We start from the raw sequence: 121,896 nt of genomic DNA, 5'->3' as shown, positions 1-121,896 counted from the left end.
AGTAATTGTGGAAAATGGGTAGGAAGTGTCTTTTGTGTGTGTGTGTGTGTGCCAATTTTAAATAGTTTTATTTAAGACATTGCATTTTCCACTCATGATACAGTGCTTATAAAGTGCAACATTTGTTGCAATGTTTGTTTTTCCCTGTGCACTTCCATATTCAAGTATCAAGAATGCCCGGTTAACTTATTACTATTAACAACTTAATTGCCATGGAATTTGCTACAAATTTGGGTCCTTCAATGTTTTGTGTGGAACAGTGCTATATATATATATATATATATATATATGCACATAAAAATATGGAATGCTTCACGAATTTGCATGTCATCCTTGCGCAGGGGCCATGCTAATCTTCTCTATAAGTAAAGTAAAGTAAAGGCCCTCCCATTGATCATCGATTTGCTCGAGCGGGCCCAGTAGTATCTCCATTGGAGACTTTGTTGTTACTGTGTTTGGCATATCGAATACGTCACGGGGAGCTTGCCAGGCTCTGCCGTGCAGGCGAGATACTCTCGGTAGCTGCTGGGCTCTCCGAGAGGGGTGGAGGAATTGAACTCAGGTCGGCCATGTTGGCTGCGTGCAAGGCAAATGCCCTACCACTGTGCTATCGCTCCAGCCCAATCTTCTCTGTATCGTTCCAATTTTAGTATATGTGCTACCGAAGCGAGCACGGAAGTCTCTTATAGTGTGTCATGTGGCTGCAAAGCAGTTGCGTGGTCCGGAAAGTGGCCTGGAGTGTGACAGTGGTTGGGTAGTGGAGGTCGGCTGCCAGTGCTGGGTCCCTTGGGGTGGGGAGGGCTCTCACCCATCCCACAGCTTGGCATGGGGTCTATACAACTGACCTATACTAAGCATTGCCAGGTATTGCCCTGGAGGCCCCCGGAGCACCACCAGGATGACTCCAGGACCTGAGCAGCACTTCACCCCCAGTTCTAGCATTGAACTCCTGGCTTTGTTGGCACAGTATCACCAGGAGTAGCCCTTAGGCTCCCTGAGCACTGTTTGGGCCCCCCCAAAAGCAGAAACACAAAACCCTGTACTATGGTATCATTTTATTATATGTACATGCATTTAAAAAATATCAACTTATTCTTTGCATTTTATTTCACCTCTAGCCATCCCTGTTATTGTTGCAGTGTCTTATTGTTGCATAGCTGGTTGCAATGCTAGCAGTCAATGGTTTCTATTGAGGGTTGCTCTGTGATTGAGATCACACACCCTGACATGGAAGTTTGCACTCTATGATGTAGGGGCAGTGTCAGGATCAAACTCGTGACCTCATGCCACATCCCCAGACCTGCTATTACTTTTCCTTTAAAAACATATGCAATAATTGTGAATTAGGCTAGTTTAATATAAGGATAGTAGTTTATAATGTATTGAATGAAATCGATATTTTAGTGCATATTGATAGTCTAATCATACATGTTAGATGTGAAATAAGCAATTTATTTATTTTATACTGCTGTTGTAACAAATGATCACAAATTGTATGACTTAACACAAATTTTCAGAGTTTTTAAAATTTTATCATAGAGTTTTGAGGTTAAATTTCTAAAATGGGCCTCACTGGCTGGCCTACAATTAAGGTATTTGCAGGCCTGTGTTCCTTCTGAAGTCTTCAGAAGAGAATCTGCTTCCTTGCCTAGTTGCTTAAAAAAAAATATATATATATATATATTTATACATATATATATACATATATTTAATTGAATTTGCCTACTTGCTCTATTTATAATCTAAAGGCACCTATGTTCCTTGGATCACGTGGGAGGCCCAGGTTTGATTCCCTAGTATCATGAATTCCTCTGAAAACCTCTGGAAGTGACGCCGAAGCATTGAGTTAAAGTAGCTCCAGAGTACCACTAAGTGTAATCTCAAGCTAAAATTTATAAAAATGTCAGCAATGTCCACTCGTGTCTCTCTAAGATGATACATATCTGCTTATATTTTTTACCCTACTTTTCATCATTTAAGGATATTTGTTATAATATTGGACTCACTCAGATAATCTAAGTAAATTTTTAATTTCCATCTTATTTTGTTTTTGTAATGTTGGGATCAAGCCCTGGACTTCACATATGTTTTATTGCTGCACTACATCTCACCAGTTTTTGGGAAAAGGGCCACATCTGTTGGTGCTTAGTGCTTATTCCTGATGCTGTGCTCTGGTATTACTCTTGATATTCTTCAGGGAAAGTACAGACGATCATTTTTGTCTTCCTTTGTTGTGGCAGCCTAGGTCGGCCTTGAGATTTTGTCGGCCTCTCCTTTCTCATCCTTCTCAGTGCTGCCATGTCAGCGAAGCCTTCAGGGTCAGGTGAATGAGACCAGTTGTAGTTACTGGTTTTGGCATATTGAATACACAATGGATAGCTTGCTAGGCTCTTCCGTGCAGGCGGAATACTCTCGGTAGCTTGCCAGTCTTTCCGAGAGGGATAGAGGCTTTTGGGGCGACCTCTAATCACCCTTGTAGGTGTTACCATATTTGAACCCTATCAAATATGGTACTACAATTCCGGAACGTGCATCAATTCTGATGCACGTATGCTAGCATCAGATGCATCCATCGAGGACCTGATGGTACAAGCGCAAATGATCAAGTATGACATCATTGGTCTGACCGAGACAAGAAGGCACGAATCTCACCATGCCGTTTTCGACACTGGAGAAGAATTGTTCCTCGGAACATGCGATAAAAGAGGTGTTGGAAGCGTCTGTGTCCTTGTCAACACAAACTTGGCCAAGAGCATTGATTCATTCGAATGCCTAACAACCCGAATCGGACGTTTACATTTGAATAGATGTGGCTCACTGCCTGCAGTTTCTATCTTCGTTGTCTATGCACCAACATATCATTATGATGAAAGAGAAATCGAGAAGTTCTACATGGAGCTAGAGAAGTTCTATAAAGAAGACCACACCTTCTACAAGATCATTGTGGGTGATTTCAATGCCAAGATAGGACCGAGAAGATCAGCTGAAGAACTTCACATTGGGACCCATGGCCTAGAATGGAACGAACAGGGTGAGAGACTGTCTGAGTTCATCATGTCGACCAAGACCATTCATGGTAACTCACAGTTCCAGAAGGCAGAATCTAAACAATGGACATGGGAGTCTCCCGGTGGACGATTCCACAACGAAATAGACCACATCATATTCAATCGACGGTTTTGCCTGACTGATGTCGCTGTTGTCCCAAAATTTCGAACCGGATCGGACCACCGTCTTCTTCGTGCAAAATTCTACTTCACAGAGAGGGGAGAAAGGGCTGCAAAGTTCAAAAAGAGAACTCCCAGAATGACCACCAACTGGGAACTCTTTGGTACTATTGCGGCAACATGGGAAGATGCCATTGTTGACAACATTGACGAGGAATATGATCGACTGGTTCAGCACCTCCATGAATGTGCGAGGAACGCCAAGAGAGAGATAGCCACAAAAAATCGCCTATCTTCGAAAACTCTTGAACTTATTTGCCAGCGTGGTTTGGCGCATGCCTCAGGCAACCGCAAGCTAACGTCCGAGCTCGCAAAGCAGTGCAGAGATGCGATCAAGGAAGACCTCAAAGAGAGAAGAGCAGAAGGACTGGTAGATGCGGCAGAAGCCGGGAAAAGTATTTGTAATGCCCGCCTGTCCTTCGCCAACTACAAGACCAAGATGACTGCCCTCCGACGTCCTGATGGATCCATCACATCCTCCAGAACGGCAATGGAGAAGATTATCCATGACTTCTACTCAAATCTCTTCGATAGCCATGTCCACTTGCCGACATACCAAATTCCACAGGATGGATATGTCGTTCCCAACGTTCTCCCTTCCGAAATCCGACACGCCATTTCGTCGGTAAAGAAACAAACAGCACCCGGCCCAGACAAGGTCAGACCCGAACACCTGAAGAACCTGCCGTCAGTACTCATCAATACACTGGCTCGGCTCTTCACTCCCTACCTGTCTGAATGCAAGGTTCCGTCCCAATGGAAAACCAGCAGGACCGTACTACTGTTCAAGAAGGGAGACATCCATGACATTGGCAACTATCGCCCGATCTGCCTATTGTCTGTCATCTACAAGTTGTTCACTCGAGTCATCCTAAATAGGATTGGCAGAACACTAGATGAAGGACAACCATGCGAGCAAGCCAGGTTCCGCAAAGGATTCAGCACCATCAACCATATCCACACAATAACCAAGCTCATTGAGGTTTCTCGGGAGTTCAAGATGCCGCTCTGTTTAACATTCATTGATTTAAAGAAGGCCTTTGATTCTGTTGAGACGGAAGTGGTCATTGAAGCCCTAGCCAATCAGGTCATTCAAGCCCAATACATCAGGATCCTCTGTGAGCTGTATTGCGGATTCACTACCAGGATCTCACCAATCTACAAAGAAGTGATCGTTGACGTCAAGAGAGGGGTGCGGCAGGGTGATACTATTTCACCGAAACTCTTCAGTGCCACCCTCGAGAACATCATGCGACGACTGGAATGGGAAGGAATAGGAGTGAAGATAGATGGTCGGCAACTACACCACCTCCGCTTTGCTGATGACGTTGTTTTAATAATACCAAACATCCGCCAAGCGGCACAAATGCTGGCCGACTTTGACAGTGAGTGTGGAAAGGTAGGACTACAGCTGAATCTTACGAAGACAATGTTTATGAGAAACAGCCTCGTTCCTGACGCCCCATTCGCTCTCAACGGAACGACCATCCCCGAATGCAACAGCTATGTGTACCTAGGTCGAGAGGTCAACATGACAAATGACCTGGCACCCGAGCTGCGCAGGAGGAAGAGAGCGGCTTGGAACGCCTTCAAGAACGTCGAAGAAATAGCTAAGAGGACGAAGAACCTCCGGCTCCGGGCACATCTCTTTGATTCCACTGTTCTTCCTGCATTAACATATGCCTCAGAGACCTGGGTCCTATGCAAACAAGATGAGAACACTATTCAGGTCTCCCAAAGAAGAATAGAAAGAGCTATGCTTGGAATATCACGTTTCACTCAAATGAGAGAAAGAATCCGGAGTTCTGACATCCGTCGACCATCAAGAATCAGGGAAGCTGTCTCATTTGCCAAGGTGTCGAAAATCAGATGGGCTGGTCACGTAATGAGATTTAAAGACGACCGCTGGACTAGAGCTGTTACCAACTGGATTCCACGGGATGTCAAGAGACCGCGTGGCCGCCCACCTACCAGATGGTCAGACTTCTTCGTCAATATCATGAACGATCAGTTTGAGGCTCTTCATGTTCCCGGAGCGAACAGATGCCATTGGGCTACACTAGCACGCGACAGGGACAAATGGAGACGTTACTGGCGCCCGCTCGAGCAAATCGAGGACTAACGGGAAGTTAAGTGAAGTGATTAAGTGATTCTTCAGGGACAATATAGGATGCCAGGGATCAAACCCGGGTTGGCTGCATGCAAGGCAAATGCCCTACCTGCTACACTATCTCTCCAGCCCTCACTATTTTTATATTTTATTTTTATATTTTAAAGTCACCTTAATTCCACTTGGCCATTGTAAATCTATAACATTTACAGATTCTGATGATTTGTAGTAGTTATGTTTGCTTTAGTGAAATAACTGTGCTCTCTGCAACAATTCAGAGAGAAAGTGGTAATAATCAATAACATTAGGGAGATTTGTATATTATAATCTCTGTAAATTGTGAAATAGTTGAGTCCCTTAAGTCAGTTGACTCAAAAAAATTAAGCTTTAAATTTTTTTTTATTTTTACATACTGTGATTGACAAAGTTGTTCATAATATAGTTCCTTCAGGCATTAAATGGTCCAACACCAATCTCACCACCAGTGTGTCCCTCTCTCCACCAATGTCTCCAGTTTCCCTCCTACTCACCCCACCTTCCAAGCCTTCCTCCTAGCAGGCACAAACAGAATGGTAAATGGAATTATTAGAAAATACATCTGTCCTCCCGTTGTTCATCGATTTGCTTGAGCGGGTACCAATAACATCTCAGAACAAATTGTGAGACTTGTTGTTACTGTTTTTGACATATCAAAATACGTCATGGGGAGCTTGCAGGCTTTGCCATGCGGGCGAGATACTTTCGGTAGTTTGCTAGGCTCTCTGAGAGGGGCTGAGGAATTGAACCCGGGTCGGCCCATTCGGCAGTGTGTAAGGCAAACGCCCTACCCGCTGTACTATCGCTCCAGCCCAGAAAAAAGTTCAATAAAATTCAATTCGTGATAATTGTAATTTTTCACAATAGTGTTACCAAAGTTATTGATGATTTACTGAGCTGGTTGGTGCTTCTTTTAAGTTTCTATATTAATGAGCTCATTGAGCTTGGTGGACTTCTACACAACTTTCCCATCAACTTTGCTGTGCTCCCAATGGGCTCTTAAGAATGTGAAATTTGGAAGAGGTGCTCCTTGTTCCAGGAGCTCTGGAGCTGGACTGTTTATCTGACCGAGGAGGTTGGGTATGGCAGCTGCTGGACCTGTCTGTCCACCCCCATTCTGAGAGGAGCATAGAGTTTTCATCCTGGAGAGCTATTTACCTGGGATGATTTGACAGCTTGGAAGCTGGTTGGAATAGTTCTTTCACTGAAGGCACAGTAACTATAAATCATGTATAAGGTTGTAGAGGGCTGGAGCGATAGCACAGCGGTAGGGTTTTTGCCTTGCACGCAGCCAGCCCAGCCGAGCCGGATTCGATTCCTCCAGCCCTCTCAGAAAGCCTGGCAAGCTACTGAGAGTATCTCCCCTGCACGGCAAAGCCTGGCAAGCTACCCGTGACGCATTCAATATGCCCAATATAGTAACAACAAGTCTCACAATGGAGATGTTACTGGGCCCGCTCGGGCAAATTGATGAACAACAATGAGGAGTACAGTGACAGTGAAGGTCATAGAACATGGAATTTTTTTTCTTTTTGATTTCTAAATTATCATCTGTCAAATTCTCAAACGTAGACTACACTATAAAGCAATTTGGACAGTTTCCAGTTCTTTGTATCTTGTTTTTTGGGCAACACCCAGAAGTGCTCAGAGCTTACTCCTGATTCTGCACTTAGGGATACTCCTGGTGGTGCTTGGAAGACCATATGGGATGCTGACATTTGAACCTGGATCAGGCAGCTTCAAGGTGAGCGCCTTACCAGCTGTACTAGTACTCCAGCCCCAATTTCTACTTTTTTATTTCATTTTTTATAATTTTATTTATTGAATCACCATGAGAGCAGTTACAAAGCTTTTGGGTCTAAGTCTTGGTCATACAATGAAACACCTGTACCTTCACCATTGCCCATTCTCCACCACCAAAAACCCCAGTATACCCCCATCCCACACCCTCCTCTTACCTGTGGGGCAGATGATTTCCACATTACGCTCTCTACTTTGATCACATTCAATATTTCAACACCAGACCCACCACTATTATTTGAGATTTTACCCCAACACTCAGATCTGCTGAAAATGCAACAGTAGACAATTTGTGTTCTATTGCTGGTTATGAATAACCTATGATGTCGCGTGGCTGCAATAGGGCCATGTGGTTTTGAAATTATGAAATTTTAACACTTAAATCTGGATGGAGTTCTGCCAAAAGCCACTGGGTTTCAAGATCTGCTCCTGAGTCTCTGGGATCATGGCCGTTGAGCAACTTGATGAGGAGCCAGAGAGGCCATTAGTAGACTTGGGGTCTCGTTGGGGTGGGGAGGACAGGCCCGGCTCCACCCCATCCTGTGAGGCCCAACAAGTTTCGTCACTGCGGGCCCAAGCGTGACTGTCCAGTGGCCTCTGGAGGATGACAGCCACCGAGCCGCCAGAAGGAAACAGGTGGAGGGACAGCACCCTTTCCCCCGTGGGGTGGCCCGGCGACAGTAACCTACTGTGGGGTCCGGACACATTTCTGCCAAAAGCCGCTGGGTTTCGAGATTTGTTTCTGAGTCTCTGGGATCAAAGCTGTTAAGCAGCTTGATCAGGAGCCAGAGAGGCCGTTTGTGGGCTATGACTTGGGGTCTTGTTGGGGTGGGGAGGACAGGCCCGGCTTCCCCCCATCCCGTGAGGCCCAACAAGTTTCGTCACTGTGGGCCCAAGCCTGACTGTCCAATGGCCTCTGGATGATGACGGCCACCAAGCCGCCAAGAGGGAGCAGGTGGAGGGACAACAACCTTTCCTCCCTGGGGTGGCCCGGCGACAGTAACGTACTGTGGAGTCCGGATGCATTTCTGCCAAAAGCCACTGGGTTTTGAGATTTGTTTCTGAGTCTCTGGGATCATGGCCGTTAAGCAGCTTGTGATCAGGAGCCAGAGAGGCCGTTCGTGGGCGATGACTTGGGGTCTCGTTCGGGTGGGGAGGACAAGCCCGGCTCCACCCCCATCCCATGAGGCCCTGTGTGTCTCGTCACTGGGGGTCCAAATATGACTATCCAGTGGCCTCTGAAGGATGGTGGCCACTGGGCCGCCAGGGGGAACAGGTCGAGGCAAGAAACCGATTCCCACCTGGGTTGGCCCAGTACCGGTAGCCTACTGCAGGGACCGGATGCATTTCTACCTAAAGCCACTGGGTTCTGAGATTCGTTTCTGAGTCTCTGGGATCATGGCCATTAAGTAGTTCAATCAGGAACCAAAGAGGCCTTGCCTCCAATTATATAGCTGAGCTGGAGGTGGTTTGTGGGTGTGTTTCCCACATACCTAACTTTTGGCCATTTACTTTCTTGGTAAATTTTGCCCCAAGTTTTTGGGGTCTGGCCAAAGGCACAGCAGCAATTTTGGGGTATCTGGAAGTCTGAAGGCACCATGAGGCTGCTGATGCACTTGCCTCACAGGTACAAACTGACCTGCTGGCGACACCATACCCCACAATTTCTACTTTTGATGTCTATATAGTTCCACATCATTACATTATCAAATACTAATCATTCATGGTTTGTAATTTATAATGCCCTCCATAATTTTCCATATTGTACATATTAAAACTGTGATAATCTTAAGTCTAATGTAAAATAATCATGTAGCACATGGTTGTCCATAATAAATGCTCAATAAATTATGAAGTGCTTTATTATTTAAATAGCCATTTAGATAGGGTAGTTGTTTTTCAGGAATAAGAATGAAATAAAACTGACCTAAGGGACTCTTAACTTATGCATTTGTCACAGAGTATTAAAATTACAGAGAACATCACAGATAGTATCTTTTCAAGCAATAATTTCCTGTAACATTAAATCTCAAAATGTATTCCATTTACTTTTCTTAATTTGCTTAATCTTTGCTATTGTAAGAAGAGATAAAAATGGCAGATCAACTTGGACAGAATCTACTTTGAATTTTTTTTCCGAGGTATTGAGAACAGCATCTTTTATAGAAAAATGGAAAAGGTAATTTGTTCTTGCCTGGAATAATGATGATATACATAGATGCATGCTGTTCTTCTTACAGTCTTGAAATCTGTGGAAGCCACAATTCAAAATGACTCATTAAATGCCATAGAGACAATGAGCAGAAATATTTTGAAAGATATTACCTGAGGGGTTTTGCTCTGAGCCCAATTACAAAAAGTCAGGCCTTGTCTATCCCTTCCCAGTGTATTCTAAGAATTTATGTCAGCACAGGGGCTTACGGCATCAGCAAGTTTGATAGTACATTCTATTAATTATAAAGCAGTAAGAATTAAAGAATTGCTTATATGAAAGTAATCACATTATCTTCAAAAGCATGTTTTTTGTTAAGATAATTTTGATGCCATAATTATATAGTTTCACTAAATTCCGAATATAATCCTAGAACAATTCACTTTAGACTAATCTATTGGAATACATTTAAGGAATACAAATCAATACATGTAAAATAAATTCTAAAATGGAAACATTTAAAAATAAAAATTTTCTTAATTACTTTTTTAATTAAATGTGCCTGCATTCATTAGCGTGAACAATCAAGAATTGTTCAGGAATATTATTTTACTTATTCTGAGCCATTGTGTAAGTCACTCCACTCCCACCCCCCAAAAAAATATTTCACGTCCTTCATTTTTTGGTTTTGGGTCACACCGGTGATGCTTAGGGGTTACTCCAGTTTCTGAACTCATTACTTTAGTGGTGCTGGCTGGGGGGGGGGGTCACATAGGTTGCTGGGGATTGAACTCGGGTTGGCCTGTACAAGGCATATGCCTTACCCACTGTACTCTCTCTCCAGCTCCTTTCATCTTCTTTTATTTTTTTTTTCCTGTTGTTGTTGTTGGACCACACGTGGGGATTATCAGGGGTTATTCCTGCAGCTACAGTTAGGAATCACTCCTGGTGGCGCTTGAGGGAGCCATATGTGACTCTGGGACTGCAATCTGGTTGCAAGGCAAATACCTTACCTCGCCAGTCCTCTTACCTCCTTTTTAATTACCTCAAATTCCTTTTCAGATCTCAATACCAGAGCTAAGAGATGAGACTGAATTTTCTGCTCTGTAGCTTATTTTTAAGCTCACAGAATAATTTCTCAGACTTGAGCAAACTTCCCATATTCATTCTCCATATCCTCCTAATTTAATGCTGGGGAATCTCTAACTTTGCTACAATTCAGTGTGTATATTGTGATTCTTATGAAAAGCTTATGGTAAAGTGAGGCAGAATTACATTTCTGTGTCACACCCAGTGGTGCTCGGGGGTCACTCTTAGTGGTGCTAGGGGACCATATGTGGTACTAGGGTTGACCTAGGTCAGCTGCAGACAAGGCACACCCTCCCATTGTACTAACTCTCCAGGCAGAATTTACTTCTTTTCCCTAACTTCCCCATCCCCCTGCACCCCTTACCCCCAACACATGGCACATAAAATTACAAAGCTTCCCATATTCTAAGAATTTCCTTCAGATGCCACCTTTCTTTCTGCATTTTCTACTTCTCCTGATCAGTGTCTCAATTTACCAAGGAAGTTTGAGAGTAAGGAATGTCTTCTTTCAGGGAGTTCCCTGTTTTGCTTTTTCTTATTTTTGAACCATAGTTGGTAGTGCTCAGGAGCCCTGGGATCACTTCTGGCAGAATTAGGGGGCTGTATGGGATGCAGGGGTTTGAACCCGGGTTAGCCACATGCAATGCAAACACCCTATCCGCTATACTATTACTCCAGCCCTCCCCTGTATTTCTGATGGGGCCTTTACCCTAATATTTCCCAACTGATTTTATTTGGGAGGATCACTGTCACTGTCACTGTCCTCCCGTTGTTCATCGATTTGTTCGAGCGGGCCCAGTAACGTCTCCATTTTGAGACCTGTTGTTACTGTGTTTGGCATATTGTGTATGTCATGGGTAGTTTGCCAGGCTTTGCCGTGCGGGTGAGATACTCTTGGTAGTTTGCCAGGCTCTCCGAGAGGGGTGGAGGAATCAAACTCAGCTTGGCTGGGCTGACCTGCGTAAGGAATGTCAAACGCCCTACCACTGTGCTATCGCTCCAGCCCATTTGGGAGGATAATGCAGAGAAAATATACTTTTGTACACGTGGCATTACAGAAAATGCTGTGGTTATCCATGCCTGGGGATGTCCCAGACCAGTGTTTCTCAATCCTTTCCCTAAGATGGCCTCAATTGGAACATGTGTCTTTGTTGTGGTCCCCCTGTTCTACTGGTTGGCCCTCTGGTCTCCTGCCTTGGTTCCTCATTTACTTACTTTGCATCTGTAGCCTTCTTTAAGTATCCTTTGGGCATATGGCCCCAGATGGAAATATTGTTATAGACCCGACCCTCATCACTTTACTCTGAAAAAGTGCCATGGGCAGAACAGTCCCCAGGTTGCCTGTTTTCAGCTGATTCCTCATTCTATCCCGCACCTGATACCGATACCCCTTAAAAAACTATAGTTTAAACAAAGAAAATAAAAACACACCATTTAAACAAAAAGATCTTTGACTCTCTCTTTGAGATAGATTAATACTTGGTTATTTTCTTTTTTTTTAAAAAAAGATTTTTAGTTTTTTTCCTCCCTTAAACAAGGATACAGAGATTCATCAAGATTTCAATAGCTATCTGCCAAGTTGTGGGATTTTCACTTTTTCCAAATGAAATAGTCACAACTACTAATGTGTAATCAACACATGATGATGAAAGCCAAGTGTTCTGTTATGAATTCAATACAACATCTTCCTAATCTCAATGTTTCAAGGCTTAGGGCAGTGAACATCACAAAAATAATTAGCATTAGGGTTACAAAATCTTATTTTTACTATGGTTGGAGTCTTTTCAGCCTATAGGTCTCAGACTAAACATAAGTGGGAGTGCAACTTTCTAAGTCTCTTGTTTGGTTGTCCTCCTTAACAACTTCATCCATATTATGTATATGTACTCGTTTCCAGCCTGTCTTCCCATCAGAATAGAAAATCCTGTTTGTTTACACGTGTATCCTAGGTGTCCAGCACGAAGTTGAGAGCGTAGAATGTTTGCCAAATGAACCAAACTCATCATCCTTTTTTGGTGTTTTTTATTTTAGAAACCAACACTTTAAAAAGTATGCATTTTGATACTTAATAAAATCGAGGTATTGCTTTTAAGCCTCCATAAAAATGTTAAGCGATACTTAACATAGATAAACTTTGCATTAAAGCAAAGCCTAAACTGATAGAAAGCCACCCACCCACACTGGACTATTATTTACATTTGCCTATGTTCCTTTCATAATCAGAAAGTTTACTCCCTCGACTTGAAGTTTGGTAGCTTGAGGTCTAAGAGTACACGTGAGCGCGCGGACACACAGACACACTATTATCTAGAGTGGGAGAAAAAAGGGAGCGTTAATACACACAATTATATAGAGTTAAGAAAGGGAGCGTTGACACACACTATGATATAGAGTTGGAGAAGGGAGCGCGCGCGCGCGCACACACACAACACACACAAACACACAATTTATATAGAGTTGGAGAAGAAAAGGAGCGTTGATTGCCAGGGGCGCACACTGCTGCTAGGGTTTTGTTGCCGGTGCTGCGCCGCTTTTCCGGGTGCAAGAGACAAGTTGGCCAACTGTCCCTGCACACAGGGCACAGCCTGGGTCTGCGGAATCGGGGGTCACGCTCCCGGGCCAAGCGCTCCGCATCCCTCGGGGTCGGGGGGCGGGGGGGGGGAGGCGCATGAGCGAGGTGCATCTTCGGGGCGTCGCCGAGCTGTTCAAACCAGCGAATGGGCGCTCAGCGAGCTCGGGCCCCTCTGGGTGAAGCTCCCCGGGGCTCTCCGGCGTCCCCGGGAGGGCTGAAGCTGACACTGGAGCGGCTGTAGGCGCGGACAAGCGAGCGCACCGGGCGGCGGGGCGGCGTGAACCAGTTTGCCGCGGCGCCGAGGGGGCGGGCCGGCGCGCCGCTCGCATTTCCTGTGACTGGGGCCGTCCCAGCCTCTCCGTCTCCCGCGGCGGCGGGACCATTTCCTGAATCGCGGCAGCGGAGGGAGGGCTGGGGCGCGGCGCTACCAAGAGCGCGGAGAGCCGGGGGGGTGGAGGAGAGTGGGCACGGGAGATGGGCGGGCGGGCGGTGGCCGGAGAGTCGGAGGAGCCTCCCGGGCTGGCGGGCCCCTACTGACACGTCGGAAGAGGCCTTCCGAGGGCGCGCGTTGTCCGCTCTGGCCGGCCCGGCGGGCGGCCCTGGAGCATCCACCCCCCGCCCGCTTCCCGCAGTGGTTCGGCCCGAGCGGCCGGCGACTCTCCCCGCCCCCCCCCTTAGCCCGCCCCCCTCCCCCCTACTTTGCCGTTCTCGGGGAGCGCCCGGGACTTGCCCAGAGTGGTGACGGCGGCAACATGTCGGTGGCATTCGCGGCCCCGAGGCAGCGCGGCAAAGGGGAAATCACCCCCGCTGCGATCCAGAAGGTGAAAGGCCGCGCGGCCGGGGATGCCCGAGCCCCTCCCGCCTCGGGGAGCGAGCGCCGGGCGGCGGCCGGGCCGGGGGCGGCGGCGGCGGCGGCGGCGGGCCTGCGGGTGGTGGGAACGCGAATCTCCGGCTGCCGTCGGCGCGGCGGGCGCGAGAGGGCGAACCGGTTCTCCCGCGGCGCCCTTCCCGCGTCGGGGCGCCTCGCTCCCTGGCACAAAAGCCCCCCCCCCCCCAGCCCCCCGGGAGCGCCGGCCGGTTTCTCCAAGGGATGGGGCGCGTGCTGTGGGGCGGGCCCGGCGCCCCCAGCCGCCGCCGGCACCGCGTCCCGGGCTTGCTGGGGGTCCGCCTCTCCGCGGCCCCGAGCCCGGCCGAGCGGGCCAGCCCCGACTTCTCGTCGCCGCCCTCCGCCGCGCAGCAAACTCCCAACCGAGTTGAGGAGGAGTCCTCCGGAGAACTTGGGGGCGGGGGCGGGGAGTGGGGGGGGTCCGTCCCCCCGAAGGCGGAAGAGGGAAGAGGTCCCCGAGGGTCCGGGCTTGCCCCGGGAGTCCCACTGCCGGCCCAGGAGCCCCTCCTGCTCGGTCTCCTAGTGTGCAAGTAGCCGGTGGGTGCAGGCGCGCGGGCGGGCGGGCGGGCAGGCGCGCGGCGCGGGCCGTCGGCGGGCGGGAGCCGCGGCGAGCTTAGCCGCCAGTTACCGGAGTCGTGAAACCGACGCGGGGGCAGTGCGGGCGCCGTCGGGGCCGGGTTCCTGCCAGTCTCGGGTACACAAAGGTTCTTCATTGTTCTCGGCCCCGGCTTGCTGACGGGCGAGGGGAGCCTTGTGCACGCGAGCCCCCTAGACTGGGGCAAGTTGCTTAGCTGTGAACTTAGCGGTTTGCCTTCAATGTTTCCGTTTTGTTTTTATGCCCGGGAGCTGGGATGAAATTGGAAGAGAGAGAAAGAGAGAGAGAGAGAGAGAGAGAGAGAGAAAGAGAAAGAGAGAGAGAATCAACTTTTACTACCCTTCCCCGGCACCATCGCGTGCCCTTTTGATTTACGTTTACGCGGTTTCTGTGTAACTGTCAGGCGCTCGGGTGTGTGGCATTTGACATTTGCCCAACTGTTGCTTTAATTTTTTTTTTGAATGAATCGGATTGGCAGCGCCTGGAACTGCAATGCTTTCCTGCGGTGCACCCGGGCGAAGTCTCCTGCCTGGAAAGTGACTCCCAAGCCCACAGATGCAAAACATGTTTCCAGAGCGATTCACCCGTTGTATTTTTGTGTTTGAACTGTTGAGAAGTTACGGGTTTTTCCTTTTTCTCTTCAGTTTTTCTTTCATACTCGGGTTAATGCATCTATTCGGGAGATGCTGACTGTTTTCCATTCTAACCAGTCAATTTAAATGTCTCATTTTACAGTGTGAGGGCATGACGTTAGATGTGAGACATAATATAAGGGTGACGTTTGTTAGAGGGATATGCTGAGAAAATATGCTAAATCGTTAGACTGAAGAGAGGACTAATGTATTTTCCGGACAGATTGTTTCAACATTGAGTGATAATGTTTGAGAAGTAACCGCCTTTTTGGAAGGGCGTGTACTTTTCTCCTAGCAAGTTAAGATTATGGTTCTTATACTGAAAAATTCACAGTTATGTTAGAAGTTGTTCATTTTAAAATTCATTTATTTTGGGGGTGGGGTTTGTGCGACTTACTGCAGAGCTGGGGTTGCTGTTGGCAGTGCTGTGGTCACTCCCAGCTGTGTTAGGAGACCATGTGGTGCCAGGGATCACACCGAGGTCCTTCACATTAGGACAAGTGCCTTAACTCCTGTGTTATCTCTCCAGCCTCTTGAAACCCTAAAATTTTTAGTGCTTTGTACAGTTTAACAGAACTGGAAGTAGAGCAAATTGGCCTTTTAAAACTGCTTCATTAGAACTCTGACAGTCCTCAATGACATTTTTGCATAAACGAATTACTTAATTCATTCTTAAAGCTAATGTTGCTTTGAATTGTTGTAGATGACAAATTGCTCTGCTTTTTGTTTTCAAACTTTTGGAACAACTTAATTAAAAGGTAAGTCCAGAACGTGTGCAATAAGTATATATGATAGATATTGTAGTTGATTTGTTCCATATTTGGAGGATCACAAAATAATACTGTGTAGACATACTAATTTTTTTTTCAACCTCTGGTAATGGTCAGGGCTTACTCTTGATTCTGTGCTCCAGGATCACTCCTGGTGGTGCTGAGGGGAGCATTTATGATGTTGCGATCCAACACCAGTGGGTCGCATTCAAGGTGAACACCTTGCCCTTAGTACCATCTTCTGGGCCCCATAAACCGTGTAAATTAGCGAAGTATTTCTTCAAGCCTCTTAGGCAGACATTTTCATCTGTTTACTTCATTCTGAAGGATGGAACTTTTCTTACTACTACCAATTCTTAGAGTGATGCAAAGCCAACTAAAAGTTTGACAAGAGAGAAACTCAAATTTTTCCTTCTGAACTTTAGGTGATAATTTTACAAGGCATATAATAGGGATAAGGTATTAAAAATGAAGTGATTGGGCCTGGAAACATGGTGTAGGGGTTCAAGTGCTTACCTTGGATTCGCATAATCGTTTCTGATCCCTGGCACCCATGGTACCCTGACTGTTGTAGACTGCAGCTCTGGACGTCCCCAGCACTGTCAGTGGTGGGCTCCTTTCCAGCCCCCTCAGTCCTTCAGTTGTAGCACTGAACTTCTGCACCATTTGCTGACAACTACTGGGAGGGGCCCAGGGTCTCCTAAATCAGGGAGGCACCCGCTCCCCATGCAAAAAAAAAAAAAAGTTACTGGTTAAATGTGGTATTCCAGTGATGGTTTGTGGTATATTAAAGAGACCTGAGTGGATTCAGTTGTAAGTATTCCTAGATATCTGAAGAGTCGAAAAAACTCTTTTATATTAATGCACCTGATTTACAGTGAACTTTTTTTTGTTTCATTTCAGATGTTGGATGAAAATAACCATCTTATTCAGTGTATAATGGACTATCAGAACAAAGGAAAGACTTCAGAGTGTTCTCAGTAAGATTGATATGAAAAAATAATTTTTGAAGTCATTTTTCTAGGCTGCTCAGTTTTTTACTTTTCTTTTAATAGCAGTTTTATTGGAGGTGTTTGTATACGTATATATATGTATAGCACAGCGGGTAGGGCGTTCGCCTTACAAGCGGCCAACATGGCCGACCCGAGTTCGATTCCTCCGCCCCTCTCGGAGAGCCCGGCAAGCTACCGAGAGTATTCGATATGCCAGACACAGTAACAACAAAGTCTCCAATGGAGACATTACTGGGCCCGCTCGAGCAAATCAACGATTAACGGGAGGGCCTTTACCTTACATATATATATATATAAAACACTGCTTAGTATACTTGAATTACATGCCCAAGATCTGTTTAATTTCTAAAACACACAAACAAACCTCACTCCAGTCTGCCCTGCCCCCATCTTTTTAAAAACACAATTTTACTGTGGTTTTTTTTTGGGGGGGGGAGACATCCACAAGTGCTCAGGTCTACTTTGGTCTCTGCTCAAAGTTACTTTTGGTGGTGCTGGGGATCAAACTCAGTTCTCTTGCATTGTGTCTCTCTGACCCATAAACAAAGCGTTTTAATGAGATATAATTTATATATATTAAGATTCACTTGCTTTCAGTTGTATGATTTTATAGTCTTTAGATACTCACATTTTTACTGTCATTACCAGTGAACTTTCGAACCTTCTTATCCCCCAGAAAAACCCTTACATCGTAGGCAGTCATTTTCCATTTTCACCTCTCAGCCTCTTATCTGCATGCAACCACTATCCTGCTTTTTTGGAGTAGGTCTGTCTGTTGTGGACATTTTATTTAAACAGGTACATATACGACTTATATATATATACGCTACCTTTATAGTATTTTTTATTTGTCAGTAATGGATATTTAGGTTGTGTTTACTTCTTGGACAAACATAGGATTGTTCCTAACAATAGTTACAAACATAGGAACAATATAAAAATATTTTTTGGTTTGTTTTTGGGCCATAGTGTTGTGTGTTCAGGGGTTACTCAGGATTCTGCACTCAGGAATCACTCCTGACTGTCTCAGGGGCCATATGAGATGCTGGGGATCAAACTTAGCTTGGCCATGTGCAAGGCAAGCACCCTATCTGCTGTACAATCTCCAGCTCCTAATTCCCCCCCCCCCTTTCTTTTTCTTCTTTTCCACCCCATGATATGTAAAATCTTATATAGGGTAGTTTTACTCATTTACTGTGGAAAAACTTAGGCCTACTAAAGAGAGATTTGGCTATCCTTCACAAGAACCCAGCTGTTATTTTGAAGAGGTGTATCTGAAGTAATAGAAGCTGATGTAAAACAAATTGACGATCAGTCCGCTCTTAAATCTCCAGTAGAAATATTTGAGCCCTGTATGTAATTTTACATTTGCTATTAGGCACGTCGGGCTGGAGCGATAGCACAGCGGTAGGGCATTTGCCTTGCACGCAGCCAACATGGCTGACCCGAGTTCGATTCCTCCACCCCTCTCGGAGACCCCGCTAGCTACCGAGAGTATCTCGCCCGCACGGCAGAGCCTGGCAAGCTCCCCGTGACGTATTCGATATGCCAGACACAGTAACGACAAAGTCTCCAATGGAGACATTATTGGGCCAGCTCGAGCAAATCGATGAACAACGGGAGGACAGTGACAGTGATTAGGCACGTTAAGGAAAAAGTCAAAGGTGAAATTCTGATTTTTATGGTTCACCCATTATTTTCAAAATAATACTTTAGTATGTAATATAAGAGTATTAAGATTTTGTGTATTATTTTTTTGTTGTTGTTGGGCCATACCTGGGCTGTGCTCAGGGTTTACTCCTGGCTCCTGGCTCTCTGCTCAGGGTCATTCTTGGTAGTGCTAGGCGGGGGACCATATTTGATGCTGGCAGTTGAGTTGGGTTGGCCACATGCAAGGCAAAGTGTCTTATTCCTGTACTATCTCTCTGGCTCAAAAGGTTTCTTTTGCTTATTTATTTTGGGGGTAGTTGGGAGTGCTAATGGATCTGTGCTAAGGGATCACTCCTGGTGCTGCTGGGGATTGAATCAGGGTTGGCTGTATAAGGAAGCGCTTTAACCCTGTATTAACTCTCCAACCCTTGTTTGCATTTTTTTTTTTTTTTTGTTTCTGAACCAACCACTGTAGTGCTCAGGGTTTACTTCGCTCTGCTCAGCATTCATTCTTGGCTGTGCTTAGGTGCCAATCAAAATGGTATCTGCTGTATTCGAGGCATGTGCCTTATACTTTATTTTCTGTCCCTGCATTTCATTGTTTTATATTAAGGTCTTTGACATCCTTTGAAAACTAACAACGTTTTGAAAGCTTATTTGGACATTCAGTAGTAGTGGTGATTTGGGGGCGGGGGCCACAGGGTGTAGCTGCTCTTATACTTGCATTAGAATTATCTCTATTTGGGGAGCACTGTCTGCACATGGAGAGGTAAGGGAGAAATGGGACAGCTGCCGGGTCAGCTGAAACAACCTTGTGGATAAGTATGCTGAAAGATGTCACTGCCAGATTACCTTTGTATTTGTAAAACATTTTGGACTATCTGTATTTTAGTGATTGGTGACCTACTATATTAGTATAGCTCTAGATTATTCTGCTGTCAATTTAAAATTTATTTTGGTATTTATTTTAGGACATTATCTTCCCAATATATATCATGTTTTCCCTGCAACTGTAGCTTTTCTCTTTTCTTTCTTTTTTTTTTTTTGGGTAAGGAGGCCCGCTCAGGGCTTACTCCTGCTTTGCTCAGAGATCACTCCTGGTGTGGCTTGGGATACCAGAAGGGATGCCAGGGATTGAACCTGGATGCTCTCCTGTACCTGCTATCCTGTCTCTGCTGTACTACCTTTTCTTAGGCATTATTTTCATGCTTTGCTCATGCTTTGCTGTTTGCTTGTTAACCCTTTACTCATCTTTTCTCTCTTTTTATGTTTTGAGTTTCTATTCTTTCCCCATCTATCAAAATTATATTTGAATTGAAATAGTACATGGTCATTACAAAAAATTCAGAGTATTAAAATGTTAGAGATAAAAATGAAATTACTGTTTTGGTGCCCAGAGGGTTGCTCAGTGCCTTAAAAGTGCCTGCCTGGAAATAAGCCATGAACTTATTTCCCAGCCAAGGTGATTCTCACAGCCCTTCTCTTGGAGATCCCTTGATAAGCGTAGAAGGAAAAAGTGTTACTCTTTATTTCCTATTCTTGCTCTTTTCACTGGACAGAGTTACTGTCAACAGTCTGGTAACTACTTACCCAATATTTTCCTATGATGAGATCAGATCTGTATTAACATTTTTAGGTAGATGTTTTATTTATAATAAGTTAGTATTCCTAAACTTAATTTGTATTTATTTCTGGTTTTGGGGCCGTGGTGAGGCTCAGGGGTAGCTCCTGGCTCTGCACTCAATAAAATGCTCTGGTGGTGCTCATGGGGCCATTTGGTATACTCGGGATCGAACCTGGGCCAGCACTACGCAAGGCAAACACCCTCCCCACTGTACTATTGCTTTGGCCCCTAGTGAAATATATTTAGAAAGATGTGAGGGGCGAGAAGCAGAAGTACAAATTCAAGAGAGAACCGAGTGGAAACAGGTAAGCAAAGGCAAAGAAACAGACAATCAAGCTAGTGTTCAAGGGAGAACATCGGTTTGAAGAGCAGGTCGATTTTTTTTTTTTAATTAGTTTGCTTTCTGCCTTCCAGATTTCAGAGACATTTTTTTTTTGTTTCGTTTTTATTTTGTTTTTGGGCCATACCTGGCAGTGGTCAGGGCTTACTCTTAGCTCATTGCTCAGAGGTTACTCCTGGCAGGCTCGGGGACCATACGGGATGCCAGGGATCCAACCAGGTTGACTGCATGCAAGGCAGGTGCCCTACATGCTGTGTTCTCTGGCCCTGGAGATTTGATTTTTAATCACCTGTGCCAGCAATGTATATTAATTATATCATCTGGTTAATGAAAAGTGGTTTCTTTTATAAAATTTTATTTTATAAAATAATTGAAAGAATTTTGCTTTTTAAAATAAAACTTCAAGATAGTACAAGAAAAAGAAAAACACGATGGTACAAAATGAGCTGTAAGATATTTCAGAGGGCTGGAGCACAGATCTGGCTGTGTGAATCCCAGCCAGTACCACCAGGTATGGTTATGGTGGCTCCTTTTCACCTCTAGGGCTTGGGCACTGCCGTGTCATACTGAGCATTGAACTGCATGGCACTGACAGCCACTGTTCTGGGATGGGACCCCAACTTCTGGAGCATTTCTTGGGAAGTTCCCCAGAGCCCCCTAAAAAAGTAGCATAAGGAGAAGTTGCCATGTGGGCCGACAGTAATTCAGGCATAAAGGCTCTTACCTTGCATGAAGTGAATCCTGGCTTGATCCACAGCGCTGCATATGGTCACGAGTGTCATCAGGACTGATCCCTGAGTACAGAGTCAGGAGTAGTCCCTAAGCATCACTGGGTATGCATAAATCTCCCCCTCACCCCCCAAATGTTTATTAAATATTAAAAACAAAAACTTTGTTTCTCTCTGAAAATATTTAAGGGTCCTTCTCAGAAATCAGTCAGATAATAACATTAGCCCATTTGCTTCGTCATTGATTTTGTACCCGTATTCCTTTTCTGAAATATTTGAGAATAAGCTTATCACCGTGGGGTTGGAGAGATAGTACGGTTATGAGGGTCTTGCCTTGCATGAAGTCGACTCCATTTTGGTTCCTGGCACCAAAGATGGGTCCTGGATCACTGCCAGGAGTAATTTGTGACTGCCGAGCCAAGAGTATCCCAAGCACTGTTGCATGGGGCTCAAAATACCCCCTTTAGAGAATATGACTTCCTTATCATTAATAACCTTAGTGTCTTTCATAGAAACAAGCACAAATTCTTAAATAGTATAATTCTTAAATTTACTAATGCAAACTATATCATCTAATCTTTAGACTCTTTTTTTTGGGGGGGGGGGTAAGGTTTTGGCCGCTCCCAGTGGTGCTCAGGTGATTTTCCTGGCTCTCTGCTCAGGAGTGATTCTGTTGATGCTTAGGGAATCATATTTGGTGCTGGGGTTGTATAGTATAAGTCCCTTACTTCCTGTACTACATCTTCAGTCTATTTAGACATCTCTTGCAGTTTATTTGTCCCCAAAACGTATTTTTTTTTATTTCCAGGATCCTGTGTAGGTTAAAATGTTGTCATTAGTTGTCTTCTGAATATACATTAGTATGACACTGTTCTGTCATGATGTTGACATGGTTGAGTAGTAAAGAGCAGTGGTTTTGTAGAATCCTCTTCAATTTGGGCCTGATTACTTTTTTTTGTGGGGGGGGAGGGTGGGATTTGTTTGGCCACACCCGGGGATGCTCAGGACTTATTCTAGGCTGTGCTTTCATGGATCACTCCTGGCTGGTCTCAGGTGACCATATGGGATGCCTGGGATTGAAACTGGTAAACCTTATGCAAGGCAAAGTACCTTCTCTGCTTTATTATCTCACTGGTCCTGTTATTCTTTTGAATATATATTAAGCTTCTTTGGTATATCATACTTGTAGCATTGTTTTAACAGTGCTCTGTTAATAGCTATATGGCACTGTGTTCCAATTTAGATTCTATTTTTCCAGCTTGTGTTAGCAGAAGTTTATACTGTTACTCATTATATTTCTAGATTTTTCCAGATTTTTTTTATTGCTCCTGTTATTTGAATGGGCTGGAGTGATAGCACAGTGGTAGGGCATTTGCCTTGTGTGCAGCCAGCCAGCCGAACCAGGTTTGATTCCTCCACCCCTCTCGGAGAGCCCGGCAAGCTACTGAGAGTATCTCGCCTGCACGGCAAAGCCTGGCAAGCTACCTGTGACGTATTCAATGTGCCAAACACAGTAACAAGTCTCAAAATGGAGACGTTACTGGGCCCGCTTGAGCAAATTGATGAACAACGGGAGGACAGTGACAGTGAGAGGTAGAATCTTAATCTCTGTTGTACAGATGGATTTATTTTTATTCATAGAGTTCTTCAGCTGTTCCTTGTCAAGTTGCTAGAGTTGGTTTGTGAATTCAGATAATATTTCTTTCAACATTAATAAATGTTCTAGTTTATTGAAGTAGGAGAAGCAAAAAGAAGATAAGGGCTGAAGAAATCGTAGAGCACATAAGACACCTTGCACATGGCTCACCTGGATTTGATCCCTGGCATCTCATAGAGTTCCCTGAGCACTGCCAGAAGTAATTCCTGAGTGCAGGAGTAACCCCTGAGCATCAATAGATGGGACCAAAAACCAAAGACAAGAAAATAACGAAAAATACCAACAAAAGACAGCCTTTGAGAAATAGATGGTTCAGTGTTTAAGTTGTTTACATAGTAATAATTTTGTCTGAAATGGTGTTCTTATACATTAAAAACTTTGTTTCAATATTTTTGTGAAAGTGTCCTGTTTTAGAAAACTAGAAGTTTGTAAATTGAGAACAAGCGCCATAGTGACTGGGCAGTGGGGTTTCCATCACTACTGCCTTTGTATGCGTTACTCTATCGTGCTCAGCTTTTCCTCCCCATCTCCCGCTTACATCTTGGACTCATTGAATCACTTGGGGGGATTTATACACAGATCCTTTTTCCTTTGAAATGTTTTATCACTTATTTTTTTCTCTTTAAAATGTTTGCTTTTTCCTTTAAAATGTTTATCATTTTCTTTAAAATGGTAATATTTGGGACTAAGAGATAGTACAGCAGTGAGGGCATTTGCCTTGCACATAGCTGACCCATGTTTGATCTTTGGCCTCACATGTGGTCCCCTGAGTACTGCCAGGGGTAATTCCTGAGCCCAGAGCCAGGAGTAACCCCAGAACATAGCTGGATGTGGCCTGAACCCCGCCCTCCAAACAAAAAAAAGAATCTGATAATGTTAGAATTTTTTATTACTCGTGGTGCTTGGGCTGGAGCGATAGCACAACAGGTAGGACATTTGCCTTGCATGTGGCCAACCCAGGTTTGATTCTTCCATCCCTCTCGGAGAGCCCGGCAAGCTACCAAGAGTATCCCGCCTGCACGGCAGAGCCTGACAAGCTCCCCATGACTATTCGATATGCCAAAAACAGTAACAACAAGTCTCACAATGGAGATGTTACTGATGCCTGCTTGAGCAAATCGATGAACAATGGGAGGACAGTGCTACAGTGCTACATGTGGTGCTTGCTTACAGTTGTTCTTACTTTAGAATATTTTAGAGTACTCTAGTTTTTAAGGAAAAATAAATCACGTATCATAAAGTAAAGGAATTTGGTAAGTTTTTAATTTGGGCTACACTGGCTATCCTTAGGGGTTACTCCTGGCTCCTCATTCAGAAATTACTCTCAGTGGTGCTGGGAGTATAGGGGGTATTATATGGGATGCTGGGGACTGAACCTGGGCCAACCCTGTGCAGGGCCTACCTGCTGTTCTGTACTATCTCTCCTGCCCCAGGGATTTAGTTTTAAACCTCTAGTGAGGAAGATGGTTTTTATCCTATAAATTATTTACAATTCTGTTTACTTGAAACACAACTTCCACAGCTTCTAGTTAGTTTCTTTTTGAAAAAAATGAAGTCTGATTTTCTTGTTTTCATCTTGTAATTACAGTAATAAATATATGTAGGCACTTATAGTGGAATTTGGGGAAGTTAACTGTTTCTTGGCTAGCTGTTTCTCATTTAATGCATTAGTAATTAATGAGTTTTTAGTGCTGACGTGATAGTACAGGGTTAAAGTACTTGAAACTGACTCCAGGTTCAATTCTTATCACTGCTTATGGGCCCCAAGGACTGCAAGAATACAGAACCAGGAATAAGCCCTGAGTACTACCAGATGTAGCCCCCAAAGAGAAAGAAGGTATTTGGGAATATCTCAGTAGTAGGACATTGCCATCATCAATCATAAAAATGTTGAGTATATCTTTTATTTGCCTTAGCTCATGTCTTTAATTTTCTTTCATTAACATAATGTAGAAATAGTGTCTGTACATCAAAAGAGTACATTGTTTCATTGGTAAGTGTAGTATTGATGGAATAAAAAATACATATATTTAATTTATTTATTTACTTTTGCTTTTTGGGTCACACCCAGCGATGCTCAGGGGTTACTCCTGGCTTTGTACTCAGGAATTACTTCTGGCGGTGCTTGGGAGACCATATAGGATGCTGGGAATCAAACATGGGTTGGCTGCTTGCTTTTTTTTTTTTTTTTTGCGCTTTATAGGAGATTTATTGAAGAAATATTACAACATACAAAAGTACATAAAGTCTGAATCACTGCGCTCAAGGCGATGCATCTGATTCGCGGCAGGATAAAAAGCCTTTAAAACCGACAGGTGCAGTAGTGGGATGATGACAATGACGACACTGCCGGGGCAAGGTGGGCCCCAGATAGTGCAGACCACCACGCAGCAGACTGCACGCCTTCCCCGCTGTGCTATCGTTCCAGACCCAAAATTACATATATTTTATACTTTGTTTATTTTTGGTGCCATACCCATCAATACTCAGGAGTTGCTCCTAACTCTGCACTTAGAAATTACTCCTGGCTATTCTGGGAGGACCATATGGGGTTCTGTGGATTGAACCCTGGTTGGCCACGTGCAAGGCAAACACCCTTTGCACTGTACTATCACTCAGGCACCTCCATCCCCCCACAATATGCTATTCTGCTTTAAAAAGAAAAATGATTTTTAATTTAATATATATTTACTTTTTTAGGTTTTTTTTTTTTTTTTTTTTTGCATTTTGAGTCACACCTGGCGATGCACAGGGGTTACTCCTGGTTCTGCACTCAGGGATTACTCCTGGAGGTGCTTGGGGGACCATATGGGATGCTGGGAATTGAACCTGGGTCTGCCGCATGCAAGGCAAACAACCTGCCCGTTGTGTTATTACTCCATCCCCTGTAGGTGATCTATTATAGAAACTTACATAAGATTACATAAGGATATGAATATACTGTTTATTTTTTTCATCTTTTAATCTTTAATTATGTTAGAATAAGCTTATTGCCATTTGGATCATACAAAAAGGCCCTGCTCCTGCTGGTGCTCTGAGGACCACAGGCTGGGGAACCTGGGGCTCCCTTGTGCAAAATGTGTCTTTTAAATTACCTCTTGATCTACTCTTTGGCTTTATTTTTTTTTTAATCATCCGAGAGAGCAGTTACAAAGTTTTCTGTTTAAGTCTCAGTCATACAGTGATGAAACACCTGTCCCTTCACCAGTGCACATTTTCCACCACCAAAAACCCCTCATCCCACACCCTCCCCCTACCTGTGTGGCAGATGATTTCCACATTTCTCTCTCTACTTTGATTACATTCAATATTTTGAAACCAGACCCACCATTGTTATTTGGGACTTTACCCCAACACTCAAATCAGCTGAAAAGGCAATATTAGACAATTTGTTTTCTATTGCTGATTATGAATTGCATATGATGTCGTGCAGCCACCATAGTGGCTGTGCAATTTTGGAGTTCTATTTTTTTGCTTTTTGGGTCATACCTGGCGATGCACAGGGGTTACTCCTGGCTCATGCACTCAGGAATTACCCCTGTGGTGCTCAGGGGACCATATGGGATGCTGGGAATCCAACCTGGGTCAGCTGCGTGCAAGGCAAATGCCCTACCTGCTGTGCTGTTGCTCCAACCCTGCGATTTTGGAATTCTGGTCACGGTCCTCCCGTTGTTCATCGATTTGCTCGAGCAGGCCCAGTAACATCTTCATCGTGAGGCTTGTTGTTACTGTGTTTGGCATATTGAATACGTCATGGGTAGCTTGCCAGGCTCTGCCGTGCGGGTGAGATTCTCTCGGTAGCTTGCCGGAATCAAACTCGGGTTGGCCATGTTGCCTGTGTGCAAGGCAAACGCCCTTCCGCTGTGCTATCGCTCTAGCCCCTTGGAATTTTGAAGTTTTAATAATTAAATCTGGAGGGATTTCTGCCAAAAGCCGCTGGGTTCCGAGATTTGTTTCTGAGTCTCTGGGATCATGGCCAATAAGCAGCTCGATCAGCAAACCAGAGCTTTTTGACTTTTAAAACTTAAAAAGTAGGTTATGGATAGTACTTCCCAGTGTTGGATGGCCTAGAACTACTCCCTGTGGTTCTTAGCCAACTAAGAGCAGTGGTTCTGAGGAGGGCCCTGTGGTGCCTGGCCTTGCCCAGGCTGTCCTGAGTCCTATACTCAGCTTATACATTTTTGGGCCTCACCCTGTGGTGCTCAGTAATTCCTCTTTACTCTGCACTTAGGGATTGATCCTGAGGGGCTTAGGGGACCATATATATGGGGGACTGGGAATTGAACCCGGGTTGGCTCGTGGAGGCAGATGTCTTACTATGCTATCTCTCTGACCCCTTCCTTGGTGGTCACAGTTTTAAGGGATCATATATAACTAATATCATGTTTTGTATTTCTATTTTTTTATGAAGTGATCACATCTCATTTGAGTATAAGTTGAAAAGTGAGTATTCATTGAGACCTTGAGATAGGTTATATGTTGTAGTGGTGCCTATTTGTGCTCTTTGAAGAATTTCAACACATAATTAACCATAATGAATAATTCAGTACAATGCAATGATTCCTGTTCCTTGTTTATGTAAGGTATCTCTAACAAACTAAATAAAATCTGGGCAACCATGGTGTATTTGTGTGGAGAAACATTACTTAGATTTGTTTTAAAACATCAACAAGAAAACAAAGGGAAACAAAACTGGGAAGTGTTGAATCATCTTGGTTGTGGTGATGTTATCAGGGATGTTTGTCTATGTCCAAACTAATCAAGTTGTACACATAATGCAGTTTTCTCTATATCATCTGTATGCTAGTAAGTCAGCACAAAGTAAATAAAAAGCATAGTGTTGTTAATGTCTTTATTTTCAATGAGAAAAAATGAGAAAAAAGTAGTGTAGCTGTTTCTGAAATAGTAGGAAAGTAACACAATAATGAATTTATTTCGTTTCCTTGTATGATGTGTATTTGAGAAAATTACTTCCTGTAAGATCTATATTAGAATATTTCACGAAAGCTATTAATGGATTCTCATTAATTTGTGTTTTAATGTCAAATGGAATTCTAAAGCCTAATAATTCCATGCAAATTTTAAGTTTTTATTTTGGGCCTGCAAGGCAAATGCCCTATCCACTGTGCTATCGCTCCAGCCCTCCAAAGACATACACACAAGCTTAATAGATGAGTCAGACCCAATGGTAGTGAAGCAAGCGAGTCCCTGAGCGGGGACCCCAGAAGCAAACACACAGGATGCAGCAAGGGGTCCTGAGTCCAGCACAGGGCACTGTCCCTCCTGCTTGGGCCTTAAGTGTCGGGACTTGGCACAGCAAGGCTCCCCTGAGGCTGCTGTGGAGTATGGGAGGGGCCAAACACAGTAATAACAAGTCTCACAATGGAGACATTACTGGTGCCCGCTCGAGCAAATCGATGAACAACGGGAGGACAGTGGTACAGTGCTATTTTGGGCATTTCCTAATGTTAGTAATTGGATCATTAGCAATTTTAATCCTGTTTCATCTGAGCTAATTTAAAGTTATGAAGAGAGGCTTATCAAGACAATTTGTAAGCATGATTACAATCATATGTTTAACCTTTTAATTCCAGTAATGAAGATTTGCTTTATGTTTTTATGATTTTGTTAAGTTAATTCTTAGTGATTTTGCTGTCCTGTCTTTTATTTCACGTGCAAGGCAAACGCCCTACCTGCTGTGCTATCGCTCCAGCCCCTGATTTCTATTTTAACATACTCTTTTTTTTTTGTAACTGGAGGATACTTTTATTTTCTTTGTTCTGAGTCCTAATATATGGATAGTAGAAAGAGCTAGAATATATGAATTTGTCATTGCTACTGGAGCCAGAAGGAGAAAAACATAGTGACTACCCCCTTTCTGACATTTTAGCAGAGTAGTGTGACTGTACTTGGGTTTGAGGTGTTTGGAGACATGAAATGGGAAAAGGAAGGGATTCCCATAGTCATTTCATTGAGGTCTTTTTAAAAAAAAAGTGCGGGCCAGGATTTTGGCTCTGTTGTAGAGGACACTCTGGGGAAGCCCACATTTTTCTTTTTTAAAAAGAGCAAACATAATAAGTGTTGAACCAGCACATAACAATATGAGTTACTGGATTTATGAAGCTAAGCAATTAGCCTTTTAAATCTCAGTTTTCTTGTCAGTGATTTCTTTTTTAAATGCAAAATTTCTAATTTTCCAAATAAGAAAATGAGAATTTTCTTGGTGAATTCTTAGAAAATAGGATTTTTTTTTTTACCTTAAGATGTTGGCTTACGGAGTAAATGAAACATACAAGTATATAAAACCTTATTAAATATTTTTATCATCACTTAATTATTTATATATATTTTTTAATCATTGTGAGATACACAGTTACAAAGTTGTTCATGATTGGGTTTCAGTCACAGGATGTTCCAGTACCATCCATTCAATAGTGTACATAGCCCACCACCAGTGTCCCCAGTTTCCTTTCCGCCACTACCCCCACTCCCCAGTCTGCCTCTGACAGGCACTTCTCTCTCTCTCTCTCTCTTTCTCTTCTCTCCTCCCCCCTCTCTCTCACTCCTTCCCCCTCTCTTTCTCTCTCCCTCTCTCCAACTCTCCCCCTCCCCTCCCCTCCCTGGTCATTATGGTTTACAATACAAAACTGTTGTTACTTAAATTATTTAGTCACTGTGAAATTACAAAGTTATTTATCATTGAGTTTCAGACATATAATGTCTCAGACCAGTCCTTTCAATCAGTGCCCCCAGGACTTTAACACTATCTCACACATGATAATACCTGTGTTCATTATGGTCAAGTATGTTTGGAACAGCATTACAGAAGAACTAGGAAAACTTGAAATGCTTTTGATAGTCATGTAACAGGTCTTTAACTTGAAAAATAATTAGAAATTTGTCTATTTAAGCAGCTAGGAAGAAAATGAGTTTTTAATGTCAATATTTTTTTTTATAGGTATCAGCAAATGTTACATACAAATTTGGTCTACCTTGCTACAATAGCAGATTCTAATCAAAATATGCAGTCTCTTTTGCCAGCAGTAAGTACCTCTAAAATAATGCAAAGTAGACAGTCTTTGTAAGTTATGTATGGTATATATTTTTTGTTTCATGAATTTTGTGTTTTTTTTTTTTTAACAAATCCTACCTTCTGAGAATATGAAGATATTCTATGTGATCTAAAAATCTTGTTTTTTCTTCATACATAATTTGAATTAATATACCAGAATTGTTCATATGTTTGTTCGCTTAGCCATGTACCCTCATACTTAATTTACTGTAATTTATAATTGTGCAAGCTATTTATGAATATATCTATAGTATTTTAAAAAAATCTAAGAACATTATATAATTACATTAGTAAATCTTTGCTTATGTATATCTAGCGAGTAACGACTGTTTTTCTATACCTAAACAAAAAACTAAGCATAATTCTTAATGTCTTTTAGTATCCAGGCTAGTTTTAGTTTTCCTCCATTCATCTAGAACCCCCTCCCCCCAATTTTAGTAACTCATAGAATCTAAACAAAAGCCAATATTGCATTCACGTCTTAACTTTTCTTTATATCAGTTTACAAGTTTTTATTCTCTCATTTGTTCAAGAAACTCATTTTATTTTGTAGAGTTTCTCACATTTGTGATTTGATTGAGTATATTCTTATCCTATAGCATGTTCCTTCATCTCATTTCTCTTATTATAGAATAATTATATAGGGAAGTTAATCAAACTTTCAGTCAGTTAGATCTAGTTTTTTTACTTTGTATTACTTGTTTTATCTCATCAAGAGTAACAGTTTTATTTTTAGTAATGCAGGATTGATCAGTGGGTATAGTTGATAACAGCATAATCAATCCATTTAAAATTCCCCATCTTCCTTTCACTTTAGCTTTCATGGATGTTTACCATATCGCACAGCGGTAGGGCATTTGCCTTACAAGCGGCCAACATGGCCGACCTGAGTTCGATTCCTCCGCCCCTCTCGGAGAGCCCGGCAAGCTACCGAGAGTATCTCGCCCGCACGGCAGAGCCTGGCAAGCTCCCCGTGACGTATTTGATATGCCAACCACATTAACAACAAAGTCTCCAATGGAGACGTTACTGGGCCCGCTCGAGCAAATTGATGATCAACGGGAGGGCCTTTACCTTACCTTTAATAAATTCTAATAAGTTCTGTGGTCAAATGATGATGGACAGTGGATTTCTGATTTGATAATTAGGCTGTACTTATTAGCTATACTATTAGAAAATAAGACATTTTGTCAAGTGTTCGGTTATCCTGAAATAGTCTTTTACAGGAAAGTCATAAAGACTTGATTCTCTTCCTTTATCAATTCCATAGTAGCAAGTTGGTTCCTAGCATCCTGTGAAACTTACCGTATTATTGGCAGGGAGGGTTTTATTATCATTTGAACTTCTTTACATTTTAAAATATTTTAAAATGTACTCAAACTCATTGTACTAATTATCTCATCTTCGATCACTGATTAACGCTTCATTTGATTTGTATATCTTTCTTACATTATCTCAGTATTCTTCTAAAATTTCTTTGGATAAGCATTTTGAGAGATATTTGGTGGTATTTTCTGCCCTAAAACTGTTGCATCCCAGATGTTTTATCAAACAATTATTTTCCTATAGGAATTGCTATTTAGAGACTTTTGACCTGCCTTCTGACCTTTCATTTTTTTTTTTTTAGGTATTTTGAAAGGACAAGACATTTTTTGTTTCTTTGTTTTGGGGTCACACACAGTGATGCTCAGGGATTACTCCTGGCTTCTACACTCAGGAATTGCTCCTGGAGGGCTCAGGGGACCATATGGGATGATGGGGATTGAACGTGGGTTGGCTGTGTGCACGGCAGGTACCCTACCCACTGTACTATTTTTCTGGTCCCTGGACAAGATTTCTTTTTTTTAAAAACTAAGATAAATTGGAATTAAGGTCAAGCAATAGGACAGTAGACTTGTTTGATATAGCCAACGTGTGTTTGATCTCTGGCACCACATACGGTGTCGTCAGCACAAGCAGGAGTAAGCCATTAGCACCTCTGGATATTTTCCCCTTCCCTCACTCATGGAATTAATGGTATTTCTTCTTCAGGAAAATTTCTTTACTTAACCTTGATCTTATATACTGCTAAGTCTAAAAATCTTGGTATCTTAGTAACATAGTTGCTTACTTGCTTACTTGCTTTTACTACGGGGTAAAATATTAACATTTCCAAGATTCACTAAACATAAGACACTTCTCCTTAACATAAATCCTACCAGGATAATATTATCAGTGTTTTATTTTGAATTGACGTCATTTTTCAAATGATTGTTGCTTGTATGTAATTACCAACTATCTAGCATTTTGTGAAGAGTATATTATTATTATTTTTTTTAAATGTTAATGTAGGAGTATTGCTATTTATTCAGCCATTGATTAGGCTGATTGAATTGGGCATGAACTCCACAAGAGTATATATTAAAGCATGCTTTAGTTTTACTTGTTTTCATATGGACCAGTGCTAACAATGAAAAAAAAAAACACCTTTTCTCAATTTTGTCCTGCTCCCTTTATCATATGTCCACTGTATGTTTGGGTCTATGTATGATCTCTTATTTTTTGTTCCACTGATAAATTCCTATAAGTTCCACTGTCTTGTCCCACTTGACATAGTAGAGAAAGTGTCTTACTCTATTTTGTTTTGAAACTGTATTTGGCTATTATTCCTTTGCATTTCCATATATTCCTTTTTTTTTTTTTTTTTTTTTTTTTTTTTTTTTTTTTTTTTGCTTTTTGGGTCACACCCAGCGATGCTCAGGGGTTGTTCCTGGCTCTGCACTCAGGAATCACTCCTGGCGGTGCTTGGGGGACCATATGGGATGCCGGGGATCAAACCCAGGTCGGCTGCGTGCAAGGCAAACGCCCTACCCGCTATGCCATCACTCCGGCCCCACATTTCCATATATTCTTAAGTATCAACACAGTCCTGTTATGATTTTCATTAAAATTACTTGTATTCAGTGTGGGGAGCAATATTTTTCTAATAATGAATTCTTGAAATCATGATTATATACATATATATTTTTTAATTTGGCTTTTGGGTCACACCTGGCAATGCTCAGGGTTTACTCCTGGCTCTGCACACAGGTATTAGTGCTTGAAGGCTCATATGGAATGCTGGGAAGCGAACCTGGGTCAGCTTGCTGCCAAAACAAGTGCCTTACTTGCTGTACTATCTCTGGCCCCTTATTTTATATATTGTTGTTTCATGTCTTTATGGACTTTTACTACAACTTCTCCACTGGAGAGGACTTGTATGAAATGAAATTCATCTTTCATTGAATTTCTTTTCTTTTTTTTTTTTAGGTAATTTTAAATTATTTTTATTTTTATCTCAGTCTTGTTCAGCTCTCATTTCTAACAGTCTCTTTATTGATACTTTCTGTTTTCTATATTCACAGACATGTCATATGTGAATAATGAGTTTTGTTTCTTTCCTGCCAATCCTTACACCTTTTATTTCTTTCTTTTGCCTTACTTCCCTGGCTAGGACCTCTCCAGTACATTCCTGAATAGAAGTGATGATAGAGGACATCCTTATCTTGTTCCTGATCACAAAGGGAAAGTTTTCACAGTTTGACCTTTAAGTATGCTGCAGATTTTTGGTAGATAATCTTTTAAGGAACATTAAGGAAGTTCCCTTCTGTTTCTGTTGTGCTACTAGTGTCTTTCTTAAATGGATGGTAAATTTTATTGAAATTTTTATAGCAGTTTTTTCCTGTAACCTGTTAATATGCTTATAGTTTACAATGCTTAATGTTACATATTTTTCTAGTTAACTTTGGGTGACTCTACATTCTTTTTTGGTTATGCTTTAAAAAATCGCTGTATTTCTCTTAATTTTATTTTATTTAATTTATTTTTTTTTATTGAATCACTGTGGGAAAGGTTACAAAGCTTTCAGGTTTATGTCTCAGTCATGCAAATATCAAACACATTTCCCTTTACCAATACTTATTTTTTACCATGAAGAACCCCAATAAAACCCCACGCCCCACCCCTCCCCGTCCCTGTGAGGCAGATGAATTCTAGTTTACACTCTATCTGCTTTGATTGGATTCATTGTTTCAATAAAAGATTCACCACTATTATTTAGAGTTTACCCCCCCCCCCCCCCCCCCAAATCAGACATGCTGAAAAAGCATTGTGAAGTGATTTGCTTTCTACAGCTGGGTTCAAGAATTAAATGTTGGTTTTGGATTTCTGCTATTTTACCTATTGACCCTGGAAGTATTTCTACTGAAAGTCAGATAGTTAAGAAATTGGTTTCTGTGTTCTGGAGTCGTGGCCGTGCTGGAGAGCCGCTCGCGGGGGGCAACCGGTGGCCTCGGTAGGGCGTGAAGGGCGGAGCGAAACGCCCCCCTTCCCATGAGGTTTTAGTCGCCCCCACACTCCTGGCTCATACCTGCTGTCCACAAGGCTCCCATGTGGCCGCCATCTTTCTTTCCAGAGAGGAGAGGGCGAATGGGGCAACACCCTTTCCCCTCCGGCAGACTTGATGGGTGGATCAACGCATAGTCCGTTCACTTTTCTGCTCCAAGCTGCTGGGTTCTGCATTAAGTCCTTGTGCTTCTGGGGCCATGGACGTGCTGGAGAGCCGCTCGCGGGGGGCGACTGGTGACCTCGGTAGGGCGTGAAGGACGGACCGGAACACCCCCCGACCCATGAGGTTTTAGTCGCCCCCACACCCCCGGCTCATACCTGCTGTCCACAAGGCTCCCATGTGGCCGCCATCTTTCTTTCCAGAGAGGAGAGGGCGAATGGGGCAACACCCTTTCCCCTCCGGCAGACTTGATGGCCTGGATCAACGCATAGTCCGTTCACTTTTCTGCTCCAAGCTGCTGGGTTCTGCATTAAGTCCTTGTGCTTCTGGGGCCGTGGCTGTGCTGGAGAGCCGCTCGTGGGGGGCAACTGGTGACTTCGGTAGGGCATGAAGGACGGACCGGAACGCCCCCCTTCCCATGAGGTTTTAGTCGCCCCCACACCCCCGGCTCATACCTGCTGTCCACAAGGCTCCCATGTGGCCGCCTTAATTTTTTTTTTTACCTCCCTATCCCTCTTATAATTTTTGTTTGATGTTGTTTTGGGACTATACTTGGTGGTGTTCAGGGTTTACTCCTTGCTCTGCACTCAGGAATCACTCCTGGTGGGCTTGGGGAACCATATGTGAGCGGGGGACCGAACCAACAGGTGGAGGGCTGAGGGGGGCTGCATGCAAGGCAAACGCTCTACCTATTGTGCTATTTATTGCTCTTTCCCTGCTCTCATTAAAATTTTATTGAAGAATTTCACATCTGTGCTCATGTAACTAATCTTTAATCTTCAGTTTATCACTTCTTCCCCTTGTCCCATTTTATTTTGAAGTTTGTGACTATAAAATGAGCTGGAGCATTTTCCCACTTTTTTCCCTTTTATCTGAAAAATTGCCCAATATAAATTTGGTTGCCTAAATGATAAAATTCTTTTAAAAGCCATGTGAATCTGTAGTTTTCTTGAGTTTTTTTCTTTTTTTTTTCCAATTCAGTAAAAGTTTTATTTAAAGAAACAGAAAGGAAGGGAAAGTAAGGCAGGGAAACTTCCAAATTATGGGAAAGGTCTCCTAAAGCAGGATTCTTGGAGTTCTCTTTGTGAGAAGGTTTTATTTTGTGATTGTAAGACAATGTATGTTTATTAATTACCTATTTCAGTAAACATTTTTTTAACATTTTATCTTCAGTTTTAAAATTTATTGGCATAAACTTCAAGAAATATCACAGAATTATTTTCTAGAGGATCTGTAGAGATAGTTTTCTTAATTGACTTTTTAAAGAAGAAATGAAATTTTATTTATAAATGAAATGACAGGAAACAAGGTAAACAGTAAAATACCATTGTATTTAAATATTCTAGCAATAAGCAATTAAAGAATAAAAAAATTCCAGAAGCCTTGAAAAACATTAAATACTTAGGAATAAGTCTAAACTTTATTCAAGAAATGTATATCAAAAACTAAAAAACACTGCTGAGAAATCGCTTTTTTCTTTTTCTTTTATTCATTTTTTTATTTTATAAAGTAGTTCATAACATTTGATTACATTTAATATTTGAACATCAGTCCCACCACCATTACACCTTCCCATCACCATATTTCGGATGTTTTTATCCCAAATCCCAACCCCTGCCTCAAAGCACAACTGAAATAATTTATTTTGTATTGTTTGTTAGGAAAAACTGCTGAAAAGTTCCAAGAAAGTTTCCTTAGACAAAATAGTGTGAAGACTGTTGTATTTCACCCAGGGGACATTAAGCCCTTCTATAAGAGATCACTAACATGTTGCTAAAGATTGGGCCTGTGTGCTTACACACACACACACACACGTGTATGTATCGGTAAAACACACACACGTGTGTATGTATCTGTAAAAAAGATATTTTCCTCTAATATTGTTTGCTTTCTACTTTTTTTTTATTATTATTTTTATTTTAATGTAGGAGTATTGCTGTTTATTCAGCCATTGATTAATTGCCTTTTACTTTTAAACCCCACTAAATGTGGTGCCATAGTCTTAGAGTATATGGGTGGTATGAGATGTGAGTTTTCTGCGGCCTAGGGGTCCAGGAACAAATTCACTTGTGGGTGGGGCTTGGCCTGAGCATGTGGCCGTGAGTGTGCAGTGGTTGAGTTCTGGAGGTTTTTGACTGCTGGGGCTAGATCCCTTGAGGCGGGGAGGGGTCTCACCGTCCTCCTCTGGGGCACCATGAATGAAACAGCCTAGTGTGGGGTTCTGGTGGCATAGTTATGGGGGTTATGGCGTGTGTCATGTAATGCTCCCTTCTGTAGACAAGGACAATGATCATGGCCGATTTATTTTGAATTATTTATTGTGCATTTTCCTTTGAAGTATTTTGTGATCCCTCTTGTTTATTTTATTTTTGTCGTTTCAAAGACTTATTTTTTAGTTTTGATCTTGCTATAGTGCAAGATTTGTCTGTGTTGCATTTGTCACATCAGACTTTGTTTTCTCAGAACCCCATCGCATACGTGTTTTACTTGTTTTTTGTGGGGTTGTTTAAGCCACACCTGGAGGTGCTAAGGGGAGTTAACTCTATGTTCTGAATTGGGGTTTCTCTTTATGGTTGTCTAGGGGCTTTTGTGGTGCAAGAGATTGAACCTGGGGCTGGAGTGATAGTATAGCTGGTAGAGCGCTTTGCCTTCCACCTAGCAGACCTGAGTTTCATCCCCAACACCACACTGTGGTCCTCTAAGCCCACCAAGAGTGATTCTTGAGCACAGAGCCAGGAGCCCTTGGCACAGTTCCTGAGCATTGCTGAGTGTGACCCAGAAACCAAAGAGAGAGAGAGGGGGAGAGGGGGGAAGAGAAGGGAGAGGGAGGGGAAGGGGGAGGGAGAGAAGGAAGAGAGAGAAAACCAGGGTCTCCTGCATTCTCAGCCTGTTCTCTCTGGCCCCCATTATATTAAGAAATTGAAGATGCTGATGAGCTTTTTAGCTTTTATATGTGTTATATATAAGTATATTTGTAAATTTTTCTATTTCTAAATTAAAACAAGTTCAAAGAAGCAAATAAAAGGACGATAAAATTATTTTAAAATAGTTTCTAAATTGTACAAACATTGAATGTTAATATAAATAACACTCATTAAAAGAATGATTATCTGAGAAAAAATTTAGTGACATGCAAATGTCATTAATTATTTTCTTTTTTGTTTGTTTTTAAGTCACCCCAGTGATGCTCAAGGCTTTTTCCCAGCTCTCTGCTGAGGGATCTCTCCTGGCATTACTGGGGCATCATAATATGGAACCAGCAGGAATACAGCTGGGAGGCAGTTATCAGAACCTCCGCCCTCTCTCTGTGGCCTGTTGAAAGCAGCTGTGCTCAGTACTGTACACCAGCACCACTGTCTGGCCAGTTGTGTTTTTTGTTTTTGTTTTTTGTTTTTATTTGGATTTTGGGCCATACTGGCCTGTGCTCAGGGATCACTGCTGGTGGGGCTTCATGGGATCATACAGAGTGCTGAGGATTGAACCCAGATCGGCTGTTTGCAAGTTACTACTTGGTATTTTCTCTTCAACTTCGTGTTATATTTTTGTAACTTGTATTTCCCATAAGGTCAAATGGAGTAGTAGAAATTATAACCATTTATAATTAGTGAAAATATTTTATTTTTTGGTTAAGAAACATCGCAATAGAAGAAACATTACATTTCATTATTATTATTATTATTATTATTTTTTTTGCTAAGGGGCTACTTTTGGTCCTGTGCTTAGGAATGACCCAGGTGCTACCCACATGGTGCTGGAGATTTGAACTAGGGTCAGCTGCATGGAAGGCAAACATCTTATCTCTTATACTGTCTCTCAGCCTCATCATCACCACTATTTTAGACTCATTTTACATAGTTACCATTTTATATTTTTTAATGCTACATTTCTTTTTTTTTTTTAGCACAGTAATCATTTTAACTTTATTTTTTTAAAAATTTTTTTATTAGTGAAACACCATGAGGTACAGTTATAGACTTACAAATTTTTGTGCTTGGGTTTCAGTTATACAATGATCAAGTACCCATCCCTCCACCAGTGCCCATTCTCCACCACCACGGGTCCCAGCATCCCTCCCATCCCCCTTCGCCCCCCGTCCCACACTGCCTCTGTGGCAGGGCATTCCCCCTTGTTCTCTCTCTCTTCTTTTGGGTACTGTGTTTTGCAAGAGAGGCATTGAGTGGCAATAACTGCTACATTTCTTTTTACTTGTAAAGCCTGGCAAGCTACGTGTGATGTATTTGTTATGCCAAAAACAGTAACAACAAGTCTCACAATTTGTTGTGAGATGTTGCTGGTGCCAGCTTGAGCAAATGATGAACAGGAGGATAGTGCTACAGTGCTATAGTGCTATGTATTTTGATATAAAAAAATTGTACCAATATTTGCCAAAGTTGAAATTATTTGGTTTTCATTGAGAAATGCCAATATTTTGAAGGAATTTTGAGAAATTTAAACAGAAGCTAGGATGTTAGGCCAAATAGAAGTATAACTTTATCGTTGGGAAAACAACACAATTTTGAAGGGGGAAGCAATTTTGCTAGAAGGAAAACTATCAGAATTGGGAGTGGGTTTGAATAGAAAAAATGAATTTAGTTGTACTAGATTAATATTATATTCTGAATGCAACCAGTCTGCCAGTAAGGAGAATATACTAGTTGTAATTGAAGACTTTTTATTTTGGACCTCTCTGGCAGTGTATGTCTCTGTATGCTTGGTTGGGTGTCACTCCTGATGGTCTGTGGGGGACTGTGGTGTTGGGGCTTGTACCAGGGTTTCCCTTATAGAAAGCATGTATTCTAGGACTTTTTTTTTTATTTCACTTTAAAATTTTCTTTTTTTTTTTAAAAAAAGGATATCTGTGAGATAGACCATTACAAAGCTGTTCATAATTGGGTTTCAGTCATGCAATGATCCAGCACCCATCCCTCCACCAGTGTCTATTTCCCAGCACCAGTGTCCCTGCTTCCCCACAACCATCCCCCAACCCCACTAACCTACCCCCAGCCTCCCTTTATGGGATGCACTTTCCTTCTTGCTCTCTCTCTCCTTTTCCGCTTATGCATTATGGTTTGCGATACAGGTGCTAAGAGGTCATGGTGTTTGTTCAGGGCAATTGGTATTTTTATCAGGATGGTAAGCTGGAGTAGCTTTTCAATTGGGTGTAAGCTTTGGGGTGTGGATGTGACTGCCGAGGCTTTGGAACTACAGGGAGGTGGGGGGAGGTAACCCGTCCTGACCCCAGGAAAGCCTGGAGATTTCAGTCACAAAACCTGTATACCAAAATTTTCAGCAGATTATATTTTGGTGAGGTCCGTTCTGGGACAGTGGAGTCAGGCTGGGAGTATGGCGGCAATTTTGGGTTGTGGAAGCAAGTGGCTGGGGGTGGTGGTGGGGGGCGCTCTGTTTGGGTGGGCCCAGACTAACCTGGCCCTCTCTGATTTACCCCAGTCTGTTTAGCCATATGTGGGTCCAAGCTTAAATGCAGCTTTTGATCTCTTTCGAGATTTATGTGACTCTGAAGCAAGGCCAGTAGTATGCTGTAGGACTTTGAGCTATTTTCTGGCCTAAAAAATTGGGAATTTTGACCTTGAAAAAGAATTATATATTTGAGGTTTATTAGAGTTTTCCAGAATAGAGTGTCTCCTTCCCTCCCCCCCAAAACACACACACACACATACATACACACACATACACACACACACACACAGAGTGGTGCTCAGGAATTACTCCTGGCTCTTTGCTCAGAGTAATTACTCCTAGTATGATTGGGGGACCATATGGGATGATGTCGGGGATTGAACTGGCTCAGCGACATAGAATGGAGATTTTCACTTTTATTTCATTTAACTGGTTGTGTGAATAGGAAAGGTGTTTACCATTCATTGTATGTGAGTTCAACTGTAAGCTTTTTTACAGTTCTTCTAAAAGAGAAATTTATGTTTATACTTTCTGAATTTGGAATTAGGTTAGATTTTAGTAAGTTTCTTCTACATGATAGTAAAGCATTAATAAAACAAAGGCATTTTATTTCAAGATTGGGCTCTTTTTCTTTCCTCCCTCTTTCCTTTCCTCTCTTCCTTCTCTCTCTCTTTCCTCCTGGACTCTACTCAGAGCTTGCTGCTGCCTCTGCACTCAGGCTTGGGCAACCATGCGAAGTGCCAGGGATGAAACCCGGGTGAATTTTGCAAGGCAAGTACCCTACCCTTTGGAGTAGTGCTCTAGCGCCCCTCTCCCCTCCCCCATCTTCTAGCCTTTGGTGCAGTCATCTTAAACATAGTCTAGAAATTTGTCGGCAGGTTTGCAAGAGAAATGCCCTACTTGATGCTGTACGATTGCTTTGGTCCCACCCATAGCATTATTGGGAATGGTCCCCAAATCCTCCAAAAATAAGCAGTACAAGTCAATCTAAACACATTTCCCCCCCCTTTTTTTAAATGCAAATAGGTAATTTTGCTATACATGGTATTCTGGGTATTCTGTACTTTGTGTTTTTATTAGTCTTTTAAAAATGAAAGCATTTAAATTCTCAAGTGGAATTAGGGAAAGAACTTTTCTTAAATAATATCCTTTTAAGACTTGTAAGTTGGAACCGTTCGGTAAACATGATAGTGTTAATTGGAATGATCATTTTGCAAGTCTCTCCTTTGACTTTTATTCTTTAACATCTGTGATAGTTTTACCTTTCAAGCTGCTCAGCCCCCCCCCCCGCCTTTTTCAAAAATTTTTATTAGTGAGACATCATGAGATACAGTTGTAGATTTACAAATTTTTGTGCTTGAATTTCAATTATACAATGATCAAATACCCATCCCTCCACCAGTGCCCATTTCCCACCACCACGGATCCCAGTATCCCTCCCATCCCCCATCCCCCCATCCCACCCTGCCTTTGTGGCAGGGTATTCCCTTTTGTTCTCTCTCTCTCATTGGATGTTGTGGTTGGCAAAAGAGGCAATGGGTGACAGTCATGTTTGGTCTATAGTCTACTTTCAGCATGCTTCTCTCTTCCTGGGAGGATGCTCAACCCCTTTTTTAATGACCTGTAAATGGTTGATGCTGTTCCTGACTTTTAAAAATTTTTGTTTTGGACACTGTGGCTTGCAAACCTGTTACGTGGTAGGATTTCATACACAAAATATTCTAGCACCACACCTTTCACCAGTGTCGACATCCTCCACCACTGTCCTAGTGCTACTCACACCCCCATTCCCCTGCCATGGTTTCCCCCTAAAGTCTTGGGATTAGAGGACAGTTGATATGATTTCTATCTTCTTGATTTTATGAAGATACGTCTTGTGACCTAGAATGTGGTTTGTCTTGGAGATACACTGGTCCCAGGTATACTGGAGAAGAATGTACTCAACTATATATGTTTACTAGGCCCTTCTCATCTCCTTCGTTTCTTTCTACCCTTAAGGGCAATGTGTTCTGTTGAGTTTTTGCTTAGATGGGCAATGTGGTAGTGATAGAGGAGTCTTCTACTACTGTTGTGTTTTAGTGTCTTCCTTAAAGTCTCTTAACAGTTGCTTTGGATATTTGTTTGTTTGTTTTGCTACACCTTACGCATATTCCCATGACCCCTGAATTTTTCTTTTATTTTTTAAATCTTTTCAAGTCAATTAAAATTTCTTTCTTTTTTTTTTTTTTGTTGAATCATAGTGAGATACTCAGTTACTGAGTTCATAATTGTGGGACCAGAGTGATAGTACAGTGGGGAGGCCATTTGCCTTGTACATGGCTGGGTTCTATTCCTTGCATCCCATATGTTCCTTCGGTGCACCGTCAAGAGTAATTCCTGAGTGCAGAGCCAGTCTCCTGAGCATTGACAGCTGTGATTCAAAAAATTAAAAAAAAAAAATACAAAGTTGTTTATGACTGAGTTTCAGCCATACAATGTTCTAACACCCATGCCTTTACCAGTGTGCATTTTGCTCCACCAATATCCACAGTTTCCCTCCCCTCCCGTCAGCCTGCCTCTATTGCAGATACTTTTCTTCTCTATTTCCCCCCCTTTTTTCCTTTTAGTCACTGTGGTTTTTTTTTTTAATTAATTAATTTTTTTTTAATATTTTTTTCCCTTTATTTTATTTTATTTTTTTTTACAGTTGTAGATTTACAAATTTTTGTGCTTTGGTTTCAATTATACAATGATCAGATACCCATCCCTCCACCAGTGCCCATTTTCCACCACCATGGATAATATCCCCCCCACCCACATCCCCCCATCCCCCCCTGCCTCTGTGGCAGGGCAATCCCCTGTGTTCTCTCTCTCCTTTTGGGTGTTGTGGTCTGCAAAAGAGGCATTGAGTGGCAAACATGTTCAGTCCATAGTCTACTTTCGACATGCATCTCCCCTCCTGGGAGGATCCTCCAAACATCCTTTATTTGGTGCTCCCTTCTCTATCTGAACTGCCCTTTCCTCTAGGATACCCGGCTGGCCTCTAAGTTATGGAGTAATCCTCCTGGTGCTGATCTCAGCTATTCTTGGGTATTAATCTCATACTTTGTTATTTTATATCCCCCAGATGAATGCAATCTTTCTATGTCTATCCTTCTCTTTCTGACTCATTTCGCTTAGCATGATACTTTCCATGTTGTACCACTTGTATGTAAATTTCATGACTTCATCTTTTCTAACAGCTACATAGTACTCCATTGTGTAGATGTACCAAAGTTTCTTTAACCAGTCATCTGTTCGTGGGCATTCAGGTTTCTTCCAGTTTCTGGCTATTGTAAAGAGTAGTCACTGTGGTTTGCAGTACTCTTACTGAAAAGGTATTAGTATATCACTTTGCCTACTTTTAGTACCCAGTTCTTGTCCAATGATCATTTCCAACTACCGTTGTCATAGTGGTTCCTTCTCTGTCCTAACAGTATTCTCCTACCTTCTTGCAGCAAACTGGACCAGTTTTCCTGACCCTCATTTGTATTTTTGAATATTATTCTCTTACTATAATTTTATATCCCACCAATGAGTGTGATTATTCTCTGTCCCTCTCCCTGTGACTCATTTCACTCACCATGATACTCTCCATGTCCACTCATGTATATGCACATTTCATGACTTCACTTTTCCTAACAGCTACATAGTATTCCATTGTGTAAATGTACCATACCTTCATTCTGCACTGTTCTATTTTTGGGCACTTGGGTTGTTTCCATATTATGACTTTTGTGAATAGTACTGCAAGAAACATAGAAGTGAAAATGATTTTACTTGCACTGTGTTTTGGGGCCCCTAAGGTATATTCCCAGAAACAGTATTATTGGGTCATATGGAAACTCAATATGACCTTTTTGAGGAATGTTAATATTGTTTCCCCAAAATGCTGACCCAGTCAGCATTCCCACTAGAAATAAATGAGAGTCCTTATGTCCCCCCATTCATGCCAGCACTGTTCTTGTTCTTATTTTTTGCTTTTGGGTCACACCCGGTGATGCACTGGGGTTATTCTTGGCTCTGCACTTAGAAATTACTCCTGGCGGTGCTCTGGGGACCATATGGGATGCTGGGAATCAAACCCAGGTTGACAAGGCAAACACCCTACCTGCTGTTCTATCACTCCAGCCTCCTCTTGTTCTTTTTTAATGTGTGCCATGTCTGTGGCATGAGTTGATCTCATGGTTGTTTTGATTTTCATCTCCCTGATGATTATTGATACAGAGCATTTTTTCATGTGCGTTTTGGCTATTTGTATTTCTTCTTTGAGGAAGTTTCTACTTTTCTGGTTTTAAATTTCATTTTACTTAGAAAGATTTGTATTTTAAATTTTCCTCTTTTTTTTTTTCCGGTTTGTTTGGTTTAAGGATATGCCTGGCAGTGCTCAGGTGTTACTCCTGGCTCTGCACTCAGGAATTACTCCTGTGGTGCTCGGGACCACGTGGGATGATGGGGATTTAACCTAACCTGGCTTGGCCGTGTGCAACCCTATCCATTGTATTATTGCTCTGGCCCCCACAAACGTGCCTTTTTGTTTTTGTGCCACACCCAGTTGTGCTTGGGGCTCCTCCTGGTGTGTTGCATGGAAGTCTGCGGTTCTGGGGAACGAATTGGGGCTCCCATATGCATAGTTCTTTTAGCTACAAACATGTTGTTCTCAAATTTTTTCCTTTTCCTTCACCTACCACTGCTGATCTCTAAAATGTTCTTTTCTTATACCTGATATTCTGCTATAAAATTAAAGGTGATCTCTAAAACTTTTGTATTAAACAGAAAAGACCACAGGTAAACTGTGATCAAATATTTATTGGATTTAGTAAAAATGAAGTCATTGTACATGTGATCTTGAGGTGAGAAATAATGAGAGTAAAACTAAGGAGGAAATGATGGAAGAGATATTCTGGTTCTTTTTAAAATTTAAAATAGAGCTGGAGAGATACTCCAAGGGTAGGTCAGGTACTACAGGGTAGGTGTAGATACATGCAGGCTGAATATATCCTTTGCATTCAGGAGGCCTTGGTTTGATCCTTAGCACTGTGGTTCCCTGCACATCACTGGGAAACATGCCTTCAGACAGAGCTGGAAATAGCCCCGGAACACTGAAAGGTGTGCCCCTCCTTCAGATACAAAAAAGATAAAGGTGTAGAAGAATACAATGGTTTTCCCAAATTTTCTGATGTCATTTTTGCTTGTTTTAAAATTGTGTGTGTGTGTGTGTATGTGTGTGTGTGTGTGTAGTTGTTTATTTTGAGTCTCACCTAGCTGTGTCCATGATTGCTCTTGGGTCTACGTTCAGGGATCACTCCTGGTGGTTCTTGGGGAATCATACCTGATCCCAGGTATCAAAGCTGGGTTGGCTGTTTGCAATTCAGATGCCTCATCTGCTGTACTATCTCTTTGACTATCAGCTTTAGTTTATAGACTTGTAAAATAAACATATTGATAATCTTCATGCTTTTGTTTGTTTTTTTTTTGGGCCACACCCAAGTGTGCTCAGGGCTTATTTCTGACTGTTCAGGGATCAGTCCTTGCAGGGCTTCAGGTCTATACTGTGGTGCCTGGGATTGAACTCAGGTAGGCCATGTTCAGGGCAAATGCCTTACCTGCTGTACTATCACTCTGGCATGATACCTTGTACTTTTGATAGTGTTTATGTGGTATATCTGTTTTCATATCACTTTCTTTTGACATATTTGTACCCTTAAATTTAAAACTAATATCTTGTTAAATGGGCTGGAGCGATAGCACAGCGATAGGGCGTTTGCCTTACAAGCAGCCAATATGGCTGACCCGAGTTCGATTCCTCTGCCCCTCTCAGAGAGCCTGGCAAGCTACCGAGAGTATCTCGCCCGCACGGCAGAGCCTGGCAAGCCACCTGTGATGTATTCGATATGCCAAACACAGTAAAACAAGTCTCACGATGGAGACGTTACTGGGCCCGCTCGAGCAAATCGATGAACAACGGGAGGACCGTGATGATCTTGTTAAATTAAAAAAATAATCCATGGGCCAAAGTTGATTTTGTTTTCCTGGGAGGCCACATCCAGTGGGTCTCATGGCTTGCTCTTGGCTCTGTGTTCCAAGATCTCTCCTGGCAGTGCTGGATTAAACCTGGGTTAGAAGTGTGCAAAGCGAACATCCTGCCTGCTGTACTCTCTATTCAGCTACCAGCCCTTTCCTTATCTTGAAAATACCAGCTAAACTTAATTTAAATTGTGGATGCCAGACCGATAATATAGTGGTTATAATTTTTCTCTTTGAAAATTGTATTGGGGCTAGAGAGTTCAGAGTTTAAGGTACTGCCTTGTATGCAGGCTACCATTGTTTAACCCCTGGCACTGCATAGGGTCCCTTGGGCACCACCAGAAGTGGTCCTTGAGCACCACCTGGTATGACTGTTTCCTAGCCCCACCAAAAAAAGTAAATTAGGCTAAAAAAATCACAAAAATTCCCATTTTTACAATTTAGTGGGTTTCAGTATATTTTCACTCTGTACATCCATTTTCACTATTTAATTTCAGAACATTTTTATCACCCTTCTAAGAAACCCTTGTACCTGTTGACAGAACTGATTCTTCCCATGATCGGGCAGTGTTTCATCTTTGAGTCTTGGAATTACCTGTTCTAGATATCATACTATTATGATATCTATTATTATCTAGTTCTTACTCTTGGAGAACCCGGCAGGCTACCGAGAGTATCCTGCCTGCACGGCAGAGTCTGGCAAACTCCCTGTGCCGTATTTGATATGCCAAAGCCCAGTAACAATGATGGGTCTCATTCCCCTGACCCTGACCCTGAAAGAGTCTCGAATGTGGCACTTTCTAAAATCTCAGGCTAGGACAAAGGAGACATTACTGGTGCCTGCTCGAGGAAATCGATGAACAACGGGATGACAGTGATACAGTGATACAGATTTCACTGTTACAGCGTATAAATGGAATTATACATGTAGTTTTTGCAATCTTAACTTTTTCTTAGAAGTCTTTTTTAGATTCATCTGTGTTCTAGTATCTCTCTCTCTCTCTCTCTCTCTCGCTCTCTCTCTCTCTCGTTTTCTTGAATTTCCCCCTCTACTTGTGGTTCTTTCTTAATTTACAGCTCTCTAGAAGCTAGGAACTCAATTCTCATATCCCAGTAGGACTTCTGCTTTTACCTGGATGCTATTTCCCTTTTAGGAAATCAGGAAATTTCAGGAAATCAAGGAAAAAGGCAAGGTGTTCATCTCGCTTATCTGTCTGTCCTTCCAAGAGTTGGAGCCCTCCTCCTATTCTCTTTTTGTGTATTAATCTTAAGAATATTCTTAAGAGTATTCAAATAGTATTTTGTATTTATTTAGATTTTGATTTAGTATTTATTTAGATTTTAGAATTTGATAGACACTGATGTCTTAGGAGAACCATGAATACTAATTTTTAAAAAATTAAATCACAAGAAAATGAAAACCTGCTACTTGAGAGAATATGAATTTTCAATAGAAAATTTTTACAGAAATCTAGGCGAAAGGAGTTTTACTTTCAGACAGAAGAGAAAAGGACATTGTGTTTGAAAGATAATAAAAAGATAGGTGACACTTGGGTAGATGTTTGGTAATTTGTTTTGAAAATTGATCTGGGTGTTTAAAGAATACAAATTGGGTTAATGTATGGTTAGGATTGAAAAGAAAAAATTTAAGAGCAATTACTGCTGGATCTAGTAGGACAGAAATTAGGACAGTGAATTTGAAGTGGGTGCTGTTTAGAATAGCAGTCGGTTTATTTCTCTAAATGTTAGTGGTTGTTCAATGGTTGCAGTTATCAGTATTTACACGTGATGGCTCAAGAGCATTGTATATCTGTAAGTGTCCTAGAGAGGATTGTGTTCACAAAACCAGGATAGGTACAACTGCAAGCGAGTGTCCAAAAATGTAAGTGGAAAAGAATGATGTTATTTAAATGAATATGATGTTTAGGACACACAGGAATAGAAAAAAAGGCAGACACAAATCTATAGAGGATAATCCTTCCCTGTCCTCCTGCAGCCTTTTAGGAAGGGTGTTTGGAAGGCAAATAACCATTGCTTCCTCTACCCGAATCTCCCCAGGAAGGGAGCCAGGTGTTGCACAGACCACCTTGTATCTGTGTTTTTCCTTTCGCCCTTTTGTGCACTCTCAAGGTTAGGCAGAGATTTTCTTCACACTTTCATTAGGAAACTTGCCAAAGGCATCCTTTTGAGGCAGCTGTCTCTGTACCCTTGGAGGCCATCAGTAATGTTTCCAATCTATAGGAGTAGTCGGCACAAATGTTGAGCTGAACTCAGTTGTCATCATTTAAAACATTTCCTCTGCCCAAAAAAGCTTCCCTTCTCTCAAACAGTATAAAATATCAAAACTACTCTTCAAAATATATCATATTTTGGGGCTTTTGAATCTTGCTTGTTTCTTATACTGTATTTTTCAGGAAAAACCCATTTTTTGTAGTAAATATATAAATAATATTCATGAAGAGACGACTACATTTTAAAAGCCCAACTTAAACAATAACTGCAATTCTTATATGTAAATAAGTGAGAAATCTTTTTTGTGTAGTGTTAAAATATCTTCACTATCCAAATCTTATAGAGAAAAATATTCTGATTGTGTTCCTTTGGACTAAGACGGTGAGATGATATATGCTAGTGATTAGGTGACATTGTTTGGACATTAAATATGTTAAGTCCAGGATTAAAATGCATTAGTATAAACTGAAATATATTTGTGTTTTTGTTCCTGTCCAATTTAATAATATAGACAACTGTTACACCATATGTATCTTTAATATATTTGCTTAACTGTTTCTCTTGTTTTACTAAACTGTCTTCTTGCAGCCACCCACACAGAATATGCCTATGGGTCCTGGAGGGATGAATCAGAGCGGCCCTCCCCCACCGCCCCGCTCTCACAACATGCCTTCAGATGGAATGGTAGGTGGGGGTCCTCCTGCACCACACATGCAGAACCAGATGAACGGCCAGATGCCTGGTAAGTTTTTCTCCTCTAAGACATTAACACCAGAGTTGCTTAGCAACTGAAACGACATGGGGGCTCAAGGGATACTAGATTGTTGATGACAAAACTGCTTTGAATGCCCCCGAGTACAAGCTCTCTTAGAGTTTGTTAGCTACAGAGCTACGTGACCTGTATTCAGTGTTTATCAGGCTGCCCTTGGGCTTTGATGTAGCTGACACACAGCATTCCTCTGATGAACAGAACTGGCTAAATTTAGTCTGTCTGAAACTATGCAATACAGCTGGCTTTAGAAGCTTTTGAGAAAAATGGCATTGCACCATGGCTTAAGAATTAAAACCTGCTTATAAAAAGGTATTATAGCCGTTCCCTGAGTTTTGCACTTATAATTTTATTGATCTTTGGAACTGTTATTACTGGGAAAAACACACGGGAAAAAGAAATAAAACAATCCCTAATGTGCTTGTGTATTTAGTATTTCATCATTGATACTGTTGAAGTTGAAGATAGATTCAGCTTATGTTTATAGCATAATATAAATACAGAAATTCATAGTAAGGCAAAATTAAAAGCTGAGAAATGATGTCTGTTTTTTAATGTTATGAGTCACTCTCTTTACTATTGATCCATTTTAAAATTTAGAGCTACTTAGGGTGTCATTCGGGCATTGGATACTGACTTAATTACCTTTTGTTTATTATAGTTTTGAATTAAAAAAGCCACTAGGCTATTTTGTATTTGCAACATCAGGTGCAACCTGTACTCTCTTTTGATGGATGCTTTCTAATTTAGTGTGGGAATCTTCTTACTTTATAAAGACGTAGGTTATATTTATTAACTAAAAGTATTATCCAAATAATAAGTTAAAATAACAGGGGAATTTAATTTTAGAACTAGTAATCTGCACCCATTCTAAACATCTAAGTGGATGTAGAAAAAGCCTAAAAGAGCCCAAAGCACAGGAAGCCAGGCAGTCTGGTTATAGGAGATGGATACACGGCTGATCACGTAGAAAGGCAACGGCGTTTCTGTGACTGCCTCCTGTTTCTTGCTAACACCGAGCCATACTCTGTGTGGGGGTAGGAATGGAGACAAATAGCTGTTCTAATTTACTCAAGGGGGAGCTTCTTGCTGAATCTACAATGTGTTCTATCGTTAGAACACATTGAGAATCGGAAGGGTAGTGCTAATGCTAGTTAGCAGTTAGGAATTTGTGACTCTATACATGTACCTTTTAAATTTTATTTTTCTTTATTTTTTTATTTAGCACCATGACTAACAATACTGTGAATGATGGAGTTTCATGCTTAAAGTGTTCACAGCACATCCAGGGGTACCTTTAATTAGAACGTCTCCTTCTGTTTGTTACTGTTATTTCCATGACTGGGAGTCAGACACTTGGTTGTGGTGCTCACACACTTTAGTTGGGGTTGTCCAAACTTCACTTTTAGTCCTTGCCAGAGGTCACATGTGGTTGTTGTGCTTGCATGCTTGGCTGCAGTGCTTGGTGAGTGCACTGTTCACACTCAGTTGCTGTGCTCTGGAGAGTGCTCACTTTTTTGTTCTAGTACCGGGGATCTATGGCAAATGGCAGTGCTGCCAGGATATTGGGGGTAGTGCCAGGGGTAGAACTGGTGGCCTCATGGCTGCAGAGCAGACAGTTTACCATTGAGCCATTCTGGGCCCCTCATTAATTGGGATTTTGACCCAACCTCTTCATGTAACATTCAAGTCTGCATATTGAAGAAACAACTGAGCAACAGTGTAATTATTGTTAGCATGATGGTTGTTTTATTGTTAGATCACTTGGCATAGTTCATAGTTTTAATTAGCCTATAGAACTTTTGACCAATTATGACTTAGGTAATACTTCAGTTTCTAAAGCAGTTTATACTTTGTTACAATTATATATTGGAAGTCTAATAACTTATATTTTCTCTCTGTTTTATTGTTTCTTGGTGGGGGATGCACACCAGGCTGTGCTCAGGGCTTAGTTCTGGCTCTTTGCTCAGGAATCACTCCTGGTCGGGCTTGGGGGACTGGGTTGGTACTGGGGATCCAGCCCTATCAACTGTATGCAAGGCAAGTTCACTACCCACTGTGCTATCCCTTTGACCCCTATTTTTTTTTAAATTAAGTTCCTTACAGCATTTAGCTCATACTCCCACCCTCATACACCCACCCTTGACCCCCCACCCCCACATCTTATGGGCCATTTTTGGCTTTGTGCTCAGGGAACGTTCTTTTCTGTAGATGTTAAGAGATTGTGAATATATGAAGATGTGTTTTGGAGCTTATTCAGCATATAAAGAGTTGCCTCATTTTTTTCTTTTGTGTGCGTGTATGTGTGTGTGTGTGATTGCATTACAGTCTCTTTAATGGGTGTCTTTTATCTATTTGTACAGTTCTCTTAAAGAAATATAGGTTGTTGGGGCAGGGCAGGAGCAGAGAGTAGAGTGTTTGCCTTGCACACAGCCCGGATTCCATCCTCAGTATCCTATATGGTACACCAAGCACTGCCAGGGGTGAATCCTGAGCACAGAGCCATGATTTTGCCCTAAGCACTGCCAGGTGTGGCCGTCAAACAAACATACTATGTATTGGCATACATGTTGCAGGTTTTGGGCTTTAAAAGTCATGCTGCTTTGGGTTGCAGCAATAGCTCAACAGACTGGAGTGTGTAGTTTGCACGTGGGAGCCCCTGCTTTTGTCCCCCAACCCTGTTGGGTCAAACATGGTGCAGTGAGCCCCTAGAACCAAGCTGAGTGTGGCCCAAAAACCAAAATAAAAATTAAAAAAAACTTACAGGCATGTATGTGTTTATTTACATATAAACAAGCACACACATTTGCATACATGCATGAATGTCAATGTTCTATTTGTATTAGAACATTCTATTATATTTATATATTTATATTTATATGTAACTGTGGCACTGTCCCCCTGTTGTTTATCAATTCACTCGAGCAGGCACCAGTAACATCTCCATTGTGAGACTTGTTACTGTTTTTGGCATATCAAATATGCCACAGGTAGCTTGCCAGGCTCTGCTGTGTGGGTGGGATACTCTCGGTAGCTTGCCGGGCTCTCCGAGAAGGGCAGAAGAATCGAACCTGGGTCGGCTGCGTGCAAGGCAAACACCCTACAGATATTTATATATAGCTAATATTAAAATTTACACATATAATTTATATTTATGAATAAAGTTGTACTAAATTAAAATTTGGAGAGTTAAAAATATGTACATATAAAAACAGTATGTTTTGACACATTGCTATTTGTAAAATTGCTCTTTGTAAATAGTTTCAATAGTACATGAAAGTGCTTCTTCATAATAAGGTTTGATCAAAACTTTCTTGTGTGTGTGTTTTGGGCTGCATCCAGTGGTGCTTGCTTACGGCTCAGTGCGTAGGAATCATTCCTATTGGTGCTCAGGGGTTATATGGTGGGATGTGTGCAAGATAAGCTTCCTACCCACTGTGCTATTGCTCTGGCTGTATAGATCATGATCTTTTGGCTTCTTAACATTTTAAATTTATGTTTTGAATTGAATTGAAACAAGTACTTTGCAGGTATCACTTTTTGTAGTTTTCCCATGGATTGCTCATGTCTGGTTTATTTTTATTTGTTTTGTTTTCTTTTTGGATCACACCCGAGGATGCACATGGGTTACTCCTGGCTCTGCATTCAGGAATTACTCCTGGTGGTGCTCAGGGAACCATATGGGATGCTGGGAATCGAACCCGGGTCGGCGGTGTGCAAGGCAAAGGCCTTACCTGCTGTGCTATCGCTCCAGTCACATATCTGTTTTTTTTAACTACTAGTGGTCTTTTATTTTTTATATTCAATTATATTAACTCATAAATTTTTCTCAGTTCATTTTTCATTTACATTAGTTTTTAATGGTCATTGAAAGATTTTTTTTGTATACTAGTTTATTTTTTTGTATTCTGAGTTTTGTGTATTAAAGAAGCCTTTCTATCCAATAAAAAATTCTTTTTGAAGTTCTGTTCTATTGCTTCTTTATTTTTCTTCTTTTTTATTTTTTATTCATCTAAAGTTAATTTTGATGGAAGGAGTGAGATATAGGGATCCAATGTTTTTTCCCAGATGACTGCTTACTTGTCATAACACCATTGCATTTTTTTTTTACCCACTGATGCTTAACATGGCCAAAATTACCATTTACTAAATTATGCATTTAAGTCTTTTTTTGAAATTACTATTTTGTTTGGTTTTTGGGCAGCTACACCCAACAGTGCTCACTGAGGCTTACTCCTGGCTCTACACTTAGGGATCACTCCTAGTTGTGTTAGGGATCGAACCGTTGACTGCATGCAAAGCAGTTCTATCTCAGTGCTTGCTGTACCTGCTGTTCTATCTCTTGGGCCACATTTAGGTCTGTTTTTTAGACTATAATTACATTGATCTCTTAATCATTTTTTTTGTGCTCATGCTACCCAATTAGTATTTGTTCTAATTTATGTAAAACGTTTATTTTGCTGACTATTAAGTATTTATTATTATAGTAATAAAAGAAAAGAAAAGCTTACGAAGTTATTTTTGTAAAGATCATCTATTTAACCTTCCTATTTTGGTTCTAATCACTTCTTTTCAAAGGGCCTAACCATATGCCTATGCAGGGACCTGGACCCAATCAACTCAGTATGACAAACAGTTCCATGAACATGCCTTCAAGTAGCCATGGATCCATGGGAGGTTACAACCATTCTGTGCCATCGTCACAGAGCATGCCAGTACAGAATCAGATGACAATGAGTCAAGGGCAACCAATGGGAAATTATGGTCCCAGACCAAATATGAATATGCAGCCAAACCAAGGTAAATAAGCTTTATGCTAATTCTTAATTAGAAATGCATTTGAATTTGCATTAGCATTTGAAAAAAAGCATTATTATCAAGTTTTTAACTGATTTGTAAAAATGTTTGTAGTGAAAATTATACCTGTATAAAGGGAACTCTGATAGGAAACCACCTTTTTATGTTTTCTTGGACAATTTGAGAGTCTATATTTTAGGATTTCTTTTTAAAGCTAAATAATGAATAACCAGATATTTGGTTTAGAGTCAGAAAGTTGAGAAAATATAGCTTTATCTTTGTATTATCCCTTTATACTTTTGGTTTGTTTTACTTATTAAGGATATATTGTCTGAATTTCTTTAACTATGTAGATATTACTGAGTTTTTTATTCAAGTGTTAAGAGGTAAATTTAGGACTAGAGAGATAATATAGCTGGTAAGGCACCTACCTGCCTTGCACAAGACCGACTGGAATTTGATTCCCAGCACCACATAGATCCCTTGAGACCCTTCGAGGGGTGATTCTGTGAGTGCAGAGGCAGGAGTAAGTCCTGAGCACAGCCAGATGTGGCTCCAAAACAAAACACAACAAAGTAAATTTTACAGAATAAGCTATTAGAATGTTCAGCAGAGAATATTCTTAGATGCGTATGTGCAAATTGATTGCCAATCTCAGAATGAATTGTTATTATATTTCTCTTTTAAGTATTCTTATGCATAGTAACTAAAAATCAGTAAGTGGAGCTCTGTTATGCTAATCACTTCCAAAACATTTGGCCTATTGCCAGCCTAAAGCTATTCTAATTACAAAATGTGATGAGGTTAAGAGTATTAGATAGAATTAAATGTCTTTGCAAAAAATATTTTAGATTTCGCTTACAAAAAAAACCTACCAAAATGTATCCAGATGAAGGAAATTAACGTTGACCTAATGCTGTCACTGTCACTGTCACTGTCCATTGATTTGCTCGAGCGGGCCCAGTAACGTCTCCATTGTGACACTGTTACTGTGTTTGCCATATCAAATATGCCATGGGTAGCTTGCCAGGCTCTGCCTTGCGGGCGAGATACTCTTGGTAGCTTGCCGGGCTCTCTGAGAGGGGCAGAGGAATCGAACCTGGGTCGCATGCAAGGCAAAATGACTTACCCGCTCTTTATGATTTTTAAAGTAAAAATATACTTTCTTGAATTTTGATGGAATTATTAAAAACAAAAGAAAAGAATAGAATAAATCCTCAGTGAATGTAGTGTCATCACTTGTCACTTGCCATTATTCATTGATTTGCTCGAGCGGGTGCCAGTAACATCTCCATCCATCCGTGTCGTGTGATAGTGTAGCCTAGTGGTGTATTGGGGACTCTTTCAGGGTCAGGGAAATGAGACTCATTATTGTTACTGTTTTTGGCATATTGAATACGCCATGGGTAGCTTGCCAGGCTCTGTTGTGCGGGTGGGATACTCTTGGTAGTTTGCTGGTCTCTCCCAGAGGGCTAGGAAATACTGATAGTGAATGTTGCTTCATAAAACATAGAATTGGTGGTTCTCCATATTTTAATTCCAAGTTTTTAGTACCCATGATTGAAAATTTTATTTTCTTTAGCTCAGTCAAAGCTCAAAACAACATCTAGATGTAATTAGTTGGATCAGAAGGGGATTTAGATATCTGTCCATATAGCTTTATTTTCAGTAAAGAAAAGAAAAATTACCAAGATCCTGACAGCAAATTAGTGTTGATGGCACACTTCTTAGAAGCTATAGTTAAGAAAAGGTTGTTTTATAAAAATGGTGTTACTTGTTATAGCATGGTTTGATGTAGCATATATTTAAAGAAAACAAAATTAAGGCATGGGGCAATGTGCATGTAGGAAACATTTGCTTTCGGAGAAAGAAGTTGAGGTATTGGAAATTTTTGTTCTAAACAAAATTTAAGGACCATTTAAAATGTTTTATTTTGTATTAATGTGTTTTCCTTTTATTATAGTAGTACTACTTTGGCTTTGTTCTCATGAGTTGTGAATTTATTATCAGAAAATAGATTGCACAGGGCTTATTTGAGGAAATAGAAAATAGGATATGAAATTTTCAATATTTAAAACCTTTTAAGGTACATTATAATCCTTTCAGTGAAAGTTTTTGATATTTTAACGCCAAAAGAACAAAAAATGCAGTTATCAGAAATAGTTATATAAACTTTGATAAACCTTTGTTAATTATGTGGATTTCTTTTTTTTTTTTTTTCTTTTTGGGCCACACCCGGCGAGGCACAGGGGTTACTCCTGGGTTATGCATTCAGGAATTACTGCTGGCAGTGCTCAGGGGCCATATGGGATGCTGGGAATTGAACCCGCATCTGCCGTGTGCAAGGCAAACTCACTATCCGCTGTGCTGTCGCTCCAGCCCCTACGTGGATTTCTTATAAAATTGTTTATATGGTATTTATTGGGTGAAAAAAACCCTTAATTTACTGTGTTACACCCGGCGATGCACAGGGGTTACTCCTGACTCTGCACTCAGCAATTACTCCTGGTGGTGCTCAGGGGACCATATGGGATGCTGGGAATCGAACCTGGGTCAGCCATGTGCAAGGCAACTGCCCTACCCTCTGTGCTATCACTCCAGCCCCTGAAAAAACCTTTAACAGGAAAGACTCAATGGAAGTGACACAGTAACAACAAAATATTTTTAACTGTAAATTTTTTTTTGGTGCCTTCTTGTCTCAGTCAGACCAATGATGTCGTACTTGATCTTTCACGCCTGTACCATCAGGTCCTCGATGGATGTATCCGTGCATTGAAAGTACAGACAATCATTTTTGTCTTCCTTCATTTTGGCAGCCTAGTTGGGCCTTGAGATTTTATCAGCCTCTACTTTCTCATCCTTCTCAATGCTGCCGTATTGGTGATGCCTTCAGGATCAGGGGAATGAGCCCCTTTGTAATTACTGATTTTGGCATATAGAATACACAACGGATAGCTTGCGAGGCTCTGCCGTGCGGGAGGAATATTCTCGGTAGCTTGCCAGGCTCTCTGAGAGGGATAGAGGCTTTTGGGGCAGCCTCTAATCGCTCTTGTAGGTGTTCCCATGGTTCAAACCATATTTGAATCCTATCAAATAAGGTGCGGCAATTCTGGAAGATGGATATTAAGTGTCTTATAATGTGTCACATCATGCCATTTTCGACACTGGAGAAGAATTGTTCCTTGGAACATGCGATAAAAGAGGCATCAGAGGCCTCGGTGTCCTTGTCAACACGAACTTGGCCATGAGCATTGATTCATTTGAATGCCTAACAACCCGAATCGGATGTTTATATCTGAATGGATGTGGCTCACTGCCGGCAGCTTCTTTCTTCATTGATCCATGCACCAACATCCAATTTTGATGAAGGAGAAATTGAGAAGTTCTACATGGAGCTAGAGAAGTTCTATAAAGAAGACCACACTTTCTACAAGATCATTGTTGGTGATTTTTTTTTTTCCCTTTATTTTATTTTATTTTTTTAAAGTTGTAGATTTACAATTTTTTGTGCTTTGGTTTCAATTATACAATGATCAGATACCCATTGTTGGTGATTTTAATGCTAAGATAGGACCGAGAAAATCAGCCGAAGAACTCCACATCAGGACCCATGGCCTAGAATAGAACAAACAGGGTGAGAGACTGCCTGAGTTCATCATGTCGACCAAGACCATCCATGGTAACTCACAGTTCCAGAAGGCCGAATCTAAACGTTGGACATGGGAGTCTCCTGGTGGACGACATACCAAATTCCACAGGATGGATATGTCGTTCCCAACGTTCTCCCTTCCGAAATCTGACACGCCATTTCGTCGGTAAAGAAACAAACAGCACTCGGCCCAGACAAGGTCAGACCTGAACACCTGAAGAACCTGCCGTCAGTACTCATCAATATGCTGGCTCGGCTCTTCACACACTACCTGTCTGAATGCAGGGTTTCGTCCCAATGGAAAACCAGCAGAACTGTACTACTATACAAAAAGGGAGACATCCACGACATTGGCAACTATCGCCCAATCCGCTTATTGTCTTGTCATCTACAAGCTGTTCACTCGAGTCATCCTGAATAGGATTGGGAGAACACTAGGTGAAGGACAACCATGTGAGCAAGCCAGGTTTCACAAAGGATTCAGCACCATCGACCATATCCACACGATAACCAAGGTCATTGAGGTTTCTCGGGAGTTCAAGATGCCACTCTGTCTAATGTTCATTGATTTAAAGAAGGCCTTTGATTCTGGAAGCGGTCATCGAAGCCCTAGCCAATCAGTGCATTCAAACTCAATACATCAGGATTCTCCGTGAGCTGTATTATGGATTCACTACCAGGATCTCACCATTCTACAAAGAAGTAATCATTGATGTCAAGGGAGGGGTTCGGCAGGGTGATACCATTTCACCTGAAACTCTTCAGTGCCACCCTCGAGAACATCATGCGACGACTGGAATGGGAAGGAATGGGAGTTAAAGATAGATGGTCGGCAACTAAACCACCTCCACTTTGCTGGTGATATTGTTCTAATAACACCAAACATTAGCCAAGCAATACAAATGCTGGCTGACTTCGACCGTGAGTATGGAAAGGTTGGACTATAGCTGAATCTTATGAAGACAATGTTTATGAGAAATAGCCTCGTTCCTGGTGATCCATTCACTCTCAACGGAACGACCATCTCCGAATGCAACAGTTATGTGTACCTAGGTCGACAAGTCAACATGAAGAATGACCTGGCACCTGAGTTGCGCAGGAGAAAGAGAGTGGCTTGGAGCGCCTTCAAGATCATCGAAGAAATAGCTAGGAGGAGGAAGAACGGCTCTGGGCACATCTCTTTGATTCCACTGTTCTTCCTGCATTAACATATGCCTCAGAGACCTGGGCCCTACGAAAACAGGATGAGAACGCTGTTTGGGTCTCTCAAAGAGGAATTGAAAGAGCTATGTTTGGAGTATCACATTTCACTCAAATGAGAGAAAGAATCCGGAGTTCTGACCAAGGGGTCAAAAATCAGATGGGCTGGACATGTAATGAGGTTTAGAGACGACCGCTGGACTAGAGCCATTACAGACTGGATTCCACGGGACGTCAAAAGATCACATGGCCGCCTACCTACCAGATGGTCAGACTTCTTCATCAAGATCATGAACGATCTTCGTGTTCCTAGAATGAACAGACGCCATTGGGCTACATTAGCACGCGACAGGGACAAATGGAAACGTTACTGGTGCCCGCTCGAGCAAATCGAAGATTAACTGGAAATCAAGTGATCAAGTGAAATTTTTTTTATGATAGATTACAAGCCTGGCAAGTTCCCCGTGACGTATTCGATATGCCAGACACAGTAACAACAAAGTCTCCAATGGAGACGTTACTGGGCCCGCTCGCGCAAATCGATGATCAACGGGAGGGCCTTTACTTTTTACTTACTACTAGATATTTTATGTTAATTTTTTTTCTGTTTGGGACTACCAGGGCGGTAGTTCATGGGGATTGGGTGCCTGCTTAGGGATTGCTGGGGCAGACTCTGAGCACCTTCAGGTGTGGCACCCAAACAAAACCAGCAACAGTAAAGTTCTATTTTGATAGGTGGAATGAATTAGAGGATAATTTTTTGGTACTTTTTCTCCCTATTTTTGGTGTGTGTGTGGGGGGGTGGTGATTAGCACATGCACCTGGCAGTGCTCAGGCCTACGCTTGGCCCTGTGTTCAGGGGTCACAGCGCCAAGAGTGAGCTTGAGCACTGGTGGTTGGGGTACTGTGCATGGTACAAGTTATTCAGCTAGGGCCAGCAGCCGGCAAGGCAGATGCCTTAACTAGTATACCGTCTCTCTTCCCCAAAATGAGTGAGTTGTTAAATATGTCAATGATAGTTTAGTAAAGTGCGGACTGACAACCACTGAATTTTATAACCATGGCAGGCAGTTTTGAGGGAAAAATGAGGGTAAAAGCCTGACTGCATTGGTATTTAAGACAGAATGGGGAGAGAGAAATGGTCATAATGTAAAGATTGTTCCTTTCAGTAACTTTTTGATCTAAGGACATAAAATAGATTAATCATTTAAGGAAGATGTAGGAGGAAAATTTTTTTTAAGTTGGGAAGATAATTAGGCTTATATATTATCTAGATAATTATAGAGAGGGCAGCATTGATGATGCAGTAAAGAGACAGGACAGATAGAGGTGACATTTAAAAGTTTGAGGGCACAGTCCTCAGGATTGCCTTTAACTCTGTCATATTTTTTGGTTGGGGGCCTTTCCCAGATGTGCTGGAGTTTTGCCAGGGTTCAAACCTCAGACTCTGCATGCTGTGTGTGTTCAATAGATATTTGAGATATCTCCTCAGCCCTTGCCCTTCCCTTTAATACCAAGTTTGAGAATATTGCTGACATTTCTCAAAACCAGTGTATCCCAGGATAGTATTCCCCCCTCACGTCAGGGGGCATTAAGACTGTTGAGGGGGCTCTGCAAGTCTTGGGGCAAATTTGGCATGCTCCTCCTTAAATACTGTTTTGGGTGAGCCTTTTTGCAGGGGAGTGGGTTTGGTGGACATCACTTTTGTTACTTATTGCAAATTCTGGGATTTCTAGAATTTTTCTCAGATTCAAATTGTTGAGACTTTCCTGCAACTCACTGAAAGCTCATATTTTAATTTCTTACAGTGAAAAATACAAATTAAAATTGTCCAAGAGGTAAAATGCATAGGGAAAAGTTTCGAGCAAGAATGAAATGTGGAGTTTCTTTCTGCATGTAATCAGGATCCATTGTTCTGCTCTCCATGCATGGTTCACTGGAGCGTCATGGTTCAGTTTTTATTGGGCCTTTATTATGCAGGCTTGGCTGATAGCTCACATTTTAAATTCTAATATTTAATCTTTGGTTTACCTGCACATGGTTCAAAATATCCCTGACGAATTGTTGGATTTCCCATTTTAATAAATCTTTTTTTTTGTTTATTTTGGACCACACCTGGCAGTGCTCAGTCATTACTCCTGGTTCTGCACTCAGGAATCACTCCTGGTGGTGCTCAGGTGACTTTATGGGATGCTGAGATGGAACCTAGGTCAGCTGATTTCTAGGCAAGCGCCCTACCCGCTTAGGCTCCGAAATGAAGGAAATCTTTAATATGACACAAAACCATGCTATGCTGAATTACTTTTCAAATTACAGCGTAGAAACTTTATAAATGAGGAAGCTCCTCCAAATATTTTATTCCCGTAGAAATGTCATTTTTGGTGCATCTGTAGAGGAATTGAAGGAGAGAGAATTATGTATGCATTTATCTCTCTGCACTGTTAAAAATGGTAAACTTATTATTTATTGTTATCACAAATTTTGTTGGTCATAGTTTTGTTATCTTTAGTTATTACATTGTAGTTTCACTAGATGTTTTATTCATACATTTGATCAGTATAACTATATGGCATAAGTTTTTCAAGGTTCTCATCCTCTCCAGAGTGACTGGTTATAAAAATAATTTAATATGAAAAATCTGGAAAACACAAGAAAGTATAAAACATAAAAATCACCTTTAATCCTGCTATCTTTAAATTAACTCACTTGAGGAGATACAGTACACTTATATAAAAGTAGTAACGTATACTTTAAGCTCTCTGTAAAAGCAGTATGAATAGTTTCAATTGCAAAATAGTTAATAAAATATCTGTGTAATTATTTTCTCCTAGACTTTTAAATTCTGTGAAGTGACAGTGTCTTATTTTGCTCACACCTTTTTCCTGTTGTGACTGATAGATGAGCTAGTTTTTCTCCTGCTGTTAACAATTAGAAAATGAGGGGATGGAATGATAGTATAACAGATAGGGCACTTATATTGTGCCTGACTGATTCAGATTCGACCTGCACACCCCACATGGTGCCCTGAGCCCTCCAGGAGCGATTCCTCTGTGCAGAGCCAGGAGTAAGCCCTGAGCACTTCTGGATGGGACCCCAGAAGTCCAAAAAGGAGCAAACAAAAATGAGTTAGAAGACTAGGATCCTAAAAAAGAAAACTGGAGTCCTTCTCAGCAGCATTGTCATTCACCAATTAATCAGTTTCAGAAGGAACCAAAACAGGAGCTATCCCTGGTTCCAAATAGGAACTGGACCCTGATATTTCTAGGACTCAGGACCTTGGAGTCTGGTTTGGTTCCTGGCATGCGTATGGTCTCCTGAACACTGCTGGGAGGATCATTGAACAAAGGGCCAGGAAGAAACCCTGAGCACCTTCACTGGGCACGGCCCCACATCAACTTCCATTCCTCTGAGAAAGAATCCACTATTTCTTTTTTTTTTTTTTTTTCTTTTTTATTAGTGAAACGACATGAGGTACAGTTGTAGATTTACAAATTTTTGTGCTTGGATCTCGGTCATACCACGATCAAATACCCATCCCTCCACCAGTGCCCATTTTCCACCACCAGGATAATATCCCTCCCCCCCATCCTCCCATCCCCCCATCCCCCCCTGCCACTGTGGCAGGGCATTCCCCCCTGTTCTCTCTCTCCTCCTGGGCGCTGTGAGGCATAGTTCTTTATTGTTCTTTTGGAGCTATTTTCAATATTTCTGTCCTTTACTCACTAGGTGGCAGTAGTACTCTCACACCAGTTGTGACAACCAGTCTGTTAAATGTCCCAGAGGGGAAAAATCACCCACAGTTAAAACAAATGAGAAAACAAAAGCCCCACAGCTATAAAAAGTGCTCTGTATTAGCAAGTACATGAAAGGATGACCTTTATTAAGAAACAAATAGTAACAACAGACTTACTGTCTTTACATTTTAATACTTGGGAATACTTTCTTGAGGATTTCTCTGAAACTTTCACATTTGTATGTGCTTATTAACAGCTTTTATTTTTACTAGCTAAAATCTGTCATGCTCTTTTGGGGTGAGGTTAGGATGGAAGGGGTTGGGATTCACACCTGGCCATGCTCAGGACCGATTCCTGCCTTTGCACTCAGAGGTCACTTGTCAGGCTCAGGAGACCATATGGAGTGCCAGGAATTGAACCTAGGTTGGCTGTGTGCAAGATAAGTGCCCTGTCGACAGTACTCTTGCTCAAGCACCCTTTTATTTATACTTGCTTTGGGGGTCACACTCTGTGAATTAGGGCTACTTTCAGTTCTGTGCTTAGAAATTGTTTTCTGCTGTGCTGGGGAGGGGGTGAAGGGGGTCCATGTGGTTCCGAGGACTGAACCTGTGCCCTCTAAATGCAGAGTGTACTCTCAGCTCATCTTTCAGCCCAGATTCTGTTTTTCTGTGAATGGATGGGTTGTATCCTTTGGTGCTCAGGGTCTGTTTCAGCAGTGACTGCTGGCTGTGCTCAGTGTGTGGTGCATCCCCGTATGTTGTGTTGGGGATTTGAGCCAGGCTAGTGGCTAAGCAAGCTCATTAGCCATTGCACCAACCATCCCTTACTATAATTTCTTCCTTTTAATTTTTTTTTTTTTTGGATCAAACTTGGCCATGCTCATCGGTAACTCTGGCTGTGCACGCAATAATTTCTTACTCCTGGTGGTGTGTGGCTTTGGCGGGGAGGTTTGAGGGTGGGGTGTGTGGGGTGGGTGGGAAAATGACCATATGGGATGCTGGGGATCGAACCCTGATTGACTGCATGCAAGGGAAACACCTTGCCCGCTGTACTATCTCTTGGCCCCACCTTACTCTGTTTTCTAAGGAAACTGAGGTAAGTTTCTTCTAGCTGCAGTATAGTATGTATGTTTTAGTTAAATAATCTCACTCATTTTAAATGAATATATAGTAGGATATTTGAGTTTGTAAGCCTTCAAATAAAACCCACAATAGAATTTGAGATTGAGTCATTAAAAAAACAGATAATATTGAATAGTGACTGAAAAGTGATAGATATATAGATATATAGAACTATTATCATGTGAGATATTACACAGGGGAAATTATGATTTGATTCTTGATTGGGGGATTTTTTTTTCAAGTTTTTTGTGTAGATTATCACACTCTTGTTGGTAGAGTTTTGCTAGAGAGATCTGCTACTGATACTTTTTCCCTTGTAGGTAAGGCTTTGCTTCTGACTTTGGTTCTTGCCACTTTGATTACAGGCTATTGGTCTTTAGTTTGGCTTTACTCAGTTTGACACTCTTTGGACCTTTTAGATCATTGCTCCCAACTTGCCCTTCAAGTTGGGGAAATTCTCACTAATTATTTCTCCAATGGGCTGGAGCGATAGCACAGCAGGTAGGGTGTTTGCCTTGCACGCAGCCAAAACTGTTGACCCTGGTTTTATTCCTCCGCCCCTCTCGGAGAGCCCGGCAAGCTACCGAGAGTATCTCACCTGCATGGCAAAGCCTGGCAAGCTGCCCGTGACATATTCGATATACCAAACACAGTAACAACAAATCTCACAATGGAGACATTACTGGGTCCGTTTGAGCAAATCGATGAAAAACGGGAGGACAGTGGCAGTGACATTTCTCCAACTAAGTCTTACTTCTCTCCCTCCGTCTTCTGCTGGAATTTTTTTTAATGAGTGTGAATTTGTTCCTCTTGGCATTTCAGTAATTTCTTTGTTTCTTTGTTGTTGTTGTTGTTTTGCTTTTTGGGTCACACCCGGCGATGTTCAGGGGTTACTCCTGGCTTTGCGCTCAGGAATCCCTCCTAGCGGTGCTCAGGGGACCATATGGGATGCTGGGAATCGAACCCGGGTCGACCGCGTGCAGGGCAAACGTCCTACCCACTGTGCTATTGCTCCAGCCCCATTCTTTGTTGTTGTTTTTTCTCAGTTTTTCTATTTCCTCTTTCTTGCTTGAGTTGTTAACTGTATTTTTAAGTGTACTGATACGATTTTTGTTTTCTACCATATTTTAAGACTTGTCACCTCATTTTTGAATTTCTTCTGTTTGAATAATTTTTTCAATTTTTTACATCAGACTGTCTTCTAGTTTACTAATTTTCTCCTCAAATGTTACTTTCAAGTCACTGGACATTGATATTGTTGTCCTAAAGACTTAAGGCAGATTACAGGCCTGATGTGTTGGAGTACTCCCCTGGGTTTTTGTTGTCCTGGGTTTTTGATGTCTGTTGACATCTCTTTTCTTATGTTTTCTCTTTGTCTTAAGTGCTATATTTACCATTGACAAGGGTTGTCTCTGGCTGGTGCTGGGAATGGGCAGCTGTGCCTAACTAACTGCTTTTCAAATAGTGCTTTTTTGGTGCTGCTAGAGTCTGAGAATTTACAGCAGGAGTTTGTGAGAATAGGATGGTTTGTGTGCCTTAAGGTTTGAGGGTTTTGGGAAACCAGCCACAACCTACAAAGGTCTGAACAAGTGGGCGGAGCCAAAGTTCTCCCCATGGCATACTCTGAGGGGGGCTTAGGGTTGTGGGGATGAGCGCAGGGAGTAGAGCTAGGCAGTAAAGTTTCTGACCTGGGGGCGGGGGGAGGGGCGGAGCAAGGAGCCAGGGGCAACATGCAGTTGCCAAGTTCTTCCAGAGGTCTTGGATGTAAGGGGCAATGGGGGCAGTACACTGTGTGGCTTTAGACTTACTGCTGAATGATGTTGAGGATCCTCAAAGGAGAGAAGTGACAGAATAAGAGAAGGGTGGTGATTGAGCTCTTTGGGATTGGAACTGTTGCCTGTCCCCAAAAATAAAGTACAGGTACCATGGTCTTATATAGGGCTTAAGTAGAATTATTTTTTTCCTTTAGAACAAAGTTAAAAAAAATGTTATTATACATTATTAGATTTCCTTCGAAATGGTAACTTTTTGCTTTTTACCTTATTTTAAATTATGGTTCCAGTGCTTATTATATACTTTAGTTTTATTGTCACCTTCTGTTAGGCAAGAGGTGTTGATTATTGTCAGAGAAGAATAGGCAGAATCTTCATTTATTGAAAATAAATTACTTGAGTGCCCAATTCTATTAAATAATTGCTAGTATTCAGTTTGCTAGTGAAAATTTTTTTTTTTTTTTTTTTTTTTTTTTGCTTTTTGGGTCACACCAGCAATGCACGAGGGTTACTCCTGGACTCAGGAAGTACTCCTTGTGGTGCTCAGGGAACCATATGGGATGCAGGGATTCGAAACCGGGTTGGCTGCGTGCAAGGCAAATGCCCTACCCTCTGTGCTATCATTCCAGCCCTGAAGAAATCTCTCTTCTTGAAATAAAATTTTACTCCTTCTGTTGTATTGACTGGGGGTTCTGTAAAAATTTTTTTTCTGTCTTTAGGATGCTTTATATACAAAGTTTATATTTAAAATTTTATAGCCTTAGTTAAATTTGTTTTTGTTTGAAGCTTCTGTTTCACTCTCCTCTGAACCACCTAATAAGATTCGTTTTTTTTTTTATTGAGAGAAAAGTCTCAAAGTAATTTTTGAAAGGCTTGCATTTATGATGAAAATAGAAGGCAAAAAGAAGACAAATAGAGGAAAGAGTTCTGTAAAGTACTTCAGGTAATACCATTCAACTTAGAATAGAGCTGACATTTTTCTACTTACACAGTGTGGTTGTTATTGTAGATCAGCAATATATTTAATGAGCTGGGCTTGTTCTATTTTAATTTTTGTTTAAATACTGGGTTTTGGCTCATCTAGGCAATTTTGCATGTAAAACTTTTCTAAATTCTCCAATCCTTTGCTCTTATATTTTCTTCTTAATTTGTTCTCATATTAATAAAGGGAGGAATATGAAGCTTATTTAAGCAGAAAGTATAGGATGACTCATAAATATTTCTGAGACAGTAATAGTTTGTAATGATAAAATAATGAGCTCCCTGGACCGGAGAGAGAACTCAGCAAACTGAGAGTATACTTTGCATGTGGGAGACCTGGATTCAGTCCCCAGCATTGCTTGATTATCCTCCCAGTGAGGGAATGACCCCTGAGCACTGAGCTGGGAGTAGTCCCTGAGTGCTGCTAGGTGTTGACAAATACCATGGTGGGAGGGGGGGCAATGAGGCCCTCATATCATAATTTGACCAGTGATACTGAGGAGATAATTTTGTTGTTTGATGGCAGAGATCTTTATAGTTGTCACTTTACATGATACATTTTTACTGTTGTCAGTGTATATTACAGTGTTTTGGCTATACTAACTGTTGTTCAGTTTGGAACTTGCATAGTTCTTATTTCTAAGGCCATGGCCCATTGCAGTTCTTTTCGTAGCTAATTTTTGATTGTGTATAAGAATAGTTATTTGGGTTTCTTTTTTTTGGGGGGGTGTGGTGGTAATTGGCAATTGTGTAGGTCTTATTCCTGAATCTGTGCTCAGATATCACTTCTAGTGGTACCCTAGAGATCATATTCCATGTTGAGAACAGAACTTTGGTTGATCACATTAGACTTTTTAAGAAGTACTATCGCTAGTTGGTATGAGAAAATGACTTTAAAATTTCGTCATTAAACTAAGATTGTGAAATTCTATTAATACAGGTTTTTTTTTAAATAAGTAGTTTCCTTATCTCTCATTACATGGTGAATATTGAAAAAGCTTAGAAAATGGATATTTGGAAAACCTCTCCCTCCTTTCTACCCCCTATTTTACTTCTGTTCTGTGTGATTTTGTAAAGTTTGCTTTGTTTTGGTGTGTTTTCTGGTATAGCATAAGGATTCTGTCTTTCCTTGACAGATGGTGCAGAGATATATAGTAAATAATGAAAAATATATGCGTCATGATTTTCATATGTTGTATCTTTTTGTTCCTTTTTGTTTTGGGTCCATAACCCATATCTAGGGGCTGTTAGCAGTGCTGGGCTCAGATGCGAGCTCCTGTGGGCCAGGCATGCATTTGGTCTGTGAGCCAGGTCTCCAGCTGTCTACTTGGTTTTTTAAAAAATTAACTAGAATGCTTTTCCAGCGGGTTTTATACCAGGTTCCATAAATTGCTTGCCATCTTTTGTTTTAAATTATTTTAGGTATATTTATTCAGTAACTCAAAAGCTTTGTTATTCATACTTGATGTTAAAATTTATTTTAATGAACAATATGTTTGAGAATTTATGATGATAAATTGTTTTTAAAATTTTTTAAAAATTGTATGCAAAAGTATCATTTTTGTTTTGGGGCCACATTTAGCTGTTGTGCTCAGGGCTTCTGGTTCTGTGTTCAGGGATCACTCCTGGCAATGCTTAGAAGATTCTCTGTGGTGTTAGGGATTGAACAGGACTTAATGAGAGGAGCTTATCTTGCCTGCAGTGGACCTTGATTTAATTCTAGACACAATGTATGGTCCCCTGAGCACCATCAGTAGTTGAACCCTGAGCACAGCTTAATGTTAGCTCAAATTAAAAAAAATATTTTGTTTGTAATGTTTTGTCTCTTTTCAGGTCCAATGATGCATCAGCAGCCTCCTTCTCAGCAATACAATATGCCACAGGGAGGTGGGCAGCATTACCAAGGCCAGCAGCCACCTATGGGAATGATGGGTCAAGTGAACCAAGGCAATCATATGATGGGTCAGAGACAGATTCCTCCTTACAGACCACCACAGCAGGGTAAGATTCCATTTGGAAAATTTAAATGGCAGTAGTGGAAAGGCTTTGAATTTTAACGAACTTTTTGTCAGGACAGAGTCAGGTCATTTTGTTTTTGATTGTTAAAAAAATGTTTTCCCTAAAATGTAGTGGATATAGGAGGCACGAAAGACTTGGAGTAGATAGGAATTTCCTGTTATACAACTAACTGCTATCTACTCTTTTTTGGCAGGAGATGTTGGATGACATTAGTTTGCCCTTGCTCCTCCTGCAGGGAGCTTAGGGTTATTGAGTTATTCCCACTACAGTGCTCTTAAGGCACATGCAGCTCCATCAGGCACTCCTACTCCTATGTTGCTTTTCTCTTTCCTCTCTGTCTTTTGCAAGGTTTAGCAATGTTCTTTTTGTATAGACACAGGAAGACAGTTGATACAGTGTTTTTGTAACATGGGAGTCAGTTCACTCACTAATACTTACTCCTGGGCATCCATCATATTTCCTTGACTTAAGCCTCAGTTGCCCTTACTTCCTAATACCCCCAAAAGGAGGGTCCTAGTGAGGGACCAGGATGGACCCAGGGCAAGCTGTAAACTGCCTTGGCATTGAAAAGGGACAGGCTAAGAAATATAAGAAGTATAATAAGTTAAGGGCGCGATCATGGAACAAACTCTGTCCTGACCCAAAAAGAAGTAACTGGATAAGAGTAACTACTAAAAAGAAATAACCTTTTGGGGGTCGGGAAAGACTAACCTGGCCTGAGGTATGTAGTCTGGGATATATAGTGATATATAGGTTCTTCCCCAGGAAGAGCCACCCTTTAAGCTTCATAGAATCGCTTACTGTGTGCATACAGAATAGCTAGAAATATTAGTATTCAGTCTGATTGTTTAAATGGATTACTAGCTAAGGAAAGGAGAAAGCAATATATGTCTTCAGATGGAATTCCACCCTTCGGCGGATCTCCCTAGTAATCAAGAGTGCTGAACCCCGAGATGAGATTTTGTTCCAGAGTTAATCTCCTAGAAGAACTCCCCCTGAAGGAAGGGCTTTACATCTGTTTATTGTTATGATAATGTTTAATATCAGCTATATGTACCCTCACCATCACGATCTTTATATAAATATGCTATAAGAGAGAAAGAAGGGAGGGAGAGAGAAGTAACTACGCTGTTCGAGAGAAGTAGGGAGAAGAGAGGAAGAGAAAGGGTTCCTGACTACCAAGCAGCCTTTGGCCCCTGTACCCTGTTCCCCATTCCTCCATCCTCTGTTTATCCTTCTGTCACCGTTGGTCAGCCTGGGGAAGCAGTTCTTGGCACCAAATGCATGCATTATGCACCCATGCTTTTTGAATGCACAAGAGGTTACTTCACAAAAGATTATACCAAGTGCTCACTAATTTGCAGCAGAAAATAATGCTTTGTTTTTGAGAAGTTTTCTTTCAGTTTAGATAACTCCACATTTTGTCAAAACCTAATTTTATTTCAAACTTCTAATATCTGAGTTGAAAGGAAATTAATTTTTATTTGAAATTTTATCAGGAGCCAGTGCTTTTTTTTTTTAAGTTGGTATTTTTTTGACAATGGCTGTGTGTTCTTAACTTTAATTTTTGTAAAATGTGTGTAGTGTTTCTATGTTATTTTTTGTGGTAAAGATAAAGCTTATTAAGTATTTGAAATGGCAAAGCATGGGAGAGGATTCTATAGTTGAAAAATAATCACTCATTACATCAATTTAGAAAGAAAACCTTTGATAACTTAGAGAACAAATTATTTATGTCTTGACTGGTTGTGGTTTTTCAGGCCCACCACAGCAGTACTCAGGCCAGGAAGACTATTATGGGGACCAATACAGTCATGGTGGACAAGGTCCTCCAGAAGGCATGAACCAGCAATATTACCCTGATGGTAATTTTTCCTAATGTTAACTTCCCATTTTCTATCCCTGTCCAGTAGTAATATAGATAGATATTCAGAACATTTTAATAAGGGATGAAGAAACCAGCATTGTGTTTCTTCTGAGTTTAGGAACACTCTAGTAATCTAAAGTACCAATGACAACATTAGTTTGTATTGTATTGCAAAGTACACTTTGGTTCTTCCATCTTACCAGCAGGAATCGTTCTATTATTGGAATACTTTGTTACCTAAAAGAGGATAATCCTTTAATATTTGGAACTTGAACCAAAGCAGATGTTAGTCATTGACTTTTTAAAAACATTTTTATTGAGATAATCCACATATCATAAAGTTTACCCATTAGTTCACTTCTGTACACTGTGTAAAGAATAAAGTTCTTGATTAATTTTACAAGTTTTACCATGTTAATGCTGCATACTTCTTAAAGAACTATGGTTTTTTATGTTATAAGCATTTGCATTTAAAAGAATTTTGGAGACTGATATCCTGTAATATATCTGAAATATAGTCAATTTAGCATTAGTAAAATAGAAAAAGCATTTCTAAACTAGATTTTAATTTTATTTAGTTTAATCTTAATTATTTTTGTACTCAGAAGAAAGCTTAGGAAAAAGTAGTAATGATGTACCATGCTACAAGTAGACTTTCACTTACAGGTGTCACAGTTTTTCACTATATTTAAAACTGATGCAGTGCTCAAGAAAAACGGGTTAACTTGAGGTGGTCATTCACATTACAAAACAATTTGTTTTTGTTATAATGCATTTGCCAACATCTTCATTTATTATAGCGAAGGCTTCCTTTTGTATTTACGGTAAATAAATTACTTAACAGAAACTTGAAAGTAAGAACTTCAAAACGTAAGATTTTGGACCATTGACTAGAAGTTTGATGTGTTTAAGAAATCATGTTTTCCATCTTTTCCTTTCCTAGGTATAAAGGTTGTCTATTAGATTTTTCCTATGCAGGCTCTGCCTGAGTTTTGACTCTGTCAGAGTCAAAAACCCTAATATAGAATTTTGGTGTAATATGTGCTAATGATAGAGATGATAAGGGATGGTCTGGATAGAGACCATAAGATGATAAGGGGTGGTCTGGATTTTGGATAGAGAATAATTTTTTTCCTTCATATTTTCTTGCACTAAATGTTTCAGAATGTTGGGTTTTCTTTCCTTTCTTTTGTAGACAAATTAAGGGTTTTTTTTGATAGAAACCTAGAGAATTTTAGGAGATATATATATGTAGATATATATATATATAAATATACACACACAGAAGGCTGAACATGTTAAATTCAGTGGGAAACTGTGTTTAGCTTAATTTTTACAATACATTTTAAATAGTTGAGTTGAATTTGCCAGTGTTATTTTGGCCTTGGTCTTTTTAGGACTGTGAAATTTATATTGTTATAACAATATATTTATGTTTAAAATAGACACATAAGATATTTTTATAAATAAAAGAACTTTATGGTTACTGTAAATTCATTTTATTACTTCAGGGAATTAACATTTTAAAATTTGCATTAAATTTAAAACATACATTTTGCATAAGTGTATTAATATTTGTATAGGAGATTGCTTTTAAAACATCTATTTTCTTAAACAACCTTTGGTATATTCTCTTTCTGTTCATATAACTATGTCAGAAAATATGTACTTTATTTTGTAAACTTTATAAAGGGCCAGAAAGTAAATATTTTAATTTCTTTGGGACATTTGGTCATAGTCTTAACTATTGAAAAAGATACAAAAAGAATTGTAGAAAATATGAATGGTATGACTGCTCCAATAAGTTTGCAAGGACAATCAACTGGCTATAATTGGACTGTGAATCTCCCATCAACATAGATATTTTCAGTTTAGGAACCTTGGAGTCCTAAATCATGGAATTTAACATTTATCCATAACTGTATTTTCTTAATCAGATATTCAAACATTTAGATTTTGTCTAACTTAAAAATTAATTCTTGTGTTTTCTTATTGCAACTTGGTTAAAATACAAAACTAGAGCTTTCATTTTCATTAAGACTAGACATCTTGCAGATAAAATTTTTTATGCCTCTACTGTTGTACTCTAGTATTTAATGCAGTATTAGTTTTATGAAAATGGAATGTATGACAATTCGGAAATATTTATGATGACTTTTAGGATGATAGCACTGTTATTTTTGCATCTGGAAATACTTTGATTTACTTATACTTTGTGCAAGGTAATAGAATGTGAAAGTTTTGTTTCAGTTTTTTTCATGGGAAAAGCACTTATGGAACATTTATATTGCATTGTTTTTAGCATGTGCTGTGGACTTGGACACAAGCAGAACTGGCATTTGACAAATATAATTGCTTCCTTTTGTTCAGGTTATTTACATGTGAGAGAACTAAATACTTTCATTCTCTTTTTCTGAAGAATTGAAAAATGAGTTTTTTTTCCCTCCTTTGATAAGGAGTATCAGAATTTAAGAAAAAATGTAATGTTTCTAAAATTACTGTTTTTTTGCTTTTAAGAAACTTGCACGTTACCGTAAATGAAAACAGTCACATGGTAAATATTTGGCTAATGCAATTGAAATTATTTTTTTATGTATTTCCATTTCTTTTTCTTTCTTTTTTTTTTCAGTTTTATCTGAAAGTTTAAATATATTTAGGGTTTTCACTCAGTGGCCATTAACGTTTCTTCCTGTCTCTTGTCGAATTGATGTAGGTCATAATGATTACGGTTATCAGCAACCGTCGTATCCTGAACAAGGCTACGATAGGCCTTATGAGGATTCCTCACAACATTACTACGAAGGAGGTATCTATATACCTTCACACACATACACGTATATATCCCCTTCTAAAGGAAAGAAAATTCTTGCATAAGACAACTTCTATCCATGCAAAGCTCTTGTAGAATACTAGTTGCTGGCTATCTTGAAACTTACAGGGAACCCAGAACAATCAAAATAATTTCCTTATAAATATTTAAAATGTATAACTATGACTTGCCATTTATAATAACAAAAAAGCTAAAACATTTAAAATTAATTTTTTTTCCTCAGAGGAAATTTCTATTTGAATATAAATCCATCAGTTCAATTTTTTTCTTGTGTGTGTTTACATCTGTATAATTTTACATATAAGTCTAGTGCCTTTAGGAAACAGCTTGCTGATCTTGTGTAGCTAGTGTGTGCTCTTGTAGCTGTCTTTAATTTTGTCTTTTTTATTTTATTTAGCATAGTCATGATCTTATGACTGTGATGTTCCAGTAAATGTAATGCTCGTATGGCAGAGACGCTGAAAATGCTGCAGTTCAACCTTGCAAAATTGGCTTTAACTGCAGTTTGTTTGGCCGAAACCCTTCTGTTTGGTTTGAGTTCTTTTTCTTTGTTTTGTTAACTTTTAAAAATCAATATGGCATTTTATTTCGTTCTTGTGTTGTTGGCTATGGTCTTAGAGGAGAAACTTAATTAAGTAAATCTTTCAGTTTTTGTCCCCTCTTCTCCAATTATCCTGTAGGAAACTCCCAGTATGGACAGCAGCAGGACGCCTACCAAGGACCACCTCCTCAGCAGGGCTATCCACCGCAGCAGCAGCAGTACCCAGGCCAGCAAGGCTATCCAGGACAGCAGCAGGGCTACGGTAATGTGTCACTACACTTTGTGTGTGTCTCCAAAATAAATATGACGATTTTGGATGTGAATTTGGGAAGTGTTTTTTGTTTGTTTGTTTTGTTTTATCATTTTTGAAAATTCACAGTTTCAGCCCACACCATTAGTAGGTTATTTATTTTAAATGTTTCTGGAGGAACATGTTGAAACGGAGTAACTTCTTTCACAAGATCCTGAGCGGATCTTCCCAACACCCTTTATTTGGTGCTCCCTTCTCTGTCTGAGCTGCCTTTTCCCCTAGCATGTGTGACTGGCCTCCAAGCCATCGAGTAAACCTCCTGGTACTTATCTTCGCTATTCTTGGGTGTTAGTCTCCTATTTTGTTATTTATGTTCCCCAGATGAATGCAATCTTTCTGTCCCTCTCTTTCTGACTCATTTCGCTTAGCATGATACTTTCCATGCAGTACCACTTGTATGTAAGTTTCATGACTTCATCTTTTCTAACAAGTTACATAGTATTCCATTTGCTTTATAATTCTATTTTTTTTTTATGTAGGAGTACTGCTATTTATTCAGCCACTGATTTGCTGATTGAATTGGGCATGAACTCCACCTTACTTTTTTTTTTCATAATTTTATTTATTTATAAAAATATGGAACGCTTCATGAATTCGCGTGTCATCCTTGCGCAGGGGCCATGCTAATCTTCTCTGTATCGTTCCAATTTTAGTATATGTGCTGCCGAAGCCAGCACTGCTTTAGAATTCTTGAGTGTCTTTTACCCTTTTTGACTTACAAATTTTCATGACTTTTATATAATATGGTAGTTATCATGAACCCAAAACACTTGATGGTGTTGTTCTCTCAGTGTTTTCACTCTGCTAATCATTGGACTTTTATTTCTAAAATTTTATTTGAGTTTATCAATGTTTCAGACTATTTTTAGTTTATGTAAATTACACAATGATATTGTACACATAAAATTATAGGAATATCTCGTTCTAAACCCATTCTAGAAGTCTAAGTAGTATATTTTAGTATGCACTTTTGTTTGTGTTACTTGTTTTGCAGGTCCTTCACAGGGCGGTCCAGGTCCTCAGTATCCTAATTACCCACAGGGACAAGGTCAGCAGTATGGTGGGTATAGACCAACACAGCCTGGACCACCACAGCCACCACAGCAGAGGCCTTATGGATATGACCAGGTAACTTACTTGACCAATTATGGCCACTTCTTCTTTATTGCTGAAGAGTCTGTCATCATTCTGGAACATTTTAGTGCTCTTACTAACTTTCATCTTTAGCATATCCACTGTGGTTACTTTCCCTCCATGATACTCTTCTCTTTAAATGTAAACCACTTTTTTTGTTCGCTCCTGTCATATTACCTGTCCAAACCAAGTATTAGTTACCTTTCTTTGTTTTTTCAGGTATGTAAAGGTGTGTCTCATCCTTGTGTCTACAGTATTCTCTTGATTTAACTTCTTTTCATTTATAGGCCAAACCTAGTGGTGCTGGGGACCGCTCCTGTCACAGTGCTCAGGGGACCATGCAATACCGGATATGAATCTGGGGCTACCACATACGACTCATACACATATATTCTATGGCCTTTTAAGGCATCTCCCTGCCTTTTAATTTTCTTCTTTTTATAATAAACTCAGATTTAATATTCTACGTTAGTTATTGTATTATTAGTCATTTTACTAATACTAATTGTGAAAATTATTTATTATGTTGGAAGTTTCTTTGGGGTTTCTGGGCTATAGCTGTGCTCAGGGCTTACCTCTGGCTTTGCTCAGGGATCACTGGTCACCCATCTGCACTGCTAGGAATCCAGTCCGATTGGCTTCGTGCAGGGCTTGCCTTGCCCACCTACAGCGTTGCTGATGGTCGTGTTTCTTGCATACAGTGTTCCAGCACCACACCTTCACCAGTTTCTGTTTCTCTCCATTATGGTCTCCGCTCTCTCAATTTAACTTTCCACCCCTTGCCATTCTGGATTCCAATTTGTTTTTTGTTTGGGGGCTGCAGTTGGCTGTGCTTAGGGCTTACTCCTGGCTTTGGGCGCAGAGATCACGTTCCTGGTGGGCTTGGGGAACCATATAGGGTGCCAGGAATCAAACCCATGTCAGCCATGTACAAGGCAAACGCTCTGCCCACTGCCCACTCTTGCTCCAGCCCCTGGGTATTCTTTTTCTGATGTGTTAAATGCAAACTTTTTCTCCCATTCAGTTAGCTGCCTTTTCGTTGTAGCCCTTGTTTCTTTGTTGTTGTTTTGTTTTTCAAATTTCTTTAGTCACTATGAATTACAAAGTTTTTCAGGGTTTCAGACATACAGTGTTCCAGCACCAATCCCTTCACCACTGTCTATAGCCCTCAATTCTTTTTTCCTGTCTCTCCCACTGCCCCATGCTGCCCCCCATCATCCCCCAGCCTGCCTCTATGACAGGCACTTTGGTATAAATTCTAGACAGTGCTTTATGTACTATTATTGATAGGGTTTCATGCTTAACTCCTTTACCACCTTTCAACATCCCTTTCTCCTCCACAGACTCCCTCCCTCCCTCCTTCCCTCTCTCCCTCCGTCTGTCCTTCCCTCCCTCCCTCCCTTCCCTCCTTCCCTCCCTCCCTCCCTCCCTCCCTCCCTCCCTCCCTCCCTCCCTTCCTTCCTGTTCTCAGAGTTTACTTTCAAATAGAACTGAACACTAATTGCAATGATTTGCCTGCGACATTGGGGATTGCACCAGGGAATTGCCTGGTATTCAAGGGGCAGGAAGCAGCTTCCTGCTACAACTGGCTTGGCTCTGATGGCAGGGAATGTGGGTGGCCAAGCAACTGGAAACGCAGGGCCACAACGCTTGGGATACGGATGAACGCCTCGCACGGGGCAGATTCTCATTGTTGGAGTATTGTCTTCCCTGTCCTTTCCTACCCTTCCCTAAATCAACAAGCTTCCTACCCAAGTCCAGTTCTCATGTGCCTCATTTCTGTTGCCTTTGGGCATGTGTTCTTCCCCGACTATGTTGTTTTATATCTTGCAGTCTGTCTCCCTCTTATTTTATTCAGCATGATCTCTCTAGATCCATTCACATAGCAGCATATTAAAGCATTTCTCACCAGTCCCTTCACCATTGTGCATTTCCTACCACTGGCACCAGTGTCTCCAGTTTCCTTCCTGACCCTCCTCCACACCCACACCCGCACCCACACACACCATAGCCATTAAAGCAGTTCTTACCTGTCCCTTCACCAGTGTGCATTTCTCACCACTCGCACCAGTGTTTGCAGTCTCCTCCTGTTCCCCCCACACCACACCACAACCTCCCTCTGCAGCTGCTCGTTCTCACTCTCTCTCTCTTGCTCTCTCGTGCTCTCCGCCCCCCCCCCCCTTTCCTTTTAGGGACTATCATTTTCAATCCTATTATTGAGGGGTTATCATGTTTACCTCCTATCAGCACTCAGTTCCTGTTCAGAGTGATCATTTTCAACTGTCTTTGTCATGGTTGTTCCTTCTCTGTCTTAAATGCACTCCCCACCCTCACAACCCACAATCTCCCGCCCTCCTTTGTGGCAAACTTCCAACCAGGTCTTATTTCTATTATTTCAGACTCTATCAAATAGTTTTACTTTTATTATTATATATTCATTTTTACTTCTATACACATTCTATAACTGTTTTTCCTTTATTCCGTTGATATAACTAATTTTTCTATTTGAATTGCCTTCTTTTCTTTTTTTCTCTACTATTTAAATTTTGCTATTTTGCTGCTTTAATTAAGATCCCACATCTCTTATTTATTATGTAAATTGTGTTAGGCTTTTCATTTTTGTATTTTTACAGAACTTCTGTAATTGTACTTTATTCATGAGTCTTTGATAAGAGTCACAAATAAAGTACATTTTTCAAATATTTTTTGTGGTGAGTATATGAGTATATGCTGTTTGTCCATATATATGCCAAATGTTACAGTTAAAGAACTAAATACATATATAAATGTTCGTTGATTTTTGGGCTCATTCCTGGCAGTGCTCAGGGTTACTTCTGTCTCTGCACTCAGGAATCACTCCTGGTGGTGTTTCAGGGGCCATATGGAATGCTGGGAATTGAACCCAGGTCAGTTAACACACAGGGCAAACACCTTACCCACTGTACTATTATTTCTCTGACCCTAAATTTGGCATATATTATTGAAGAATCTTATGTGCCAGGTACTTTTCAGTATTTGGCACATGGGAAAGATGTAGTTACTGTCGTATTAATTATAAGCAACTCTTAACTGTTTTGCTTTCATATCATTCATAATATGTGCAATTCATCATTAATACTTTAAAATTGCTGGAAGTGGGGTATTTCCCTTTAACATTAGACTTGCTTTGTAATTCTTTATAGCTTAAGAAGCCCTTTCTCATGTCTGTTGTTAAATGTTCTAACAAGCAAATGAGGTAAGAATTGTGCAGAAGGAAAGTTGATATCCAAATCTAGATTATTTTATATTATAGGTAAAAATAATAGTCTTGAGCAACATTTTTGGACTAAAGTATAAAGTTAATATAACTGGGGGCCAGACATGTAGCACTTGCCTTGTACACTACTGACTGAGTTTGATCCATTTGGTTCCCCAAGTACCACCAGAAGTATTTCCTGAGCACAGTTAGGAATAATCCCTGAGTATCATTAGGTATGCCCTCCCCCCCGCCCTTGCTAAAAAAAAGTTGGAGGCGCTGGAGTGATAGTACAGCGGACAGGGTATTTGCCTTGCATGAGGCTGACTCGGTTCAATCCCCGGCATCTCATATGTGCCCTGAGTGCCATCAGGGGTAATTCCTCAGGGGCAGAGCCAGGAGTAATCCTTAAGCATCACCAGATGTGATCCAAAAAGACAAACAAAAAGTTGGGAGTTAAACTCAGTTTTATTATTTAGGTAATGTAGCAGTAAGTTTCTAATACTAAGCCATCACTCCATTGCTCTTAACTTTGTATTTAGGAATCTTTATAATAACTTTCTGTGTACCCTGCGACCTAATTCAGTAATTACCAACATTTTGCTCTTTTTTTACATTGCCCCCCACCAATGCAGTTTTTTTTTTAAATTATTTTAAAACAAATCCTAGATTTGATATTTTACCCATACATATTATTTACTTATTTTTGTCACTTGGTGGTATGGGGGCTGCTTCTAAATTGATGCTTTGGGGTCACTCCCAGAGGTGCTTAACGCCACCATGTGGTACCAGAAATCAAAATAGAGCTCCCAAGAGACAGATGCTCAAGTACTGTGAGCCATCTCCTCGTTCCCTTATGAATATTTTAAGATGAGCATTGACTTTGAATTTTGCTGAATATAACTATGTAAAGTATGTTTTACATACCTTTATATTTCTGTTTTGCTAATTCAGCACATTTTTGACTACTATTTTTGTGAAAATGTAAACTTTAGGGTTTAGTTTCTTTTTTGGGGGGGGGTCACACCCGGTGCTGCTTAGGGGTTACTCCTGGTTCATGCACTCAGGAATTACTCCTGGCCGTGCTTGGGGGACCATATGGGATGCTGGGAATCGAACCTGGGTTGGGCCGCGCTCAAGACAAACGCCCTACCCACTGTGCTATCACTCCAGCCCCAGGTAGAGTTTCTTATGATACAGAAATACTTTTGTTTTCAAATGCTTTCTGATGCAATATAATTATTGTGATTTGGAGGGGGAAATTTAGACAAAATAGTTGCTTATGTGCTTCCAGTGAATACTGTATTTGGAAGGTACATGCTTTTATGAGTATCTTTAAATATTTAAAAGAGTTTGGGACAGTGAGCTAGCTCAATAGGCTGAGAGCATGTGAAGCATGTTTGCACACAAAATTCCCAGGTTGGATCCCTTGTAGCATATGGCCCCCAGCACTGCCAGAGGCATCCCCCAAGCAGAGATCCAGGAGAAGCCTTGAACAGCGCTGGGTATGGCCGCAAAACAACATCATCAACAAATATATACATATTTAACAAGTTTTAAATTAAAAAACACATATGTATTTCAATAAACCTATTTTTTCTCCTGTCTTCTGTTTTTGAGAAGTCCTTCTCTAACTGCTGGTGTTAGCAGTTGTATATTAGACATTACTTAACTTGTTGAATTTTGCTATACATCACTCATTACCTTTTTTTAAATTTTATTATTTATTTATTTTTTGCTTTTTGTGTCACACCCGGGGATGCACAGGGGTTACTCCTGGCTCTTCACTCAGGAGTTACTCCTGGCGCTGCTCAGGGGACCATATAGGATTCAGGAAATCGAACCTGGGTCGGCCACGTGCAAGGCAAACGCCCTCCTCTCTGTTCTATCTCTCCAGCCCCACCTATTTTTTTATTTTTATAACACTGTCCTCCTGTTGTTCATCGATTTGCTCGAGCGGGCCCAGAAACGTCTCCATTGTGAGACTTTTTGTTACTGTGTTTGGCATATTGAATACTCTCGGTAGCTTGCCAGGCTCTCTGAGAGGGGCGAAGGAATCAAACCCGGCTCGCCGGGCGGACTGGCTGCGTGCAAGGTAAGTGCCCTACCACTGTGCTATCACTCCAGCCTTGGAGTCATCCCTGGAGCGATAGCACAGCGGTAGGGGTTTGCCTTGCGCGCAGCCAGCCTGGCCGAGCCAGGTTGAATTCCTTCGCTCCTCTTGGAGAGCCCGGCAAGCTATTTTTATAGAAGGTATAAAAAGCATGAAATACTTCTTCTCTCGTCTCCTGTCAGCCTTTTAGTCTGCCTTATTAAAAAGAAGGAAAAGAAAGCACACTTTTCTTGATTTGTATGTAACAGCTACCTGTCTGAATACTTTTGCTGATACTTCGTTTACATAGGGAAAGGCTCAAAATCTTTAAATTGGATAGAAGACTCCCCTTCATCTCCTAGTAGTTCTTTTTAGTCATCACCACTTCCCACCTAAATAACCTTGGTATTGATTAATAATAATAATTACAATAAGTTAAATAATTTCAAATTTGTTACACTAACATGATTTACACAACAGTATGTACAATACCAGAATTTGAAATTAGAACTTCTCACTCATTCTTGATCAGTTTTGTCCAACAAAAATCCACCAAACACTGGAGTCACACTGTAGTGACAGATTGTGCTCAAAATATACAAAATTACAAAAACAAAAATTATATGTTTTACACTCTGAACTCCATGTGCAGTGGAATGTACCAGAGATACTGTACTATACTATATAAAAACTTGTTCTTGGTAGAATAGGTTTCCTTTGTAGTATGAGAATAAGATTTATTTATACTTTTTTTTATGCTGAATTTTTGTGGTCAAGCTGTGGTTAGATGGTTACCTAATTAGTTGTTATATTTATCTTTTAGGGACAATATGGAAATTACCAGCAGTGAGAAAGTACTTACATTCCAGTAGCCAGTATCTGTTAGCAGCCATATTGTCACCTCAGCACTGTGGACACCTCCTTGTGAAGAGATCCTTCCATTCCATCTAATTTTTGAAGAAACCTTGTGGATAAGAGGCTGTTTCAGCAGGAAGCAGCCTTTGTGGCTTAGACCTAAAGGTTTTAGTAGCTCAAAAAATACTCTTGATTTCACATTTCTACTCTAGATGGCAACATTGGACAGAAAATACAGTGACATAACCAATTTGCAGTGATTTCGAAACTGTTTCAAATGGACTGTTACAGACTGAAAGGTGTTCAGCTTTGTATGTTTATGAAGGTTAAGAGAATTTAATACTTTTCCACAGATTCTTTTGTAAGGGGAAGAGGGAAATGTACACTTTTTACAACAGCAATATTTTGTATATTATGTTTATTTCTTGTGGTGAATATGCAAGGCGGTACACTACTACGCACTGGACAGAATCATCTGTTAACGTAGATTGGAGCATGGTGGATGCTTGTGTTGGTCTCAAAATGGTGTATTATAAAGACAGAGGTGAGGGGAAAGACAAAGCACACCATATGTCCACTGGTAGGCTCTTTAGAGGAAATTTAGATCCCTTTATCTGTTAGATGATCAAGGGCACTGTGATACAATTTTGAGTAAAAAGACATTTTTTAAAAAGCCTTCCAATTTTGTGGATTATAAACCTTTTTTATAAAGTCACTTATAATAGTTTTAAAATGTGAGGCAATAAGAATTACTTCATGTTGAATTTGAAAATATGGTAACACTTTCATGTAAATGAAGTGGTAATCCTCTCCCAAGATAGCAATAATTGAAACGGGAAGCGTTAATTCACCTTGTTTGATTAATCAGTGAACTTAGTAAATAATACTAAAGCATTTTATAATTGATATCAAAGAGGAATCAACATTGATTCAGTAATTTTTTAAATTTGGAGGATAATTGGTCGGTGTTAGAAAATAGTTCAGGAGAGTTTATATATCATTTCAACTTTTATAAGTGGAAGAATACCATTTATAATGGGGCACTTATAAGTTTATCTTTTTTATGTTCATTAATATAACACAAAGATGTTTAGGAAAATGCTTATTGAGGTTTATTCTAATCTGTATTAAAAATAGAGATTGCATTCTTGATCACTTTATTTATTAGCATGTCATATTTAATCATTATTTGAGACTGCCCTGTGCCTGATTATTCTAGCCAAATTCAGGGATGTTGCATTTGGCAGGAAATCATATATTGAGAAGTTTATAACCACAACTATTTAAACATAAACTGAAAACAACTAGCCCAAAGGTAAGTTGCTATTTTCATCACAGTTGCCTATTCCCAGGGAATAAGATGTTTTCTTTATAATTGAATCAATTTTTTTCCCACCTCTAACTGGAAATAAACAGAAGAGATGCCATAAATTTGAATAAGCAAAATACATTGTTCTCAACATATTGTAATCAAAAGGAGGAATTTCATTGTGTTTCTGTGTGTGTATGAGAGAGTGTGTGTTTTAAGGTCAGAATCAGTTTTTTCAACTTGGTCAGTTGAAAATGGGTATCAGGTTTGAACAGATAAAACATGGACAGCCTTATTGTGATTGAAATGCTTACAGATTCTGTGCCAATTTTCCACCACTGTGTACTTTGTTCCTATTTAAAACGGTATCAACTCTAACTGAAGAATAAATTATTTGTGATTTTAATTTTCTCATTTGTTTCTTTAAATTAGATCTCTTTGACTCTGTTGTTTTGTCTGGAGACTATGCTGTGGGTTTTTTATATAAGTTAGTCCAGTATAACAGACTATTTTTGTATTCTAGGACTTTATCAAAATTCTCTTGCCATGCCCAAGTTAATTAGAATTAACTGTTCAGTAATCAGCATGTTGTGTGGGCTGTTTGTTACAGAATTCTTTTCTGAAAATGAAGTCCATGAGGCTATAATCAAGATGACTGAATTAGATAAATGAGTTGAGGAGACAAAATTGTACTGAACCCAACCTGGTTTAGATATGTTATCTCATTTGAAATAAGCTCAACTGACATTAAGAAATAATTTGTCTTGCCAACCCATCTTCTGTTGTCTTATTCTCCTTTTAATGGAAACTAAAATTGCAATTTTAATAAGCAGAATTTCCTCTAGGACTTTGTTCCTGGAGACTAGTGCATTTGCAAGGTTTAATTGTTTTATAACAGTCCTATTTCGTAAAAGTTTTTAATTGGTGGTGACAAAAATTACCTTATTCCTTTGATACTTAGTAAGAATAACTTTACCAGTAACATTTACCAAATTTGACATTCTCATATAGGACATATATTTTAAGACAAAAATTTTCTTTTACCAAAAGGGATTATGATGGGGCCTCTGTCATTGTTAGAAAGAGGACAGCCTGACATGTGTGAGGCTTTGGCACACATACGAAACATAGAAAATGTTAAATGTGTCATGATGAAGAAATTATCCTATAAAATTTAAGAGGAAAAATGTTTCTTAAAAGACCAGTGAGGCAACTGAGCAACATTTGACAATATTTAACTGCTAGTTTGATTGAGAATAAGTATAATTCTGTATAGAGTTGTGATGACACCTTGTTTTTAGTGGGATCTTTTAAATGTCAGTCTGGAGAAAGTGGTACATAATGAGCCCTGTGTATTAATAATAGAACTTACCATATTGTTACTCATAGTGAGTCACATGATGTCTGTACCCAATCCATAATTTGAAACAAACTGTCATTTAATTATTTTAGACGTCTCTCTACAACAGTAGTTTTCAACCTGATGTCAGTTGATTGGTGCCCACCCGCAGGTGTAAAGTATTGAAAACCACTGCTTTAAAAAATAGCATTTTTTTTTCAAACACTTTGTACTTTAGGGACACTTCCTGCTTCTGAAATTCTGTGCTTTCATTTTAGTGAAAATGAGGTAGAAACTGTCTGAAAAATCTATACACACTGTCTTTTCTATAATCCCAAAAGCAATTAACATTAAATAACTTAAATACGAACAAATATATTATGTAGAAAATGAACTGTAGCACTATCCTCCCATTGTTCATCGATTTGCTCCAGTGGCCCCAGTAATGTCTCCATTGCGAGACTTGTTGTTACTGTGTTTGGCGTATTGAATACATCACGGGTAGCTTGCCAGGCTTTGCTGTGTGGCCGAGATACTCACGGTAGCTTGCTGGGCCCTCCAAGAGGGGCAGAGGACTCGTACTCGGGTCAGCCAGGTTGGCCGCATGCCAGGTAAACGCCCTACCCGCTGTGCTATTGCTCCAGCCCCAGAAATATCACCCTGAACTTGCCCAATCTCGTCTGATCTCGGAAGCTAAGCAGGGTCAGGCCTGGTTAGTATTTGGATGGGAGAAAATGAACATTCTCTGTAATTTTCATATTGTAAAATAACAGTTTGTACATTTCTCTCAACTTGATTTTACACACATAAGAACATAGGGTTATTTTCTTCTTAAAAATGGAATTTTGCTTCCATGCAACTTTAAAATACTTTGAATAATCCCTGTTCTGTTCTTATTTTTTTTTTTTTTTTTTTGCTGTTGCAAAAACCAAGCATTCATAAAGTATCTGACAAACCTTTTGTGGGAGGTAATGAGGGCAGAGTGATAGCACAGCGGTTAGGGTGTTTCCCTTGCACACAACCAACTCGGGTTCGATTCCTTGGTCCCTCTCGGAGAGCCCAGCAAGCTACCGAGAGTATCCCGTCCACATGGCAGAGCCTGGTAAGCTCCCCGTGGCATATTCGATATGCCAAAAACAGTAACAAGTCTCACAATGGAGATGTTACTGGTGCCCGCGCGAGCAAATCGATGAACAACGGGAGGACAGTGTACAGTGCTATAATTCTTATTTGGTATTTTTATATAGTATTTATCTCTATAGTATATATCTGTTAAACAAAGCTTATGTGAACGTTTTTGTAAAATCTCTTAGGGACCGGAGAGAAAGTTCAAAGAATTTGCATACAGGACTTGCAGGTTTGTCCCTAGCGTTGCATGGTCCCCGAAGCACTTGCCAAGAGTGACTGCTGAGAAACACATGTTGGGACTAGCCTCTGGGTAGCCCCTGAGTGCTGTGGGGTATGATCTTAAACTCAACAGCAAAAAATAAAGTGTCCTTTCAAAGGAATATTTGAGTCTGCATGTGATTATAACTAGCATTGTTAATTTTTCAGTTACAGTAGGTTATAAAATTTGCTTGCTCAGAATTTAGTTTGACTTCTATTTGATTTGTAAATTGAGCATCTTCTCAAATGCCTAATACCTTTTGACTTTTTTGTTGTTGTTGTTGAGACACTTGGCAAGGGTGAGAGAGAAAGGAAATGCTTGTGCCCATTTTGCATTATCATGACTTTATGTGCACACCCCTGCTTTGTCTCTTCTACATATTGTGTATCTCTTTTGTCTATTAACTTTAGCAATGATGTCTTCCATGTTTGTTTAAGTTGTAAGATCTTATTTAGTTAATTTCATAGCTCCTTTTACCTTCTCCAACTTCCAGATTTCTAAAACAAATTGCTTCCATTTTTCTAAGATTTATGTACATGATATAACTTAAAGCATTATCCTTTCCCTATCTGAACAAGCACTTGTTTCAGCATCATTTTCTTAATAAAACAATTGATTTTAGGTGTTACTTTAGTCTATTTATTTAAAACAGTTATATTTAAGGCACATTTGATTTATATAATCTCAAAGACAAGTTGGATTCATTTAAATAACAAATTTTTTTTAAGCACACTTTTTTTTTTTTCTTTTTGGGCTACACCCAGCAATACACACGGATTACTCCTGGCTCTGCACTCAGGAATTATCCTGGCGGTGCTCAGGGGACCATATGGGATGCTGGGAAATCGAACCTAGGTCGGACATATGCAAGGCAAATGCCCTACTCACTGTGCTGTTGCTCCAGTCCCAAGTGTAACTGATTTAATGAACAAAGTGAGTTACTTTTTATTGTGTGAATAAGGTGCTTTTTATTTTAACAATTTTGGGGGGGGATGAAGGGGAGTATAGCCAGCTATGCTCAGGGCTTCCTCCTGGCTCAGTGTCCAGGGATCGCTCTGGTGAGATTTTGGGGACTATGCATTATTGAGATTGAACCTAGGCCAACTGCATGCAAGGAAAGCACCTTTCCTGTTATACTGTTTCTCAGGCCCCTTGGTGCTTTTTGTTGTATAAGATTAAACTGCAAGAGTGTAACCAAAAATTTAAGAGAATTTTCAAAAAGTGTTTTTATATAGAATGGCTAGAACTTTAGAGATTTTTCTTGGGGCTTTGAAACTCTTTAATTTGTTTTGTTGTGTTGTGTTGTCCATAGTTGCTCCAAAGTTTCTCAGTTTGATTACCTTTTTTTTTGATTCCCCACTCCCTCTTTCTTTGTAGTGGCTCATGATCACATACTTACTGCTCACTGGAATTGCCACGTTGCTTATGGTATTCAAGCGTCCCTTGCTTGCAATGCTTAGCAGCTATCACAAACTTTTTTTTAAAATTTTTTAAAATTTTAAATGAATCACTGTGAGGTACAATTACAGACTTGCAAATTTAAGTGCTTACCTTTCAGCCATACAATGATCTAGTACCTATCCCTCCACCAGTGCCTATTCTCCACTACCAATGGTCCCAGTATCCTTCCCACCACCCCCACCCCATTCCCCCAACCCCATCCCACCTCTGTGGCACAGCATTTCCTTTTGTTCTCTCCTTTTGGGTGTTGTGGTTTGCAATATAGGTATTGAGTGGCCATCATGCCACAAACTTTTATGCCAGTGAGTGCTTGTTGCTTGTTGAAACTAGGGATCCTCAGTGGCAGTGATATAGGCTTCAGCCCTACCTAGGAGGCATTGCTGGGGATTGAACTCATGCCTGCAGTGAACTATCACCAGAGCTCCGGGCACCTGTTTCTATTATTTAAAATTTAGGCCTGTGAAGTATACAAATACTTTTTTTTTAATTAAAGATAAAGAGTCTCCTTCCCCTGCGCCTAACTGTCCTTGCCGGGGCCACTTGGAGGGGGGTGGGTGGAGTTTCCCTCCCCACCCCGAGCAGAGTCCCGGCAGCTGAAGACCTCTAGAACCAGCCACAACCATGCTGAGACCACTCTCCATGCGCATGAAGGTACCGGTAGAGGAACAAAGACATGTGGGTCCCGGGGCTGAGATCCCCAAGCCTGCTTGGATCGGGGCTGAGCATCCTCCACCCAGATCCTCCATCTTCCAGTAGGCAGGGATCACACCCACCAACTGCCCCCTGGTGCCGTGTAATCCGATCAACGGCCAAGACCCAGAGACTATAAAACCCAGCTCCTGGAAGCACACTGCCTCATTCTAGGCCGTGTGACATCTTATCTCATTCTTGCTTTGACAACCTTGCAGGCTACGGAATGTAACCTGCCCACACGGCAGAGTCTGGCAAACTCCCCATGGCATACTAAAAATGCCAAATACCAGTAACAATGATGGAGCTTATTCTCCTAACCCTGAAAGAGCCTTGAATATGGCACTTTTTAAAATCTCAGGGCTAGGACGAAGGAGACGTTACTGGTGCCTGCTTGAGGCAATGGACAACAATAGGATGATCGTGATTAAAGATATAGGCTAGGGGGCGGAGTAATAGTACTATAGATAGGGCATTTGCCTTCCATGCAGCTGCCTCGATTTGGTCCCTGGCACCCCATATGGTCTCCCAAGCCCTGCTAGGAGTAATCCCTGACCTCAGAGCCAGGAATAAGCCCTGAGTACTGCCAGGTGTGGCCCAACCCCTCCCCACCAGAAAATGGGAAAAATAGGATAATCCTTTAACAGCTCAATTTGGAAGAATTGAGAACACAAAACATGAGTGCTTTTTTATTAAGAACACAAAAACATGAGTGTGTTTTTATTAAGCACACATGTGGATTAATGTGTATAACATATATGCTTTCCTGATAGAGGTTGTTTAAGAACTTAGATTTATATTGACACATTTATGTTTAGACTATAATCTTTAATTGTCATAGGTTCTTCATAACATGATACATTAAAATATTAATGTTGATTAGATTAATACAAAATCTGAATAATATGAGGGTCTTTGAATTTTTCAGATTTCTTAGGGAATGCTGATTTTTCTCAAATATTCCCTCCTTTAAAAATAATTTTGACACTTAAAAAGTTAATATAGCACTGTGACTTATCAAGTTATTCATAATACAATTTTTTTCAGGCATTAAATGTTTCAACCAATCCCACCACCAGTGTGACCTTCCTTCCACTTTCCTCCCTGCCACCTTAGCAGGCACAAATTTGCTTCATATTGTTTGTTACAACACAAAGGCAAATGGAATTATCAAAACTTAGATCAGTCAAATTCAGTTTGTGATTTCTCACAACGGTATTACGAAGTCGTCGTCTGAGGACTTTACTGAGCCGGTTTGTGCCAGTTGAACCTATGTGTTACTGTTTTTGCTCATTGAACTTGGTATTTGTTCTTCTACACAACTTTCCCATCAGATTTTGCTGTGATCCTACTGGGCTGACAGTACTATGAAATTTTGAGGTCCAGGAGCTACGGAGCTTGATGAGCTTGGCAGCTTGCTGAGGTTCAGTTGTGGAGCTGAGCCATTTCTAGAGGGCTCCAGAGTTTTCAGGCCAACCAGTCTAGATTTGGCAGCACCAGGTTCTATTTGAGATTAGTCTTTTTGAGATTAGTTGTGGTGCTGGGCAGTTTCTCTGCCTGCAAGATGGGTGGGTGTGGGAGAAGAGGGGGGGGAGAGGAGAGCTGAAGATTTTTTTGGTGTCAGTGGAGGGGGAATCTGCCCTCCCCATTCTGAGAACACCTCGGAGTATTCAGGGATATTCAGCTCCTCCTTTTTCTTTTTGACATGAGTTGAGGAACTGCTGAGCCATTTCTCAGGAGGGTGTTGGGTGTGGCAGAGGGCTGCTCTGCCTTCAGGCAGAAAGGACCTGCTGCCTGCTCCAGGGGTTTCAGCCCAACTGGTCTACCTGGGTAATTTCTACATTTAAATTTTTTAAAAAAAATTTAAAACAAATTCCTACATTTTCATGTGCTCGAATATTTGCCAAGTGATTAAGTTTAACTGCCTTCATTGCAGTGAGGTGTGGTCATAGAACTCTTTTAAGTTCAACCTGGTGAATGTGCGCTATATCTAGTGTTGAAATGGAGTAGGACAAAATTGTCCTTAAAATTTCCTTTGTCTGTATTCACAAAGCTTACCAACAACAGAAGAAACACTAACCCCATCAAAAAATGGGAAGAGATGAACAGAATTTTAATTGAAGAGAACCTATGGGCGTCAGTAGGTATATGAAAAAGTGTTCCTCATACTTAGTATCAGGGAAATTCAAAACAATATGAGATACCATCTCACATAAAATTGGCCTATATGAAAAGAGGATGAAACAAACAGTGTTGGGCATGTGAAAAAGGAGCTCTCAGGGGATGTGGTGTTGATGGAAACGTCTAGTTTAGCTTATATGGAAAACAGTGTAGTGATTTCTCATCACATAAGAATTTTGACCTTCCTTAAGAACATCGTATTATATTTGGCATCTAGCCCTCAAATATAAAAACAACTAGGAAATAGGTATGCATACTATATTCATTGGAGTACTAAGTACAATAACCAGGGTGTAGAAACAACCCAAATTTCCAATGACAGATAAGTGGATAAAGTTGAGGTAAATATCTGTATATTTGTGTGTGTGTACACAATATACACAGTGAAATGGTATGGAACTATAAAAGACGAAATATTTTGCTGCAACTTGTATGGAAATGAGTATGTTAGACAAAGAGTCGGAGGGAGAGGGGCAGATACAGGAGTAGTCAATATCCGATGATGACAAACCCTTGGCCTCAGGTTACAAAATTTATCAAGCAATTGTGGACCAGAAGTAAAGTGAGATAGAGGAACCTTGGCCGTGGGGAGGTGCAACAACTCCATCAAGACTATGAACATTAACACTTGTGAAGTAACCTAACCTATAATAAAAATTAAAAAAAAACTATTCTCTTTTCTATTACTTGGATAAATTAGATGCTATTGTATGCCAGACACAGTAACAACAAAGTCTCCAATGGAGACGTTACTGGGCCCGCTCGAGCAAATCGAGCAAATTGTATTTAATAATTTAAATTTAATGAAATTAATTTAGAATTGGTAAAATATGTTTTAACATTTTGGGTTTGTTATGACTTTAAAAACATGCTTTTTAGGTGGCTGTTTTGAAAACTGCTAGGACTTCATGGACTCTTAGTTTTTAACTTTATTTGGACTTCACTGGGAATTTTTTTTTCTTCTTGTTTTGTAGGAGTACTGCTATTTATTCAGCCACTGATTAGCTGATTGAATTGTGCATGAACTCCACCTTACTTTTTTTTTCTTTTTCCATTTTTTATAATTTTATTTATTGAATCACCGTGAGAGCAGTTACAAAGCTTTTGGGTCTAAGTCTCAGTCATACAATGAAACACCCGTACCTTCACCAGTGCCCATTCTCCACCACCAAAAATCCCAGTATACCCCCATCCCACACCCTCCCCCTGCCTGTGGGGCAGATGATTTCTACATTACTCTCTCTCTACTTTGATCACATTCACTATTTCGACACCAGACCCACCATTATTTAAGATTTTACCCCAACACTCAGATGTGCTGAAAAGGCAACAATAGACAATTTGTGTTCTATTGCTGGTTATGAATAGCATATGATGTCGTGTGGCTGCGGTAGGGCCATGTGATTTTGAAGTTCTGAAATTTTAACACTTAAATCTGGAGGGATTTCTGCCAAAAGCCACTGGGTTTAGAGATCTGCTCCTGAGTGTCTGGGATCATGGCCATTGAGCAGCTTGATGAGGAGCCAAAGAGGCCATTCGTGGGCGAGGAGCCAAAGAGGCCATTCGTGGGCGATGACTTGGGGTCTCATTGGGGTGGGGAAGACAGGCCCGGCTCCACCTCCCCCCCATCCCGTGAGACATAACAAGTTTTGTCGTCACTGTGGGCTCAAGCCTGACTGTCCAATGGCCTCTGGAGGATGACAGCCACCAAGTCGCCAAGAGGGAGCAGGCGGAGGGACAGCACCCATTCCCCACTGGGGTGGCCCGGTGACAGTAACCTACTGCGGGGTCCGGACACATTTCTGACAAAAGCCGCTGAGTTTTGAGATCTGTTTCTGAGTCTCTGGGATCAAGGCCGTTGAGCAGCTTGATGAGGAGCCAGAGAGGCCGTTTGTGGGCAATGACTTGGGGTCTCGTTAGGGTGGGGAGGACAGGCCCGGCTCCACCTCCCCCCCCATCCCATGAGACCCAACAAGTTTCGTCACTGCGAGCCCAAGCCTGACTGTCCAATGGCCTCTGGAGGATGACAGCTACCAAGTCGCCAAGAGGGAGCAGGCGGAGGGACAACACCCTTTCCTCCCTGGGGTGGCCCGGTGACAGTAACGTACTGTGCAGTCCGGATGCATTTCTGCCAAACGCCACTGGGTTTTGAGATTTGTTTCTGAGTCTCTGGGATCATGGCCGTTAAGCAGCTTGATCAGGAGCCAGAGAGGCCGTTCGTGGGCGATGACTTGGGGTCTCGTTGGGGTGGGGAGGACAAGCCCGGCTCCACCCCATCCCGTGAGGCCCAACAAGTTTCATCACTGCAGGCCCAAGCCTAACTGTCCAATGGCCTCTGGAGGATGACAGCCACCAAGCCGCCAAGAGGGAGCAGGCGGAGGGACAACACCCTTTCCTCCCTGGGGTGGCCAGGCGACAGTAACGTACTATGGGGTCCGGACGCATTTCTGCCAAAAGTCACTGGGTTTTGAGATTTGTTTCTGAGTCTCTGGGATCATAGCCGTTAAGCAGCTTGATCAGGAGCCAGAGAGCCATTCATTGGCAATGACTTGGGGTCTCGGGGTGGGGAGGACAAGCCTGTCTCCACCCCCATCCCATGAGGCCCTGTGTGTCTTGTCACTGGGGGCCCAAATGTGTCTATCCAGTGGCCTCTGAAGGATGGCGGCCACTGGGCCACCAGGGGAATCAGGCCAAGGCACAAAACCTATTCCCACCTGGGTTGGCCCAGCACCGGTAGCCTACTGCCGGGACCAGACACATTTCTGCCTAAAGCCACCGGGTTCCGAGATTCGTTTCTGAGTCTCTGGGATCATGTCCATTAAGCAGTTCAATCAGGAGCCAAAGAGGCCTTGCCTCCAGTTATATAGCTGAGCCGAAGGTGGTTTGTGGGTGTGTTTCCCACATACCTACCTTTTGGCCGTTTACTTTCTTGGTAAACTTTGCCCCAAGTTTTTGGGGTCTGGCCAAAGACACAGCAGCAATTTTGGGGTATCTGGAAATCTGAAGGCGCCATGAGGGCTGATGCACTCGCCTCACAGGTACAGATTGACCTGCTGGCGGCACCATACCCCCGCACTGGGAATTTTTTTCAGTAATGCTTTTTTGATAGTTCCTCACTTTAGTTGGATTCTAGTTCCCTAGTACTAAAAGCATTTTGATTTATGTCTATCAGAGCACTTATTATTCCACTTAGATCAACTATAAAGAATTCTATCTTTAGGAGGTATAACTGTACTAATATGGAAGGCAATTTTGGAATAATGATTGTTTTTCATATGCTATTTAATACGTGCTAAATGTTTTAGCTTCAGGATGCCATAGATCAAAATTCTGTTTATAGTTATTGGAGATTTTATCTTTTCTTGTATTAACATGACTATGGTATAGTGTTTAGTAAATTAGGAGTAAGGAAGTGTAGCTGTGGTTTTCTTTTCAGTACTTATATCATTTTATCCATAGAAATCTTATTTCATGTTCATTAATTTCAGTATTCCATTCTTTCCCAAGATCACACTTCACAGCAAGCTTTCATACTTCAAGCTCTACATGTTAGTACTCAGTCCTCATTCCCAAATAAACAACCATTTTGAAAACATGAACTGATATTAATTACCCCCTTGGCACCAAAAAGTCAGGATTTCCTGATGCGGCACACTAATGTAAAATGCATTAGTGCAAAAGCTGGCTCCAAGGGGTAATACTCTCTAAATAAACAGAGCAATGTTTTTCTTTATTCACGACTCTCAGGCTATTCTGAAAAGTCATTCATCCTCTTTAACCACCTCGCCCCACTTCCCCGCCCCTCCCCCACCAAAAACAAGCATTTTAAGTTTTAATACATTCTAACTGGATTTTCCTAGGAAGGAGTTGAATTCTACACTGCACTGCAAGTAAGTGATTCTTAGTTCTTTGCTTCTTTGAAATAAAATTCACCTGAATGTTCTAATGATTTAAATAGAATAAGTATATGTTCTTGCATTTTATTAATTTTGGTGTGAATGAATGTGGTTTGGTTTTGTTTTTATAAATTTCTGGTCATGAAGGTATTTCATGCTTTGATATATTTATTCAAATATAAAACTACTGTTACATGAACAAAGCCAGAGGCAGCCAGACACAAAACAAACTAAGCATCTCTGGAACAAAAGTAGACCAAAAAATGTAGATTGTTAAATTCGAAAAATCCATTGTCCCTAGACTCTTGATTCTAGAAGCTGCTTAGAGGTGTTTGAGACATAAACTTCTACGGAGTAATACTCTTTGTATTATTACTTTGTATAAAACAACATAGCAAAATAATACTTACAGATATTAGTAAATAAAAGTATTAATGGATAAAGTAATAGAACACAGGAGTTCAGATTCTAGAGCTCCATTTGTTGCTTTATATCAGACATTGGTAATGACTCATCCATTGTTTCCACTTGCATAAAATGAGTCTAAAAAACCACTAATTCCTAATAGGTGTTTTGGTTTTTTAAAAAATATTTTTTTAACGAATCACCATGAGATACAGTTATAGACTACAAACTTTCGTGATTACGTTTCAGTCACACAATGATCGAGTATCCCTCCTGTCCCCCCCTTCCCCCCTTCTCTCCCCGTGTCCCTCCCCCCACCCGTCTCTGTGTCTCTGTGGCAGGTACATTCCCCTTTACTCTCTCTCCTTTTGGTGGTTATGGTTTGCAATACAGGAAGTAAGTGGTCAAGTGGCCATCATGTTTGGTCTGTAGTCTACCCTAACTAATAGGTCTTGCTTTGAGGATGCTGAGCATCCATTGTACTATTAACTAAGTACTCCTTAGCTTCTTGATAAGGAGGTGAATCTAGTATTCTGAAACTTGGCGATAGTTTGAAATATTTCTATAATTTATTATAGTATTATAGGGAAGTTCTCAAATACTGAATTTCAGTTTGGTGTTGAGTCTGAGGTAACGAGGGAAAACAAATGAGGGAGGAAACAGAAAAGTGAAATCTTTGGTCAGAACCCATAAGCTAAATTTTAAAACATGTTACCCAAAATTATTTAACAGAACATGCTGGAGCGATAGCACAGCGGTAGGGCGTTCGCCTTACAAGCGGCCAACATGGCCGACCCGAGTTCGATTCCGCCGCCCCTCTCGGAGAGCCCGGCAAGCTACCGAGAGTATTCGATATGCCAGACACAGTAACAACAAAGTCTCCAATGGAGACGTTACTGGGCCCGCTCGAGCAAATCGACGATCAACGGGAGGACCTTTACCTTACCTCGAGCATTTGTACCATGTAATTATCCAGAACAACTTAAGATTTTATTTATTTTGGGACCAGAGATGTAGCTACACCCATTAGTGTCCAGACTTTGTTCTGACTCTGTACTCAGGGATCAGGTCTGGCAGTGTTCAGAGGACGTAGTCTCAGATTTTAAAATATGAAGGTTGCTCAAAGAAGTACATTCATTTATGTAGAACTCCAAACAGCTATAAAATTCTAAAACGGGCTGGAGAGATGGTACCATGGGTAAAGTGCTTGCTTTGTGTGCAACCAACCTGGGTTTTATCGTTGGCATCCCTATGGTTCCCCGAGCCTGATAGGAGCCATACTTTAGTGGAGGAAGCCCTGAGCATACCATGGGTGTGGCTTGAAGGCAGAACAAAACAGTTTACAAACTAAAAACCTGGTGAAGTCAAATGTAAATGATGAACTTTAGGCAAAAAATATTGTCATTCGAACAAGCTCAATTGACATTAAATAGAAGCACTGAAGAGGACATTTCTGAATGACGAGATCATACTAGGGCACAAAGAGAAAGATTTCTAAAAAACATGACGATATGGAATGGAATGCAGAGCTTTAATGTGATAACCCAGGAAGAAAAATAGAGGGGTTGGTAGAAGAACAATATACACAAAATATAAAACATCATTTCTTCACAAATGAACCTATGAATACTCAGATTGTAAATGTGCTCAATTCCAATTAGAACCAAGAAAAACAACTTCATATTCAGATATTTATCTTGTTCAGAAAGAAAATATTTGAGGACTAAAAAAGATAGGATATAGCTTGGCGGTACAGTGCTTGATTCGTGTTTGAAGTCCTCAGTTTGATAAGCTACAAATAGGAATTAAAAAATAAAGGAATTAAGATCGTCTGAATAGCACACTCAGCTAAACTAATTCTTTTTTTTTTTTTTTTTTTTTTTTTTTTGCTTTTTGGGTCACACCCGGCGATGCTCAGGGGCCACTTCTGACTCTGCACTCAGGAATCACTCCTGGCAGTGCTCTGGGGACCATATGGGATGCTGGGAATCGAACCCAGGTTTGGCTGCATGCAAGGCAGACCCCCTACCCACTGTGCTATCACTCCAGCTCCCTAAACTAATTCTATAGTGAGCAAATTAAAACATTTATAGCCTTGCAAAGGTCAAGAGTTTATCTATAGATGTAGTTGATTGAAAAAAGAAAAATCCAGACAAGGTATTTTTGTCTATCCCCCAATAGTGATTTTTTTTGTATATTAACCACTATTTAATATTTAGTTTAAATTTAATAAAATTTAATATTATTTTTTTGTACATTAATCACTATCCCCAAAATAGTGATTACATAAGTATGTCCAGTATATTTAAGTGAAACAGGTCTCTTGGGGGTACAAGAAATAGAGTTAAATGAAATACAGATCTTCAACCTTTCCTGTGATTTTTTTTTCAGTTTCTTTTACTGAAGAGGGAGAGTTAATTGTTCTCCCCTTGATGCTGAACTTGGCTCTGTGACTTGCTCTGACCAGTGGGATGTAAGCAAATGTGACTCATAAAGAGTCTTGTTGAAGCAATGGTGCTGTTCTGCTCCCACTCTGCCTCTTCCTGTGTCATGGAACTCTGCCTAGGCTAACCTGCTAAGGGAAAGTGAAACACGAGGCAAAGCCAATGCAACACTGCTGTTAGTAGATAATCCCCAGCCAAGATCAGCAGAGCCATTCACAACACAAGTGAATTTAGGCCAGAGAACTTAGGTTTTTTCATTTTAGGGCCTGGGGGCTTCAAAAAAGAACTGGTGGCACTACGACTTCATCCCCTGGGGAACCGTGCTACTGGTGATGGAAGAGGGCGTCTTTGACACTTCAGGCTCCTAAGCTAAGTGTTCATTGTATGCTATCTATCTGCTGTACTATCTGGTGTACTATCTCTCTGGCCCCTATAGCTCATTTTGGCAGGTATTCATTGCCTAAAAGGAGTCCATATCAGCTACCTAAAAGCAGGGATTTTGTTCTTACTGCCATTTATTAAATGCTAAAATAATGCCTAATGTGTAATGGAAATCCCACAAATACTGGTTGAAAGGATATTGAGAATATTGGTCACTAATCCAAAAATTGAGGTTTTACATATTATAATCAAGTAAAGTAATGAATAGGTTGGAGATGAAAGTCAGGGCCAGTGCCTTGGTCCTCCATTTGAAAATGCCCTCATCATTTCAAAATAGTGACCTTTCCTGAGGTCACCTGGCCTGACCGGCTATGAGGTTATTAATAGTCTGTATCTTAGTCAGATTCCCTGGAGGTGCCATGTGATATACTATTTATGCTCACGTCTGGTCTGAGAGCTTCAGTGAAGGGATTGTGAACCTGTGTAAAAAGCCTCTACTTAAGATGTATAATAGCATACATTTCATTTTGAATAGGGCAGGAATATTACCAGGTTGTAATAATGATTAATTAATTATAGAATTAGAATAACTTCATAAAATGGTTAGCGTCATCTTAGTGCTCCTTTGTAATTAAAAGAAAAAGTTTCCTTGGGGGTTGGAGAGATAGGACAATAACTAGGGTACATGTACCTGATGCTGATTTGATTTCCGGCACCACATCACGTAGTACCTCTGGGTGTGACCCTTGAAAGCCCAAAACTTCACTGGGCTCACCCAGTTGCATTCTGGTACCACAGGGTCCAAGCACTGTCTTGGCTCTACCATTCAAATTCCTGGCCTGATTGTCCAAGAATGATAGGAGTGACCCCTGGATCCACCAAGCACTGCTGGCGTACCCTCCCCCCCCAAAATCCCTCATAGGAATGTAGACAAAAGGTCATGACATTGATGCCAACATTCCACTTTTTATTTGGTGTATCTAATTCTCTATTCTGTATCTAGAGCTATTAATTAGGATTCTGCCTCTTGCTAGGAAAATATATGATATTTTGTTCTTTTACCAGAATAGCCAATTATATGATACCTATAATGAGCTAACCATCATGAGCTTCCTTCTGCTTCTCTTCTTCAGTGTCCCAAGTCTTGGCTGCTTGCCTATTCTCTGAACAAAGCTACTCTATTTCCCAGGACTTGACCCTCCCACTATATTATCCTCCCAAACATCCTATTACATTCCAAGTGGCTTTCCATACTGCATAATATTCACTCAACCATGTTCATTCAAGCTGCCTATTAAAAATGTTTCCTTTATTAACGTTTTATGGCTTCTAAGCATTTTCAAGTTGCTCTAGTAGACAGCTCCCTTACAATTGGGTGATGGGCTTCTGCTTTGGCATGTGTAATTATTAGTAATAATTTCTTGCTTGCTGTGAAAAATAGATAGCAGACAGTCTGGTTGAGCATGTGCTGGATATGTACTCTTCAGTTTGGCTGACGCATCAATAAACTTGCCACAATGGAGATAGGAAGATGAATGAAGATTCGGGCTGAAATGATAAGCCATACAGATCACTTTAATTTTGGAAACTCAGATCTAAAATTATCATTAGAAAGGAATACAACCTCCCAGTTTGAACCTAATAGACTGTATTTGCTCTAATGTAAAACCCATTTAGTTCACATTTGAATAGCTCTAAATTTGGGATTATTTTTCTTGATAATACATAAAATTATGATGTCTCTTTACAATAAATGGTGCCTTAGACTTAATGAATTACCATATAAATGTTTTTAAAAGTGCACCATATTATTTTCATCTTTTTAATTTTCTTAATAGAGTAAAGTTTCTTAGAACCCATAATTAAGTTATAAAAGCCTATCAGAAAATCTGTAACTTGAAAAAGCAGGCTATCATTATTTTTCCTTTCACTGCTAAATATTTAGTATAATCTAGTTTATTATTTAATGCATTAGAAATAATAAGTTAGTGATATTTATAAGAAATGCCTAGGAAAATGTGTTTATTAGACTCATGACTTCTCTCAGGCACTTAAAATACACATTTGTGTGAGGGGCTTTGGACCACACCCAGTGGTGCTCAGGGCTTTCTTGTGGCTCTGTGTGCAGGGATTACTCCATGCAGGGTTTGGGCAACTATTTGTGGTGCTGGGTATTGAACCTGGATTGGCACATACAAGACAAGTACACTCCCTTATATACTATCTCTCCAGCAAATTGATGACTGTGGCTTTGTATTATAGTTGGAAATTAAAGTACATGATGTCCCCCAATTTTTTTCTCAGAGTTACTTTGGCTATTCATGGTCTTTCATAGTTCCATGCAAATTTAAATAACATCCTCCCCATACCCCCATTTTCTTGAGTATGTCTTTGGGATATTTATAGGGATTGCATTGATTGATAATGTTTTGGGTGGGACAGTCTTTTTAAAAATGACAAAATTTTTCCAATTCATGGTAATGCCATATTTTTTTCATAATCTTATGACATCTATTTTGTTTTAACTTAGTTTTCTATTTATAAGTTTTTAGTTGCATGTTAAACTTATTCCTAGGTACTCAGTTGTTTTTGATGAGCCATTTGATTTGTTTTTGAAATTTAGAGCATTGTTTTCATTTCAACTCACTACCTGTTTAAACATATCATACTGTTAGCTGGAGTTGATTACTTTGCTGCCCTTTTATTTTAATTTTTGCTTTCTTTGTTATTTTTAAGAATTTCCAAGGTAGCATGTATTTTGTTGTTAACTATTGTTATTTTATTGCTTATTCTCTTTAGAGTTATATAAAATAAAGAATTGATACTTGCATCTGTTTTCTGAGAACAGTATTAATGGCACAGAGCATAGCTTTCTACAATTTTCTGACTCAGAAATGTACAAATATTATATTTTTATGTCTAATAATTTGCATTAAAATATGCACATTGAAAAATGTGCTGCAATTTTATTTATTTAGGCACTGTGCTTTAAAAACTGTTGATGGATGCTTTTCAGGCAATGTTCTAACTCCAAGTCACTCACCAGTATCAGTGGCCTTCCACCCATAACTAAAGGTTCCTTTCTCTCCCCACCCTGCCTCCTTAGCAGACTCTTTTTTAAAAATTTTTTAAATTTTTAATTATTAATTTAATATTTATTTTATTTTTAATTTTTATTAGTGAAACACCATGAGGTACAGTTGTAGATTTACAAATTTTTGTGCTTGGGTTTCGATTATACAATGATCAAATACCCATCCCTCCACCAATGCCCATTTTCCACCACCATGGATAATATCCCTCCCACCCCCATCCACCCCATCCCACCCTGCCTCTGTGGCAGGGCATTCCCTTTTGTTCTCTCTCTCCTTTTGGGTGTTGTAGTCTGCAAAAAGAGGCATTGAGTGGCAAACATGTTCAGTCCATAGTCTACTTTCAACATGCATCTCCCCTCCTGGGAGGACCCTCCAAACACCCTTTATTTGCTGCTTCCTTCTCTATCTGAACCGCCCTTTCCCCTAGAATACCCATCTGGCCTCTAAGCTATGGAGTAATCCTGGTGCTGATCTCAGCTATTCTTGGGTATTAATCTCATATCTGATTACTTTATATCCCCCAGATGAATGCAGTCTTTCTATGTCTGTCCCTCTCTTTCTGACTCATTTCGCTTAGCATGATACTTCCCATGTTGTACCACTTGTATGTAAATTTCATGACTTCATCTTTTCTAATAGCTACATAGTACTCCATTGTGTAGATGTACCAAAGTTTCTTTAACCAGTCATCTGTTCTTGGGCACTCAGGTTTCTTCCAGTTTCTGGCTATTGTAAAGAGTGCTGCAATGAACAAACAAGTGCAGATGTCACTTCCACTGTACATTTTTGCCTCTCTGGGATATATTCCCAGGAGTGTTATCACTGGGTCAAATGGGAGCTCAATTTCTAATTTTTTGAGAAACGTCCATACTTTTTTCCGAAAGGGCTGAACCAGTCAGCATTCCCACCAACAGTGAAGGAGTGTCCCTTTCTCGCCACATCCGCACCACCATCGGTTGCTTTTGTTTTTTTGAATGTGGGCCAGTCTCTGAGGTGTGAGATGGTATCTCTTTGTGGTTTTGATCTGCATCTCCCTGATGATTAGTGATGTAGAGCATTTTCTCATGTGCTTTTTTGCCATTCAGATTTCTTTGAGAAAGTTTCTGTTCATTTCATTGCCCCATTTTTTGATGGGGTTGGATGTTTTCTTCTTGTGGAGTTCAACCAGTAATTTGTATATCCTTGATATCAACCCCTTGTCAGATGTGTATTTGGCAAATATCCTTTCCCATTCTGTAGACTGTCTTTGTATTTTGGTCACTGTTTATTTGGAGGTGCAGAAGCTTCTTAGTTTAAGATAGTCCCATTTATCTATCTCTGTTTTCACTTGCTCAGCCAGTGGCGTGGCATCTTTGAAAATACCATTAGCTTCAATGTCATGGAGGGTTTTGCCAACTTTGTCTTTAATGTACCTTTTGGTTTCTGGTCTGATGTTGAGGTCTTTAATTCATTTTGATCTTACTTTTGTACATGGTGTTAGGCAGAGTTCTGAGCCCATTTTTTTTGCATGGAGCCATCCAAAATTAATACTTTTTTAAAAAGAAAAGTTTTTTTTTTGGCTGGCTCCATTTTGCATGGAGCCAGCCAAATTAATACTTTTTAAAAAAATAAGTATTAATTTATTATAGTTTGAGTCACATGCTTACAGTAGTTTTTTTTTTAATGTAGTAGTAGCACTGTAGCACTGAGCCATTTGATGAGCCATTTGATTTGTTTTTGAAATTTAGAGCATTTTTTTCATTTCAACTTACTACCTGTTTAAACATATAATTCTTCATATAATTCTCCTGTTCTTCATCAATTTGCTTGAGCGGGCACCAGTAACGTCTTCATTGTAAGACTTGTTGTTACAGTTTTTGGCATATTGAATACGCCATGGGGAGCTTGCCAGGCTCTGCCGTGTGGGCGGCATACTCTCGGTAGCTTGCTGGGCTCTCTGAGTAGGATAGAGAAATTGAGCCCAGGTCGGCCTTGTGCAAGGCAAACGCCCTACCTGCTGTGCTATCACTCCAGCCCAAATGTAGTAGTACTGCTGTTTATTCAGCCATTGATTAAGCTATTTTAATTTGGCATAAACTCCACATTACTTTTTTTTTTTAATTGAATCATCATGAGATACAGTTACAAAGTTTTCATGTTCGAGATTCAGCCGTACAATGATCGAACACCCATCCCTCCACCAGTGCACACTTCCCACCACCATGTCCCCAGAATAATCACCCCCCCCAATCCCAGTCCTCACCCTGCCTTCATGGCAGACAGTTTTCCCAATACTCTCTCTACTTTTGGTCATTATGTTTTGCTCACATTTTCCCACCATCATTTATGCCTGCTTGCCAGGCACAGATGCTAGATCATTTATTGTCCCTTGCTCATTTTGAATATCTTGGGTGCTGCAGCGCATGCTTCTGGAATCCTAAATTGTAAATGGTTGGGTTTCAGAGCCATTTCTGTAGAGCAGTAATTCATTTTGGGATTCAATTGGACATCTCTGGACCAGGGCTGTTGGTGCGCTAAGATGGCACCCAGAGGCACATTGTGGGTGTGACAGCCAGGCCGATGAGCAGGCAGTTGCCGGAGAGGGACAGCCCAGTGCCTCTGCCGCCATGTTGCATGGAGATTTAATCCTGGAACCCGCATACCTGGGCCTTGCTTGTGGAAGCTTTTGGTTGCCAGGATTCCATCTGGAGTAGGCAGGTTACAGTAGTATTGACTTTGGTGATATTGTTATACATTAGTACCTCACCTCTACAGCAAAAGAATGATCAAAACCCCTTGACCTTTATATTTATGGATTTTTTTTTCTGTTTGGGCTTGGGGGATGGGGAGTTGGTTAAGGCTGATACCCACTAGTACTCAGGTATTACTCCATTCTCTGTGCTCAGCGATCACTCCTGGCCGTTTTAGGGGGACCATACTCAATGTGGGGGATCAAACCAGGGTCAGCCTCATGCAAGGAAAGTACCTTACTCCCTGTACTAGCTCTATAATCTTTCATTTATTTTTATTTCTGTAAAAAATTTTAAATTGGAGAACCATGATTTACAAAGTAATTGATAGTTGAGTTTTGGCATATATTTTCAACACCAATCCTACCACAAGGGTCCTCTTTTCTCCACCAGTGTTCACATAATTCATGTTCCCCAATCCCCTACCTGCCACCTTGACAGGCACATTTCAAAGTGGTGGTTCCAGTTTGTATCAGGTTGTATCACGTGTTGCCAGTGTTGTTGAGTCTGTGCTTTGGGTGTATGACTATACCATTCTCTCATGTCATCAGTATAACCGAAGCCCTGAGCCCTATTCCCCATTACTTCCCTTTCTCATCTTTCCCACCTGATTTCTTATTTTCTCTATTCTCCTCCTCCCTAAGCTCTGGGGTCAAGGGTGACATGGACATCCTCTCTTTAGTACATCACATTTCTTCTTTTTATTCTGTATACCACAGATAAGAGAACCTGTGTTTGTCTTTCTTCTTCTGGCTTACTTCACTCAATATAATATCTTTCAGTTCCAACCATAGTGCAGCAATTGCATGATTTCAACATTCCTTGTAGCTGCATACTATGGTCTTTCATAGTTCCATGCAAATTTAAATAACATCCTCCCCCTGCCGCCATTTTCTTGAGTATGTCCTTGGGATATTGATAGGGATTGCATTGATATATGTTGTGTATATATGCCACATCTTCATAATCCATTCATCTGTATTTGGGTAGATTGATTCGATATATATTAGCTACTGTACTAAGTACAGGAGTCTCCTGCCTCTGCGTGTGGCTGTCCTCACCGGGGCCCCTTGGAGGAAAGTGGCTTGAGTTTCCCTCCCCACCCTGAGCAGAGCCCTGGCAGCTGAAGACCTCCAGCTCCAGCCACAGCCATGCTTAAGCCCACTCTCCACACGTTCAGACGAGCCTCACACATGAAGGAACCGGCAGAGGAACCCAGGTGTGTGGGACCCGGGGCATAGATCTCCAAACCTGCTTGGATTGGGACTGGGGCCTCCTCCACCCAGATACCCCATCTTCCAGTATGTAGGCGTTACACCCAACAACTGCCCCCAGCGCCGTGTAATCCCATCAATGGCCAAGACCCAGAGACTATAAAGCCCTGCTCCCAGAAGTGAATGTGGCCGCGCGACATCTTATTATGTAGTTCTTACTCTGGAGAACCTGGCAGGCTACCAAAAGTATCCTGCCCACGCGGCAGAGTCTAGCAAACTCCCCGTGGAGTATTCAATATGCCAAAATCCAGTAACAGTGATGGGTCTCATTCTCCTGACCCTGAAAGAGCCTCGAATGTGGCACTTTTTAAAATCTCAGGGCTAGGACGAAGGAGACGTTTCTGGTGCCTGCTCGAGGCAATTGACGAACAACAGAATGACAGTGATACACTGATACTAAGTACAGCAGTGAATAATGGTGTGCATATGTCCTTTCAAAAGAATGTTTTTAAATCTTGGAGATGGATACCCAAAAGTGGAATTGCTGGGCCATACCACAGCTCAATTCTAAGTTTATCAAGGACTCTTTATACTGTTTTCCACAGGAGTTGAAGCAGATAACATTCCCACCAGCAGTGGATGAGAGTTCCTTTTTCACCACATTCCCACCAACACAGATTGTTCCAACTATTTGGTATGTGTCATTCATTCTCACTGGTATGAGATGACATCTTGATTCAGATTTCCCTAATGATAAGTGGTGCTGAATACTTTCTATTGACCATCTGCTTGTCTTACTCTGAGAAGTGTCTGTTTATTTTCTCTCCCCACTTCTTAATAGGTTTTTGAATCTTTTTGGTTGATCTTCATAAGTACTTTTTATATCCTAAATATGAACCCTTTATCTGATGTGTTGGATGCGAGTATATTTTCCCATTCAAAACTGTCTTTTAGTTTTAGCAGATGTTTCTTTTGCCATGCAGAAACTCTTTACTTTTATGTAGCCCCATTTGTTTATTTTTTTGTGCAACTTATTTTTTAAAGTTTATTGATGTGTACTTTAGAATAAAATACAACCTGGATTTTTTTTCTATCAGCTGATGAAAACTTATATTGTTTCTAGTGTTGGGCTAATATGAGTAATGCTGCTTTGTTTACAATGACTTTGTATGACCATATGTTTTCCATTTTCTTGGGTAAATATCTAGGAGTAGAATTTCTGGGTTTTATAGCAAATATAACTTTAAGTTCTTAAGAAACTTCCAAACATCCACACAGATTTTAGAGGGAAGATGAAGGGTCAAGTTTGACAATCTCATGAGATAACTAATCTGGAGCGGCTTCTAGGCAACTGTGAATCAAAGTACAAGAGAAAGGAAGACAGGGCAGAATCAGAGCTAGGGAGTTGTCAGTCATAAAGCCCAGGGTGATATTTGAAGCCACAGGAGTAAATGAGATTGCTTGAGGTGTTCATGTACTGAAGAAGGATTGAACATTTGCAGACATAAGCATTTGAGGGGGGTGGGTAGATAAAGAGGATTAGTTAGTGTCTGGAGAGATGGCTAAATGAGATGAGTGCTTGCCCTGCATGCAGGAAGCCTTGGTTTGATCCCTGGTACCACATATGGTTGCCTGAGCATGCCCGGAGTAAGTCTCACAGTCACAGAATCAGGAGTAGCCCCTGAGCACTGCCAGGTGTGGCATGAATGCCCCCCTCCCCCAAAAAGATTAGTGAGGCAATGTGAAAAATGAAGAGGTAGAAGGAGGACCAGGAGAAATTGTGTTATAGAAAGCAAGGAAAGAAAATGTAATGGCGTAAGAGGGCAGCTGTTATGTCTGTGTCCAAGCATACCCTACCTACTTTTATACAGATGCTTCTTTTTTTTTTAAAATTTTTATTCGTGAAACACCATGAGGTATAGTTGTAGACTTACAAATTTTTGTGCTTGGGTTTCAGTCATACAGTGATCGAGTACCCATCCCTCCACCAGTGCCTATATGCCACCACCAATGATCCCAGTATCCCTCCCATTCCCCCCCCCATCCGCCCATTCCACCTCGCCTCTGTGGCATGGCATTCCCTTTTGTTCTCTCTCTCCTTTTGGGTGCTGTAGTTTGCAAAAGAGGCATTGAGTGGCAGTCATGTTCAGTCTATAGTCTACTTTCAGCATGCATCTCGCATCCTGAGAGGATCCTCCCAACACCCTTTACTTGGTGTTCCCTTCTCTATCTAAGCTGCCCTTTCCCCTAGCATGCGTGGCTGCCCTCCAAGCCATGGAGTGAAACTCCTGGAACTTATCTCAACTCTTCTTGGGTGTCAGTCTCCTATTTTGTTACTTTATATTCCCCAGATGAACGCAGACATCTTTTTATGTCTGTCCCTCTTTCTGACTCATTTCACTTAGCATGATGTTTTCCATGTAGTACCACTTGTATGTAAATTTCATGACTTCATCTTTTCTAAAAGCTGCATAGTACTCCATTGTGTAGGTGTACCAAAGTTTCTTTAACCAGTCATCTGTTCTTGGGCACTTGGGTTTTTTCCAGACTTTGGCAATTGTAAAGAGTGCAGCAATGAACATAGAAGTGCAGATGTCATTTTGACTATACTTTTTTGCTTCACCGCAGATGCTTCTTAACCTTTTGACTGAATCCTGTTTAGACAGAATAAATTGCAAAATTCCAGGACTGAGCACCCTATTAGAGCAGTACAGTAACTTCTTCAACATTGCCCATACTCTATAGATTCAGACCGTGTAGGCCTGTGTTCCAGGTCCATTTGCTTTTAGGAGTGAGTCAGTTACCAGAATTCTGTGTCCCTCAAACTCCAAGACCCTCAGATACATTTCAATGTACTTCTAAAGATCGGCTTGGACTTTTAAGTGAGGGGAATGTGCATTAAGGGTATCACTCACAGCTCCTCCTGAAAACTCTCTAAAGAAAAATCTTTCCTAAGAGCACTTTCGTTTTTCTTTCTCTTAGCCTCCTCCTTAGCAAATATGTAGGTGGACTTGCACCTTACTTGCAGTATGTTGGTCCCAATTTAACAAACTGCTCCAGAATACTCAGCAGAAATGAATTCTGAGTAAATGTTGAATGAACAAATGATATAAATTAATTTATAGTTTTTATTTCTTGCAAACTTCATGGTTAACTTCCCCCCTGCTCTTCTTCCTTGGCTACACAGATCACCCTTTCCTGCTCCCATTTCTCCTTCATTGATTTCTCATCTCCTCATGCTTACTTTTTTATTGCCTGACCTTTAAATGTTGCTTTCCTCTAGGGCTTCATCCTTAGCTATCTTCTCTTACCTTCTTACTAATTGTATTCTCCCTAGGGGAATTTTATCCATAACCCTGGTTAATTACTATCTATACAGTCTATGTCCCAGACCTCTTCATTTTATTTAACACCAAAGTTGTGTTGAAATCAGTTTGTTCCAGTATATAGAGCTAATTGTTGCATTCTCAGTGATTTTGTGAAACAAGTTGCTAAACTGTAAAAACTATATCTTATACGTGCAGGGGAGGGATGCGAAGATGATGATATGTTGTTGGCGGGCTCTCGGGCAGCTCTCTCTCGCCGCCCACGTTCGGTGCTCTCGGGCCGCTGTGTATGGACCAGATGGGGATGTCTTCTCCTTTGTGCTTTGCTTCTGTGCGTGCTGCTGCGCTCTCTTCTGTCTCTCTATTTCTGACTCTGTCGTCTCTCCTCTGGTCTCTTCCAATATCTCTCTTTGGAGCTCTTCTGCTTCTCTTTCTGGAGCCCTTTGCTCTGGGTTCTGACTCTGCCCCTGGATTCTGACTCTGCCTCTGGATTCTGACTCTCTCTCTGGATTCTGACTCTGCCCTCTGGATTCTGAATCTGCCTCTACAGTCTTAGTTTACATAGTTTATATAGCAATCACATAGGGTGGTGACACAAAGGTGGCTTGAACATTAACAAATCAACAAAGAGAGGTAAAACCACTCCTCCAGGAGATTAACTCCAGGATAAAAATCTCATCTAAAGAGATTACTCTGGATTACTAGGACATCCGCTTGAGGGTGGGGTCCCATTCAAGGTGTGTCACTTTCTTCTTTTCTCGGCTAGTAATCCACTTAAATAGTTGTACTAAATCTACTTCTAATATTTCTAGCAATGTCATTCTGTATGAGCGCAGTAAGAGATATATCAACTTAAAGTTTGGTTCTTCCTGAGGATGTCTTACCACAGTCCTCAGGCCAGATTAGTCTTCCTAACCCCAGCAGGATCCTAGTCTGGTAGTTAATTTTGGATCATGACAGTATTTGTCTGTGATCATGCTCTCAACTTATAGTTGAGTATTGTGGTGCTTTGGCCTGGCCCGTTTCGATGCCAGGGTAGCTCACAGCTTGCCCTCAGTCCATTCAGTCCCTCGTTAGGACCCTGCTTTTGGGGTGTTAGGAACTAAGGGCAACTGAGTCGAGAGCAGATGCCCAGGAGTAAATATTATTGGAGTCAACCAATTCCCAAGTTACAAAGCATAATATTAACTGTCTTCCTGTGTCCATACAGAAAGGACATTGCTTTAAGGTAAACTAAATTCCCTGTGGCAAGGCTGAAAGGACAAACCCATTGTTATCCTACACTAAACCATCATTATTAAAATTGTATACATTTATAACTCAATTAAAATGAAGATAGCAAATATTTACCATTATTCATTTAAAAATTTTCTGCATTCCTTTATTATCATATTCTTACCATTGTGTATTATTATATATATGGTATGTATAAATGTACCTACCTAGCAGAAATACTATATAATGTGCTACTTTGTATCCTTGCATTAGTTTCTCCATTTAGCATGTTGAGTTGGTAACTTGCAAACTGTCACAGAGAGGTCAGAGTGATAGTACAGCAGGTAATGTGTTTGCCTTACATAGAGCCATTCAGGTTCAGTCCCAGCACCCGGTAAGGTTCCCTGAGCCCCCCAACAGTGATCCTTGAGCACAGAGCCAGGAGTAAGTCCTGAGTATTCCTGGGTGTGGCCCAAAAAACCAACAAAAGAAAACCACCCCCCACCAAATCCCATATAAAACCTGTTACAGAGACAAAAGCAACATCCATTATAGTGTGGAAGCATACATAGGTATAAGATAGGGAAAGGTGTAAAGGGAGAAGAAATTGAAATGGTCCCAAATATATGACCTCTGTCTTTTAAAGATTGATCCGAATTAATTTATCTGTGTGGGGAGGAATCTGGTAGCCAGAGAGCTTGATTAGGATGGGATGGGGGTGATTTGGAGCAGTTGCAACATGTAGGCTATAGGAGAGGGGTCAGAGGGTGGAGAAGTGACTCAATGGAATGGTGCATGCTCTGAGTGCAGGAAGGAGGCCCAGGTTTGATCCCATCACTGTAAATTTCCTGAGCACAGAGAGTGGAGTAGCCCCTAAGTGCTCCTACGAGTCCCTGAGGATCACTTGGGTGTGGGGGGCCTTCCTCCCAAGTAGAAGTTCTTTCCTACGCTATGTGCAGTGCGCATAATTTCCAGGTCTCATTTAGGGACCTTGGAGTGAGTAATGACACACTTTGTATTGATGGCTTCATCCATTGTTGAGATTTTACTGAATCTCAACAGTAAATTGAGATTATGTGAGCAGGTAGAAACACATCAGAAATGAAGGAGATGGTGAGAGGGTTATTGAAGTTTCTTTTTACCTTTTGGGAAGGCTGAACTATATCTGGAGTGTATTGTGCTAGTAAGTCAGAGAAAGAGAAATACAGAATAATCTCACTCATGTGGGAGATAAAAAAAAACAGAGTAGGGGAATACCTAACACCCAAAGGCAATAGAAATGAAGAGCAGGAGAACTGATCTGAAGTAGGAAGCTTGCCGTTGGGGGACAGGGAGGGAGGGAGGGAAGGAGCGTGGAGGTGTCCCAAGTTAGGGAAGAGATTACTGAGACAATGATTGAGGAAAGTGGTCACTGGACGAGGATTGGATGCTGAAAAGTTGGTACAGTGATGTGCATGATACTCTGTCAGTAATAGTATTGTTAATTACCATGGAAAGAGAAAAACTGCCTGCCATCGAAGCAGGCTGGGGGGTGGAGAGAAAGGGGACAGTGGTAGAGGGAAAGGGACACTGGTGAAGGGATTGGAGTTGGAACATTGTACAATGGAAATTGAATTATGAATGACTTTGTAACTTTGTAATTCACAGTGGTTCAATTAAAAAATAAAATTAAAAAATGTATACAACAAATTCAAGGGTAAGACTTTTCACTGCAATGATAGAAAAAAAAGTGTCTGTGATCAGAAGAGAGTGAACTGTTTTCTCAAAGTTGAGTTATAGGAATGTCTGTGGCTTCAGATAAACAAGGCCTCACTTGAATTGAAAGACCATTGGGTTGGGGATGTGGGGGAATTCTCCTTGGGAAAATAAGGAAGGGAATGGTGTAGAGAGGACAATGAATAAAATGCCTGAAAGCAAGCTAGAGGCCTGTGATCTAGAACTATAGGAAGTCCTTCAATAAGTTGCCCATGCTAAGTGAAATCGCATACAGTGGTTGATGTTGGCACTTGTCCTTGCTCAGGTTCCTTCTCAAACAGGGAAAGGCTGTTCTGTTTTTTGATTCTTAGTTTTTGGGTTTAGAGCCATACCTGGCAGGGCTTGGGCCTTACTCTTGGCTCTGCTCAGAAATCACGTTTTGTGGAGCTTGGTGGAAAACAGGCAGTGCTGGGGATAGAACAGAGGCTGGCACCATGCAAGGCAAGCATTTTAACCCCTGTACTATCTCTCTGGTCACAGGCTGTATTTCTAAATTGAGGACCCTGGGTTGGCATGGGTTGACATAGAAGCCTGGCCATTGAGGGGCAGGTCACACATCTTTGGAAGTGGAACAACAGTGTTTTTTTTGCTATACTCCAATAGTCTTTTAAACTGATTCCCACATTATAGATACGAGTTATCCAGTATTCCATTATAGAAATAAGCTATCCAGGAGATGACCGGGATTGTTGGCACTGCCTTAGAAATTTTTGATGGATAAGAGCCCAGAATTGTGCTTATTGGTATTTTAACCAGTTTAAACACTGCAAAAGTAGAGAGACCAGACTTTCAACCAAGCCCCATTTGGATCCAGCAGCTGGTCCAAATCTATTGGTGGTTAATTACACAGGCTCTCCTTCGTTAACTTTACAACAACACATTTTACTCAATTGAATATTTTGGTTTCTGCACATGTGGGATTTTATTGTGTTTAAGTAGTATGGAAGTCAGAAAAGTGAAAACAGAACAAGAGAGGGCTGGAGCCTTAGTATAGGGGGTAGAATTCTTGCCTTGTACACAGCTGACTTGGATTCAATCCCTGCCACCCAATATGGCTCCTTGAAACCTATCCCATCAGAAGAAATCCCTGAGTGCAGAGCCAGGAGTAAACCCTGAGCACTGCCAGATGTGGCCCAAAAGAGTTTTTTGAGGAGAGATCACTATTATTGTTCTGGGCCTTAAAAAGGTCATTTGAGGTTAAGTGAAATATGAAAAGGTTTTCTTATTAAAGTTTTAAAACTATATATATTTATAAATAATTCAAATAATGTTGGGAATATATAAAAAAAAACCCAAATCCAAACCGATGATTCCTCTATTTCATTAGAACAACTTTATCTTCCTAGAGATAATTATTGTTACTTTGATATATAGCTTTTCATAGATTATATAAATACATATACAATTTATATGTACATATGAATAATGCAAAAATATATAAAACCTGTAGTCTTTGTTTTTCAGTCAGTAATATATTTTGGATATTTTAGCATGATTAGTTTTGCCTTTTTCACTGTATCTTAATAATCTACAAGTATTATTTATTGAATTTTCCCATTGATAAAAATTTAAGTAGATTCCACTTTTTCATTTTTACAAATACAACAATTCAATTTTAATAATATAACAATGAACATCCTACATATATTTTTATATGTAGGACATTATTTTAGATAAATTTCTAAAAGTGAAATACTGAGTAAATGGGCATAATATTTTAGATGTTTATTGAAGGTCATTGCCAGATGACCTTCCAAAAATGTGTATAAATATATTGTCCAGCCAGTAATGTAGAGGAGATGATATTTCTACTACACAAATCATCAATAGTTATCTTTCATTAATTAAAGTTATATATGTATTTTTTATTGAATCACCTCGAGATATAGTTACAAAGCTTTCATGTTTGAGCTTCAGTCATACAATGATTGAACAGCCAACCCTCCACCAGTGCACATTTTCTACCACCAATGTTCCTAGTATCGCCCCCCACGTTTCACCCCTCCCCCTATCTAACCCTGCATCTATGGCAGACAATTTCCCCCATACTCTCTCTGTAAAGTTATACTTTAAGAAAATATACGTGTATATATATATTATTTTTGCTTTTTGGGTCATACCCAGTGATGTACAGGGGTTACTCCTGGCTTTGCACTCAGGAATTACTTCTGGCGGTGCTCAGGGAACCATATAGGATGCTGGGAATCAAACCTGGGTCGACCCTGTACACGGCAAATGCCCTACCCACTGTACCATCACTCCAGTCCTAAGAAGATATTCTTAATAATCCTGGTGATGAAAAAAAAAGAAAACTATACCAGGACAAGGTAATGCTACAGATGAAAATATTCTCTGAATAGATAAATCTGAAAGTGTATTTAGGATCCAACTTTTCTGAACATAGAATGAATTGTCCCATATCTATGAAGATGGTCTTAAAGTATTAGTTTGAAATTCTCTCTAAATTTATGGAGATGGATTCACCTCTCTTGAGACAGAAACCTGGTAAGAAAGATCTTCTGAGTTTACTTGTGATATACAGAAATGACTTAAGGTAAAGGTAAAGGCCCTCCCGTTGATCATCTATTTGCTCAAGCGGGCCCAGTAACGTCTCCGTTGGAGACTTTGTTGTTACTGTGTCTGGCATATCGAATACATCACGGGGAGTTTGCCAGGCTCTGCCGTGCGGGCTCAATACTCTCGGTAGCTTGCCGGGCTCTCTGAGAGGGGCGGAGGAATCGAACTCGGGTCGGCCGTGTTGGCTGCGTGCAAGGCAAACGCCCTACCCGCTGTGCTATCGCTCCAGCCCTTTTAAGTCATAAGAAATGACTTAAAACCTTTCAATATGAGGGGAATACATCTCAGTGGGGCTGGAGCGATAGCACAGCGGGTAGGGCATTTGCCTTGTACGTGGCCAACCCGGCCGACTAGAGTTCGATTCCTCTGCCCCTCTCGGAGAGCCTGGCAAGCTGCCAACAGTATCTTGCGTGCACATCAAAGCCTGGCAAGCTCCCTGTGATGTATTCGATATGTCAAACACAGTAACAAGTCTCACAATGGAGACGTTACTGGGCCCGCTCGAGCAAATTTATGAACAATGGGAGGACAGTGCTACATCTCAGAGAAGCTGATATCTCCATATTGTGGAGCCATTTAAAGTTTTCTTGGCATTAAGAGAATAGATTAATGTTAATCCTTAGGATTATATGCATAAGTGAAATTATAAACTTCATATGGAAAGGCAATTGAATACATCACTTTAAAAGTATTTTGTTTAAAGTGTATTGGTTCATGCCACATGAAATACATTTAGAAGGAGGACAAAGACTGAACAATTTTATTAATGCTGATATATAAAGAAGCAAAGTACAAGGCAATAGATGGTATCCAGCAAAAGTAAACCCTTAAACTCTGACCACAGAGTTGAGGTCACCAAGGCTGGAGAGGGTTGGGCTGAAAGGGTCCACCAGACTATAATGGGGGAATATTAGGCGAGGTGCAAATATTGTATCCCTAAAGTGTGTAAGCATTCAGATTTCTTGTGAACTAGCAGAACAAAAGTAGCACAGGTTTTGGGGCACTTGCCTTGCATGTAGCTGGAACCTCATTGGTCCTCAGCATTGTAGGGAGTGACCCTGAACACAGCTGGGAGTAGACCCCCACAAGCATCACCCCACCCCACCCCCAGTTCTCAAATACAGAATCTTGTGATCAATGCTGCATCAGAAAAAAAAAAAACAATGTTTCTGTGTCTCAGGTTCATTTTCATCTCAGACTCCTGATCATTTTCCTCCAGGTTTTTTTTTAATGTAATGTTGGAATAGAAGGTGGAATTTGGGGGCTCAGTTCTTCACCCTTGCATTTGTGTTCTTGCTGGGCCTTTATGACACGGACAGAATTTCCTTCTCTGCTCCTTAATTTTGAGCTTGGCAAAATTCTCCACTTTGGTTAGCAAATAGAGTGAAGCATTAATTTTGGGTCATGAAGTCAACACTAGTTTGTGTGTGTTGGGGGGGTTGAGGTAATGGGGGCTCCCCTTCAGTGCTCAGGTTAGGGGGCCCACTCCTGCTTGGTACTCAGCTGGAGGTACAGACCTGATGGTTCAGTGCTAGCAGAAATGCTGGAAACCACCCAGATTACATCCCAGGGTGCCGGTGGGGAAGTGAATACTCTTGGCTAGTCAAGTGGTTCAAGAAGGATGAGAGTCATTGGAGCAAATCCCTTCCTCTGTGAAGCAGAACCACCCCAACTGCCTTCCAGAATCAGAAGGATAAGTGCACTAGCATTTATGGTAGTAATACAGCTTTGCTTTTTAATCACTAACACACGTTAAAAATATATATAGTGTTCTTTTAATGTTGCCATTGATTTTTAATTTTTAATCTGCTGGCATACTTTCTGCTAACAGGTTTTGTATTTGTCTTTATTTTTTGCAAGGATTTCTTAGCTAAAACTTAGAGAAAATTCATTCACCTTTGCTCCTCATCTGCTGGTCAATGTAAAAAGCAAGTTCAATTATACATTTCTCCTTAATTGTTAATAAACTTTCTCCTTTTAAAATTCTATGCCAGGGTCAATATAGGAGAATCAGATACTGAAGTTCTTAAAATGTTTCCTTTTTACATTCAGTTTTTAGAATTCTCTTTAAGTCAAGCAGGTCTGAAGATTAAAAATAACTGTACCTGCAGAGATTTGTTCTTGGGCTGCTTTCTTCCTTGGGATCCTCAAAACTTTTCCCACCCAAATTGGGTCATCATTTTTTGCCTAATTAAAAAATCTCCCAGATCCAATGCTCTAAAAATCAATGAGATCTTTCCCATCAGATAATCCCAGCAGCTCTACATCATATTCTCTGGTTTGATTCTGCATGAGCTTGATTTTATATACTCTATTGTCATAATTTATTAACTTGATAAAATCTGCTGACTCCTCATGGAAAATACTGTTTATATTTTATATTTCCTGTGGTTTTCTTTCCATAGCCTTTATTATTGAGTATTTACATGAGAATAGGTCCTTTGTTTTTTAAAAGTTCATCTGTGCCTGTTGTCTGTTGTCTCCCCTGAAGTCATAGTCCTCTGTCTGAGACATCCAGCGTGCTTTTCATATTGAAAGCACTCAGTGAATCTTGAATAAATAATCTTTCCCTCCTGTCTGAGTTATCTAGGTGAGCTGTATTTGCTCCATTTTACCAGTAGGGCAACCCAGAGAGACGCAGAAGATGATGAAGATGTGGTCTGAAGTCAAATACAACTCTCTGATGGTGCCTCTTTCCTTGATTTCCTTAGTTATGTTGAATTAGTGTTGTGTATTATTATGCTTTTTTTTCTGCAACACTTCCAAGGAAAGGTACATAAGAATGTATAAAAATCTATCTACCAAAGTTCAGGGAAGATGGACATTGGGTGACACAACTTCACAGTCATTCCAAACATTCCTCAAGGCAGTGGTTGCTGGGTCCTCTGTGGTGAAGTTGGGACAGAGGCCTTAAGGGACAGTATGTTCACCTGGATGCTCTTCAGTATGGGGCCAGTTCCTACTTTGTGGCCTTCTGTGTATGTGTTGTCTGTTCTGGACTACAGCTTTGAGAATCAGTTGGCAAACAACAAAAATGAATTATAAATAGGAGAGCCAGTGAATTCATGCCAGTTATTAAACTTGCTTAATTTATTCAAGATTTTTTGAATGGATACTCTGATAACATTAAGAATTTGTTTACTGATTAATGAGCAATACCAAAGATGATTAAAACAGCACAACACACTTTGAAATAAGGGGAGCAGACTTTTTTTATCCTGGTGGTGGGGACTCAGGTGCATGGGGGCCATTCTCAGGGAAAGTTGACCTGCTTTTGTGTGCCAGGCAGTTCACTGTTTAGTGCTGTTTGGGTTTTGGTATACCTGACCCCAGCTTTGATCCAGTGTGATGCCAGGGATCAAATGGCTGGGAATAGAAACCAGGGATTCCACATGCCAGGCATGTTTTCCAGACCCTGAAGCACTCTTCTTTACCCTCTGGAATTTATGCAATTTCTGATTTTCAGAAAAGGATATCACACAATTCCTCTAGTCAGTGTTCATGAGTAAGGGAATGGAATTGTTCTATGCTTTTCTGCCCTCTGAGATGTCTTCCACAAATTTTTATTTATTTATTTATTTATTTATTTTGAATACCCATCCCTCCACCAGTGACCATTTCCCACCACCACGGATCCCAGTATCCCTCCCACCCCCCATCTCCCCCATCCCACTCTGCCTCTGTGGCAGGGCATTCCCTTTTGTTCTCTCTCTCTCTCTCTCTCTCTCTCTCTCTCTCTCTCTCTCTCTCTCTCTCTCTCTCTCTCCTATTGGGTGTTGTGGTTTGCAAAAGAGTTAAGCCTGATTTTCAGGGAGAAACGTTGGATGATTTACTTTCCATTGATCACTTTGTATATAAGGAGATGTCGCGTGGCTGCTTATACGGCCCCGCAGTTTGGAATAAAAGTTCTGGTCCCCACATGCCCGAGCTATGCTTGTAGAGGCTCATGGTCACCAGGGTTCCATCTGGAGAAGGAGGGATGCGGCACCTACCCAATCTGGGACTTCCTGGTGATCTCGGCTCTGTTTGGGACCTGGAGCATTCTCTGGGCGCTGTTCTTCCACAAATTTTTATTCTCCTTTCTCTCCTGTTAAAATTCTACAAGAACCATCTCACAAAGTCCAATAATCTCTAGCTCTCAATTCTTTTTTTTTCTTTTGAATTTCAATACATTTGATTGAAGCTCTGTATAAGATTATCGCAGCCTACATTTTTTGTTTGTTTTGGTTGTGGGGTCACATTGGGTTATACTTAGGGCAGGGCTCAGGGTTATTATATTCAATTTTGGATATTGTTAGACTTTATCCTTCCTGGTAGGCACTATCTTTCTTGCTTATTGCCTGGGTGTCTTCTTGGAAGACTTGGTAAAAATAATACACTTGGACCTGGAACAATAGTACAGTGGGCAAGGCACTTGCCTTGCATGTGACTAAACTGGGTTCAATACCTGCCCATTATAGTCCCTGAGCCTGCCAGCAGTGATTTTTTTAATGGACTTTTGGGTCACACCTAGTGACCTCAGAGATTACTCCTGGCTGTGTGCTGAGAAATTTCTCCTGGTGGTGCTCAAGAGACTGTATGGGATGTCAGGGATTGAACCTGGGTTTGCCACATGCAAGGCAAACACCCTATCTGTTGTACTATCACCTTGGCCCCAGGAGTGATTCTTGAGTGCAGAGCACCCCCAGGTATGCCCTGCCCTCCAAACCTCCCAAAAACAACAAACAAAAATAGAACTCTTGACCTGAGTAGCTAGCTCTTAAACTATTCTTTAGAACTAGAATCCTGGGTCTAGCCAGATCTGGTAACTAGGGTAAACTGTTAAATTCCAGACAACACAGTTATACCCCATTAGTTGTGTCATTTAAAGCTACAGCCCCCCCAATTATTTTCTGCCTCTTTTACCCTTTCACTGCTGCTAACATCCAAGTGAATAAAAATAATTTCAGTGAAAACTCTTGGTTCCTAATAACAGAGAAGTTTTTAATAAAACAGTTTGATGAGAATGACATCTATAATTAATGAAATGGATTAAGGAAACCAAGAGCTTTATACTGAAAAATGTTAATGACCTTGAGGAGAAAACTTAGCTTCAGTATTTTCAGATCCATTCCACTCAGGAAATACAGGTCTCCGTCATGTGAATAGTTTTATTGTGTTATGACAATTATCCAGAACTGTTTTACTTGGTTTATCTCTACATGCTGTTGACATGTAAGCATAAAATCCTGTTTTTATTTTCTGTCTTTGTTTTTCTTTTAACTCCCACTCTTCTTTAGAGAGTAGGTTTAAATCAACTTCATTCTTGGCCTCTCTTAGCTCAGCTACCTAATTTTAACATCAGTTCTTGGTGACCCAGAGACCACTGGACTTGTGAAGTCCCCTTAAGGATAGAAGTTACACATAAATCCTCAGGACCTTATGTCCCCTTATATAAACAGTAAAGCCAATAGATTACTTAATGTGTTTTTGTGAAACTATAGCACCACCTTAGCTCAACTTAAACACACTAACTTATTGAACACAACTCCAGGCACTGGGTTCTATAAATAAATAACCAACAGTGTTTTGGTGAAGGTGAGCAAAAAGTCTAGTCTCAAGGTAAAATTGAGAGGAAGTTTAGGTATAATAAAATTTTCCTGTGTGTGTCAGCTTCTCATCTTGGGTAGGAGAGGTGTATCTATAAAGGCTTCCAAAAGACAACCAAAGTAAGCTGAGTTTCAAAGCATATTTGGAATTAGCTAAAGAAATAGGGTTACAATCTTCAAAAGCAGAGCTTCTCATCTGCGCTCCATATGGTCCTTTATGCCCCCAGGATTTTCAAAGGGGTCTATAGGTGAGTACTATGTAAATAGGGGGGTCATGACACAAGATTAAAGAGCCATAGGAAGGAAAACAGGTCAGAAGGGGACCTCAGTCAGAAAAAGGTTGAGAAATACTGTTCTAGAAAAAAGGAACTGAGAACTTTTAGGAAGCAATGACCATACAATAGAGAGAGAGAAAGAGTGAGAGAGAGAGAGAGAGAGAGAGAGAGAGAGAGAAAGAGAGAAAGAGAGAGAAGAGAGCGATCTGAGCAAGCGGTTTAGCTTCTGTGAGTTTGAATTGTTAAAAGTATGTTACAAGATACAGTGAATCATTTTTGATCACTGTATATTGATTGGTACTAATTGAGCCTTCTTTTTGCTAACCCCTTCTCCTTTCATGTTAGAATTTTGACAAAACCACCCCCAACCCGTTCTCATCTTTGGGTAAGTCTCATGAGTTAGAGTACTCCCAGGTGCTAGGAGAGGCAAGCATTTGTCTGGGGCTATAGAGCTTTGCCTTCTCTGATAATAGTAGTCAATCCAAGAGTGTGCATACGAGGGCAAATAAGACTCAAATTGAGACTTCTGTTTTTATGTTTTGATGATGCTCAGGGCTTACTCTTGGCTCTGTGCTCAGGGATTACTTTTGGCAGGGCTTAGAAGACCATATGCATGGTTCGGGAGTAAACCAGGGTTGCCTGCATACAAGGCAAGTGACTGAATCCTTGTAATATGTCTGTGCCTCAACTTTGAAACTTTTGAGTTTTCTCTTTTTTTCCTTAGGGAAACCTGATTGTAGAACTATATTGGGTGAGGTTAGAATTTCTGCAGCATCTGAGTTCCACAGAAGTGCCCATAAAAGGAAGCAGAGTTTCAAAGTAAGAAGATAAAAGCTGGGTCCCAGGATCCTTGCTGATTCCTCAGGGAGGCCAGAGTGGACACTCATTTATTCCTGTGCTCTTCTTTATGAATCAGATTTCCTTTATGCATAAATTATTTTCTTTCAGGTTTCTGTCCCATGCCATCAATAGTTCTGATTAAGATAAATGTTTGTTTTAGTCCCCATAATTTACAATAGTGTTTATACTAAGGTTTTAGGAATAGAATTTCACTTTACCACACCTAACCCCAGAGTGTCAACAACATCATTCCAGCACTGTCTCTAGGTCCCTCCTTCACTCCCTGAATTCCCTCCTCCTCCCCCTTCCCCCGCCACCCCCACCTCTCTCTTGCCACCTACCCTACACACAGACACCCAAACCCTTAGTGTAGGTACAGAGATGCTCTCCTCAGCATGTGGAATTTCAATCAAGACCTGAAGGAATACTGAGTTGGGGATATTACTACTTTGTTGTCATTATTACCTTAATACTTTAAGTGAGATAAGACCCACAGGCATATAACCTTCATTAGGGAGGCTTTTATGTTGTTTTATTTTTTTTCCCCTCACTATTTTTATATTACTGATCTAAACTAGTCCCTTATCTACTTAGAACAAGTTAGTGTTCAGATTTTTTTTGAATGAATGCTGAATTCATTAATGTGACCTGCTATAGCAATAACATAGATCGGATATGTTACAAACAACAGAAATTTAGTTCTTACAGTTCTAGAAGTCAGAAAGTATAGACCAAGGTGCCAGCAGATGTTGTGTCTGGTGAGAGCTAGGGATTCATGGACTTCCCTGTGTCCTTGTGAATGGTATGGACAGGGCAGCTGTTGGAGCCTCTTTTAGAAGAACATTAATTCCTGAGGGCCCCACCCTCATGACCTAATTACTTTCCAAATGCCATCACATTGGAATAAGTTTCAATATATAAATGGGGAAGGAAAATGTGTGATTTTTAGCTAGAGTGAATTTTTAAATAAATCAGATAAATATTGAGGGGAGGGACAGATACCGTCTGATCTCTCTCATATGTGGGATATGAAGAAACATGGTAAAAGATTGACAAATAACCAAAAGAAGCAGAACCTGAAAACTGCTTCTGGCCATGGGATCAGGGTCACAACCAAAGCAACTGCATGCAAGGCCAGTGCCTTCCTTCCTATACGATTTCTACAACTCAAGAAGTTACCATTTTAGACAGACCATCAGGGAAATCCTCTCTAAGAAGATGGCAACTGGGTGACCTGAATCCTGTGAGAGCCAGCAATTGTGACATCTGTTTGAAGAGTATTCTAGGCTGAGAGATATTAATCATAGAAACACCTCAAAATTTTTTGTTTTGCTTTTTTGCTTTTTCTGGGTTACACCTGACAATGATCAGGGATTACTCCTGGCTCTGCACTCAGAAATTACTCCTGGTTGTGCTTGAGGGATCACAAGGAATGCCAGGAATCAAACCCAGTTAACCAAGTGCAAGGCAAACACCCTACCCACTGCACCATCTCTCTGGCTCAAAATTTCATTTTTCAACAAGCCATTTCCTTTCCCTGAGGCACCCTGAAGAAACCCAAGGAATATGAAGCACTCCAAAAGGCAAATAGGGGGCTGGAGCGATAGCACAGCGGGTAGGGCATTTGCCTTGCACGCAGCCAACATGGCCAACCCTGGTTCGATTCCCAGCATCCCATATGGTCCCCCGAGCACCGCCAGGAGTAATTCCTGAGTGTATGAGTCAGGAGTAACCCCTGAGCATCGCCGGGTGTGACGCAAAAAAAAAAAAAAGGCAAATAGTTCTATAGAGAGGAACTTGTCACTGGGACCACTTAGTCATCATGTTGTCTAGTCAAGGTTTCTGGTACTGTGGGGATTCTGGATATAAGAATGATCAAAAAAGGAAGACCCAAATTCTCCTATAGTTCCTTCCCTGAAGAAGTTATGGCAGAAAATATAGAGAGATTTAATATACCAATTTTCCTTTCAACTTTTATGTGTAAATTTACAATTATATTTTACTAAGTATAAATGAGTTCATTTTGCCTTTGCTCAGAACCAGTTTATGAGAGAAATGTTACAAATCATCCTTTTGTATTTGCTAAATCTGGACCTAATTCCATTTTTCTCAAAATTGTATTTGCAGAAATAAGGCCACATGGAAATGAACAAATAATAAAAAATGGAATATAGCAAACCCCTGAAGTCCTAGAGAATTAAAACACTGCCAGAATTATTTATAAAACATGCACCAGTATCCAGAAGTATTTACAATTTGCTCCATGGCTTATAAAATCTGGTGTAATCCAAACATACATGGCAGTTCTGTGAGACCCAAAACATGTTTCTGAAATTCTTCGTCCAACTCCAGTGCAAAGCAAAGAACCCATATGGTGGGAGCATAATCTTACATGCAAAATTCTTTGTAGCTAGAGACTGTTCATGCTCAATATGTAGAAATAGAATTCTGCATGTAACTCTGAGTTACTCTTAGTAAGTCTCTGATCTGGATGAATATTCAGTTTCTTACTTGGCACAAGGTAGTCCTGAATTGGTGGTTGGTGTGGGAGAAAGGGACTGGATTGTACAAAAATTCATGTGAGGAAGAAAATTGAATGAAGATCATAAGACTCTTTGAAATACAAAGGGATATCTCAACACTAAACAATCAAGTGATTTATTAATGTTTGAGCTCTGTAGAATCAGATCAAGCATTAAAAGGTCCTCAG

At 40.7% G+C, this 121,896-nt stretch overlaps 1 protein-coding gene, 1 non-coding gene and 1 pseudogene across 5 annotated transcripts; 1 reads left to right on the top strand and 2 right to left on the bottom strand.

Annotated features, from left to right (window-relative positions):
- Positions 1-296: 296 nt before the first annotated feature.
- Positions 297-396, bottom strand: LOC130045564 (uncharacterized; annotated as a pseudogene).
- Positions 397-13,683: 13,287 nt separating this feature from the next.
- Positions 13,684-82,794, top strand: SS18 (SS18 subunit of BAF chromatin remodeling complex). 4 transcript variants are annotated; one of them, XM_056137901.1, is made up of 11 exons: positions 13,684-13,807; positions 16,773-16,849; positions 29,840-29,924; positions 48,762-48,915; positions 53,521-53,742; positions 68,030-68,197; positions 69,976-70,080; positions 72,796-72,888; positions 73,593-73,715; positions 74,758-74,891; positions 81,048-82,794. In XM_056137901.1, exons 1-11 carry the CDS (start codon positions 13,739-13,741, stop codon positions 81,072-81,074), a joined length of 1,257 nt encoding a protein of 418 aa, XP_055993876.1. In that variant the 5' UTR covers positions 13,684-13,738; the 3' UTR covers positions 81,075-82,794. The 4 variants fall into 4 exon arrangements, with proteins under 4 accessions (XP_055993876.1, XP_055993879.1, XP_055993877.1 ...); XM_056137904.1 differs by lacking the exon at positions 53,521-53,742; XM_056137902.1 differs by lacking the exon at positions 72,796-72,888.
- LOC130045636 (U6 spliceosomal RNA) lies at positions 74,334-74,440 on the bottom strand. The gene has a single exon (XR_008795602.1). It is a non-coding gene; the product is annotated as a U6 spliceosomal RNA (small nuclear RNA).
- Positions 82,795-121,896: the final 39,102 nt, after the last annotated feature.

This window comes from Sorex fumeus, unplaced genomic scaffold, assembly GCF_029834395.1.
Source record: "Sorex fumeus unplaced genomic scaffold, SorFum_2.1 ptg000128l, whole genome shotgun sequence".
In the NCBI taxonomy this organism is placed as follows: domain Eukaryota; kingdom Metazoa; phylum Chordata; class Mammalia; order Eulipotyphla; family Soricidae; genus Sorex; species Sorex fumeus.
Note: the sequence above shows the minus strand (reverse complement) of the source record. Positions and strands in the feature narration are given on the sequence as shown.

Excerpts from the sequence above, each read along its gene's own strand:
- SS18 (XM_056137901.1), top strand. The coding sequence starts at position 13,739 with ATGTCGGTGGCATTCGCGGCCCCGAGGCAGCGCGGCAAAGGGGAAATC. Across the intron at positions 68,198-69,975 it reads TTACAGACCACCACAGCAGG|GCCCACCACAGCAGTACTCA; the intron begins GTAAGATTCCAT and ends GTGGTTTTTCAG. Across the intron at positions 72,889-73,592 it reads ACAACATTACTACGAAGGAG|GAAACTCCCAGTATGGACAG; the intron begins GTATCTATATAC and ends ATTATCCTGTAG.